The sequence below is a fragment of the Silene latifolia genome, chromosome 8 (genome assembly GCF_048544455.1).
Source record: "Silene latifolia isolate original U9 population chromosome 8, ASM4854445v1, whole genome shotgun sequence".
NCBI lineage: Eukaryota > Viridiplantae > Streptophyta > Magnoliopsida > Caryophyllales > Caryophyllaceae > Silene > Silene latifolia.
This window is the reverse complement of record NC_133533.1, coordinates 5,604,242-5,748,420: the sequence shown is the minus strand read 5'-3', so window position 1 is coordinate 5,748,420 and position 144,179 is coordinate 5,604,242. Positions and strand designations below refer to the sequence as shown.

Genomic DNA, 144,179 nt, shown 5'->3' with positions numbered 1-144,179 from the left:
CGAAAAAAGCTTCCTTTATTAATATAGATAGATAGATATTGATATTGATATTGATTCTTAATAAGATCAAATCCATGTTCTATTGGGGAAATAATTCATTTTTTCTTTGGGAAGATATCTATTAATTTTGTAATATCTATTAATTTTGGTTATTAGAGTCAGAGATCTAATAGTATTTTTTCATAGTTCTGGGTTTTTTTATAATTGTGCACATCTTTGCAAAATTTAAAAAAAAATTACAAATATATCTAAAATACCAAGGAAATAATTTCGTACTTGATGTGAATTATAATACAAAATCGCATTATTGTTGCTAATTATATAAGAAAAGTATGTTCTTGAAAGGTAATACGTAAAAATAATTCTAATTTGAATTAGAACCGAAAATTAATTGGTGAACGGTAAATTTGTAAATATAAGTGATAAGTAGAAAAGTATATTGCAAAATTTAATTGTAATTTACTAATTTACCAAATTCTTAGCATGTTATTGTCTATGTAAAACAATGTTCGGTATTATCATTCAATTTGCTTCCTTTATAAAAACCCTATTTATAATTTTTAATCTCAATTGTTTTGTAACTTGAATATATATGATATGTATTGATGTTTACATCTCGTAGAATATTTTGCGATACTCAAATTATTCGACAGTTATTGATATTTTGTTTCCGCTACCCCTTATTTTAAATTCTGACTTCGCCCCTGCATTCAAGGGAGAGTTCTTAAAACACGTAGATATCTCTTTCAATTTTATTTTATACGGAGTATTGAAATTGCCATTAGAGGTACATGGACTTGCACTACAAAATACGAACTCAGAGTGGTATGAGCTTTCTTATTGAAAAGATGGCGGCGGTGCTTTATAAGACTGACTCGTTTCTCGACAGTGTTTAGGTGCTGCAATATGATATTTTTGGGTAACAGGCGTAAATATTGAGCGGAAGCGTGGACCTATTACCCTCTTACATGAGTGTAATTATAAAATGGACAAGACGATAATAAATACGTCAACAAAATAGAGAATATGGACACCGGTTTTCTACGTGGAAAACCCCTTTGAATAAGGGTAAAAACCACGGGACCCTTAGGCCGCTTAATATCTCCACTATCAGCAAAATAATGGGAACACAATGCCTTTTCCTAATACCCCACTAGGAGATTACAAATATTATTCTGGCTACCCGGATAAACACTCGGACCCTCAGAAATAATATTCTAAATGTGTGGGACTTAGTCGGAGATTTTACACCTTTCCGACTGGATACCGTACTGACAGGATTATTTGAGCAGTACCACACTAACTCTCAAACTCTCTGTATTTTTCTCTCACACTCTCAGTAAGTAGCTCTTTGCTCTCACTTACTGGTTTTATGTGTTTGCTGGGGATGTGGATGTGGGGTGAATGAAATGCTCCCGCATGCTTGCTATTTATAGTACTCAATACCCCTGTATGTTTTGCAACTGAGCATGGCAAAGTTGAAAAACTTGGTACACTACACCGTCCTACTACTGACACCGTCCTACACATAGTAGTAAGCTAGCATGCATGCATTCTCCAGCAAACCCATTTTTTTTCTTCATGCATTAATGATGGTGGGCCCCACTTGGAGGGACCTTATTTTTCCAACAATTCTCCCCCTCCCGACTAGGTGGGACACCGCCATACCCGCTTTCTTTCGACACACATCGAGCTTCTCCATGGGTAACGTCTTCGTCATCATATCCGACCCATTATCGTCGGTATGGATTTTCTCGAGTTCTAGGAGATTGGAATCTAACACATCTCGGATCCAATGATATCTGACATCTATATGCTTGGACCTGGAATGGAAGGTGGGATTCTTTGCGAGATGAATCGCACTCTGACTATCACAATATAGTCGATACTTCTCCTGTTCTTGACCTAATTCTTGTTAGAACTTCTTCATCCATAAAAGTTCCTTACAAGCTTCAGTTACTGCAATGTACTCCGCCTCTGTAGTGGACAAAGCTACACACTTCTGTAACCTGGATTGCCATGATATCTTTCTCCCCGCATAAGTCATCGGGTATCCCGGTTGATTTTCGGGAGTCTGGATCTCCGGCTAGATCGGCATCAGTATATCCATCTAGCACGTGGTCGCCTTGACCAAAACATAAACACATCTTGGAGGTACCGCGCAAATACCTGAGGATCCATTTGACAGCTTCCCAATGCGCTTTTCCTGGATTTGAGAGGAACCGGCTAACGACACCAACTGCATAAGCAATGTCTGGTCTTGTGCACACCATCGCGTACATAAGACTTCCAACTACAGATGCATAAGGAACTTTCTGCATCTCTTGTTCATCGGCCTCACTTTCAGGACATTGTCGAGAGCTCAACTTGAAATGACCAGCTAGTGGAGAACTTACTGGCTTCGCCTTATGCATGTTGAACCTCTCTAACAGCTTCTCAATATACCTCTCCTGGGACAACCATATTTTCTTATTTTCTCTGTCACGGGAGATTTTCAATCCAAGGATTTGTTTTGCAGGACCCAAGTCTTTCATAGCAAAGTACTTGGTCATCGCCTTCTTCAAATTAGCGATCTTCATAGTATCACGACCAACGATCAGCATATCGTCAACATATAACAGGAGGATAATATTATCCCCGTTGGGAAACTTCTTCACGAATACACAGTGGTCCGCAGTCGTCTTCTGATAGCCATGATCTATCATGAAGGATTCAAATTTCTTATACCACTGTCGTGGAGCTTGTTTTAGACCGTACAAGCTCTTGTTCAACCGACACACTAAGTGTTCATTTCCCTTTTCCTCAAACCCCTCAGGCTGCTCCATGAAAATTTCTTCTTCCAAATCACCATGTAGGAAGGCTGTCTTCACGTCGAGTTGTTCGATCTCCATATCCATGCTTGCGGCCATGCCAAGCACAACTCGGATCGAAGACATTTTCACGACCGGAGAAAAAATTTCATCGAAATCTATTCCCTTCTTTTGACTGAACCCTTTCACAAATAACCTTGCCTTGTACCTTGGTTGTGAGCTATTTTCTTCAGTCTTCAACTTGAACACCCACTTATTCTTGAGTGCTTTCCTGCCCTTTGGCAACTCTACCAGATCATATGTGTGGTTCTCATGCAAGGATTTAATCTCGTCTTGCATGGCTATTTTCCACTCTTTCTGGTGAACATCTGTAATAGCCTCATTATAAGACTCTGGCTCTCCCCCATCACTAAGCAATGCCCATATATCAGGTGAAAAGAGGGAGTTTGGCTTTCGATGCCTATCAGATCTCCTCACTTCTTGAGGTTGTTGTTGAGGCTGTTGAATCACTTGATCTTGTGGTGGCTCTGGCCCATCACCGTCAAGATCATCATTGTGATCTTCTCCCCCATGATCATCATTCCCTTCAGGAGCTTTTGGGTCTACATTAGCTGGACTCATGGGGTTAGACTCTGGTTTCCTTGTCTTCTCAAAGTCTTCTATCGTCTGATCTTCAAAGAATACCACATCTCTACTTCTGAAGATCTTCTTATCTACCGGGTCCCATAGACGATAACCGAAATCTTCTTCCCCATACCCAACGAAGATGCATTGCTTCGTCTTGCTGTCAAGCTTGGCTCTTTCGTCTCTCGGGATATGAGCAAACGCTCTGCATCCGAAGACTCTCAAGTTCTTGTAGAAAACTTCTTTTCCTGTCGAGACTCTCTCCGGGATATCACCATCCAGAGGAACTGAGGGGGATCGATTAATCAGGTAGACAGCTGTCCTTAGTGCTTCTTTCCAAAACGTTTTTGGAAGCTTCGCGTGAGAGAGCATGGACCGAATCCTTTCTCCGATTGTCCTGTTCATTCTCTCTGCTACACCATTTTGTTGTGGTGTCTTGGGAACCGTTTTCTCGAGCCTAATTCCATGGCCTCGGCAATACTCTTCAAACGGACCCCGATACTCACCGTCGTTGTCTGCTCTAACGCTCTTCAACTTCATGCCAGTTTCTCTCTCAACTTTGGCATGGAACACCTTGAATGATTCTAGTACTTGGGACTTGTTCGCTAAAGCAGAAGCCCATATTTTCCTAGAATGATCATCAATGAAAGTCACGAAATACAATGCACCGTCATGTGACTTTTATGTTATGGAACAGACATCCGTATGGACTAAATCCAAAACGTGGCTACGCCTTTTCCGAGGCGTTCTTTGAAATGCCACCCTATGTTGTTTCCCAGCCAAACAATCAACACATGGTTTTAGGGGCACACCTTTTACTTCAGGGAGGATTTGCTTACGAGCGAGAATTTGTAGGCCCTTCTCGCTCATATGCCCGAGCCTTTTGTGCCAAAGCTCGGTAGAGGCATCTGGTGCAACAATGTTTGCCTCTCCGTGACTCAATTTCGCTTGAGTCATATAAAGTGTTCTCTGCTTCTTTCCTCGCGCCACGATCATAGAACCTCTAGTCAACTTCCACTTGCCATCATTTAGTTGACTGCAATAACCTTCATCATCTAACATCCCGGCAGACATTAGGTTTAACCGGATGTCAGGAACATGTCGGACATTCTTCAATGCACAACTTATGCCCAGTGTTGGTTTGCAAACACACATCTCCAATACCAATGATTTTGGAGGAACCATCATTTCCCATTCTTACACTACCGTAATTTCCGGCAGTATAAGAAGAGAAGAAGTCGACATTTGAGGTAATGTGGTATGACGCGCCAGAGTCAACAACCCACATACTATCCTCACATGCCACATTTAGGTAACCATCGTCACCTATGAAAAATACTTCAAAGATTTGGCGGCTACGGCCTTTGGTTTCACCTTGGCTTTCGTGATCATTGTTGCAATATTTTCCTTTCGCTAGATCACGTTTCCTTAACCGACATTCATTTTGCTTGTGGCCCGGCTTCTCGCAATAGTAGCAGGTAACTTCTTTTCTGGCCTTCGATCTCCCCCTGGATTGATCGCGTTTTTGCGACCCTTAGCTTTTACCTCTTCCACAAGAGGTTTCTGCAACATGGACTTCCACAGAGTTGAAAGTACCAAATTCTTTTCTTCTAGCTTCTTCATTAAGCAAGCTATCTTTCACAATTGTCATTGTGAGGTTTCCTTCTGGAACGGAGTTGCTTAAAGACACTACGAGCGTTTCCCACCGTCCGGGAGGGAGCTGAGAAGTAAGAGTGCCTGAACCTCATCTGCGAGACTTATCTTCATGCTTGTTATCTGATTTAGCAAGCCCTGGTAGTCATTGAGGTTTTCCACCATGCTACGACCGTCTTTGTACTCCTGTCTCACCAGTCGTCTAACTAGAGAGGCTTTGTTGAGAGCCGTCTTGCGTTCGTACATGGACTTCAATCTATTCCAGAGTGTATTAGCCACTGTGTCACCGGCTACATGCTTTGAAAAACACTACGATCGATAAATTGACGGATCAATCCGACAACCTTTCGATTTAATGTATTCCACGCATCTTCCGTTTTATCAACGGGTTTCGTCGAAGATGCGACGACATGGTACATGTCTTTACAATAAAGAATATCCTCCATTCTTGGCTTCCATATTGGATAATTGGTCGCCGTTAATTTTATCATGCCACTAATTGTGACGGTATCCTCCATTTTAAAAAATTACACAAAGTATACCGAGAGCTACCAGAACTCTGATACCACTCTGTTGGGTAACAGGCGTAAATATTGAGTGGAAGCGTGGACCTATTACCCTCTTACATGAGTGTAATTATAAAATGGACAAGATGATAATAAATACGTCAACAAAATAGAGAATATGGACACCGATTTTCTACGTGGAAAACCCCTTTGAATAAGGGTAAAAACCACGGGACCCTTAGGCCGCTTAATATCTCCACTATAAGCAAAATAATGGGAACACAATGCCTTTTCCTAATACCCCACTAGGAGATTACAAATATTATTCTGGCTACCCGGATAAACACTCGGACCCTCAGAAATAATATTCTAAATGTGTGGGACTTAGTCGGAGATTTTACACCTTTCCGACTGGATACCGTACGGACATGATTATTTGAGCAGTACCACACTAACTCTCAAACTCTCTGTATTTTTCTCTCACACTCTCAGTAAGTGGCTCTTTGCTCTCACTTACTGGTTTTATGTGTTTGCTGGGGATGTGGATGTGGGATGAATGAAATGCTCCCACATGCTTGCTATTTATAGTACTCAATACCCCTGTATGTTTTGCAACTGAGCATGGCAAAGTTGAAAAACTTGGTACACTACACCGTCCTACACATAGTAGTATGCTAGCATGCATGCATTCTCCAGCAAACCCATTTTTTTCCGGAAAATTCACGTGGTACCCTCAAACTTTGTCATTTTTCACGTGGTACCCAACTTTTTAAGTTTGTGCACATAATATCCTTGAAATTTGATTTTCAAGCACAACTTGCCTTTTTATCGTTTTTAAAATTTTCAATTGGTCATAAATTATAGACCAGAAATCGGAATTGATTAATTTTTTTTTTCAAATTGAATATATCTTCGAGATCTATAGATTGATAAAATGAAAATGGTCATTCGGAAATTTAAGATCGAAGATATGGTTGATTTGAGTTTTTCGTTAAAAAAAACCCTATAAAATGTCAGTCGACAATTTTTTTTTCACAAATCGTAGATTATGATGAGATAATCATTTTAGGAAAAAAAATTGGTTGATTCAGAATTCCGGTCTAGGAGTTATGCGCAATTGAGTTTTTTTACAGCGACAAAAAGGGTATGTTGTGCATAAAAATCAAACATGGAGGGTATAATGTACACAAAGTTAAAAAGTTTGGTACCATGTGCAAAATGGAAAAGTTCGAGGGTACCACGTGAATTTTCCGTTTTTTTTCTTCATGCATTAATGATGGTGGGCCCCACTTGGAGGGACCTTATTTTTCCAACAGATATTAATAGCGCGGCTGAAACCAAGACCGGCCTCTGAACCTTTTCCGACCAAAAATATCTTCGTTTACATTCTTGAAGCACCCTAACGACTTTAGCTGCTTTCTTGCAATTGTTTGAGCCATTACATTTTCTCCAACATTTCCTGGGAACAATAGTATTATTGCAATAGTAAATATCCTCATTGATATTACTAAATTATATCTGTATGTGAACAATATATTGTGTTGTTTTGTGTTGGGTTTAATGAATTATATGGGCACCCTACATACACTTATATAGACCAAGAAGGGGAAGCATGATAAATTTATTAAGTTATAATGTGATCAACTTGTGGATTATAAATTATGAAGTAATTAACATGTTGATTAAAACTAAACTAATTAAACTACCCATTAACATTAAAAATGAAATAAATATAATTAAGATAAGAAAGATTAAAACTTTAAACTATACTAAACTAAACAAATATAACAATAAACTAAACATTACTAATCTAACACAAGACACATTAAAAAACTATACTAAACATGAAATTAAACATGATAAAGCAATAAAGACTTAAACTTTAATTAATCTAATGACTAAACATGAGATAGTTAACACTAAGCATACTACCCACTACTCTAATTATAACCCAAAACCTGACAAGAGTAGTAAAGATTGAAACTTTAACAAACTAATTGCATAAATAAGTAAAAATAATAACTTGGACAAATAAAAGTGAGAAAAATTAGTTACCTAACTTATAATTAAAGAGAAATAAGATAAGAAATCTTTATACAAATGCTAATTAAGAGGATAAACTAGACTAATTTAAGAACAAGGAAGAAAAATTGGTTTTTTTGTGATTTTTGAAGAGCAAGATCTAGAATACTAAACTACTCCTACTCTATTTTTCTCCTCTCTGACTCCTTCGTGCTCTGACTCCTTCGTGCTCTTCCCAGAATATGACTCCGTTTGACAAGGTATTTCAAGTACTTGATTTGGTCAAAATAGCTTATTTGACCAAAATTTCAGGTACCTTATTTTTTTGTAAGCGTTTGACAAGTAGCTTATTTAACCAAATAAGCTACCTGAAATGAAATGCTACCTAGAGTAGCATTTGCGATTTCAGGTACCTGATTTGGTTTGATTTTCCGCTTTTACCCTTTAAATCTAAACTATTAAATAATTATCATATCCTTTTACGTCATTTTATTAAAATCAATTACCTTTTCAGTTAGTTTGCCAAACATTTTTTTATATAATCAGCTACCTTATCGGTTCCTAATTTTCAGCTACCCTATCAGTTACCTTTTCAGGTTTCAGTTAGCTTTTCAGTTTTCAGCTACCTTTTTAATTTTCAGCTACCTTTTCAGTTAGTTTTACCAAACAGAGCAAGAACCTCCCAAAAAATAATCAAGGATACCTCCACTTTTTATCTAATGCCTCTCGTGTTTCTTATTGCTGAATTCGGAGTAAGGCCAAAAAATAGTGGACCAAGTCCAACTTTTACCACCAAAATCCAAGTGCATGGCTAGATAAGGCCCATGTTTCACGTATCAACTACGTACATGGCACATATTATATCCCAATGGCAGGCCCATTTCTTTTGTGTGCATCGCCTTATTGTCCGTATTAATTCTTCTTATTCATCCGCTCTCACTTGACTCGGTACCTATAAATACAAAAAATACGAGAGTAGTACAAACATACTAACAAATAGTATGAAACTAGGTAGTATCATATTAATCAAAATAAAAGTTATTCGAATAATACAAAAATCAACAATAAGTTCTCAAATTATATCATTTCACGATATTTTATGTCTCAAATCAATTAATATTTATTCAAAATATTGTGAACATAATTTTATGTAATTTTTAATTTTTTATGTATAACATGTGACATTTATCTATCAAACATATATAGTTCAAACTCAACTTATTCAAATGTTTTGATTGTGTCTTGCATGCAATATGAGTCAACATATCTATGAGAAATTTGCACCTTTTGTTTTTTTAAACAACTATATATAATGATGTTTAAGAGTTTACCTCTAAATGTAAATATAATAGTTTGAACTTTCTCAAATAAAGTATTATTTTTTTATGTTTAACTTCAAAGTATTTAAAAAATAACATATAAAATATTTAACTAAAAGTAATACGGAGTATTTGGATAGTCATAACCAATATTTTATATTTGACTTATACATATTTAATTAAAGATATTAAATAAAAATGTAACGTGTTTTCTACTTTTTCATGTCGTTACGTTTATAGTACTATATTACTTAATAATCATTACTTTTGTTTTGATTATTCAAATGCACTCGCGATCACTATGTACATACACACTCGTACACATACTCGTTATCACACTATTGAAACCTATCAAAATCTCATATATATTCAATTTGTCCAATATAGTTTTTTTCATTCTCAGACTATAAAAACTTATCTCTTAGTAGTTTTTTTAAAGTTGTGTTTTTAATATATATACAATGACTCTTCCAAATATATTTTTCTTAATGGATTTAATAGTCTAAGTTTTATAACTTTCTCAAAATATTTTTTTTACTTCAAGGTAAAACATTGTGAGACACTCACTTTAATCATCTCTACATATCAAAATAAATATTTCAATAAATATAATGAAAATTATACTCAATTGAAAGCATTTTTCACAATAAACGTAATAATTTAAATTTTAGAATTTGTATCAAAATAACTTTTTAGTAAATTTAGAATCAAACAGCCGTAATTATTTAATATAATTTTATAATAAAATTTATTAAACTATAGTTAATATTTTGCTGAGATTTATACATCATTTATTATGTTTGTATTTAATTTCAGATGTAATTAATACGTGTATTTAAGGCTGGATTGACACGTGGCGCATCCACAGTATTTCAACCCAGTTTTATATATATATATATATATAAGATAACATTATTTTACACTAATCAACTAATGTGCTATATAAAAACTAAGCGGGTCGATAAAGCTAACTCTGGTTATTAATTAGGTCAAATAAGAGATAAAATGTAGGGTAAAAATATGTAAAATAAAGTGCTATCACACACTTGATACCATGTGGTCCCGTATCCACGGCATGCTAGAAGGTCAACACTCCAAGATTAAGAAAGAACTCAAAGATTCAATGAGTAAACCAAGGATAACATCCCGTACTTTCTCATTATTGCAAGAGAACGTATCTACTATGGTCATAGAGTTAATGGAGAAAAAACTTTGAGAGGCCTTGGTTTGGGTATTGGGGTAGAGGATCAATGTGGACACGTGCTACGAACGACTCATGGATTACCTTGTGCATGCAAGTTGGTTTCATTGAAGAAAAGAGGTAGCAGGATCCATCTTGAAGATGTTCATGTCTTTTGGATGACATTAGTGTATGATAGTCCTCAACAAATGCCGAAAAATGATGGTGATTTGTTTGAGGAATTAGTTGATGTTGTGAGAAACATTGACCCAGTTTAGTGATGGGCAGTCATAGACTTGTTGTGTGACTTCTCCCACCCAGAGGACCAAGAGATTTTGCCACCCCCTATCAATGAGCATCTGAAAGATCGTCCGAGAGGTTCTACAACTAGAAACAAGTCAGGTTTCGAGCATGTACAAAGGAAGTTCGGGATACAAAGTACTGACGGTTCAACAAATGCACCACCATCACAACAAAAACTTGGTGATTTTGAATCAGGAGCTCCCGGTGCTCCTGTGGGAAAGAACTCAATTATGTCGTCCCTTAATTTCCATTAACTATATTTTAATTAAGTTGTATTTTCAATTTATGTTTTACCTAATTAAGTTGTATTTCTGTTATGTCCTATTGTTAATTTGTATCATGTTTAAATTATGTTTTCGGCTACGTTGAATTTCTGTTAACTACGTTTAATTTTTATCGTTAACTACCGGGATTGATCAATAAAATGATTACTAAAACTAAATTAAGGAAAAAAAACATAAATATAAATATCCATACAAAGATACTAAAATTAAAATAACATAATCCGTACAAAGATACAAAACATAAAAATTAAAATAAACTAGTCGTCATACACGTCTTCATAGTAGGGACGTATGTCCGCAAACAAATCCTCTAGAGTCTCTCTCTCTCTCTCTCCATCTCCTCACTAGGTTGTTGAAAGACGTTCTTTAATTGACGACTAAGAGCTAGGGCGACCTCCGGCTCCTCATGAAACTCGACAGTACGAAAATGGAGGCGGTGTGAGGGGGGATAGAAATAGGGGTGTGAAATCTCCGCATACCAACTCATGTACCCCTCAGCATACTCGAAATGCATAACTGCTTTAGTTGACAGACGCAATAACGATCTGATTGAAGTTGCGATCCCCCATGTCTTATCAGGCTCTTCCCCGAACTCAAGCCTGTAATTCTCGTTCGCCGAGCGAGACTCAAGAGACGGAATTGGCATCGGGTACGAGATAGTCCGACGGTACCCAAACTGACGCATGCACCGATCAGGCTGGTACGACTTTACTATATCAAGATGTCTGATAAAACCCGAGTAAAGCGATACTCTGCAAGATACTTGGGGACGGTTCCCGTAAGGCAACCATCGGACATGCTCCGACCTAAGATCGTCCAAACTATGGCGATACATCTGAAAAGTCTGAGAATCACTCTTAGCCCAAGGCAAGCGGGCCCAAGCCTCGACTAGAGGTTGCTCCTAAGAATGAATCTGGCGCCGGATCGGAACTTGGGAAAGTATTCATATATCCATGCCTGGAGTAACGGTAGACACCCAATAATACCAGTACTATCCCTAACTGTCGGTACAAGTAAACCAAATAAGCGGCGCCCCAAGCATAGGAATCAACCATATCAAGACTATTAAACAAGGGCAACAACTGAGCGTTCACCCTATCACCACTCTTATCCATGAAAAGAGTATGACCCAGTAAAATCAAGAGGTAAGCCCATAACGAGTCATGCTCATTCCCTCGCTGAAAAACATTCCTCAACTCTGATGTAAGTAAACCACCATTCTTATAGCGTGGTGGTACAAACTCGGACTCAGGAACTCCATAAAACCTTGCAATCTTCCCCCTCAGACCACTATCATCAGCCTCGGCCAAACCGTCCACAAACACCTGCTCACCAGTAATAGGTATCCCAAGAATATGTTGGACATCATGAAGCGTGCATTTTATATAGACTTATTGTACCATATTTGCACTCATCTTTATGCATATTTAGTAGTGTTTAGCTACAAATGTCCCCCGAGTTGAGTCGGAACTTGGAAACTACTAATTGTGATGCGTAAAGAAGTAAGATAGCTAGGCGAGCAAGGGAAGAATTTCAAATTACTAGTGCCTACTTTGAAGAGCCATATCTTGAGTTCTACAACTTATTTTCAAGTCATTACAATTGTAGATGAAATCTTGTCCTCTTAGCTTTCCAACGCCACCGGAAGCAATCTGTTTTCCAAAGTAACGAAGAAATGACGGCTATTTGAAGTTTAGTGCGCAAAGAAGGAATCACGCGCTGTACTCGATCGATTACAATTCTCCTCGATTGGTCACCAAGCCTTTCGATCAACCAAGTACTCTACACCTTCGTCCACCAATCCTCTAGATCGAGGACTTTTGCTAAGGAAGCCACTCGATCAAGCACTATACTAACTCGATCGAATGGGTCGACTGCCGGATTAGAAGATTACGCGAGACTTTCTATTAGATATTTATTTTAGTTAATTATATTAGTTTTAATAAGAGCCTTTTATTATAAATAGGCTTATTAATAGACCTAATGGAAAAAAAACGTACGGGAGGGAGGAGAGTTTATCTCTTGACTCTTTTGCTCTTCCTTTAAACTTATAGTATACAATTTCATTTCTCTTAATTCTTCTCTTTGAATTATCCCTCTCCCTTAATTCGGTATTATTGCTCCTTCTCTATTTTAATTCTCTTATTTAGTCTAGTAGTTTATTTATGCATTAGATTAGTTTTAATTATGCGTAGCTAGTTTGCATGTTAGGATTTAGGGAATCTACGGCGTAGACGAATTAATTTAATCTAGATCTAGAACAGGTATTAATTAGAATTGCCTCATAGTTTTTTAAATTGTTTGTCTAGCGAATCGATGCGCAGCGACTAGTTAGACTCTTTGGTAATTTCTGACCTAGATTGGAAGATTGGAAGGGAATAGACCTAACTATGACCAATAGACTACCATAGTGGACCGGAAGGACCTAGAGTTGTTTAGGCATTAGATTACTCTGATGAGGGCGGAAGTTAAGTCAGCAGTAGTCTAGGGCGAATTGAGACCGGAAAGAGATATTCATGTGGGAATTATCTGTATGCTTCCCCTTAATTTTAAGGATTATAAGGAGTTTATAAAGATGAATACGAGTCATAAAATAAATTGCATAAACAAAATAGTAGATGAACAAGAAATAACCTTCGGTCCTAGCTAATATGGCCTATGAACAATATCGCAATGATATTCTCCTATCAGTTGCACCCAAGATGATATGAGATATGCCTTTGTTCTTTTGATAGAATCGATCCCCAATTTTCTGTAAAATTGTTTAGTGTTTTTCGGTTTTTTTGTGTTTTGATGAGAGGCAAGATTAGGTTAGAATTAGAGTAGAGTAAAAATAATCTCCCTTCTCTTCTTATTGAAACCGAAAAAGAGAAGTCCAAGGGGAGATTTTTTATCTCCTAATTTCGGCCCATTTTCCGAAAATAAGAGAAAGTATTTTCTCTTTATTTCGGTTTTGTCTACCTACCAAAATTAAGGAGATTAAATCTTCTTATTTTGGTAGTATACAAAATGTATAAAATGTATTATATATAAATTGTCATTTATTTAATTCCGTATTAATAAGTCTACGCACAACAGCTTGCAGTCGATTTATTAATGCCGCTCTGTGACAATATTGTATAATATATACTTTAACTATAAATATTCCATATTTATAATTTGCTAATTAAATATAACTGGTTACATTTAATTACGAATTAACATCTTAATTCGTTCAAGCTAACATTATATACATTAATTAAATATAACTTATTATATTCAATTTACGAATTGACAGTTAATTCGTCTCAGCTAATATTATTTAATCGGCATTAAATAATCGTCTCATCAACACATTGAATAACTATTTAGTCATATAAGGCATCAATGTGATTACATTTCCATAACCACATCTCTCAAACACATCCTTTAGGTGTGACATTTAGGGACCAGTTGATCACCGCCATCAGTATGATAATAACGTCAAACTTTCTAGCAAGCCAACCGTTATTAGGTAATCGTTAATAAACTGATAAAATACGAAGTATACCCTTGTGAACCTATAAGAGATTTATAAATGTTATCACACTAATTTGTGGAGGACACAAGCTCCAACAAACTCCCACTTGTCCTCACAAGTGTATGTGCGATAACCGAATCTCATATCCTAAAATTTCTCCCACTCAATGTAAAACAATTTGCAAATTCTGTATTCACAAAGGTCGTATTTTACATGTGATCAGTATCAAGAGTGGTTTCCCCGACTAGAGAGTAGCTTAACTGATAAACGAATCATCATTCGAGCATGGCCATGCATTTCAGTTACAACTCCTCCAGTGGCCCTGAGAAATAACTATGCCTGATAAAGGTTGGATATTTTCCTCAACTCGAATCCTGCAGATATAAGCACAGTATGAAATGACCCAGAAAAAATCTACTTAGCCTCCAGTTACGGCAGACCGTGAGAAAGAAACCAAAGACCCAAAAACTGCCTTAATCTCAAGAGACAGTCGATAGTCAAAAGAATCGACTCTAGGAACACAATGGATCTCCTATCCACGACCTGGCACCGAATATTTTTAAACATTTAGGACTCCATTACGTTGTCACAAAAAAATTGTCCTACAAGGTATCGTTATAATCTCGCATCTGTGATCGATCAGTCAACCGCTTGACTTATGGCTCGTTGAACCCACCATTAATCGACTGCACAATATAATAGTCAGAGTTATCAGCTCATTAAGGCGATTACGGACCAAAACAAATATAATGTAATTTGGTTCACTTTGTGGCGTTCAATGTTGTCAGTACAATCCACATGAAAAAAAAAATATTATAAAAAACGATGAAGTTATAAATAGTATATGAAAAAAATAATGTATCAAATCCATAATCAACTACTACAACTCAGGAACACGTTTAATTCCCATGGAAATAACGTGCCCTTCATGCTTATCATAATTCAACGGTTTAGTGAGAGGATCCGCGATGTTATCATCCGAAGCTATCTTGTCAATCACTATCTCTTCTTGCTCCACGTAATCACGGATCAGGTGAGCTTTCCGATGTACATGTCTAGATTTGTTGCTAGACTTAGGCTCCTTAGCATGGAAGATGACACCTCTATTGTCACAATAGATGGTGATCGGGTCATTCGAACTAGGAACTACCGAAAGTCCTTGTAAGAATTGACGCATCCATATAGCTTCCTTTGCTGCTTCCGAAGCGTCATAGTACTCGGATTCAGTGGTAGAATCTGCTACAACATCCTGTTTGGAACTCTTTCAGCTGACCGCAGCACCATTAAGAGTGAAGACGAACCCGGACTGAGATTTTGAATCATCTCGATCCGTTTGGAAGCTAGCATCTCACAGAATCGATTGCGCATAGCTTAGTATCTCCTCCATAAGTCAATACCCTATCCTTAGTCCTCCGTAGGTACTTAAGGATGTTTTTAACATCTATCCAGTGTGTTTCACCTGGATTCTTTTGGTACCGACTCGTCATACACAATGCATATGCCACGTCTGGACGTGTGCATATCATGGCATACATGATCGATCCTATTGTAGATGCATAAGGAATACGACTCATGCGCTCAATCCCTTCAGGCGTCGTGGGTGACTGAGACTTGCTCAACTGCATCCCAGACGTCATTGGAAGGTTCCCCTTCTTGGAGTTGGTCATGCTGAACCTCTCAAGAATCTTATCCAAATAAGACTCCTGACTAAGTGATAACGTCCGTCGTGATCTATCTCGGTAGATACGGATTCCCAAAATGCATTGTGCCTCGCCCAGATCTTTCATCTGGAAATGGTTCTTCAACCATCCTTTAACCGAATATAAGAGAGGAATGTCATTCCCAATCAAGAGTATGTCATCGACATACAATATCAAGAAAACAATCTTGCTCCCACTCGACTTGATATATAAGCATGGTTCCTCGACCGATCGAGTGAAACCATACTCTTTTATCACCTGGTCGAAACGATGATTCCAACTCCGAGAAGCTTGCTTAAGTCCATAAATGGAACGCTTAAGCTTGCATACTTTCTTAGGATGTTCAGGATCTATGAAACCTTCGGGTTGCACCATGTACAACTCTTCCTCCAAATAACCGTTTAAGAAGGCGGTTTTCACATCCATTTGCCAAATTTCATAATCATGAAAAGCGGCAATCGCTAAGATTATCCGAATGGAACGTAGCATAACTACTGGTGCAAAAATTTCATCATAATGCAATCCGTGCACTTGAGTGAAACCTTTTGCCACTAGTCGTGCCTTATAGGTATCTGGTTGCGCGTCTACAGAATGCTTTATTTTTTAAAGCCATTTGCACTGTAGAGGTTTTACCTTATTAGGTAAATCAACTAGATCCCATACGTCATTCTCATACATGGAGTCCATCTGGGATTGCATGGCTTCGAGCCATAGCTTTGAGTCGGAACAGGTCATTGCACCTTTATAGGTAGCGGGTTCATTACTCTCTAGGAGTAAAACGTCATTCTCCTCGACCATACCAATGTATCTGTCCGGAGGATTAGAGACTCTACCAGACCTCCTGGGTTCCTCAGGAATATTAACCGTATCATCAGTTGGAGGAACAACTTCCTCTATCTGTTCCTCGGTTGTTGGTTCTGGAATCTCCGACAGCTCGAAGGTTCTATTACTTGACTTGTTCTCGAGAAATTCTTTCTCTAAGAAACATTCCTTTTGGATAACCAATAAAGTATGTCTTGACCGATCGCGGACCGAGCTTATCCTCGTGTCTCCACTTGACATAAGCCTCGCAGCCCCAAACCCGAATAAAGGACAAGTTGGGGACCGTTCCCCTCCACATTTCATATGGAGTCTTGTCGACAGCTTTAGTCGGACTTCGGTTAAGTATAAGAGCAGCTGACAAAAGAAAAAAAACCCATAATGAATCAGGTACTACCGTGTGACTCATCATGGATCGAACCATATCAAGTAAGGTTCGATTTCTCCATTCGGACACACCATTCAATTGAGGTGTTCCAGGTGGAGTTAACTGCAAAACGATTCCACACTCTTTATGGTGTTGATCAAACTCATTTGAAAGATATTCGTCACCCCGATCTGAACGGAGTGTTGTAACCTTTCTACCCAGTTGGTTCTCAACCTTATTCTGGTATTCCTTGAATTTCTCAAAGGACTCACTTTTATGCTTCATTAAGTAGACATATCCGTATCTACTTAAATCGTCCGTGAAAGTGATAAAATATCTATAGCCATCTCTAGCGGTAATTGACATAGGTCCACATACGTCAGTATGTATGAGTCCTAATAGGTCACTAGCGCGCATTCCAACACCTTTGAAGGAAATTCGAGTCATTTTGCCAATGAGACATGATTCACACGTGCCATATATAGAAAAATCGAATGCGGGAATAGTCCCATTATCGACGAGTTTCTTTACACGTTTCTCATTTATGTGTCCCATTCGACAATGACATAGATAGGTTTGATCTTTGTCACCAACCTTTAATTTCTTATTATTCACGTGTAATACTTCCGTGGTTTGATCTAAGATGTAAATTCCATTCATGGAAACTGCTTTGCCATAAATTATTTCATTGAAAGAGAAAATACAACTATTATCCTTTATTGAAAATGCAAAACCGTCTTTAGCAAGTACGGGAACAGAAATAATGTTCTTAGACAAACTGGGTACATAGTAACAATTATACAAAAATAACTCAAAACCACTAGGGAGTTGGATTACGTATGTTCCCTTCGAGACTGCAGAAACTCGTGCTCCATTCCCGACTCGCATGTCCACATCACCTTTTTCGAGAGGTATGATGTTCTTTAGGCCCTACAAATGATTACACAGATGAGAACCACAACCAGTATCAAGTACCCAAGTTCCAAAACTTGCACGGTTAATCTCAATCATATGAATATAAGATGACATACCAACAGGAACGACGCGGCCTGCTTTTATGTCTTCAGGGTACACGGGATAGTTCCTCCTCCAATGTCTAGTCTTGTGACAATGGTTGCACTCAATGTCACTGCTCTTGCTCTTTGCCTTGCCCTGTGAGCCACTAGTCTCACCAGGCCCACTCTTACCGTTTCCTGGCTTCTTAAACTTTGGCTTACCTACAGTTAGGTCGCCTGGAGCCTTGCCCTTACCTTCTTGTTGGAAATCATGAGAACATTTTGCTTCATGCTCTCACTCAATTTCATATCCTTCTCGGTCTGCACGAGAAGTGAGTGTAGCTCATGAGGACTTTTCTTCATGTCATTCATATAGTAATTTGCCCTAAAGAGGGCAAAGCCATCATGAAGTGAATGAAGCATACGGTCAATGACTATGTTCTCACTGATTTTGCAATCAAGTGCCTCCAGCTTCTCGACATTCTCAATCATGTGAAGAATGTGTGGGCAAACCGATTGGCCCGTATGTAGTTTCGCATCAAAGAAGCGACAGGTATGCTCATAAGTAACGATTCTCGGTGCTTTTGAGAACTCGTTAGTGAGCGTGGTGAAAATCTTGTTTGCACCTTGGGCTATGAAGCGTCTCTGCAAATTGGTTTTCATTGCAAAGATGAGTACGTTCTTTATCGCACCCGCTTCCATGACGAAGTCACTATAAGCAAGTGACTCGTTAACTCCTGCATTGGGGCCTGGGTTTACCGGTATTGGCTCAGTTAAGTACCCGAGCTTACACGTCGATAATGGCAGATTCCGTAGTCTTCCTCCCGCAAAGTTGGACCCGCCGTTTTTCAGACGTGTGAACTGATTCATTTGGTCCATGAAAATTTTCAGCCAGGACTCGCGTCCAAGTGTAGCACTAGGCATTTGGATTGCGTTATTTCCAGCCATTTGTTGTAACAGTTTTATCAAAATAAACGTATTCTACACTGCAAAAAGAAGAATAAAATAATAAGCATATGCATCGTTTATGATTTAAGTCTAATGAACTAGTGTCATAACGCGAAGACTCAAGCATTTATACAATTGACCTCCCTCAAGAATTATATAAATGATCCCAAGACTCAATTATCTGTAAATTGATAAGCCAACTTTTTAGCTAATTCTACTGTTAGAATTCTTGGTCGATAAATTTACTCAAATTCTATCTTTAGTCCATCATAATCACGAGAAACTCTTCGGACTATAATGTTGAGATAAACTAAGTCAACACAAACTACTTACCCAACGTAGAAGGGGTCATATTATGCCTACCGACGAAGAAGGGATTCATAGTTGTTTGCCCTCATAAAGACTAGTCTCAATTTCCGTTTTAGAGGAAGATCCCATCAACTTTATTTTAATTCATTTTAAGTGAACTAATATCTAGCATGCGTGAATGAATAAACTAAGGCGATGGCTTAAACTGAGTGACATCTGTATGTCTATGAAAACTAACATTCAATCTATATGAGTCAATTTTCATGCATTTTAGTAGGTGGTTTGGTTTTAGGCGGAATATGATGCATTGACTATCATGTGAATGAAAAGCAATAAGAACGGTAAAACTTAAAACAAAATAAAGTCCTAGTGTGGCCTATCTATCAAAATGAACATAAATACAACTTTGGAATCCATCCTTGGACCCGAGAAGCTTGTCTTGATGTTCCATCTTGATCCATGTAGCGGGAGTGAGCTCCAATCTCCATCTTTAGTCTTCTTTGAAATTACAATAAATAAATTACAAAATAAACCTATTTACATTCTAATTTCAAAACCCAAAAACTAAAGAAAATTAAAGGAGATTCGAGATCTCAAAATTACATAAAAATTATGTTTCCTTCATTACGAAAACATAATTGACTAAGGCCACACTAGGTATTACAATTTACAACCGATTGCAAAAATACGTAAATTAAACCATTCAACGATTCATTCAACTATAAAAATGCATCAACTATATAAATTAAACATACATGACACAATTCCTTAATTATGTTGATTAATTTATCAAACCACCTATTTAAATGATCAAATTAAGTGACAATTCCTCAATTAATCACATTAATTTCAATCTTAATTCACATTAAACTTGTAATATGAATTTAATCCATCAATATTTTAAACTTCTTTAAAATAATTAGGTATCTTAAAATTGTGAACTGTTTCACAACAATTAATCATACATTGTAAATGTAATGTATAATTAATATTGGCCAAAAACTAACAAAAAAACTTCTTTTTTTTTTTTTTTTCTTTCTCGGCATTTCAGCATAACAAAAAAAACAGAAACCTTTTTTTTTCTTTATGCCCTCGGCAAACCCTAAAAAAAAAAACGTCCTCCTTTTTTTTTTCTTTTGCGGCAAAAATGCCCTAAAACCAAAAAAAAATCTCGATGAAGAAAATCGTTTATGGTTGCTATTAGAACAAAATTAGCATATTAATTAATAAAACATGATTAACCGTATATGCCAAAAAAATTATATAGCAAAAAAATGAATTTTAATATCATCAACATGACGATTTCCATTTACATTATAATTTAATCTTCAGTAAATCAAACATCTACCAATTATTCATATAATCATTTTAACTGATTAAAGCAACAATATGAAAAATCAAAATGGAAATATAACATCAAAAGCAAGAGCAAAAACCGGCTTAAAAAAAAATTCAAATCGGCAAAAAAAATTAATCGGCCGAACCAAATTTTTTTTTTTTTTTCGAAACCCTAATTTTGTTTACAACCAACTTTATGAAAATCATCAAAATAAAATCGTGGCTTGGCTCTGATACCACTTGTGGGAATTATCTGTATGCTTCCCTTTAATTTTAAGGATTATAACGAGTTTATAAAAATGAATACGAGTCATAAAATAAATTGCATAAACAAAATAGTAGATGAACAAGAAATAACCTTCGGTCCTAGCTAATATGGCCTATGAACAATATCGCAATGATATTCTCCTATCAGTTGCACCCAAGATGATATGAGATATGTCTTTGTTCTTTTGATAGAATCGATCCCCAATTTTCTGTAAAATTGTTTAGGGTTTTTCGGTTTTTTTGTGTTTTGATGAGAGGCAAGATTAGGTTAGAATTAGAGTAGAGGAAAAATGATCTCCCTTCTCTTCTTATTGAAACCAAAAAAGAGAAGTCTAAGGGGAGATTTTTTATCTCCTAATTTCGGCCCATTTTCCGAAAATAAGAGAAATGATTTTCTCTTTATTTCGGTTTTGTCTACCTACCAAAATTAAGGAGATTAAATCTTCTTATTTTGGTAGTATACAAAATGTATAAAATGTACGGAGTATTATATATAAATTGTCATTTATTTAATTCCGTATTAATAAGTCTACGCACAACAGCTTGCAGTCGATTTATTAATGCCGGTCTGTGACAATATTGTATAATATATACTTTAACTATAAATATTGCATATTTATAATTTGCTAATTAAATATAACTGGTTACATTTAACTACGAATTAACATCTTAATTCGTTCAAGCTAACATTATATACATTAATTAAATATAACTTATTATATTCAATTTACGAATGGACAGTTAATTCGTCTCAGCTAATATTATTTAATCGGCATTAAATAATCGTCTCATCAACACATTGACTAACTGTTTAGTCATATAAGGCATCAATGTGATTACATTTCCATAACCACATCTCTCAAACACATCCTTTAGGTGTGACCTTTAGGGACCAGTTGATCACCGCCATCAGTATGATAATAACGTCAAACTTTCTAGCAAGCCAACCGTTATTAGGTAATCGTTAATAAACTGATAAAATACGAAGTATACCCTTGTGAACCTATAAGAGATTTATAAATGTTATCACACTAGCGGAAACAACCTCGCTGAGATATATATCTCTAATCTCCCTCCCAGCTTTCGACCTCTCGTATAGTTTGATACACGACCTCATATTCTCCGGGTTAGGGTCCAACCAACACTTGAACGCAACATGTCCACCAAAACTCCGTAAGATGGCAATGTTAGTAGGACCACCACGAACGGGTTCTCTCAGGATCAAAGAAGTATCCCTCTTCGACCTCCTCGACCTATCTGTGCTAGATGACGTCTCTCTAACACTCGAATAGCGTCCTCTATGATCCCGGCTCAACCTCTGAGTCAACAATCTCTGAGATGACGGCTTCTCTTGGACCCGATACTCTCCAACATCCTCCTCCTCCTCCAAACCCTCATCCGACGGCTCATCCTCTCTAACATGCCAGTAACTACCGGCAACCTCCCATGACCGCGCCTCCTCCGAATCACTACGGACATGACCGAGAGTAGGCATCATAACCATGCGAGTTGGATCTCGAAGTGGCGGTGGCTCTTGGTGGGTCTGCTTAACACGCAAATGACGCTTTGACATCGTAACAATCCGGCCATCGGTACGGTCGTGTACGGGTGGCGAAGGTGGAGCTTGCATGATGACCTTTCCTCTCTCATTTCGATCTCCCATATGCATTAATAAAGTAAAAATTGTTAGAAAACACACTAATTGACTAGAAAACTTATAAAATAAAAAAATCGACAAATAATAGAAAAAAACACAGTTTAAAAAAAAACAAATTGAACGTACCATGGTCAAAAGTTGACATTCAACAATCGACCATGGCCGAAAGTTGAATCTCAACGTTTGAGCATAGATGAAAGTTGAATCTCAACGTTTGACCATGGACCAAACGAAGAGATCCAACGTTTGACCATGGTCCATGGCCCAACGTACAAACCCCACGTTCACCATGGCTCAACCGTCCTACCCCCACGTTCACCATGGACGAAACTAGGGAATCCCACGTTTCACCATGGTTGAAACGTAAATTTCCACCGTTCTCCATGGTTGAAACGTTGGGATTCCTCGTTTCACCGTGGTGTTTCCTTTCTCAATCGTTTTCGACTCAATTTCGAGACTTACAACAACAGTAATCGACATATAATTCAACATATTTTACGCAAACAGCTATACAATTACAACTAATTAGCAAGAAATTCACAAGAAAAAGAACAATACAATTACAACCTATTTAAAAACTTAATTCAATTAAGTTCAATAAAACCTTAACAAATCTAAACAAATTCAATTAACTAGCCAAATCGAAACATACAATCAATTAAAACTAACAAATAAAGTCATATAATCTACTAACAACAATAATAAACGATTTAATTTCAAGTTTAACTTCAATTACAAAGATAATTTACAAAATAAAAAAAAAAGAAATTACTAATCTTATTGACTGGCGGTGGTGGCGGTTTACGGCAGTGGTGGTGGCGGCGTGACTGTGGTGGCGTGACTCTGGTGGTGGCAGCGTGGTGGTAGCCGGATTGGCGGTGGTGATGGTGTTTGAGGTTGGGATTATTTTGGGAATTTTTGAGTTAGAGAGAAAAGAGTACAGTTAGTAAGATGTGGGGAGTAATATCGTCTTTCAGAATGAAAACGTCGTCGATGTTTACGAAACGGGATTATCAATATAATAATTCGGTGCTAGAAATATCTACCTAACCACCCTACACCCGTTAACTATGGTAACTTTTATCTAAACCAACAACAGTTAACCGTTTGAAATGAACTGAAAATTATTTTCTCCCAATAAAAATAAAAATATAAGAACCTTCTCCTCCTTACTCGTCCGCTCCCTCTGTTCTTCCACTACCTTCACAACCACGAAATTCACACAAAAATGGCGGAACGCAAGGGCGAAAATACCGTCTTGAAAGTCAATATTTTTGAATGTCTCAACAGATTTGAGGATGACCCTTGTATACATCCATGTTGTGGCAGTGATGACCGACGGCGAACTAACCGCGGAAGAGAAGAAGATGTTGACCGAAGCCTACAAAAAAGTTATCTCGCCTCAAATCATCTCATATGTTATGTTGATTGACATGACAGAGTCTACGGAGAGTCTTGATGCACTCGAATCCTACAAGCTCCGCATCATAGAGGAGATACATTCTATTCGGGAAAAGATGACGAGGAGCTTAAAGTATTTGATTCCAATGCATCATGTCACAGACGCTGCATATAGCATGGAATTGGTGGATTGTGACGTTGCTTGCCCTCAATTTGAGGTATTATCGATTTGTTTTATACTTTGAATTTTCTGCGATTAATTTGGATATTATATGGAATTTGTGTTTTATTATCAAATTTTGTATTGCGATTAGTCGTATTTGCGAAAATTGATCACGTTATTGTGTTGTAATTATTTTACTGTTCTCCAGTAGTCTACCGTAATCATCATGTTAGCTATATTAATACGAGTAGATTTATGCGATTTGACCTAATTAGCAGGCCCGTTCCTAAGCTTTTTCGGTGCCCTAGGCGAAAGTGTAAATTGAGGCCGTTTAAAAAAAATTAGCAAGCCAAATCATCATATATTTATTTTATTTTATTTTTTGAAAAAGAAGAGAGAATGTAGAAAGAATTTGTAGCATTAAACAGAATCATTAAAATTTGGCTTTTCATTCTAAAAGTAAATCCCATATTCACTAAATGAATAGGGTACCTCTACGTTTTTTTTCCCGCCTAAGATTAAAATCTCTAGAAAATAGACTCTAAAATCATTGTCATAGTTACATATATATGTTTGGACTAAATACGGTAATTTAACATATATACATATTTACGATAAACTCTAAAATCATTGCCAAAATTACATATATATGTTAGGACTAAATAATTGATATAATTAAATATTGCTTCTCTACGTTTTTTGCCTCTTAATATTCATTTTAAAAATATACTCTAAAATCATTGTCATAATTACATATATATTAGGACTAAATAATTGCTATAATTAAATATTGCTTCTTTACGATTTTTGCCTCATAAGATTATAACTTGTAAAAAATATACTCTAAAATCATTGTCATAATTACATATATATGTTACGACTAAATAACTGTTGTAATTCTCAATCAATGCCAAACTTATACATTTAATTTTAATAAAAATAATAGAGATTAAGACAAAGATAATTCAAGTATCGACTAATAGTAGTAAGCATCCTCTTTTTACCTTTTAATACTATTATTATACATTATTAAATTTAGTAAATTATAACATTGAATTAAAACCATAGATAATGTCGTGTTGTGGAACGGGTTCTAACCTAGTTAAACATCAAAACAAATACTATTAGAGATTTTATTTTTAGAATAATCTTAGGAACAAAATAAACATTAATTTTTATTTTAATATACAAATGACCGGGAGGAAAGAAGTATAATAAATAAGACGAAAAAATTCGAATACAACAACTACAATAATAACAATAGTCGTGTCAAAACACCAATAAAGTAACAATATTCATGGAAAATACAAATAATCCGTGGCAAAAATTTAGTAAAATGTAGTCATATACATAATATAATTATACTTTGACGATATATTATAGCAATATACGTACTAATTAATAGAAGGGAAAAAAATTCTTATTAATGTATGATTATTAATAAGAAATCAGCAAGTCATCCATATTGAAACCTTCTTCAAGTGTTAGTGCGACCAGGTAATTAAGCAGCTTTTACGGGTAAGAACTTTGTAGCAATTTGCAACTTGTCCTCGAAACTGCGCATCTTCCTCATTGAGCCAGCATCAGATACATCAAAACAACTTGAAACTTTCAGAACAGTACGTTGTCCAAGGTTATAACCAGACAGGTAGTTTATCATGTTCCAAACACAAACTGTCATCACATATACGGCCTTTTGGAGTCGTTCGGCTTGTATCTCGGCCCCACCCTTGTCGTTAACCACCTTTCTCTTTCTCCTACCCATCATTCCCTTTCTCCCAACCACCATTGCCTTATTCTTGAGGCGCCTCCTCCAAATTAGACTAATTTTGATATGGTTAATTCTTCCTTAAGTAATCAGCAACTTATCGTAAACACACTTAACCTTTGACACAACACCGCAGGTTAGCGATAGGCTATCCTCAAATAACTTCATGGTCTGTGACTTTACTTTAGAGTCAAAGTCTATACATGCTTCTCTCAAGAACGTCTCAAACTATTTAGTAGAACTGAGAAGCTTTGAGTAAAAAATTTGATTGATGACAGGCAAATGATGTACTTGAGTGGAGATTACCCAACCAATTAGGGGCTTCTGCAACCGAGCAGCTTATTCTTCATGGCTCCATTGGGATTATAAGCACATGCAACAACATTACTGTCAAAAATATATCTGACATACCTCTTATAGGAGCTTATAGAAAGTCAGGTCATTTCACCGGAGTGTTGAGAATCACTACAAAGTTCAAACCTGAAGTCATATATTCGATAATTGCTCAAGCGTTGGAATGCGGGTTTCCAATGGAGAAAATCAAGATTATACAGTAGATTAAAGCTGAAATACTCACTCGTTTGCCTCTTCTGCCCTGCATGCCGAAGGACATGCAACTATCATGGCTCTCAAATGGGCCTTGGACGAAGGGTACCTTCATGTTAGACTTATTACGGATTCTCTTATCTTGGTTATGCAGGTTGCTGGAGCAGAGAAGGCGATCACATATGTCAACTGCATTATCCATGATTTAAAGTCTATTGCGGTTCACTTTCATTGTTGCTCTCTTAGTTTATGTCCTAGGGGGTAAATAGTATAGCTCAAAATCTTGCTCAAGAAGCTCTTTTGTAAGCTATGTTATTTGATTTTGAGCCTGCTAGTTCGCTACCTACTACATAGTTTCTTTGATGTTTAGATCCGTTTTGTTATACAGTGCGAAATTGTTGATAATAGTCGCTTGTTAGTTAATTTGATGTTTAGATCCGTTTTGTTATACAGTGAGAAATTGTTGATAATAGTCGCTTGTTTGAAGAGTTCGATCTGTTTATAATGATCAAACTAGTTAGTTCGTTTATCAATGTAATACGAATATATCAGTATCAAACTTCTCATACTCCATTTGAAAGTTGGTTCAGTTAGTTAGGTTACTCAAGGAAATGTCTCACCCAACTCGTATATATATTTGTTCAATGCTTACATAAAAATGGACAAATTTCTGAGGCCTTTGCTTTGGTTCAATAGATGAGTAGTTCAGGGTTAAGTCTCGATAGCTATAGACATTTGGGCTGCTCTGCCTCATTCTCTCTTTTTGGCACGTGACTTTGTGTCGATGGATATATGTTGTTAATCGTGATTAATAGAGAACAATTGTGATTTTGAGTACAAGTTGAAATGATAGTGCAAATTTCTCAGTTTTGAACATGGTGTAATGATGCGAATTGTTGGAAATGTTATCAATTACTTGACCTGTTTCGATCTTTAATGTTTGACCATTGTTTTCAAGTTGTTTGATCAAGAGACTTGACTAAGTTACAATAACTAACGAATTTTTTGTGAAACAGCACCTTTAAAAAAATCTTTTTGTGAAACACTACCTTTAAAAATAACAATTGTAAAACACAACCTTTAAAAACCAACAAGTTGTGAAACACTACATTTTGGTCGGATTCCGTCAACTTTATTTATTTCCGGTGTCATAATAGCTCGCACGTGCCATGTTTATTTGACTTTTTATGTTTTTTTTTGTTTTCCCTCCAATTAATCCCCTCTTTCTTAATTCTCCCGGTAAAAGCTCTCTCCCTCTTTATCTCATTGTCATCCACTTCACCACTTCTCTGCCTCAATTTTTCTAAATAGCCCCCTCTTTTTTTTTCACAATGTTCAGTGACTGTTCAGAATCTTCGTCAACACCGCTTCTCAAATGTCGTTATGGCATCCCTGCCGCCTGAAAACTTTCATGACAGAAACAAAATCAAGGAAGAAGGTTTCTAACATGTAAAAATTTGGGATTGTTTAAGGTGATTCAGATCTAAAATTAAGTGAAATAAAATTGAAGGAAGAGTTTGGACATCACACATTCACACGTGATAGAGTAATTGATTTTTTTGGTGAACTTATAGTGTATTTAATGGCGATTTATCACCGGAGTTTTATTAATTTGGTCAAACTCCGGCCTAAAAGTAGTGTTTTGGAACTTTTTTATTTTTAAAGGTTGTGTTTTACAATATTTGGTTTAATGGTTGTGTTTCACAAAAAATCCATAACTAAATTACAAATATGAGATACAGTGGACATCCTTATGGTGGAAGCGACCAGTCTCATTCAAACTCTATAAAGCTAATTTGGTTTTGGTTTTGGTTTTGGTTTTGGTTTTGGAGTCGTTTGCTTTGATTTAACTTACTTTTGAGATATTTAATTAGGGTTGGACAGCGTCGCTCGATAACCTCACCAGTGAACAGTACTTGTGCATTGCTAAGCTGGCTAAGGAAATAAAAATTTTACAAGGACATGTTGTTCATGGAGAAATTGCTACTGAAAGCCACTGCAACTGACAGAATACTAACTGTAAAAGAGCTTAAACACCTCTCTGCCCCTTACCTGCTCAACATCCGGTCACTAAGTTTAACACGTAATGTAACACTACGGATTTTCCTTGGTGACTACTCGACCGAGTAGAACCTACTCGGCCGAGTAGTGCTGAGGTTGTGTGTTGTTTTGGTTCTGCCGAGGAACACTCGGCCGCGTAAAGTGAACACTCGACCGAGTATGGGACACTCGGCCGAGTATACACTTACTCGACCGAGTGTCCGGTTTGGCGGAGTGTTATTTCGACGGTTTGATTAGGGAGCGTTTAAGATTTATTTTATATCCGCGTCAGTTTTCAAAATATCATTTCTACTTCATCATTCTTACGTAACCCTAATCTCTCCCTAATTACTCCTTAATCACCCCTTTGCTTTGTTGATTGCGAAACCTTCGGAGTCCTTACGTACATTTCCTCATCCTACTGTTGGTAAGTGTTATTCTATGTTGTTTGTATTCGTTGGGGTTACTGTATGTTTACGGAATTTGGGAAATATGGGGATTGTGCAAAGTGTAATTGTATTATGTGATTATTGTTGTAGGTGACAATATGATATTCGTTATGCATTTGTATGGTAGATTGCAGCGTAAGCGGATTGCGAAAAGGTAGGGTTTCCCTACTCAGTTTACTGTCAATTGATTTGAGATTGTGCTTGTTGTAATTGTTGTTATCTGCTGATCATCGGAGTATGGAGATTGTTGTGGCGATGTTAGTATGAGGGGATTGAGATGGGCGTGATGTCATGTGATTGAGATTGTGGTGGAGTCACTTGCGGGAGTGGCTTCACACCCTAGTTCGCCCTCCGTGGAACCCGTCACGGGAGGGGATGTGCACATTAAGGGACGGGGATTGTTAGTCGCTCGTTGATGAGCTGGACTAGGTGGGGATGGGCTGCGGTCACCCATCGGCGGCGAGGATTACCTTGCGATGGGTAATCGGCGGGGCTACACACTTCGGTGTGTAGTCGGTTCTTGTGTGAGATCGATGATCACCGTTTGGTTGTATTGTTCTTTGTCTTATAGTGATTGAGTAGTCGACCCCGTGTTGTTGTTTTGTAAAACCTGCGGTGATCCATTCGGGGATGGTGAGCGATTGTGACAGTAATGCGCGATGTTTAACTATGGGACAGGTCATGGGAGTCATCACGTCAAGTCTAGATTCCGTTGTTATGAGTTTAGATGTCTTGGATTTCATTTGTATTGAGACCTTGTACGTTTATGTTTGAGTTGATCTGAGATAATGTAATCTTTAACTCTTATACTTTAATAAATGTTGTTTGGAATTTGTAACTTTGATATACTAACCTCGGGAAACCGAGATGGTAACAGCCTTTCATGCTAGGGTAGTCCTTGGTAAGGTACCTTGGTATGAGGGGGTGTTACAAAGTGGTATCAGAGCCGACGATTCCGGCACCTAAAACTAATGAACTCAATGAACTTAGGGAGTCTAAATAAAATGAACCCGGGGAGAGTTGTTTGGAGCTACCGCAAAGACTTGGGAGACGTCCCGGAGTCGCACTAAGGCCCTTACGATCTCAAGCCGGTCACATGGGAGGGAAACTGTTGTATGTTTGAGTTATGTGTGTTTGATATCTGTAGTTTGAATCTTGTGCATGGTTGGATTAAATGAGGAAAGAAGTGGAATATGGTAGTAGTTGAAAGATGTATCGACGATTTGTTGATGTTGAAACTTTGAGCATGGAATATGTTGGCATGTTAAGTGTTGGAACATGGTAAAAGATGAAAAGTGAATTGTGAAATTGTATCTGGTTGATATTGAGCATGAAGAATGTGATCATGTTACCTGTTTAATACAATGTTGAGCATGAAGTATGGTAGTGGTACATGTGCATATGAATATGATGATTTTAATGCTTGATTGTTGGTAGAAGCATGTGATTAGGGTCATGCGTCTGTATATGTAAATGTGGTGTTTAATTTTAATGTGAATATGATAAATGTTCAACTATGTACTGGTTTTTAGAAGCATTGGGTCGTTATTGCTTGTTTTATGCATGTTAAAGTTGTTTTGAAAAGAAATTTTGATTTGTATACAAACCGATTTTGGAAGGGTTGTCTTAAAACTGTCATAAGTCAAGTTCTAGAAAAGATATTGCTGTGATTCCAAGTTGAGGTGATAGTTTGTCCTCTTACAATTCTAACGATAGGTCACACGCCCAGATTGACCAAGTAACGAGTGAGATATGACTGTTTTACGAAAACTGGACGGTGCTGAGAACTGCGCCTATACTCGACCGAGTAGTCCCTACTCGGCCGAGTGTCTTTTATACTCGACCGAGTATTCCATATTCGGCCGAGTAATCTTTCTGTGATAATACTGTTTAGCGTCTGGAGTCGTGAACTCGGCCGAGTAGTCTTATACTCGACCGAGTAAGGTCTACTCGGCCGAGTATTCCCGATGCTCGACCGAGTAATCCTTCTCGCGGCAATTGAGTTGCTTCGAGTCGAAAACTCGACCGAGTAATATAGTTACTCGACCGAGTACCTTGTACTCGACCTAGTATGTTATGTAACCGACTGAGTACCTCATTGGGCGGTCACTTTGAGTCGGTGGCTATGTTCTTACTTTTGTTTTGAGTCGGTGGCTATGTTTTTACATTGTTTTGAGTCGTAGGTTAAATACACATGTATGTTTTGAGTCTTAACGCATCCTTTTATATGTGAGACGGTCTTGATACGTAAGTTACCGGAAGTTATGGCATTGAGAATGACGGCTTATGAGGGACATGTGTTGGGTAAGGAAGACATGTGTTAATGTGGTTGTGAAGGATAGTGGAAAAAGAAAAGGGAAGAATGATGAGCTAATCGAGGTAAAGAGCATGTTTTGTGAGATATGATGAGTGAAATAGTCGTGTATTGAGTAGTATAAAAGTAAGTGTTTATGGGCAAGGGTGATGTAAGTGTAAAGAAGCATGAGAATGAAAGATTGAGATGAGAGATACGAATAGTGACATTTCGGGATGTGTAAGGACTTATAGAGGGAGACGGTTAGCATTGTGTTGCTTAAGGATATATGTAATGAAAGGTTGCTTTAGAGGGATGGAGAAGAGGGGTATATAGTGAACTTAGATAGAGTTATGTCGCGACGTGGATTTGTAGAGGGTGACCAAGTTTGGGAATTTGGAAATTTCACGATGTGAGCCTAGTGAGTAATTTTTTTGGGCAGCTAACGTTATGAGATGAATTTTGGTTTCCTAGTGATGTAAAAAGGGAGATGCAATTGTTTGAACTTTAAACGTTGATTTTATGGATAGATTAGTGACAATTGGGAGTTATAGTATAATGAGAGAAGACCCATGGTAAGAAAGAGTGAGATGATATCGACATAAAATAATGGGAATTGAGTTTGGAGCAATGTGAAGGTAACCGGAGCACTAGAGAGTTAGATAGAAATAATGAAGAGTTGAATCATTAAGGGAGTTTGTCGAGGGTAAAGGAAAAGAATAAGGGGAGTAAAACTAGGAACATGTTCACTGAGGATATGTGATATAAAAGTAAGGAATCGTAGAGATGTATGATACTATCATGAGGATTTGAGCTACAATTATATAGAAGTTCCAGGACAACATGATAATCATGGGTTTCGAGGAATTAAAGAAAGCAAAAGTTGGGTAAAGAATTTGCAACATATAAGATTTTGGTGGTGAGTCGGGTGACGATACAATTACGGATGAAATTGGAAATAGTGTTGAGGTGATTTTTGTTGATATATTTGATGTTTGTTATTTGGGATGAGAACCAAAGGGAGGAAAAGGATTGTTATATTAAGAGGTGATAATCAGAGAGTAGTCACATGAAAAATGTTGGTGTCATAGTATTGTCACTAGTGGTTGAGGATGATGTTATTTTGGGGAAGTTAGTTGTTCTAATGAGGTTGATTCTGTGAAGGTGCTTAAGGTTTGGTTATGAGGGATTTTAAGGTATGGATATATGAGGTATTCGTTGGTAGTTGGGTACAGATGATATGGCTACGTTCGCCGGGTGGTGATAATTGTGTGTAAAAGAAGATATGTTATAAAGGGCACCTGAGTTAAGTCTGGGTAAGAGATATTCATTGTCAAGTGGTAACTTACGTGATCAGGATTGACTAGTTGGATGTGATTACGGGTCTATGATATGTGTAAATGTTTGTGTGAGGTTCTGACCTCACAAGGAGTGGTATGGTGTGATAATTATAAAGTTGTTATATGAATGTTTTGTAATTTATGTTGGGTACGGTATACTAATGGAATGAGGTTTAAAAGGTAATAATTTGATTGATCTGGCATGGATAGTTATAATTGTATGTGTATTGATGACACATGTTTATTCCGTGAGATGGTAAGGATGATGTTCATGAGATTCTTGTCAGTTTATTCCGTATAATATGTTGTGTTATAATCTAGTACAACGGTTTTGGAATGAGTTTTCTTGCTCGAAATGTCATACTGAGTCAGTGTTTATGGGAATTATATGGGATTGAGATGTTTATCGATGTGGTTGTGGTGCCTCGGGTGATGATCCGGGCACAGTACTTAGTGTTGTGATGAGGATATTTTCGCACTGCGGTACGGTTGTGGTAGCGGTTTTGCGATGCCGTCACCGGTTGTGGTGGAGTAGGTGAGATGATTATGTTACGAGTTTTCGAAAGTGCTTACCAGTTAAACATATTTTGTTGTTTGTTTGCTGCTGTTCCTGGTGAGTTTTGGTTGAACATGCAGACTGTTGTTTTGTTTGTTGATGTTTCTTACCAGTTTCAGTTTGAGAATGAGGGTAGAGTATGATATGAAAGAGAGTTGTATATGTTTTTGCTGTTGTCATGGTATAGTGATATTTTGTTGATAGGATACGATTGTGAGAAGTTGTTACTGATAATTTTGACCTTGTTTCAGGATGAGATATCGGTAGTCATAGTCATGACAAGTGATTCGTAGAACATGTGTGGTAATGATCGATATATGCGGATGGTTCATAATCCTTTGTTGAGACAGTGAGTGTAGGGTGTTGGGTATTTAGGGTCGTGTTAAGTTATGCATGAGTCTTGCGGTAATGAAAGAAAGGAACTTGAGGATCTAGTGTGAGTGTACGTAACAAGTGTGGATCGTGAATTATGCTTTTGGCGATAAGAGTTTTATATAGTTTATATAGAGAGGTATGTCGTGTTGCGGTAATGTGGAAGAGTTAGAGTGTTATTTATGATCAGGATTGTGTGGCATTGGTTAGATGGAGTGCAGAATGAGTTGAGGTATGAGAACTGTTTAAGTAAGAGAGCCTTGGATATAGTAAGTGTTAGATTATAGGTGGGTATCTTTCACATGTGGTGGTGATGAAAATAATGAGAGGTATAGCTAAAGATCTAGTATTAGTGAGTTACGAGGACGTAACATGTGTCTTAAGAGGAGTAGGATGCGGCAAAGAGCGTTTGAGGGTTGTGCATGTCGTGATATTATTGGACGTAGAGTGTTGGTGTAGCATAAGGAAGGGATGGGTACATATAGTGGTTGATAGTGTTAAAAGGCCATGGCTATGCTTGTAGTAGTTCGATGTTTAGGAGTGTGAGAATTTTGATAGTGTTGATAAAAGTGGATGATCATATTTATGAGTTCGAGAGTTTTGGCAAATGGATGATGATGTGGATGAGTGTGAGTAAACTTCGAGGACGAAGTTCCTTTTAAGAGTGGTAGAATGTAACATTCCATTTTGATGATTGATCTTCTTTTGTGGATTGAGTGCTATTGAGTGTTATGGAAGTAATACAAGGTTGGCAACATTATATTGTGGTTATTGGGTAATGTTATGGAGTCAATATTGAGAGCCTATGCTATAGTTGAGACGATATCGTGAGCCATGTTGTGGAAGGAAGAGTGGTTTGTGGAGTTGGTGTTAAGTGTCCATGTTTTATAGGTTGGGTTGGAACTTCGCGGTCGTGTTTCGTTTTGTTTGTTGTTTTGCTTTGACTCGAGATAATGATTTTTGTGGTGACTTGTATAGTTCCTTGGTGTTGTTATATGTGGTTGGTATAGTCTTGTGGCGTAGTGTTGTGCTTTGTTTTATAGTAGAGTGTGAACTTCGGGACGAAGTTCTTTTTAAGGGGGGAAGATTGTAACACTACGGATTTTCCTTGGTGACTACTCGACCGAGTAGAACCTACTCGGCCGAGTAGTGCTGAGGTTGTGTGTTGTTTTGGTTCTGCCGAGGAACACTCGGCCGCGTAAAGTGAACACTCGACCGAGTATGGGACACTCGGCCGAGTATACACTTACTCGACCGAGTGTCCGGTTTGGCGGAGTGTTATTTCGACGGTTTGATTAGGGAGCGTTTAAGATTTATTTTATATCCGCGTCAGTTTTCAAAATATCATTTCTACTTCATCATTCTTACGTAACCCTAATCTCTCCCTAATTACTCCCTAATCACCCCCTTTGCTTTGTTGATTGCGAAACCTTCGGAGTCCTTACGTACATTTCCTCATCCTACTGTTGGTAAGTGTTATTCTATGTTGTTTGTATTCGTTGGGGTTCTTTTGTATGTTTACGGAATTTGGGAAATATGGGGATTGTGCAAAGTGTAATTGTATTATGTGATTATTGTTGTAGGTGACAATATGATATTCGTTATGCATTTGTATGGTAGATTGCAGCGTAAGCGGATTGCGAAAAGGTAGGGTTTCCCTACTCAGTTTACTGTCAATTGATTTGAGATTGTGCTTGTTGTAATTGTTGTTATCTGCTGATCATCGGAGTATGGAGATTGTTGTGGCGATGTTAGTATGAGGGGATTGAGATGGCTGTGATGTCATGTGATTGAGATTGTGGTGGAGTCACTTGCGGGAGTGGCTTCACACCCTAGTTCGCCCTCCGTGGAACCCGTCACGGGAGGGGATGTGCACATTAAGGGACAGGGATTGTTAGTCGCTCGTTGATGAGCTGGACTAGGTGGGGATGGGCTGCGGTCACCCACTGGCGGCGAGGATTACCTGTTGCGATGGGTAATCTGGCAGGGCTACACACTTCGGTGTGTAGTCGGTTACTGTGTGAGATCGATGATCAGCTGGTTGTATTGTTGCTGTCTTATAGTGATTGAGTAGTACTGACCCCGTGTTGTTGTTTTGTAAAACCTGCGGTGATCCATTCGGGGATGGTGAGCAGATTGTGACAGGTAATGCAGATGTTTAACTATGGGACAGTCATGGGGAGTCATCACGTCAAGTCTAGATTCCGTTGTTATGAGTTTAGATGTCTTGGATTTCATTTGTATTGAGACCTTGTACGTTTATGTTTGAGTTGATCTGAGATAATGTAATCTTTAACTCTTATACTTTAATAAATGTTGTTTGGAATTTGTAACTTTGATATACTAACCTCGGGAAACCGAGATGGTAACAGCCTTTCATGCTAGGGTAGTCCTTGGTAAGGTACCTTGGTATGAGGGGGTGTTACACGTAACCTTTTGTCAGTAACTGAGAAGAAGAGGACAATCAATCTAGGGCCATCGTGGGCAATTACCGTGGTAAGATTGAGGCATAACTAGCTGTCATTGTGAAATTTCTTAATATGATGTGAATGTTATTCTACTTTCCTAAAACCAACGATGTACATGGTTATATATACTACTCCTACAAGATACATTACCTACTTCTCCAAGATATCATCCTACACATTAGGTAACTAATATATCTATTTTACCTAAATACAAAGACATAATATACATCATATCTTTTGATCTTATCTTCTTAATATTCTTTCACTCTCCCTCAAGATGGAGCTCGTGGCAAACCGAGACCCAGCTTGTATTGTAGATGATCAAAAGACTCCCCTCCTAGTGCCTTGGTAAACAAGTCCGCTATCTGCTCTTTACTCCGTATGTGAAAAGTTTTGATGTCATTCGAAACCAGATGTTGCCGTACGAAATGACAATCAACTCCAATGTGCTTTGTTCTATCATGAAATACCGGATTTTTTGCTATATGAATCGCGGCCTGATTATCGCAGTACAAACTCATGGGCTTCGTATGAAATATTCCTAATGATGCCAAGAAAGCTTTTATCCAAATCAACTCACTAGTCGCTGCTCCCATAGCTCGATATTCTCGGTTACTGTGGATTTTGCAACTCACAATTGCTTCTTGGCCCTCCATGACACCGGTGACTCTCCTATGGACACGAAGTAGCCACTCAACGATCTCCTGGTTAGAGGACAACTCGCATAATCGGAATCGCAATATCCTCTAACTTGTAAATCCGCTCCCTTCTTAAATAGAATTCCTTTGCTCGGGTTTCTTTTAATGTATCGAACAACTCTTAATGCGGCTTCCCAGTGCTCTTTCTTTGGTTCATTCACGAATTGCGATAATATATGAACTGCATAGACTAGGTCCGGCCTTGTAATTGTCAAATATACTAACCGACCCACCAGACGACGATACTTCATTATATCTTTCAAGACATATCCCTTAGCCATAGCCAAATTGTGTCTCTTGTATTGGTGTCGAGGCTGTCTTGGCTCCTGCCATCCCCGACTCCTCAATCACGCTCTTTGCATATTTTCGCTGGTTTAAGAATAATCCATTCGTTCCATGTGCTACTTCTATGCCTAGGAAGTATTTGAGCTTCCCCAAATCCTTTATACCAAAACTCTTATCCAAGAAGGCCTTAAAATTCACGCATGCCTTATTGTCACTACTAACTACGATCATGTCATCCACATACACAAGCACTCCAATAAAAACACCATTCCGATTATAGGTAAATAACGAGTAATCGGCCAATGATTGTACAAAACCATAATTCTTCATTGAAGCGGCCAATTTCGCAAACCAATTCCGAGATGCTTGTTTTAAACCATAAATCGATTTTAGCAGTTTACATACCTTATTTTTTGCATTCCTTTCGAAACCTTGTGGAATTTTCATATAAACTTCTTCTTCTAAATCTCCATGTAAGAAGGCGTTGTTCACATCCAGCTGCTCAATGATCCAACCCTTCATAACTGCAACGGCTAGCATACATCTCACACTAGTCATTTTTGCTACGGGCGCATAAGTTTCATGAAAGTCTATCCCTTCCACTTGCGTGAAACCTTGAGCCACAAGCCGTGCTTTGTACCGCTCCACTGTTCCGTCTGCTTTGTATTTTATCTTATACACCCATTTACATCCAATGGGTTTCTTACCTTCTGGCAATGTCACTAGTTTCCATGTCCCATTTCTTTCCAAAGCATCTATCTCCTTCCTCATGGCTTCACACCATCTCTTGTCCTTTGCCGCTTCATGGTAATAATTAGGCTCGGTATTCTCATCAATTTTAGCTAAAAAAACTTTATGAGGGTCAGAAAAACAATTAGTAACAACATAATCCGACAAAGGATAACGCGTACCTGACCTTGAGGATTTCGATTGGAGATGATGAGCATTTGGACTGTGGGTAATTACTCTCGTCGACTTGCAATAGTAGTCTTTTTTCCAACTTGGTTCGAATTTCTGTCGCGCTCCTCGACCCATATTTTCTTCATTCGAACCATCACTCGTCTGCACTCCTATCTCTATCTCGCCATTACCATTCGAATCGTTCGAATCAGTGGCATTCGGATCACCTGTAGCAGCTCCTCGTGACCCATTCTGACCTGTAACAATTTCACCACCTTCGGCCTGCACAATTTCTTCTTCCTCTGACCCAACACTCCCCCTCACGTCTTGGGGTGAGTCCTCATAATCAATGAAATGTTGAGCCTCAGCATTGACCGCAAGTTGTGTGTCTTTTCCATTTGTTGTCACAGCATATGGATATATATTTTCAAAGAAATTGACATCACGTGATACGAAAACTCGCTTTTCTTTCAAGTCGTACACTTTCCACCCCTTTTTACTATGCGGGTACCCTATAAAAATACATCGTTTCCCTCGTTCTCCAAATTTATCATGTGGCTTATCTTTGTTGTGAACATAGCATAAGCACCCGAAAACTTTAACATTATCATAATTAGGCTTCTTTTGATATAAAATTTCATAGGGGGTTTTTCCGTCCAGTAAAGGTGTGGGTGTGCGATTTATCAAGTAAGCCGCCGTAAGTATGCATTCTCCCCAAAAAAACAGAGGTAATCCTCCCTCAAAACGCAACGCCCTTGCTTTTTCTAGAATATGACGATGCTTTCTTTCTACCCTACCGTTTTGTTGGGGTGTCTCTACATTACTAGTCTGAAATAAAATGCCATTTTCTTCATAATAACGTTGCATGGGCCCAGATAACAATTCCGTACCGTTGTCACTTTGAATTATTTTGACATTTTTCTCAAATTGTGTCTTGACCATTTGGCAAAAAATTTTTAAGTATTCACCTGCCTCGCTCTTATCTTTCATTAAGTATACCCATACTCCCCGACTGTGGTCATCAACTATGGTCAAAAAATAATGAGCACGACTCAAACTTGCTATACGATACTTTCCCCATATATCACAATGAATATGGCCAAACAGGACATCACATTATTTATTATTGATCCTAAAAGGACTACGAGTTTGTTTCGCTCTACAACAAGAATCGCAAGCATTGTCTGAATTCCAACTTAAATTGCAACCAACTAAATTAGTAAAACGAGAAAAAATACTCTTTGATGGATGCCCTAGCCTTTTGTGCCATAGCCAATTCTCCTTAGACACTATCACATGATCCACTACTTCGGCCTTCTTCGACTGAAAGTAATATACCCCTTTTTTATGCTCACCTCGTCCAATCTCCGTCCTCGTAGTCAGGTCCTGCATTACACAATAATCAGGATAAAATGTTATTAAACAATTGCTTTCATGTATTAACTGTTTGACAGAAATGAGATCGCAAGTAAGGGACGGCACAAATAAAACGTCTTTCAAAATAAATTTTGCATCGAGTCGAACTTCGCCATGTATGCTTGCCTCTACCTGCCGCCCATCTGGCAAACTTACGAGTGAAGGCTTTGCCTCGGTCCAAGTATTTTGCAACAATTCTCTCCGTCCCGTCATATGGTGGGACGCCCCACTGTCTATTAGCCAATCAATATGTAAAGTTAATTTCATACCTTGTAATTTGTTATTACCATCAGGACTTGCTCTTAATAAAGTCCGAAGCTTTTCGATCTCATCATCAGTGAAGAGAATGTTCTGCCTTGTCGACTCGCCATCTTTCGCACCACTAACAGCATTGGCCTGATGGTTGTTCGAACCACGGCCTCGCCCTCGACTGCTACTCGTCATGGGTATGGTCTTTGGACCGATAATACCCTTGTTTTTGTTACTGATTTCACCGGTCATGGTGATTTTCGAAATTCTGAGAAAAAAAAAAAAAATTTAAAGGATCGCAAGGTGCTCTGATACCATGTGAAATTTCTTAATATGATGTGAATGTTATTCTACTTTCCTAAAACCAACGATGTACATGGTTATATATACTACTCCTACAAGATACATTACCTACTTCTCCAAGATATCATCCTACACATTAGGTAACTAATATATCTATTTTACCTAAATACAAAGACATAATATACATTATATCTTTTGATCTTATCTTCTTAATATTCTTTCAGTCATCAGCAACCATATCCTCAAGCTAGTCTTGAGTGTTGCGGACAATGAGGTTGGCAGATCTGCTACTGAAAAACCTAGGTTGCCACAACAGAATCAGGTAATTAATTTATTTCAGATTCTAGGAGTTAATTTCTTTTTGACCTCCCGCTCTTCTTGAAAAATATTCTTTCTTAACCAATAATCTTACCCTTAAGCGAATATAAGGGGTTAGTTTACGGATGAACGGTAATTAGATTAAAAGGGTGCATTCTACTACGCACAAAATGTGGTGCCAGACTGAGATGATATCCCTACTGATGCAGGTTATGTTATGTTTTGTGGACTTGTGTGAGACTGTGAGGTTGCAGTCTAAGGGGAGGATTTGTTGGCTGCAATCATGATGGCTTTGCAATAGAACTACCATCTTTGGTGGGCTCATAATAGTTGTAGGCTTACTTGGTCCATAATTAGCCCTAGTGTCCTTGTCCAAAGGGTTAAGATGATGTTAGGGGCCAAATGCAAGAAAGATATAGCGAGGCTAATAGAAGATTGATATTTCCTTGGTTCGATAGATGAGAGGAGGACTAGGAGGATATATATGCTCTTCTTTACTTTGTATTGTATTGAAAACGATTGATGTGTAATTTGGCTCGCGTTTGCTATTAATGAAAAACTTACATTTCTACCGAAAAAGGAAAAAAGAAACTACGGTATTTCAAGCATTTAACGTATGCATATTCTAATTGTAGATAAATTGACCTCAAACTACCACTGAATCTTATAATACGTTGGTTGCTATATGTGCAGGAAAGGAAGGACAGCGATGATGCTTCATTGCTTCCGCCCCGGTGTAGATATGCGTGTTCTTTATCGTCTTGTATCTCAGTTAGTCTTTTTAAGTTATGTAGTGTCTCAATTTACCTATTACCTATTAAGTATGTATTTTTTTTATCGGTTAGTACTTCGTATATAACATGTGATTGTTCGGAATCAGATGATTTATGGCTGTTAATTTGATGAGAAACTGATTAGTTAAGTATTGCGTTATTTAATAGATAAATCACTCAGTATTATCAATTTCGTTTCATGATATGCTTTGTATATATACTTTTTGTGAATGTTCGGAATTATGTGATTTGATAGCTGTTCATTTGATTAGCACTGACTGGCAGTGATTTAGTATTGGAAAATCGGGTGGTTAACCTTGTTTATATTATAGTAGATGTATGGTAAAATATACGGGGTTTGTGCCGATGAATATGTGTTGTTAATCGTGATTAATAGAGAACCATTGTGATATTTTTGAGTACAAGTTGAAATGATAATGCAAGTTTCTCAATTTTGAACATGTTTTAATTATTGCTGAAATGTTATCAATCATTTGACCTGTTGTTTCGATCTTTAATGAGAGACTACTAAGTTACAATAACTAGATTACAGTTATGAGATAAGATGGATATCCTTATGGAGTTATAGTGGGAGTGATCAGTCTCACTTTTGGTTTTGGGTTGTTTGCTTTGATTCATGTTAAACTCATTGTGATATTTGATTAGGGTTGGACAGTCTCGCTCGATAACATGACTACGGAATAGCTCTTGTTCCTCGCAAAGATGGGAGAATCAGCAGAACGGTATAGAGATGCTTTGCATTATATGCATTTTGTTGTTAAAAACTCCGGTGGCGATATAATTTCATAAGAAGAGAAACTACTCACGACTGCATACACCAAGAAGATTTGTTCACTCATAGCTGTTCGGAACAAACTTATTGATATGAGAAGCTAGGAAAAAACAATTGCAGTTATTCAATTAGGCGAACAAGAGAGGTTAGTTTACGGATGAACGGTAATTTGCTTAAAAGGGTAAATTCTACTATGCATAAAAGGTTTCTTTAATGTTGGAGTTGAATGTTGACCTTTAATATCCAAATTTCCGTTTATGAAATAAATTGTATTGAAAATTTTTGCATCTTTTGTCATACTGATTTGAAGGGATTTAGAAGTTCGACATATCACATTAAATTCAACACGTGGCATTAAGTGACATTTTATGTGGCATTAAACTCAAATCGTGGCAGTATGTGGCATTTTTATATTTTATGTGGCATTAAACTCAACACGTGGCATTAAGTAATCATCTTAGGTACTCTTTAAATTAAACGCAAAAACTTCAAAGAAACGGTCTCTCAATAATGTTATTGAGAGATCTCTCACATGATGGGGTGAGGGGACCCACTAAATTTTTTTTTCTCTATTTTGTCTCCCACTAAATTAGTGGGAGACGGTCTCTCATGAGACCTACTGTTAATTAAATTGTATAGATAGAATTTCATCCCATCAATTTCTTTATATAATCACATAGAAACCCGTCTCCTAACATGTTTGGGTATTCTCAAATATCGGGCCTAATACTTATGTTTATTCTATACAAACTTGTGTAGATCTCACTCAATGAATGCACGGTATTTATTAAGTTTTTATTTTTTGTTTTACTTATCCATGCTAAATTAACAACTCATAATTTTTTTTATATTTCACATCATTATATTTTGATATAAGAAAAAAAAATTAAACTGTAAACTTAATCAAGAAAATTGATTAATATCGTGAAATTTATACATTAATTATGTTTTTAATCACAAAACTAGTAAATTAATTTTATAAACTTCTCAACTTGTTTTAATGAATTCTTTTCTATCCACGAATCTAATAATCTCGGTTTATATTATTGTTTTATAGAGAGCAAGTAATATGCGTCAAATCATTCTCTAACAAAGTTTAGCAATTTTTATTTAGACTTGTATTTTATTTTAATTAAAAATTGTTTTAACTTGATGAAAAGTTATATTTTAATAAAAAATTAATAGTTTATTTGTTTTCTTATTTAATTAAATAAAGTTTGGGATGAATTTTTTTCCTTATTTAAGTAAATGAAGATTGGAGGAAATCTTTTGAGATTCCTTATATATGGTAAAGAATATGACTACAAAAGGATATAGTAGAGTGTGTCTTAGACGCAAAACTTAGGCGAATTTTTTTTAACTTAGTTAATCTTTTAGTATATAGGGGATATTGGTCTACTTATATTTTTTTTTTTTTTTGAAGAAATCCAAAGTGGGTTTATTGCATATATTCCAAATCAACCTAATAAGCAAAACAAGTAATGTCCGCCTGTCCGGGTCAATTTATAATTTTTATTTATCAATATTTGTATAGAAATATATTCTATCCAAAAATGATAAATTTTCACCTTTCTATCTCTTAATAAATAATATTACACGTTAATAATTGTAGAATTTAAAATTAAATTTGTGTAAAATTTAATTACAAGACGTTAATTTCTCTATACGTTACAATCTAGAAAACCGTGCGTGCACGAGATCTACAATAAAATAACTATTGACCGGTTATATACTTAAACAATAAATATGTCTTCTTTAAGATAGATATATCCTTCTTAACAATAAAATATGAGACATTCCACTTGTGCACATAATCCTTCTTAACAATAAAACCGTGACTTTCTTTATGTATTATGCTTTTATTTTATTCTAACTACTTAAAATGTCTTAAGCTTTAAGAATTTGTGAATACGGATAATGTCGTCTTAAATGAGAATTTGGGTTACTTAAAACCGTGCACCAAACATGCTTAACTCCCGCTGAAAAAGGAAAAATACGAAGTTTTTAGTTAAACTTTCGAACGTTTTTCAAATTTGCCTTATGAAATTACTCATTCTCCCCCGTTGAAATTCCCTCCCCTTGTACCGGGAAATCCTGGCCGTCACTGCTTAGAATCATCAGCATCCTCATCCCCATAAATTAAAAGAATAAGTCTATCTATAATTTTCCCTCCAAAATACACCCATGCTTAAATAAGGAAACAAATGTATTTATGGGTGCTACAAACTTTCCATTAATAAGGAGACATATACAATGTAAAAATTTAAAGGATAACACTGATTTTGTATTTTTTTTTTTTCAAATATTAAATAGTATTAATGGCAATGATACCTTTAATTTTTTTTTTTCGAAATTGATAAATGATACCCCATATAAATCAAGATATATACGAGTGTCAAAAATAAGTTTTGTTGATAGAAATCATACTAAATAAAGTATAAGTGTTGCAAATTTTAAAAATATAAACCATAGTTTGAAAAATAGAGAAACATTAGAAAAGCTCAAATATTTTATTTAAAATAATGTTGGGTCCCTGAACTCGAATAGTTTGATTAAAAAAATCAATCGATTATAGAAATGAAAAAGTGTGAACGTTTTAACGATGCACATAAAAATGGAATATATAGCTTCCATTTTATTTCTCATTTATATAATACTAATAACATATTTTAAGGTTAACATAAAAATGTAATATTAAGCTTTAATTTTCTTTCTCATTTATATATCTCTTTCTTTAAAGACGTGCAAAAATTGCATGAGATCTAAACTAGTTTAACAAATTAAATGGCATGAAAAGTAGAATTTTTTGGTTAATTAGCGTTATTAAGCAAATTAATTAGGTAATTAGTGTTGAGTTGAAACTATTTACGTTTATGGTGTCCACGTCATCACTATTTTTTTTTCCGCAGATTTTCAACAAAGCCGCTAATCTTCTTAGCGGCTTTCCTTCTTTTTTTTTACTACGCATCCATTTTCCACAATCCACTGTACTAGACTCAAAAATTGCAAAAATAACAGGTAAAGCCGCTAAGGATTATAGCGGCTTTGTCAACTTTAAAAAAAAAAAAATGGAACACATGAAACCGCTAAGAAGTATAGCGGCTTTGCATGTGGATTTGGAAAAAAAAAGCTTGCACAATCTAGTAGTACTGGACTCAAGAAATGCAAAAAATACAGGCAAAGCCGCTGAGGTTCTTAGCGGCTTTGTGTAATTTTCACCAAAAAAAAAGCAAACCCCATAAGCCGCTGGACTCAAGAAATGCAAAAAATACAGGCAAAGCCACTGAGGTTCTGAGCGGCTTTGTGTAATTTGCACTAAAAAAAAAAGAAACCCCCTAAGCCGCTGAGGATATTAGCGGCTTCACTTGCGGATTTGAAAAAAAAAAAAATCACCTTCACACATACATTCACCCATGCACACCTACGCCGCTGAGGTTATTAGATGCTTAATAGCATTGCTAATAAACTCCCCCCTTAAATTTGGATGATCAAGAGATGGTTTCCGAATCACACATGACGTTTCATGTGGACCTTTGTATGACACAATTGTGAAAACATCCATGGAAATGTTTTTTTTACTCGCTCTCAAATACCAACTACAAGCTAAGGGTTGTCTATTACACTTATAAGTCACGGTGTGAGGTCTTGATTCGGTAATTTTATAAACTTGGTTTCTAAGAACATTGTAGGATGTGACAACTTGTCGCAAAATCTATTTGCTTGCAAATTCTTGCCCAACAATAAATTCGTCTCCATTCTTAAATGGAGCCACACTTGACTTATACAACCTATTTTCATAATCAACATCTAAAGCATGAACCTTGATGAATTGGGTGTTAGTACATGGTTGAGAAACAAGGTCTATCATATCATCATCATCACTCAACAACAACATTGCATCCTCCTCTTCAATCACATTTTCAATTTCATCTCCAAAAATATTACCATCAATGGGCGCTTCATCAACATTAGTAGATGACAAAGACAAAAACCAATTTGGATCCTCAACTTGACTAAGCATATTTGTGAATGACAAATTAGAGGGTTGTGTAGTAGTTTGAGTTATTTCAAGAGGCATCAACTCAATAAACAAATCCATCGATGCCGCTTTCGATTGACACACACTTGCCCACATAGCTTTCAAACTACGATCATTACTCAAGGATACTACTTTATAACCTCTTACACTTGGGAATTTCATTTTGATATTAATCTCATATTTTGTTTTATCTACCTCTAAAGACTCATATATTTCACTCTTGAGCTCATTAAGACTAATAGTACTATTAACAATAACAAAGCTTTCACAAGCACCCTTATAACTAATATCTTCACCATTTACCTCTACTTCACCATTCCACCAACAAGTCAATGGATAATTATTTATCTCCATTGTAAATAATCAAACTAAATACAAACTATATCAACCAAGCTACTAATTTGAACTATCAAAGTAACAAACTAAGCTAAAAACAATTACAAAACTAATCACAAAATAATTACTAAATTGGGGGAAGAATTACTTAAGTATGCACGAAATTAGTAAATTAGGGTTGAATTATTACCTTTAGATGAATATAGGATGAATTAGGTTGATGGAGATGAATTAATTGAAAGAAATTTGGTGGATTTTGGGTGAGAAATTGGGTTTTTCGCACAACTAGGGTTCCGGGTTTGAAGAGAGCAATTGGGGATTTTTTTGTTCAATAGGATGAATGAAGATTCCCGTGTTTTTTTATATATATAACCAACAAAGCCGCTATGCTTCTTAGCGGTTTCTGGTGTTCCGTTTTTTTTTTTTTAAAGTTGACAAAGCCGCTATAAACCTTAGCTGCTTTACCTGTTATTTTTGCAATTTTTGAGTCCAGTACACTCGATTGTGGAAAATGGATGCGTAGTAAAAAAAGAAGGAAAGCCGCTAAGAAGATTAGCGGCTTTGTTGAAAATCTGCGAAAAAAAAAAATAGTGATGACGTGGACACCATAAACGTAAATAGTTTCAACTCAACACTAATTACCTAATTAATTTGCTTAATAACGCTAATTAACCAAAAAATTCTGAAAAGTACTCTGTAATTGACTGCCACCTTTTTTAATGAGACTAGAAAGAAAAATGAACAGTTCAACAATAGAAAAGAGTAAGCCTTCTTTGATGATAAGATGCAGACAAAGTCTGTGAACTAAGAAACTTCAAAATCGGATACTTCATACTTATAACCAAGTCTGAGTAACATCCTTTCGCGAAAGTTTATGTAATGTCGTGTGAATATGTATGTATGTAAACCTTCATCCATTGACGGAAACTTTTGCAACAATTTGGCAGAATAATCAGACATATTCATATCAGTTAGGCTTGGAAGCTGTTCTAGAAGCGACTGTCGAGTTTCTGATAAGCTGTTCTAGTCCTTATAGGTGGAACCAAATTCAAGGTTACCAAGGCCAACAAACATTTGTGAAGCTTACAAATGCACCCGGTTGACCAATATATAATTACACAAGTAAAACAATAAGGCATATATAAACAATTAACAAAAGAGATAAGACATAAAACTTATTATGGTCTTCATAACATTTTGCCAAAAAAAAAGTTAACAGGATTTGATAGTCAAATGCACACAGTTTGATTGGCTGAAACCGATAAAACTTTCTCAAAGGTCGCATCACGAGGACATTTAAAAAGAAGAGGCACGAGGTATTCAACTTTTTGGAAAAAGCCGCTTGATGATATTCGTACTGCTACTAGAATATCCGGTGAAGGATGGCTTTGGAGTGTCGACCTCAGCTTGACTCAAATTTGGGCACTCCACAATTTCAAAACTTGTAAGAGAGTTGCCGGTGATCTTAATATGCTTCAATTCGGGACAATGTGTAAGGGATACGGTTTCCAAGTGTGGAAATTCCGCAACATTATTAAAGAAGTCATCAGTTATGCCACAACCATCGACAAATAATTTAACCAATTTGTTACAAGAATTAGAAGCCGTCTTAACTTTGCACTTATTAAGGTTAGCAAGAGTCAACCATTGAAGAGACATTGCATTAATCTCTACTAGATGAAGGTCATATATCTCCATAACTTTGAGCTCTTTTAATTTCGAAACCCTTGGAATTCGGAGCACATTAAACCCCTCGCATAATAAAAATTTGAGCTTTTCCAAAGCTGGACATTTAGCAAGCAAGGTCTCCAGCATATTCTCGCCTACGTTGAACTCTATTAGACGTAAGTGTTTCAAATTGGGAAGATCAATTGGTATGTCGACTTTTTTTTCCATAGCCAAGTAACATCCATTTAACTTCAGCTTGGTTAAAGTTTTCGATTCTAAGATAGGAAGACAATTTTGCATAGCATAAGGCCACCGGCCATAGTTGTAGATCCAATAATCAAGCTCGGTAACATTGTTTTTGGCAAGCGAAAGACATCGTGATACAACAAGAGCAGCATAATCACGCATCTTAGAGTCGTAAATCATAGGTACATAAAGGGATATCTTTTTCAAACCCCGAAAAGATGGATTCTTTTTTATGTATACTTGCCAAAATTCATCTAGCATTTGCAAATATCCAACTTCTTGACGTGCAATATTCCAAGCATACGAATCAGGATACTTTTTGGGATGACTAATAGGAAGAGTCTTAAAATAAGAGGTAAATTGCTTATAAAAGTCATACCCAAAATCAAGAAAAGGAAGGGAGACCCAAGAGTACCTCCAAGCAGAAGACAATGTGCTAGTACAAATTGCGTCTTTCATACAAAGGGATGATACTATTTGTTCCTTTATTTCTTGAGGCATCTCTGATATTCTGTCTCTTTTTGCTTCTCCTCCTTCCATCTTGCTAGATTAGTTGGGTTGGAGTATATTGAATTGTACGTTTAGATGAATACTAAGAATAAGAATAGATGACACTCGTATCTATAGTATTGTGCAAGGTAAATTCCTAATAACCTTACCTAATTGAGGTGATATAATATTACTAAATATCTAATTTCTAATACTACTTTTATTAGGATATTAGGCCCATTAGAGCCGCCGGCTATCGTTTAGGGTTTAGCATAATAGGGTTAGGGTTTCATTAAGTTGGGAGGTATTATAAATACCTCACTATTATCAATACAATTCTCTTGTACTATTCTCCACCCTATAATCTTATCATGATATCAGAGCCTCTTCCTTGATGACTCTAAAATTGTTTCCGCCGATGGGCGAAAATTTATAACGCTCACCGGCGGGATTTCTTTTAAATAAAATACTGAAATCGTTTTTATCCAAATTTCTTTTTATTTAGTTTTAACAAAATAAAATAAACGCCTCAAATCATGAGAGTCTTTGATTAGGATTTAAGAGACATTGGTATACGTGATATCCTAGCTCTTATGTCATATGGTGCTTTGTCATATTCTTCAAGTTGTTGAAAACAGAAAATCACATTCTCTTTGAAATCCGATTTAATGTTTCATCGTTGTTCAAGGTGGTACCTAAATTGATTTATTTGGAGTTCGAAAAGCTTAATGTTCTCCAAATCTTGAAATTAACGGATAATTTTCCGTTTTATTGATATTTGTCATATTCGATTAGGGTTCCTGCAAATTAACTCATACTTCGACAAGTCCGAAAAAAATTAACGTTCTTGTTCGAAAATTTTCTAGCGAGTTTTATACTCATTTACCAACCTTCCAACCTTGCAGAGATGGAGATCTTTAATGAAGATGAAGAATAGATGACGATTTCTTTTTATATTTTTCTTTTCTTTGTATTTCTCCAATCGTAAAGTTCGTATTAGGATATTAGGCTATTGTCTAGGGTTTAGCATAATAGGGTTAGGGTTTCATTAAGTTGGGAGGTATTATAAATACTCACCATATCGATATAACACAACAACTATTATCAATACAATTCTCTTATACTATTCTCCACCCTGTAATCTTATCAACTTTCCTAATATCATACTGAGGCGTTTGGTTCACATAAAGAGCTAAAATCACATGTCTCACTTTTATGTCTCATCTTATATCACATCACCTTAAAATCTTAACACATGACACTCAGGTCATCCTTGTAATTTCAGGGGCCTTGTGGAAATTCAAAAAATGGTAAGTTAAAAGAGTATTTTTTTTCTTCTCAATACAAAATATCATACACTTTTTAAAGTAGGTTACATCTTGAAGTTCACTACTTCACGTCTTCACTTAATAACAACGGAATTAGTTTTTCACATACGAACTTTACTCACACATACATTTTTTCATTAACTTTCCATATCATACCCTTTCCTAAACAAAGACGAATTAAGTCCTTTTCTCCTAAAATTGAATCTCAGTACTTGGACAATCGATTATACTTCTCGAATTAGCAAAGTAATTTTGTTGTTTAGCAATTATTAATATGTTTGAACCAAAGTTGGCTGGTGTGAGTGGTAAGGGCTCTCATCTCTTAAACAAGTGGTCAGGGGTTCGATTCCTGACTCTTGCGAATGAAAAAGCCAAACTTGGGAGGGGTCAACCCATTAAATTGCCTTCAGTACCCCGAAGGAGATTGCCCCAGCTGTCGGTAGGGGATACTCCTGGTCAACACCAAAAAAAAAAATATGTTTTGTTGAAATTATTAGGGTTTAACCATTAGTGAAATTAATTAATATGGTCACTTATTTATCAATTATTATAAAATTTAGGGTTTATTGTTGGTGGAACTTGGAAGGCCTGGTTGTTAGTAATTAAATCATAGGCATAAGATAAGCATGAATTAACGCCGATCAATTTTCTAACTGCTTAGATTAGCATGAATTATGACATTGCATACTGCTTACTAAGTGGCATTCAGAGCCGCTGCTTGGATTCTTCCGCTTTTAAACGTGAAATTTTATGTTATGTTTGCTTAACAGAGAATGTAATTGTTTTGTTCATTAATCGTGTCTCCTGATTGGAATAGCTGTTCAGTTTGGTCTGTTCACTTCTCATGAAAAGATTGCTAATCAGTTTTCTAATGGCTATGAAAACCAACGGTCATCATCTCAGTTCTAGAGAAAAATTGGGTTGTCGGAGGTGAAAGGGAGGTGAAGGGGAGGAGATGTAAGAAAAAATCAATTGAGGGAGAAAAAAAGATGATAGGGGTAAAGTTGTAAAAGTCGTATGTGAAAGAGTAAAATTCGTATGTGAAAAAGTACGACCCAATAACAAATTACTTACGTTTTGTCTTCTGCCTTTAATAGTGGAAAAACTACACGTAAAAAATATTCCTTTGTTTTTTTTTTTTTGAAAGCGACTGCCCGAAGGCCTTACTCAATTAATAACTGATCAAAACGTACAGCAGTGTTTGCGGACAATGGTAAACCATCATCCCATACAACTCTACCCGAAACGCGAGGAATACAATGAGCTAAACAGGGGCGGACCGAGGAAAATTTCTTTGGTGTAGCAAAATTGATATACGATTAATTTACTTCTAATTCCCTCTTTCTTTTATGCATACCGACTCGTATCGTTTCCTTGCATTTTGTGCCCAATGCCCGTACTTGTTACCTTGTGTATCCTTTTGTAGGAAACGATCCAAGTATAGAGAAATTGGGGCAAGAAAGGCACCCCATTGCCTTTACATGAAGAAGAGGTGAAGAAATGGTAAACTGTGTGTTTTGCTTGGCACGTGAAGCCCGGTCTAGCCACCGCGTAACACACACACAGAGAATTACTTAAGAAGTTGAAGAAAAGTCAAGATCGTGTTTTGCTTAAAGGCGAAGCCGAACCGCCCACCGGTAGAACACAAATTAGTGGATTTAATTGAAGAATTTGGTGAAAAACAAGCTTGACCTCGCTGCCGGTAGGAGCACCGGCAGCCGGTCAACCGGTATTACGCACCCCAAAGAAGAAGAAGAAGTCCTGAAGAAGGTGTTTTGCCGGCAGGCCGGCAGCCGGCCCACCGGCAGCCGGCCCACCGGCAAAACACAAATGCCAGATATTTTAATTCCTTGCGCGGTTTTGCCGGTAGGAGCACCGGCAGCCGGTGCACCGGCAAAACGCAGCAGCAGCGAGATTTGGGCTTTTCTCTCTTTTCTTCCTCTTTTCTTCCTAATCTTGTACAAGCCTATAAATACTCCCTCTTAAAACCCTTTTGTACACAGAACCCTAGATCCAGAATATTTCCCCTTTCAAGTTTAAAACTTTGTTAATCTCTTTGTTAATCTTTCCTTAATTAGAGAAGTTCTTCAATTAAATAGTGATTGAATTTGGGTTTGTAAGAAGATTGAAGGTTCTCCTTCTTTATTATTTCTATCCAAATTCCTCTTTTGCTATTGAGTTGGTATTAATTCTCTCCTTATTTTCATTTGTTTACATTTTGTTCTTCCTTCAAGTTTGTTTGATTGTTTATGTTAAAATTGTTGTTGTTGTTTGTTTGTGGTTGTTATTTTCATCTTTGTTCTTCTTTTCATTGTTCATCTTTCCTTTGGTTCTCTTTCATTTGTTCATACTTGGATAGTTGTCCTCAAAGACTTAATCTTTGAGTTGATTTGGTTAAAGATTGTGTCTTTTAGTTTAATCAACCTTGTTATAAGATTAAATCCTCTTTCTTTACAACTATTGTTGGATTGTTGCATGTTTAGTAGTAAAATCCATCTTCCACCCATGTTTGTGTTCAAAGTTTCCATCTTTGTTGTTTATCTTGCTATTAAGAACATGATTAGTGAGTAGTCTCCTTCTAGGACTCGGTTTGACCCGATGTGGGTGATTTCACTAACTAATTATCATTAAGGGCTAATTTTGTGGGGGAAATTGGTGAGGGTAGTTTAGAGGAATTTCATGTTTAAGGTTTGGTTCTTGGGTATTGTCGACTCTTGACCCTTGACCACCAACGAGAGTTGGTTAGGTTGTTTGTTGGATATTTGGGAACCGACCCTTGTCACCGACTAAGGTTGAGACCGAAAGGGAGAACCGAGGGAGGGTGCCTCTAGATTAGTGTTTGAAATCGACCCTCGAGAGAGGGAGTGGGATGACCCGGAATACGATGAGGGCTTAATGACCTTGACCATTTACTTGACCTCCTTGGGAAAATGCATGTTCTTGGGGTTGTCGGGTTTTGAGTTGGGGATACCGGCTTTCGAACCCGAGAGGGGGGGTTAGCCGGGGTAGCTAGTGTCCTATTTCGAACCCGAGAGGGAGGTCTTAGGCGAATTAGAGCCATCTCCCCCTCACCTACTTACCCCTTTTGATTAGCCTAGACGATTAGTATGTGGAATTACTCATGTTCATGGTCGGACCGAGTTCTAGTCCTTCTCTTTATTTGATCTATCCCTTATCTTTTAGTTTGTTCTTGTCTTGCCTAGTTTATAGTCTTTTAATTGGTTAGTTTAGTGCTAGTTTGTTACCCCCACCTTTGTTATCTATCGACTTAGCTAAGGTCAAGAATATAGACAATTAGTATTCACCCCTACTCCTTGTGGATCGACCCTCTAGAGTGTACAACGATAAAATCGTGCACTTGCGAGGTTTAACTTGAGACCATCAAGTTTTTGGCGCCGTTGCCGGGGAGTACGGCTTGATATTAATCGTTTTTGTTCTAGTTTAGACTAAGTCCTTTGTTACTAATCCTTTCTTTCAAGTGCTTAGGTCTTTTGCATGAGTAGGCGGCGAAGACGAGGTCAACCAATATATCAACTTGACCGCGAAATTGAAGTCACGGCAAGAAGACTTAATTCTCTAAGAAGAAGCGGTTTACTTGATATTCCACCTATTGAAGAAGTTAATCACCAAGAAGCTACCGAAGTGTTTGAAAATCCTTTTGGGGTTTTAGAAGAAGAACCTAACACCATGGGTGATCCGGTTCCGATAAGAGACACTATGGCTCCTAAGCACATAGTCAATCCAAGCATCCAAAGGCCACGAATTCAAGCTAATAACTTTGAGATTAAAAATGCCTTGCTCAACCTTGTTCAAGACAACCAATTTGGAGGAGGTCCCTTGGAGAACCCAAATGATCATCTAAATGATTTCCTTGAAAATTGTGATATGTACAAATCAAATGGGGTTTCCGATGACGCGGTTCGCCTTAGGTTGTTCCCCCGTTCTCTTAGGGGTTCGGCCAAGGATTGGTTGAAGAATTGTGACCCGGATTCCTTCAAGACATGGGATGAGTTGGCTTCGGCATTTTTGAACAAGTATTTCCCACCCTCAAGAACGGCCAAAGTCAAGAGTGAACTACAAAGCTTTACTCAAGAAGAGGATGAGACATTATATGAGGCATGGGAATGGTATAAGAAGCTCCAACGGTTATGCCCTCACCATGGCATCTCCGAGGCCGAGCTAGTGAACAATTTTTACAAAGGGTTGACTCAAGACCTTAGGCTTTCATTGGATGCGGGATCGGGAAAAGGTGCCTTAGACATTTTGGGGCATAAAGCGGCAAAGGAATTAATTGAGGAGATGGCCTCAAGAACTATGGAATGGGGAAGTGATAGGCAAATGAGGAAGGGCAAGAGCAAAGATTCTAATTCGGTTTTGAATGTGGAGGTTAAGGGCATGCTAGATGAACTCACCCAACAAGTTGCTTTGCTAAATTCAAAACCTAAAGGCTCCGATATGAGGCAAGTCTTGTCTTGTGAGTTGTGTGGTGAACAAGGGCACACTCCCATTGGGTGTCCCTTGATTGCACCCCTCCAAGAGGAATGCTATGAGCAAGCAAATGGAGTTTGGGAATCAACTAGTGCAAGGCAAGGGTTCAACAATAATAGCAACAACCAATTTGTCAATGGAAAAAGAACTCACCCTTTCTTATCTTATGCTTCACAAAACATTCAAAATCCCACCACTTCCCAACCTCAACAACAACAAAGGTTCAATCAAAACTCTCAATTCCAAAGTCAAATTCCACCCGGTTTCCAAGGGAAACAATTTGTCACACAACAACAACCCTTTGGGGGTTTCAAGGGACAAAATTTCAATCAACAACAAAACCAAAACTTCCAAACCCCTCAAAAACCATCTTGGGAACAAGCCTTTGAACAATTGGTTATTGCAAATCAAAAATCCGACTCAAAGCTTGATAACCACATTGCCTCACAAAACCGGGTGAATGATGAAATACGGGCATCACAAAAGGCTACGGAAACTCATGTGGCCCAAATTTCTCAACAATTGAGTCAATTGGCTCAAAATCCGGGGAAGTTTCCGGGTAATACGGTTAACCCAAAGGAGATGAATGCGGTATTTTTGAGGAGTGGGAAGCAATTGGAGGAGATTGAGAAATCTCCTAAGTGGAAGAGAAAGAGGGTGACTAATGAAGTTGTGAAAGAGCACCCGGTTGAAGTTGTGAAAGAAGATGAGATTGTGGTGGAGAAGTCTGAGGAGGTGGAGATGGTTGACCCTCCAAAGCAAGATGAGCCTATTGCAACTAAGGCCAAAGAATGTACTCCACCACCTAGGGAGTATGTAGCACCGGTGCCCTTTCCACAAAGGCTTGCAAGGCCTAGAATTGAAAAGAAATATGAGAAGTTTGTTGAGATCTTGAAGGGAATGAATGTCACTATTCCTTTCCTTGATATGATTACCGAAATTCCATCTTATGGCAAGTTTCTTAAGGAACTTGTCACCTTGAAGAAGAAGAATGGAGAGGTGCAAACCATCAACCTCTCCAAGGAATGTAGTGCTATTCTTACTCACACCAACAAGCTTCCAAACAAGTTAGAAGACCCGGGTAGCTTCTCAATCCCTTGTTCTATCCAAGGGGTGGCTATTAAGAGAGCATTGTGTGATTTGGGGGCTAGTGTGAGCCTCATGCCACTCTCAATCTTCAAGAGGCTTGATTTGGGAGACTTGAAACCAACTAGAGTTTCGCTTCAACTTGCCGATCGGTCGGTCAAATTTCCCATTGGTGTGATTGAAGATGTACCCTTGGTTGTTGGGAAGCTTGTCATACCTTGTGATTTCTTTGTTATGGATATGCCCGAGGATTACAATGTGCCTATTATTTTGGGGCGACCTTGTCTTGCTACCGGTGGAGTTATGATCGATGTAAAGAGTGGCAAGTTGTCTTTACAAGTGGGTGAAGATAGAGTGGAATTTGAACTCCACAAGTCCATGGAAGCTCCATCTCTAGGTGACACTTGTTGCATTGTAGACATTCTTGAGAATCCCATGGAGGAGCATGACCCAAAAGCTTCCTCTATGGATCCTTTGGAAACTTGTCTTGTTAGTGGGTATGAGGTCGATGACAAAGATGTAGAGACTCTTGCATATGTATGGATGTTGGATTCGGCTCCTATTCATGAACAAGCTCCCAAATTTGAAGTGTTGGAAGTCGGTAAGAAGGAGGAGAGTTCCACGCCTCCTCCTACGGTTGAACTTAAACCTCTTCCCTCTTCTTTGAAGTATGAATTTCTAGGTGACAATTCCACTTTTCCCGTCATCATCAATAGTGCACTTGATGACACCCAAACCTCAAAACTCATTTCTTTGCTCAAGAGGTTCAAGGGTGTCCTTGGGTACACTATTGGTGACCTCAAGGGGATTAGTCCCTCTTTGTGTACTCATAAAATTCTTCTTGAAAATGAGGATGCGTCCTCAATTGAGCCACAAAGAAGGCTTAACCCCATCATGAAAGAGGTTGTAAGGAAAGAAGTCCTTAAGCTACTTGACGCGGGCATTATCTATCCTATTTTGGATAGTAGGTGGGTAAGCCCAGTTCATGTAGTTCCCAAAAAAGGAGGCATGACGGTAGTGCGAAATGACAAGAATGAATTGATTCCTACAAGGACGGTAACCGGGTGGAGAATGTGCGTGGACTATAGGAAGTTGAACAAATCCACCCGGAAGGATCACTTTCCCTTACCGTTCATGGATCAAATGCTAGAAAGATTAGCTCAACACAACTATTTTTGCTTCTTGGATGGCTATTCGGGATTTTTCCAAATCCCTATCCATCCAAGTGACCAAGAAAAGACCACCTTTACTTGCCCATTCGGCACCTATGCATATAGGAGGATGCCATTTGGACTATGTAATGCTCCCTCTACCTTTCAAAGAGCTATGATGTCGATTTTCTCCGATTTCATTGAACAAGAAATGGAAGTTTTCATGGATGATTTCTCGGTTGTTGGGAAAAGTTTTGAAAGTTGTTTAATGAATTTGGAGAAAGTTTTGAGCAAGTGTCAAGAGTCTAACCTTGTGCTTAATTGGGAGAAGTGTCATTTCATGGTACAAGAAGGTGTTGTGTTGGGACACATAGTGTCCAACCGTGGAATAGAAGTTGATAAGGCTAAGATAGAGGTCATTGCTAGTCTCCCACCTCCCACCAATGTTAAGGGGGTGAGAAGTTTCCTTGGACATGCGGGCTTTTACCGCCGTTTCATCAAGGACTTCTCTAAGATTGCGAGACCTTTGACAGAGTTGTTAGCCAAAGATACTCCTTTCGTGTTCTCTAACCGATGTCTTGGTGCTTTTAATAGGTTGAAGGAAGCTTTGACAAGTGCTCCAATTATACAACCTCCGGATTGGAGCTTGCCGTTTGAGTTGATGTGTGATGCGAGCGATCATGCCTTGGGCGCGGTTTTAGGCCAAAGGAAGGATGGAAAGGTGCATGCAATTCATTATGCAAGCAAAACTCTTGATGATGCTCAAACAAATTACTCAACAACGGAAAAGGAGCTCTTGGCCGTGGTCTTTGCAATGGAGAAGTTCCGGACCTATTTGGTGGGAGCTAAGGTTATAGTGTTCACCGATCATGTTGCTTTGAGACACTTGCTCATCAAGAAGGAGTCCAAGCCTCGATTGATTAGGTGGATACTTCTTCTCCAAGAGTTTGATATGGAAATTAGGGATAAGAAAGGAGTTGAAAATGTGGTGGCCGATCATTTATCTCGGCTCATCAACCTCAATGTTGACAATGGGCTTCCTATCAATGATTACTTGCCCGATGACCACTTGTTGTCCCTAAGCTTGGGTGAAGCACCGTGGTATTGTAATATCCCGAAAAAAAAATATTTATTAAATAGAATGTGATATCCCGAAACTTAAATAGCGGGAATAGTACATACAGACTTGTTACATGCATGGACGTATCATGTAGCTTAAGACATATCATACATTACTCTTATGTGAGATATTTTAATAGATGAACTTTTTGCCATATTAGATATATATTATTAACATTACTTAGTAATTAAGTTTGGTAATATGATAAGCTTGAATATATGTACTCCGTATGTGTTTATCTCCTAGTAAATAGGATAAGCTTTAATATTTAACATTTCTTAGTTGATAAGATAGTAAAAGCAAAAGTGTATTTGAACTCCTACCTACACCGACATGCATGTTACTATAAATAGACCCACCCTTCTTCATTTTGATAACACACATGCATGAGTAATGTATAACGTGAATGAGAGCAAGGCAGAGGACGCATAGTTAATACAATAATACATAGTACCTCTTTTACTCTATATATAACAATAAGGTATGATTTCGGAACCCTTTATCGATAAAAGTAATTGTTTACGTTTGAAATAAGAGATTAGAAATAATCGGTTATATTAGTTATTGTTAATTTCGTCTTATGATTGTTATACTGCCCACATGTTATATAGGTTATCGTCTTATAAGTATATTACCGTGATAAGGTTACTGTTGTCATATTGCATAATTGGCCAATTGTTGCATTCGGGATACGATTATTGGTTTGAGATGACATTACAGGGAATAAAAACTGTGTACACAGTAGGAGCGTTGGCTCCATACAAGGGAGCAACGTTGATAGACGTTGGCTCCAGGGCGTTGGCCCATAGTAAAAAGGGAGCATTAGCTCCAGGGCGTTGGCCCATAGTAAAAAGGGAGCATTAGCTCCAGGGCGTTGGCCCATGAGAAAAAGGTAATGTCTATATCTCTTAAGTAATGGTATACCGACGATAGTGTCATATATATATATATATCCGTTGGTATGATAGTCATATAATGTTTTGGGATATCGGGTTGGTCCCTGACAGATAATATTGTTTTCTGGTAAGCTTTGTTTTGGGCAATATAAAGTTGATGTTTTCCTATTGAATAAAAGATATGACATAAGGCCGGGGGAGGGAACTGGAGTCATACTCAGCCTGTGGTTGGCTGATTCCGTTACTTTCATTCTTTTTCAGGTACAAGTAAGGGGGGAGGTCAAGTGTGAGGATTTTCAGATGACCTAATAGGATTAATATGTAATCGAGTTATTAGTTTTTAACTTTAACTTTGTATTTATCTTTATTATTGTAAAAAGCCTTGTATTCTCCGAAGGGGGATACGGCGGGGACGCCCTTGTAATTCCGCTGCTGTCTGTTGTTAATAAAATGAGCTATTTTGAGCTGCCTGTCTGCTTTCCGGGGCGTTACAAAATGGTATCAGAGCAACTCTGCGACCGCGTGTTGAGCCTTCGGCCATACGTCTAGCGGGGAATAGATTCTTGGGGCTAGTATAAAACTCGAAACAAAAAGACTAACATAGAAATTGACAAATAATGAGAGTGGGTAGATATTATTGTGGGGTTGATATTATAGGTCTAGTAGAGAGCATTAGATACAATATGGTTAAGATTATCTGTTTAAGTGATTTATTTATAAGTTTACAAATACGACATTGCTTTGACTTTGTGTTGATTGTGTGTGATTTATTCTCTTTATGTGTGTTATGTGTGCTAAACGTATGAAGTGACTAATTCATATAAGTAAGATCGCATAGGCGAGAGTTTTGGGACATTTTATCTTTAAAATTTCTAATTTTACCCTTCCACTCATTCATCTCGGTGTTATTTTTTTACATTTTGAAATTTTAATATGCAAATTGTTTCACATATTAAGAAAATTTCTATTTAATTCAAGATAGTCTTTAATGTATATATTTTAAAATTTAAAAAAAAAAACCTATTATTAGTTTTACTAATAGTTTAAAAATAAGCTTTTTAAACTTTGTTTTCTTGAGTTTTTGCGGTTGGTGTGATGTTATGACTTGTTATTAGAGGCATCTAATAACCGGTTCAACGCCAATTAACGCATGAATTGAGTTTGTCTTTGAATTGGAATTACTCGAATTCTTGTTCGCGGCGGGAATTCGTGCCTTCCATTATATAAGACCTACGTTTTTACTCATTTCCTAAATGTGATTATTAAAAGATTTTTGTTCAATTAATTCTTATAACTTTCTTGATTTTTGAGAAATCGGGGTTTTAACGATTCCATTTTCTATTTTCAAGTTTCGGGACGAAACTTCTTTTAAGGAGGGTAGAATGTAATATCCCGAAAAAAAAATATTTATTAAATAGAATGTGATATCCCGAAACTTAAATAGCGGGAATAGTACATACAGACTTGTTACATGCATGGACGTATCATGTAGCTTAAGACATATCATACATTACTCTTATGTGAGATATTTTAATAGATGAACTTTTTGCCATATTAGATATATATTATTAACATTACTTAGTAATTAAGTTTGGTAATATGATAAGCTTGAATATATGTACTCCGTATGTGTTTATCTCCTAGTAAATAGGATAAGCTTTAATATTTAACATTTCTTAGTTGATAAGATAGTAAAAGCAAAAGTGTATTTGAACTCCTACCTACACCGACATGCATGTTACTATAAATAGACCCACCCTTCTTCATTTTGATAACACACATGCATGAGTAATGTATAACGTGAATGAGAGCAAGGCAGAGGACGCATAGTTAATACAATAATACATAGTACCTCTTTTACTCTATATATAACAATAAGGTATGATTTCGGAACCCTTTATCGATAAAAGTAATTGTTTACGTTTGAAATAAGAGATTAGAAATAATCGGTTATATTAGTTATTGTTAATTTCGTCTTATGATTGTTATACTGCCCACATGTTATATAGGTTATCGTCTTATAAGTATATTACCGTGATAAGGTTACTGTTGTCATATTGCATAATTGGCCAATTGTTGCATTCGGGATACGATTATTGGTTTGAGATGACATTACAGGGAATAAAAATCGTACACGAGGAGCGTTGGCTCCATACAAGGGAGCAACGTTGATAGACGTTGGCTCCGGGGCGTTGGCCCATAGTAAAAAGGAGCATTAGCTCCGGGCGTTGGCCCATAGTAAAAAGGGAGCATTAGCTCCGGGCGTTGCCCATGAGAAAAAGGTAATGTCTATATCTCTTCAGTAATGGTATACCGACGATAGTGTCATATATATATATATATCCGTTGGTATGATAGTCATATAATGTTTTGGGATATCGGGTTGGTCCCTGACAGATAATATTGTTTTCTGGTAAGCTTTGTTTTGGGCAATATAAAGTTGATGTTTTCCTATTGAATAAAAGATATGACATAAGGCCGGGGGAGGGAACTGGAGTCATACTCAGCCTGTGGTTGGCTGATTCCGTTACTTTCATTCTTTTTCAGGTACAAGTAAGGGGGGAGGTCAAGTGTGAGGATTTTCAGATGACCTAATAGGATTAATATGTAATCGAGTTATTAGTTTTTAACTTTAACTTTGTATTTATCTTTATTATTGTAAAAAGCCTTGTATTCTCCGAAGGGGGATACGGCGGGGACGCCCTTGTAATTCCGCTGCTGTCTGTTGTTAATAAAATGAGCTATTTTGAGCTGCCTGTCTGCTTTCCGGGGCGTTACAGGTATGCGGATATAGTGAATTATTTGGTCTCCGGGATAATCCCATGTGATTATGACTCACACAAGAAGAAGAAATTCTTCCATGATCTAAGGCAATATTTTTGGGAAGAGCCTTGTTTATACAAATCTTGTGCGGATGGGGTAATCCGGAGGTGTATTCCAAGTGAAGAGGTGAAGCCGATAATTTCACATTGCCATGATATGCCAAGTGGAGGGCATGGTAGTTCAAGAAAGACCGCCGCAAGAGTGCTCCAATGCGGTTTCTATTGGCCTTCCCTATTCCATGATGTGGCTACCTACGTCAAGGGGTGTGATAAGTGTCAACGAAGCGGCAATATTTCAAGGAGGCATGAGATGCCAATGAACTACATTCTAGAGGTAGAGTTGTTTGATGTATGGGGAATTGACTATCAAGGTCCTTTTCCATCATCCAACGGATATGAATACATACTTGTTGCGGTGGATTATGTGAGTAAATGGGTTGAAGCTATCCCGACAAAAACTTGTGATGCAAAGTCGGTGACCAAACTAATGGAGACGATCATATTCCCAAGGTTTGGGGTTCCACGAATTGTGATTAGTGATCGTGGAACTCATTTTCGGGAAAGGACTCTTGATGCTCTACTTAAGAAACATGGGGTGCAACATAGGCGGAGTCTTGCCTACCACCCACAAGCTAACGGCCAAGCCGAGATCTCTAACCGCGAGATCAAGATGATTCTTGAGAAGACCGTGAGCCGGTCAAGGAAAGATTGGTCAACCAAGCTCAATGATGCATTGTGGGCTTACCGGACCGCTTTCAAAACACTAATAGGAACTTCACCGTTCCGGTTGGTGTACGGGAAGCCTTGTCATTTGCCGGTTGAGTTGGAGCACAAGGCGCATTGGGCCATCCGCCTCCTTAACTTTGACTTGAAGAGCGCCGGAGAGAAGCGACTACTTGACATCAATGAGCTTGAAGAATTTAGGTTAGAGGCTTATGAGAGCTCTAGATTGTATAAGGAGAGGACCAAAAGATTCCATGACAAGGCCATCATTCGGAGAGAGTTCAAGGAGGGAGAGTTGGTTCTCCTCTTTAACTCAAGGTTCAAGTTGTTTGCGGGGAAGCTCAAGTCTAAGTGGTCGGGGCCCTTCACCGTGGTCCGAGTCTTTCCACATGGCGCCATTGAAATATCCGATGGAGATCAATCCTTCAAGGTGAACGGGCAAAGGGTCAAGCACTATGTTGCCGGAACCCCTATAATCAAGAATGTGAGCTCCATCGCCACCTATCTTCCAAATTATTGATTGTTATTCATAACTCCGTCGAGCCTACGACATAAAACAAGGGCGCTTCATGGGAGGCAACCCATGCATCTTTGTATATAGTTTGCATTCTAGACTAGTAGTGAGAGATTTGGAGTCGTATTTTGTCTATTTGGATTGGTGACGGAGGTCACTTTTGAAGAACACAAGCATTATTTTCGTTGACCCGAAATCCCGACATCATGCGTCGGAGTAGTGTGGAAAACAAGAATCCCGGGGTCAATGAAAAAGCTCGAATCCCGAGTTGAAGAAAAATTGAGCAAATTGGAAGAACATAACGAAAAATAGCTGAGTGTTGTGTTTTACCGGTGGACCGGCAGCCGGGTGGTCCACCGGTAGCGAGGCCAAACCAAATTGTTGAAAATTGAAGTAATGGTGTGTTTTGTCGGTAGGCCGGCAGCCGGCTCACCGGCATAACACACCTGGCAAGATGAAAAATGAAGAATTGATGATTGGGAGTGTGTTTTGCCGGCAGGCCGGCAGCCGGCCCACCGGCAGGACACACCTGATGACTTAGAAATATTTGAAAGTTGGTGAAGAGGAGTGTTTTGCCGGTAGGCCGGCAGCCGGCTCACCGGCAAGACACTCATGCCTTGAAACTGGGAAGTTGAAATTTGAGTAGGAGTGTGTTTTGCCGGTAGGCCGGCAGCCGGCTCACCGGTATAACACACCTGGTATTTGGGAAAATTATTTGAGAGGAGTGATTTGCCGGTGGACCGGCAGCCGGTTGGTCCACCGGCAGCGAGGTCAAAATTCTGAGAAGGAGAAATTCGAAAAATAGAAAATTGGGAAGTGCGTTTTACCGGCAGACCGGCTGCCGGTTCGCCAACCGGCAAAACACATCAACAGACGCAAATTAAACACGAGAAACCCCCCTTTTTCCCATTTCATTTCTTCTTTCTTCCTCCTTCACTCATCCATTATTTTCCCCCTTTCTAACCCTAACTCCATCAAAACTCAACCAAACTTCCTCCAACCTTCACCAATCTCCTCCAATCATCAAGATGGCCGGAGGAAGAACAAGAGCAGATATAGCAAGGGACCAAGCGGCATTGATTGCTCAAGCGGCAACCGATACATACCCCGATCCGGACTTTCCTACAGTCGAGTTTGCCACACCAACTCAGAAGGGTAAGTTTATTCTCTTCAAAAATCGTCCCCTCACCCCTACTAAGTTTCTTCATCATCCGTCTTTGTCTACCCTTGGGATTGCTAGGGAGACGGAAGCTTTATTTACGGGGTGTGGTATGAGGGGGATATTTACAATGCATGAGTATACTTACTCTCGCATTACTTGGGAATTTTTGAGTAGTCTTAAGATTACCAAACACCGGCAATCCAACATGGTGGCTACCCTTAGCTTTAGACTCATGAACCGGGAACACAACATCACTTTGGGTCGGTTGGCTCAAATTTTTGGGCTGGAAAATGCGCCGTCGCATACCCCACCCGCTGATTTTCACTATTCCCGTGTATGGAAGGCGATTTCGGGCCTTGATGATCAAGTTGGGGTGAAAAGGCCCGCGATAAGTTGACACAATCCCGTCATTCGGGTATGGCATAGATGTATGGGGTGCACCGTTCTTGCGGTGGATGAGCCATGGGTGTTTAGGACCCACGAGCTTGAAATATTGGGGTCCTACTTGTTCACGAAACCCACCCCCTTCCGAATTAATGTGGCTCACTACCTAGCCCTTAATCTATCCAAGATTGCAAGTTCTCCGGGGCACAAAGTCCCGATACATGTGGGTGGCATGATCACCCGAATTGCCCGTAACATGGACCATCCGGTTGACCTTTCTACGATGAATTGGATAACCGGGGACACTTACTTGTCAAAGCACTACTTGACTACAAAGCTTGAGTGGCTCAAAGAGAACCCCGACGACGGCCTTGAATATTGGCAAATCAATCACAAGAACTCCATCCGGCTTCCAAATGTCACCGCCGTTAAGATTGAGCAAGATAAAGATGATTACCTCCTCCCAATTCAAGCGGAGGCACCCACCGACCAACCTCCCCCTAATCCTACTCGCGTTTATTCACGAGACCGTCGAGTGAACACCCCATCCTCCCTTCAATACCAAATGCCGCAAACTCACCAACCACCACCTTGGCAATTTCAACAAGGGGAGTCCTCCTCCTCGGGCCAACCTTCTTATCCTCCCTTACCACCATCTCTCACCGAGTGGATGGAGAGGATGGACATTGCCACGGCGAAAGCCGCTAGTGAGAGGGACATTTTGGGGAGAAAGTTGGACCGGATATACTATGATCAAGCTACCGGTACTTATCCCATCTATGATGATTTTTGTCGGCGGGATTACGTGGGCTATGAGGACCCTCACCCCTCCTACTTCACTTGGCCCGATGGGAACTACCCGAGAGCGGATGGGAGTATAGTCCGCGGAGGTTTTAACCTCCAACCGGACTACTTTGCGGCCCCTGTTTTTCCCCTAGGCCCGAGCATCGCCCGGAGGGGCATGATGCCCAATGGTTAGGGGCAGTTCGGCCATATTTTGCTAGTGATGCGGGTGCGTCGGGATCCGGTGGTGGTTTCACGGGAGGAGATAGCGGCGTGATGAATATGAGTGGGGATTTCACGGGAGGTTTCCCGGGTGTCGGCGGTAGTGGAGGCAATTTCACCTTCAACCCCGAGGATTTGATTCAAAGCTCCGACTTTACTACCGGAGATAACAATGATGAAGATTATGATGATGAGATGGGGTCTTAGTCCCCGAGTTGATGGCTTATTATCCTCCCTTTTCAATCCAAAGCCTTTGGTATGCTCCTCATATTCAATCCAAATGACAAGTACGATCTCTCCCTTTTATCCAAATTCTCTCCTTCACGTTTAATTTTTCGCATGCATTTAGTTGATAATTCATTTAGTTGCATCATATAGGATTGCATTAGATTTCAATTTTGTAATATATTGTCACATTTAGTAATTGCATTCACTTAGCATAACTTGCATTGTCACTTAAATTTTGCATATAGAATAGAGCATGCATTGAATTTTCAAAATTAAAAAAAAACAACTAAAAATTGAAAAAATGATTAAAACCACTAAAAACATGTTACTTTATTTCACTAAATTGCCCTCCCATGTCTATAAATAAGTGTGGGGAGGGCCTAAAAAAAAACATGTCTTTTAATTTGAATTCCCTCCACACATTTATTTCCATTTGGAAGTAATGTAAATAAATAAGTGTGGGGAGGGAGTTCTTATATCAAAAATCACAAAAATATGTTTTTTTTTCCCTTTGAAAAATCAAAAAAATCAAAAAAATATGTTCCTTTCTTTTTCTTATTCACTCCCTATGCTTTTGTCCATTGAGGACAATGTACATCTCAAGTGTGGGGAGGGAAATATCCACTCTTGTGAATATTTGTTTATATTTGTAAATGCTTATAATTAGATAAAATGCCTAAAAATTGAAAAATTCCTGAAAATTTCAAAAAAATTTGCATTGTATATATATGTTTTGTCTAACCTTTGGCTTGGCGCATTGACCACTTGAGGCAAAAAGAAGCTAGAAGAACGCTTGGTATAATCCTTCTTATCTCTTACTCCTTTTACTATTCTTTCTTTTTGGTATCTTGGATATTTTGAAGGAGAATGGGAATTTTGTTGCCTTGGGTGTCTCCTTGGGAGACCGTTTGGATTGGGAAACCAAGTCGTTGTTACGGTGTAGACGTTACCATTTGTTGAAATAAAAGGAGTTTTATCAAATTTTTCCTACTTGAGTTGGGTTTATGCAATTTTTGCATAGTTTTTGTCATCAATGCTATGTTAGGGCATAGACGTGTCTCATGTGTTGCAATAAGAGATGGGATGTGATGTGTCGACGATTCTTGATTTGAGCCCCACATGTCCAAACGGTGCTTGCACCAATCCCGTTTCGACCTACTCCTTAGCCCCGTTGTAACCCTTGCTTCATATTTGTGTGCATTTTACCATTGTTTGCATTTCATTGGACATAGGACGGTTTTACACATTAGATTGCGGGCACGTTTTCGCTAGTTGAGTTAGTTGAGTGATTTTGGTTACTTTTTGTCACAAAAATCACCTTGTTCTTTCATTGAGTGACGAGTGAAAACCGTGAGGATGTCGTTGCCTTGGTCCCCTTAGTCATGGGTCCTTCGGTTGAATCTTGTGTCGGTTTTGTAATTCTCGGCGGACTTGCCCTTTCTTCCCTTTCCCCGCTCTTGAATTTGTTTCTTGAGCATTGGTCATACAAGGGTTGCTTTTGTCACATTTAGGGGGTTGGCACCTCAATCGGCACTTCTGAGACGGTACTCCCGACCAAGACCGTGTTTTGTTGTTTGAAAAAAAAATTCGACCACTTAGATGAGGAAAGTGGATCATTTTGTTAGATGCATTCTATTTATTGATTACGTGCTTTCATGATGAATGTGTCGAAAGTTTTGTAGCAAGACCCAACTTGCCTTGCAATAGGGCACTCTCCCCTCATCATGGGTGTCAAATTGCGAGTTGAAGGGGCGTTGAGTGCGCTAATACTCGATCGGCTTAAGTAGTAGTTTAGTTGAGTGATGCTTATATTGTGCATCCACTCTCCATATCTATCATAATAATGCTTTGTACATTTGGTTTTGGGACTTACTCGGGGACGAGTAAGGTTTAAGTGTGGGGAGGTTTGATATACGATTAATTTACTTCTAATTCCCTCTTTCTTTTATGCATACCGACTCGTATCGAGTCGGTTTCAGGTGTTTTTCCTTGCATTTTGTGCCTAATGCCCGTACTTGTTACCTTGTGTATCCTTTTGTAGGAAACGATCCAAGTATAGAGAAATTGGGGCAAGAAAGGCACCCCATTGCCTTTACATGAAGAAGAGGTGAAGAAATGGTAAACTGTGTGTTTTGCCGACAGACCGGCAGCCGGTCTAGCCACCGGCAGAACACACACCAGAGAATTACTTAAGAAGTTGAAGAAAAGTCAAGATCGTGTGTTTGCTTAGCGGGCGACAACCGCCCACCGGTAGAACACAGCTAGTGGATTTAATTGAAGAATTTGGTGAAAAACAAGCTTGACCTCGCTGCCGGTAGGAGCACCGGCAGCCGGTCAACCGGTATTACGCACCCAAAAGAAGAAGAAGAAGTCCTGAAGAAGGTGTTTTGCCGGCAGGGCAGCGGCCCCCCACCGGCAAAACACAAATGCCGATATTTTAATTCCTTGCGCGGTTTTGCGGTAGAGACACTGGTGAATGGTGCACCTAAAAACGCAAAGCAGCCGAGATTTGGGCTTTTCTCTCTTTTCTTCCTCTTTTCTTCCTAATCTTGTACAAGCCTATAAATACTCCCTCTTAAAACCCTTTTGTACACAGAACCCTAGATCCAGAATATTTCCCCTTTCAAGTTTAAAATTTTGTTAATCTCTTTGTTAATCTTTCCTTAATTAGAGAAGTTCTTCAATTAAATAGTGATTGAATTTGGGTTTGTAAGAAGATTGAAGGTTCTCCTTCTTTATTATTTCTATCCAAATTCCTCTTTTGCTATTGAGTTGGTATTAATTCTCTCCTTATTTTCATTTGTTTACATTTTGTTCTTCCTTCAAGTTTGTTTGATTGTTTATGTTAAAATTGTTGTTGTTGTTTGTTTGTGGTTGTTATTTTCATCTTTGTTCTTCTTTTCATTGTTCATCTTTCCTTTGGTTCTCTTTCATTTGTTCATACTTGGATAGTTGTCCTCAAAGACTTAATCTTTGAGTTGATTTGGTTAAAGATTGTGTCTTTTAGTTTAATCAACCTTGTTATAAGATTAAATCCTCTTTCTTTACAACTATTGTTGGATTGTTGCATGTTTAGTAGTAAAATCCATCTTCCACCCATGTTTGTGTTCAAAGTTTCCATCTTTGTTGTTTATCTTGCTATTAAGAACATGATTAGTGAGTAGTCTCCTTCTAGGACTCGGTTTGACCCGATGTGGGTGATTTCACTAACTAATTATCATTAAGGGCTAATTTTATGGGGGAAATTGGTGAGGGTAGTTTAGAGGAATTTCATGTTTAAGGTTTGGTTCTTGGGTATTGTCGACTCTTGACCCTTGACCACCAACGAGAGTTGGTTAGGTTGTTAGTTGGATATTTGGGAACCGACCCTTGTCACCGACTAAGGTTGAGACCGAAAGGGAGAACCGAGGAAGGGTGCCTCTAGATTAGTGTTTGAAATCGACCCTCGAGAGAGGGAGTGGGATGACCCGGAATACGATGAGGGCTTAATGACCTTGACCATTTACTTGACCTCCTTGGGAAAATGCATGTTCTTGGGGTTGTCGGGTTTTGAGTTGGGGATACCGGCTTTCGAACCCGAGAGGGGGGTTAGCCGGGGTAGCTAGTGTCCTATTTCGAACCCGAGAGGGAGGTCTTAGGCGAATTAGAGTCATCTCCCCCTCACCTACTTACCCCTTTTGATTAGCCTAGACGATTAGTATGTGGAATTACTCATGTTCATGGTCGGACCGAGTTCTAGTCCTTCTCTTTATTTGATCTATCCCTTATCTTTTAGTTTGTTCTTGTCTTGCCTAGTTTATAGTCTTTTAATTGGTTAGTTTAGTGCTAGTTTGTTACCCCCACCTTTGTTATCTATCGACTTAGCTAAGCTCAAGAATATAGACAATTAGTATTCACCCCTACTCCTTGTGGATCGACCCTTTAGAGTGTACAACGATAAAATCGTGCACTTGCGAGGTTTAACTTGAGACCATCAAAAATCAAGCAATAACTAAACATGCACTAATCATCCTTGCTTATACGGAATAATAACAAGTTCTCCGTATAGGGATGTCATTAATTGGGGCGGGGCAGTGGTGGATATAGGTCTCCCATGCCCGCTCCACCACCCGTGGCCGGTAGAAGTTTCCAAAACTATTCCCGTTCCAACGGGTGAAAAAACCATATCCGCCTCGCTTACCTATTAACCCGTTACACCATAATTTTATTCAATAATTTTTTCACAAAAGTTGATTTAATCACCTATTAATTTCCATTTTTTGTAATTTAACTTTACAAGGTTAGTTTTTTATCAAAGAAGTAAATAAAAAACATTACAAAATAGCTATTATTAGCGTTATATCTTAATTATAACTAAATAAGATTTAAAAAGTTGTCATAATCGTAATAATTTTTTTAATGATTGACGAGTAGGCGGGTATATGGTGGGTAAGATGCAAAATTCATCCCAGCCCCATTATCTATGGCGGATACAATTTTCGTACCCGCACCCACCCCACCACCTGTCAAAGCTCTACCCATCTCCGCTGACATTCTTAACTCCGTATAAAATAATTCATATACTTAATTTATCTTAAAAACTAATTTCTATCTCAAAATAATCTCATAGGAATATGAGTTTACACATTTTTCATGAAGTCATTTGGACTTGATTTTTGCCCATTTATACATTTTTTTTCCGTTAAAATTTTATTCTTCGATATTTATTTACAATTATTTATTTCAATGATGCTATTCAAATGTTAGAGATTATAAGCTAGGCAGTAAGAGGATTATACATCTGATGTATACATCTGATGTATTACCTCCAATTCTATAGTTTTTGAGTATTCTAATCAAGTTTTTGAGTTTTATTTTAAAGTTTTTGAGTTTTACTATAAAGTTTCTGAGTTTATTCACTTAAAAATTAAGCTCTAAAATATTACAATAAAACTCAAAAATATTACATATTAGTTTAGTGGTAACTAACTTAGTTGGTAAAGTAATGAACAGTAGTCCTTCTAAACCCCAACACCATCAAAATCGTCTTATAACTCCCTTTACACCATATTGCCTATTTGTGTGGTCAATCAAAGGTCTGGTTTATACTTCTGGATTCAAAGTAACCAGGTCTAAACCCAACGAAAACCTATTTCATCAAAACACATTTATCAAACATTCAAACCCACTCGATAACAACACATTAACACACTCGAGAAAAACTCCAAATATATATATGTGTATAAAATAATCTGTTTTCTACTCAAAAAAACTAAAAATATTTCTAATATAAAAAGATAAACAAACAACTGAGCCACCCATAAATTAAATGGAATAGTTAAACAAATGACACGGACGGGTGGAGTAATTGACGACTATCACCTTCTAATGAGACTATAAAGAAAAATGGACAGTCCAGTCCTTATAGATGGAACCAATCAGTTAGGCTAGGATGCTGCTGTAGAAGCGACTGTCGAGTTTCTGAATAAGGCTGTGTATCCAGTCCTTATAGATGGAACCAAATTAAGGGTTGCCAAGGCAAACAAGCATTTCTGACGAAACATACGAATGCACCCGGTTAACCAATAGCAGTCACGCCATCGGGTAAAGGGCCCGTCCCTGAACACCACCCAAGTAAAACAAATAAAGGCATAACAATTAACAGAAGAGATAAGACATAAAACTTATTATGGTCTTTATAACATTTAGGCAAAAAAACAGTTAACAGGATTTGATAGTCAAATGCACACAGTTTGATTGGCTGAAACCGATAGAACTTTCTCAAAGGTCGCATCACGAGGAGTCGAGGACATTTAAAAAGGAAGAGGCACGAGGTATTTAACTTTTTGGAAAAACCCGCTTGATGTTATTCGTACTGCTACTAGAATATCCGGTGAAGAACAGCTTTGGAGTGTCGACCTCAGGTTGACTCAAATTTGGGCACTCCTTAATATCCAAACTTGTAAGAGAGTTGCCGGTGATCTTAATATGCTTCAATTCGGGACAATGTTTAAGGGATACGGTTTCCAAGTGTGGAAATTCCGCGACATTATTAAAGAAGTCATCAGTTATGCCACAACCATCGACGAATAATTTAACCAAGTTGTTACAAGAATTAGAAGCCATCTTAACTTTGCTCTTTTTTGTATCAAGGTTAATAAGGGTCAAGCTTTGAAGAGACATTGCATTAATCTCTATTAGATCAAGATCAATGTGCTTAACTTCGAGTTCTCTTAATTTAGAAATCCTTGGAACTCGGAGCACCTTAAACCCTATACAGCATGAAAATTCGAGCTTTTCCAAAGCTCGACATTTAGCTAGCAGGGTCTCCAGCATATTCTCGACTACATGGAAAAATATCAGACGCAAGTGTTTCAAATTGGGAAGATCAATTGGTAGGTCGACTTTTTTCCCCCTATCCAAGTAACATCGTTTTAACTCCAGCTTGGTTAAAGCTTTCGATTCTAAGATAGGAAGACAATTTTGCAAAGCAAGATATGAATCCTTAGGGCGGTAACGCCGCCCAAAGTTGTCGGTCCAATAATGAAGCTCGGTAACATTGTGTTTGGTAAGCGAAAGACATCGGGATACAATATCAGCACCGTAATCATGCATCTTGGAGTTGGAAAGTGTAGGTACATAAAGCGACATCTTTTTCAAAACCCGTAAAGATGGATTCTTTTCAATGTATACTTGCATAAATTCATCTATCATTTGCAAATACCCAACATTAGAATCGGAATCGGAATCGAATCGAATCGGAATCAGAATCAGAATCAGAATCAGAATCAGAATCAGAATCAAAAAACCAATAATTAATATCAGAATCACCAACCGTGTCATCAACTAGCCATCCAAAATCGTCTCCTACTTCCTTCTCCTTCTCCTCGTCGTGTAAAATAGAATAAAGGTGTCGCTTTTTGGGGTGATTAGCAGGGAGAGTGCAAAAAAAAGAGGTAAATTTGCGAAAAACGTCAAACCCAAAATCAAGAAAAGGAAGGGAGACCCAAGTGTACCTCCAAACAGAAGACAAAGAGCTTGTACGAATCGTGTCTTTCATACAAAGGGATGATAATATTTGTTCCTTAATTTCATCTGGCAACTCTGATATTCTGTCTCTTTTTACTTCTTTCTTCATCTTCTTCATAATAAATTGTGGCGACGGAGAATGACGGAGGATGGTGATGGCGGGTATAGCGAGAGGTAGATTGTGACGAAGATTGGCGCGCGGGAGCAGAATACAAAGCCACAATAAATACAAGAGTAAGAGTTGTATGTGTATGTAAGAGCGGGTGTTGCTTAAAATCGTCTTCGAAGTTTTTATAATCTTTCTTTTATTTTCACCGTTGTTTTTTAGGAAAAATTGCTTATAAATTAATCCCAAATTTGATTTGATTAGTCGGCTATAATTATAAATCCCCTATTTATTTATTAAAAGAATAGGAAAAGCTTTAATTTTTTCTATCTAAAACACATTTCCTATTTTGATTAAAAAAATTAATTACTTTCTTATTTTGTTATAATCCCTTATTTAAAATTTATCTCTAAGATTTTTGTGATAAAAAATTCATTTTTTGTATACTAAATTGTAACTAAAAGATATGCTAAAAAAAATATAATAATTTCATTAATTTACATTACTTAATTTTTTTTATTAGTTTATAACTAAAAGATATGCTAAAAAATTATAAATAATTTCATTAATTTACATTACTAAATCGTAACTCCTGCAAATTTGCCTCCGCTTTCACCAGAACAGTCTTTTGTAACACAAATATCCTAGCCCAGTAGCTATGAAGTGTGCTCAGGACAGACTTAATCAAAACTAATCTCCCTGCAAACGATAATTTCCTCGGCTTTTGCCATAGCTCTAACTCTGTCCACCATCTCTCTACTGAAATAGAACAATCCAAAACACTCAATTTTTTTTTACTAAGACGCCTAAATTTACTAAAAATTACTCGTACTTAAAAGTTAAATCTACTAGGAGTATTTACCAACCATCTGAAATTCCCTTTCTATGTATTTCATTCTCATAAGTTTGATTAAAATAATTCTCACATTATTCTTTCTGGTTAGTTTAGCTTTTTGTCTAATTTCTAATACAAACCTCTGTATCTTCCCTTTTACATAAATCTGCAACTAACTTTGTGGTTAATCATAGACAAAGTAAAATAAGCGAAAACTGTAAGGTCACTATATATCTAAATGGAAGTTCAAATGATGTTGCTGAATAGTTCACTGTCACTACAGTCTTGTTCTGGATGCTCGTCTTTGACTGGTAAAACTATGTTAGGAACACGTAAGCATTGAGATCCGATCTCCATTTTCCAGCCAGTACTTTGATGAATTGATTAGGATGGATCGATTCATGAAATAATGTTAACACATTCACAAAGATGCAAGTCATCTAACTACATTACCAATTATTTGGATTATGAGGAATTCAGCTTTACCAGGCCCCACCACAACCCCGACTCCCCAACCAGCTCAAGCAGACGTGAATTCAAGCCTAATCAAACATGCAAAACTAAACAAGCTTGAGTATGTCCTTTTTCACATCTCTATTATTACATCAGCCATCTTTTCTAGTTATCAAGATTTGTTCTCAAATTTATCAAATAAATACAGTATAAATTTCCAAAATCAATAATTTCGCATACAAGGAGAGAAAAAAAAAACAGAGAAAGACACAACATTTACCTCTTTGGGTTGGATAGTTTGAAATGTCATAGAACTTTGTCAAATGTCGCATCACGAGGACAATAAAAAAGAAGAGGCACAACTTATTCCACGTTTTGGAAAAAGCCGCTTGATGAAATTCTTACTTGTGCTAGAATATCCGGTGAAGAACTGGTTCGGAGTGTCGACCTCAGCTTGACTCAAATTTGGGCACTCCTCAATTTTCAAACTTGTAAGGGGGCGTTTGTTTCGTGCACGGGTATGGGGTTGGAATCAAGAATCATACCCCGCAAAGATGGATTCTTTATAATGTATAATTGCAAAAATTCATCTATCATTTGCAAATATCCAACATTCTTAACTTGCCAAGCATACTTAGTTATCCAATCATTAAACTCATCCTCAGAATCATAATCATAATCAAAATCAGAAGCAGAATCAGAAACTGATGATTCAGAATCGTCTTCTTCCCCTTCTTCTTCCTCCTCGTCGTGAAAAACAGAATAAAGGTGTCGCTTTTTGGGGTGAGTAGCAGGAAGAGTCCCAAAAAAAGAGGTAAATTTATGAAAAAAGTCATACCCAAAATCAAGAAAAGGAAGGGAGGCCCAAGTGTACCTCCAAATAGAAGACAAAGAGCTTGTACAAACCGCGTCTTTCATACAAAGGGATGATAATATTTGTTCCTTTATTTCTTCTGGCATCTCTGATATTCTGTCTCTTCTTGCTACTTCTTCCTCCATGGTTAAGTGAGAGAGAAAGAGAGATTATGAGGGAAGATAGGCGAAAGGGAATATATAAAAGCAACAATAAAAACGAGAGAAAGTGGATACGGGGTTGGGTCGAGTTTGTCTTGTTTAAAATCGTCTTGTATTTTGTTTGATTCGGAAATAAGGAATGAAATCTTTTCTGACTATTTTATTGATTTTAGCTATTTATTTATGGAAAAGGATATATACAGTTTTAGGTAGAGGCGGATTTACGGGGGTGATGGGGTTTGAATCCCACCCCCGTTAATCTTGAAAAACAAGACATATCTATACTTGTGTGTCTTTATTACACAAAAACTCCGGAGAGACGGTCTCTCAAAAACGTTATTGAGAGACCTCTCACATCCTGGGGTGACGGCACTTTTTTTCTCTATTATGTCTCCCACTAAGGCTCTGTTTGACAAAACTACCTGAAAAGGTAGCCGAAACATGAAAAGGTAGCTGAAAACTGAAAGTAACTGAAACCTGAAAAAGTAACTGATAAGGTAACTGAAAATTAATAACTGATAAGGTAACTGATTATATCAAAATGTGTTTGGCAAACTAGCTGAAAAGGTAGCCGATTTTGGTAAAATGGCGTAAAAGAATATGAAAATTATTTAATACTATAGAATAAAGGGTAAAAAATGGAAAATAAACCATTTCGGGTACCTGAGATAACATTTCATTTCAGGTACCGTATTTGACCAAATAAGTTATTTGCCAAACACTTGCAAAAAAATCAGGTAGCTTAAATTTTGGTCAAATAAGCTATTTTGGTCAAATAAGTTACCTGAAGTGTCATGCCAAATGGAGCCTAAATTAGTGAGAGACGGTCTCTCATGAGACCTACTGATTTCATTAAACCTTAGGCCATGTTCTTTTGGACTGAAATGAATCGATCTCAATCGAATCGAATTTATAGGATCTCGAATCGAATCAATCGAACTTATAGGATCTCGAATCGATCTGAACTTATAGGATCTCGAATCGAATCAACTTATAGGATCTCGAATCGAATCAACTTATAGGATCTCGAATCGAATCAACTTATAAGATCAGAACTTTTCTGAACTGAACTTATAGGAGCCGAACTTAACTTAATTTTATTTTCTTTTATACTCCTTCCAATTCGCTATAATGTTCCCTCTTTCCCGAAACGGATTATTCAAGTAATGTTCCCCTTTCCTTTTTTGGTAACTTTTACTCTTATTTTATTTATCCCTCTCTTCTATTACCAAACCCCACACAACTCTTTTACTCTTATTTTATTACTTTCCTTAATGTTTTGGTCCCACAACTCCTTATTTAACTTCTAATAATTCATATCTCTCTCCTATCAACAAACCCCACATTTGTCCATTATTCATTTTTATTCATTTTTCTTAAGTATTGTGCGTATCTCAAAGGGGATCATTATGATGAATTGGAGGGAGTATAACTTAACTATTATTATTACTATTATTATTATTATTATTATTATTATTATTATTACTACTACTTGCCAAGAGAGAACATTGATAAAAAAAAAATTATAGTCTAAAACACAAGGTAAAATAATAACATTTTTCCGCTTTATATGCATTGGTTTGTTCATACATTATACTACGATTACATTACGATAACAAATAAATCACATATTATATCTTTTTTTTCTAACCATTTATTTCCATATTATCGATCATAATTCTCATCACTTTCATCTTCACTATCACTCTCAACAACGGATCCATTGCCTCGCCAAATGTTTTTGACTATGTTGTTTCATACCTAATACATGGCCTTATTCCGCTTTTTATCAAATATGCCCAAATCTATTGTGACGCTGAAATTATTAATGAGATGAGTGATTTTTTTTAAAATAATAATGTATGTATCGAATAATTAATGTCAAATATTTTTGTATCGGTCTTTAAAAATAATACTCCGTATATAGCTTTTCTGAACTAAATTTATAGGATCTGAATTTTTCTGAAATGAACTTATAGGATCTGAGCTGAACTGAACTTATAGGATCTCGAATCAATCAACTTATAGGATCTCGAATCAATTTATTGGATCTCAATCGAATCAACTTATAGGATCTCGAATCGAATCAACTTATTGGATCTCGAATCAACTTATAGGATCTGAACTGAACTAAACTAAACTTATAGGATCTGAAGTGCACTGAAATTAAGTGACTTTAAGTCCAAAAGAACAGGGCCTTAGTGGTTCAGTGATAAAAGCAATCACACATCTTTGAGGCAATCCAAATAAGAGCCCTTGCAAATGCATTTTTTACTTTTATTTTTAAATTTGTCTCTTAAGAAGTTCACTTTTCTTCAAATTTTTAACTAACAAAAGTCTGGCTACACATGGATTGTCGCTAGTCGCTACCATCAGCCATCATTTATTTTAAACATGGTAAACTTGAAGCTACCATGTTTAGACATTTTTTATTTTATTTCAGACTCAAGCTCACCAAAGAGTCGGTAGAATAAAGTTTCCCGAATATCATGATCCGTCGACATCTTAGTTTTTGGATGTTCAAATGTTGATACCTATGTCCATCATATTGACGGCAATGACATTTTTTAGACTTTATTCAATCACCATGACAATGACAATATAATGATACGGAGTATTTTAAAGAAGTGTAATCATATTTAAAAATAAGTATTTCGGTGAGCCTTTTGTTACCACTCAACATTATCGGATTGTTTTAGTATTTATCAAGCATTAATTAAAATTTATATATTAATATAAGTCATTGTTAAAAGTGGCCTATCTTTAAATATCGCACAAGGCCCCTGAAATGTTAGAGGTGTCCCTGATTCAAGTAATTATATTTTGGCGTTCTTTTATGCTATAAATTTTGTTAAACACCCCCATTGTATAAATCCTAGATTCGCCACTGGTCCTAAGGGTTGTATTTAAGCTCTAAAAGCGAAGAAAAAAAAACTTAAATCAAGCATTAATTACATCAATATATGTGTAAATTTATCATACATTCCTACTTTAATTCCACTTAAGGAAATTCATTAAATTGTTATTTACAACCCTAATGGTTGCATTTATCATAATCCTTTATTTATATGTATTGAGTAATAGTAATAGGGTGGAATGGACCAATACAAGGGGTTGTGATGGAGTTAGAATTCATAAGCATCTAATTAAATTCCAAAACCCTCCAACCAACTATTAGAATGGATTGGAATCTTTCCAATTCATTTCAAAAGCTCCAACCAAACCCCCCGTCTTATGTTATGTTTCATTTTTTTTTTATCTTCTTGAACTAAGCTAGTATAGTTCTCATGCTAAAGCACGACATTTTTTAGATATATGAATACGTTTAATTTAATGTTATCTCATATTTGTAATTGAGCTTTCATTATATTATATCTACAACTCGATTATACTGAACTTTTCCTTTTCCACCGATTAATGCAAAACATTAATAATAACAAATTTTACAATTAAATTTCAAGTTGAGTTAAATATCTGTTGTATAATTGTTATTTTATTTAATATTTCTATTTAAAAAACCGCGAATTCATTGAATCGCCTAAAAATGCGAAAGTATGGTGTCGCTTTGGATTTAATGAATAACTAGTTTAAATCCCGGGCAACAAATGCGCGGTAATTGTTGAGTTTTTATTTTTAGAAAAAAAATTAACTATAAAACTATTCAAAAAATTGAGTAATGTCATGAAATGGATATATTTATAAACAAAATTAATGAAATTGTTTATAATTTTTTTATTAGCATATCATTTAGTTACGATTTAGCATATAAAGAACGAATTTTTTATCACAAAAATCATAGAGACAAATTTTAAATAAGAGATTATATCAAAATATAGGAAAGTAAATAAGAGATTTTATCAAAATAGAAAATATAATTTAGGCGGGAAAACTTGAAATTTTTCCTATTATTTTAGTAAATAGGGGATATGAGCACTCTACATACATTTATATAGGCCAACAACTGTAGTTCATTCATTAACAGATGACGTCAAGAACGGAGTTTATGATTGAAGATGATCAATCATTCGCTGATGATCATAAGGATATTGATATGGCCGTTCCAGCCCAAGATGGAGCGAGGAACCTATCGTACCGAGATGCAGCGAGGTCCTTGATTTCACCCCAAATTTTGAAGAATGCGGATTTCCCGATCAACACGATGATGACTCTGATGATGATCAGGAGATGGATTGTTCCATTCCACAACTAGTCCTCACCAAAGCAGAGAAAAGCTCCTTGCGAAAGCCATGGCGCAACTCTTTAGTAATCAAATTAATGGGTAGGTCCATTCTTTTTAAATATTTAAAGGAAAAGGTAGAGAAATTATGGTGTTGTTCAGGACAACTTAAGATCACTGATCTTGGGCAAGGCTTTTATGTAGTTAAATTTTCTAATTTTGCTGACTATGATTTTGCTTTGTCGGGAGGCCCATGGATGATATTATATATGACCACTACTTAATTGTGCGTAAATGGGAACCCGAATTTCGGCCAGCCGATGCTAAGCTTTTGGATACTACTGTTTGGGTACGTTTACCAGAGCTACCGATTGAGTGAGTATTTTCGTCACCAAAATGGGGAACTTGATTGGTAAAACTGTTAAAATTGATATCTCACTACGGCATAATAAAGACGCTAGAACGCGGAACCCCCCATCCGGGAGAATCTCACCCTACAGCAGAGAAAGTGAAACCAGGAGGAGGTGATAATCACAATGGTGACAGGTCAGATGACTTAAGGTCACAAGCTGCTATGCTCTAGGCTTTACCTTCTTTTCACCTAGGTGGTCTCCTTTTTTGCTCTTTTCAGCATGTTTTTTGTTTCTTTTATTATATTGTTATATCTTATCATGAAGAGCTTACTAATGTGGAATGTGAGAGGAGCGGCAAATGATGATTGTCACCGACACCTTCGTGACATGATTATGCTTCATAAACCTCATGGCTTCCTGTATTGTGGCTTTGCTTGAACCAAAAATTAGTGGGGATAAAGCTCATCATATTATGACATCACGGGGCTTTTCGAGATCCATTAGAGTAGAAGCCGAGGGATTTTCCGGTAGGATATGGCTGTTATGGAGAGATGAAGAAGTACATTTATCTTTTTTATCCAGCGGTAAACAGGTTATTAATGTAATGGTTCACGGTGTATCAGATTGGATTTTATCTATTATTTATGCTAGCCCTCATCCTGCTACACGTGAATTGTTATGGGAAGCCTTTGCGGATATTGCGTCCACACATGATTACCCCTGGCTTGTCATGGGGGATTTTAACCAGATTGCTAATTTGGAGGATAAAATGGGAGGTAATCAAAGATTTATAAGGGATATGGAGTCTTTTGCTACATGGATGGAGTGTTGTAGTTTTTTTGATCTCGGATTTACTGGACCACGTTTCACTTGGTCAGATTCTTGGGATACAGGAAGACGACGTATGAAACGCTTGGATAGGGCCAACGCTAATACAGCTTGGAGACTTTTATTCCCTGATGCTTTAGTGAATAACTTGCCCAAGAGGTCTTCAGACCATGCTCCGCTCTTGATGACTTTTAATAACAAAACTACTTCTCTAACCAGGCATGACAAATTATTTAAGTTTGAGGCAACCTGGTTAACGCATCCAGATTTTACAAATTGTCTAGCTAATAGCTGGGACTCGGGGTCCTTAGAGTGGGATTCTAATATAATTATTTGCAAAGATAATTTATCTAAATGGGCCCATAATGTTTTTCGTAGCATTGTTGGGCGGAGGAAGCGGATTCAAATAGAGAGAAGTCCAATAACATGGAAACAAAGAAAGAATCCAAAATACCATTTTTACGTGCATGTAAACGTCCGAAAACGTGGGGCACAAAGATTACAACAACAACAACAACATCAGAGCCTTAATCCCAAAATGATTTGGGGTCGGCTGACATGAATCATCCTTTCGAACCGTCCATGGGTGAACGCACACCTCAAAATGCGAATAAAAAAAAGGGAAGATGAAAAACAAAAAGGAAGAACGAAAATGTAATGGAAAGTCAAGGTAAACTTAGGGATTTTAAAATCGAATTCCGTCTTTCTTTTATAAAAACTTAAAATTTAAATCGAGAGAAAAGATTAAAACGATTTTTTAAAAACCGAAATAGAGTTAAGGATCCGGAATGAACCAGTAAAAATCTATAAGAAAGTGGTTGGTGAAAAAGTGTAATAAAGGAGAGAAAAATAAATAATTTAATTTCTTTAAATTAAATAAAAAAACATTAAATCTGTCAAAAAACATCAAATACTAAAAATCCACATGTATCATTTCCCTCCATTGTGCCCTCTCCGTCACCATACTCTCCTCAAGCCCCAGAACTCTCATATCGTGCTCTATCACTCTCAACCATGTCTGTCTCGGTCTTCCTCTGCCTCTAGGGACCTTTTCTGTTCTCCAAGTCTCCAGCCTCCTAACTGGTGCGTCCATAGGTCTCCTTCTCACATGGCCAAACCATCTTAGTCGGTTTTCCATCATCTTGTCCTCTATTGGCGCCACTTTTACCTTTTCCCTAATCACCTCATTCCTTAACCGATCTTTCCTTGTATGTCCGCACATCCACCTCAACATGCGCATCTCCGCCACACTCATCTTTTGAATGTGACAATGCTTCACGGCCCAACACTCGGAGCCGTAAAGTAGGGCAGGCCTAATTGTCGTGCGATAAAATTTTCCCTTTAATCTTTGGGGCATATCTTTATCGCATAGGAACCCTGAAGCACTCTTCCATTTCAACCACCCCGCTTTAATTCTGTGAGCCACATCTCCGTCTAACTCCCCATCTTTCTGAATAATAGATCCTAGATATCTGAAGAAATCCGAACCCTCAACAACATTCCCATCGAAAATAATACTCCCCGCCTCTGTCGATCTTAACCCCGCCACCTTAGTGAACTGACACCTCAAATACTCAGTCTTACTCCTGCTCAGCCTGAACCCACGAGTCTCTAAAGTCTGCCTCCACAATTCCAACTTTCTCTCCACCCCCTCTTTTGTCTCATCAATCAACACAATATCATCAGCAAACATCATACACCAAGGGATGTCGTCCTGAATATCCCTTGTCAACTCATCCATAACTATAGCAAAGAGAAAAGGACTAAGTGCGGAACCTTGATGCACCCCGATGGTAATAGGAAATTCTTCCGTTCTCCCAACATTAGTGCGAACACTTGCACTAGCCCCCTCATACATGTCCTTTATGAGGTCAATATATTTTCGCGACACACCCTTTCTCGCCAAAGCCCACCAAAGTACTTCTCTAGGTACCCTATCATATGCCTTTTCCAAGTCAATAAAAACCATATGTAAGTCCTTCTTCTTGTCCCGATGGTATTCCATCAACTGTCTCATGATAAAAATCGCATCCATAGTCGATCTCCCGGGCATAAATCCAAATTGGTTTTCCGAGATGTCTACACATCTCCTAAGCCTTTGCTCGATTACCCGCTCCCATAACTTCATCGTATGACTCATAAGTTTAATTCCCCGATAATTGGAACACTCTTAGACATCACCTTTGTTCTTGTACAAAGGGACAAGAGTGCTTCTCCTCCAAGCCGATGGCATCTTGTTGCTCCTCCAAATCTTTTTGAAGAGCATGGTTACTCATTCGATCCCTTTCTCCCCGAAGCACCTCCAAACTTCTATGGGTATACCATCCGGTCCCTCTGCTTTCTTTGACCCCATCTTCCTTAACGCCTTTCTAACTTCACTCTTTTGTATTCTACGCACAAATTCCCGATTAACCATGCTTGGTGTTACCTCTACATCCCCAAAACCTTGTTCCTGATGTCCATTGAATAAATTATCAAATAAAGAACTCCATCTAGCCTTTATTTCGTTATCCTGAACCAGAACCTTGTCGTCCATATCTTTCACGCACCTAACTCTCCCAATATCTCTCGTCTTTCGGTCTCTTATGCGAGCCAGTTTATAGATATCCTTCTCTCCTTCTCTCGTGTCCAACCTGGCATACACTTCTTGGTTAACTTTTGCCCTCGCATCCCGTACGGCCTTTTTAGCGGCTCGTCTAGCCTCCTTATACTTTTCAAAATTCTCATCACTCATGCATTTCCCCAGAACCTTATAGCATTCACGTTTAGTCTTTATCGCTTGTCTCACCACATCGTTCCACCAAGATGTGTCCTTACTTGATGGTCTATTCCCTTTAGATTCCCCTAACACCTCCCTCGCCAAATCCTTTACAACATGCTCCAATTTATCCCACGTTGCATCAATATCTTTCTCCTCGCAATCCGACCAAATATCGCTACTTCCAACCTTATCCAAAAACGCTTGTTGGTTTCCCCCTTGTAGCTTCCACCACTTGATCCGTGCCTCACCGATTATCTTTCTCTTCCTCAAGTCTCTCTTACCCCGAAAATCAAGAACCACTAGTCTATGTTGTGTTGCGGCACTTTCCCCGGGTATGACCTTGCAATCGGTGTACTCTTTCCTCCACACATTCCTTACCAAAAGGAAGTCAATCTGACTAGCATTACCTCCACTTCTATAAGTCACCAAATGAGAATGTCTTTTCTCGAACCAAGTGTTCATTACACCCAAGTCATATGCCAAAGCAAAATCCAATATGTCACTTCCTGCTTCATTTCTCTCCCCGAACCCAAAACCCCCATGAATGTTCTCAAAGCCAACTCGACTAGTACCCACATGCCCATTGAGGTCACCACCAATGATCAATTTCTCTCCAATAGGGACTCGTTCTACAACCTCTTCCAAATCTTCCCAGAAGGCTCGTCGAAAAGAAGCATCCAAACCTACTTGAGGTGCGTAAGCACTTATAACCGTCACCACCTCATCCCCGACTACAAGCTTAATGCTCATAATCCTATCACTCTTTCTCGATACTTCTACCACATCATCAATGTAATCTTTATCAATGACATGTGGGGCACAAAGATTAATTGAAAATTTAATTCCAGTCTTTAGTGACGGTTACTACTGCTAGTCTGCTAGTGCTCCACAACTTTGATTTTTGCCTGTCATACGACTAATGCTTTCGTTATTGCTTAATTAATGTGGAGTACAATGTTTATGCTTTTACCTTATAAACACAGGTTTTTAAGCTATAAACATGCAACTTGATTTCATTTCTAAAATCAAAATTCTTAAAATAAAGATTTGGGTTTTCAATTTAAAATATTAAAGAGTTCTCAAGTCAAAAAATTATTTAGTTAAATCCTTGAACTTTTAACTATATGTAAGAGTTACGGAGTAATTCTTACATTCTTATACTCCAACTTACAAATTTAAAGCATAAAGTTTTCATGGTTTAAATCTCGAGTTTTCAATTTGAGCACTATTGAAATCAAAATCTTGAACTCTTGTAGTAGTATAGTACTATTAATTTTTCAAGATGTAGCCTCTCATTCTCATGTTAAAAGTTGAGGTTTTAACCATAAACAATGATGTTTTAAACACAATACTTTAAGTTGTTTAAGTTAAAAGTTACAGTACAATTTCAAGTTAAATATTGAGAGTTTTTAGCATTAAATCTGGAATTTTCAAAGTTAAACACTTAAGTATTTTAGTTAATATAGTGCTTATTTTGATTAAAAACGAGTTTCTGAATAAGGCTATTTATCCATCCAGTCCTTATAGATGTAACCAAATTCAGGATTGCCAAGGCCAAGAAACATATGCACACAGTTTGATTGGCTGAAACCGATATATAATTACACAAGTAAAACAAAGTAAGACATAAAACTTATTGTGGTCTTCATAACATTTAGCCAAGAAAAAAAAAAAAGTTAACAGGATTTGATAGTCAAATGCACACAGTTTGATTGGCTGAAAACCTGAAACCGATAAAACTTTCTCAGAGGTCGCATCACGAGGACATTTAAAAAGAAGAGGCACGAAGTATTCAACTCTTTGGAAAAAGCCGCTTGATGATATTCTTACTGCTACTAGAATATCCGGTGAAGAACGGCTTTGGAGTGACGACCTCAGCTTGACTCAAATTTGGGCACTCCTCGATATCCAAACTTGTAAGAGAGTTGCCGGTGATCTTAATATGCTTCAATTCGGGACAATGTTTAAGGGATACGGTTTCCAAGTGTGGAAATTCCGCGACATTATTAAAGAAGTCATCAGTTATGCCACAATAATCGACAAACAAATTAACCAAGTTGTTACAAGAATTAGAAGCCATCTTAAGTTTGCACTTACTTGTGTTAAAGTTAATAAGGGTCAAGCATTGAAGAGACATTGCATTAATCTCTACTAGATGAAGGTCATATATGTCCATAACTTTGACCTCTTTTAATTTCGAAAGCCTTGGAATTCGGAGCACCTTAAACCCTTTGCATAAGGAAAAGTTGAGCGTTTCCAAAGCTGGACATTTAGCAAACAGGGTCTCCAGCATATTCCCGCGTACATTGAACCTTAGTAGACGTAAGTGTTTCAAATTGGGAAGATGAATTGCTACGTCGACCGTTTTTTCCATATCCAAGTAACATCCAGATAACTCCAGCTTGGTTAAAGTTTTCGATTCTAAGATAGGAAAACAATTTTGCAAAACACGGTATGACTCCTTAGGGCGGTGAGGCCACCCATAGGTGTAGTTCTGATAATGAAGCTCGGTAACATTGTGTTTCACAAGGGAAAGACATCGAGATACAATATCAACACCGTAATCACGCATCTTGGAGTTGCAAAATTTAGGTACATAAAGCGACATCTTTTTCAAAACCCGTAAAGATTGGTTCTTTTCAATGTATACTTGCATAAATTCTTCTAGCATTTGCAAATACCCAACCTTACTAATTTCCCACTCTTTATCAGAATCAGAACCAGAACCAGAACCAGAAGACCAATAATCAATATCAAAATCATCAACCGTGTCATCGACTTCCTCCTCCTCCACCGCCGCCTTGTGAAAAATAGAACAATAAAGGTGTCGCTTTTTGGGATGACTGGTAGGAAGAGTCTTAAAATAAGAGGTAAATTGGTCATAAACGTAAAACCCAAAATCAAGAGAAGGACGGGAGACCCAAGTGTGCCTCCAAACAGAAGACAAAGAGCTTGTACAAATCGCGTCTTTCATACAAAGGGATGATAATATTTGTTCCTTAATTTCTTCGGGCAACTCGGATATTCTGTCTCTTTTTACGTGTTTCTTCATCTTCTTCATAATAAATTGTGGCGACGGAGGATGGTGATGGCGGGAGCAGAACACAAAGCCACAATAAATACAAGAGTGAGAGTTGGCAGGGTAACAGAGTTGTATGTTTGTAAGGACTGATGTTGCTTAAAATCGTCTTAACTTTGAAGTTTTTATAATCTTTTTTTATTTTCACCGTTGTTTTTTAGGAAAAATTGCTTATAAAATAATCCCAAATTTGATTTGATTAGTCGGCTATAATTATAAATTACTATAAATTAAAAGGGTTTTTCTATCCTATGCCCAAGTATTAAATGTTAGGGAAAGATTACTCTTACCCTTTTATGTGTTTTTCATGACTTGTTTTTAATGTTGATCGTTGCTTGAATTGAATCTTAACCTTATACATATTTCTGTAATAAGTGTATCTTATTTACCTTCAAGCCTCATTCAAATCTATTTTATTTCTCGTGGTACCATTTTTACTTTAAATTGTAAAACAATCGCACAATAAAGTTTTTCAAAATATTTACTCATTTGTCATAATATGATATTTCGATTCGCAAATTAGAAGCAACTTTCTTTATCTTTTAATACTCCTTGAAAAATATATATCAAACTTTGTACTTATCAATAATTTATGAATATCTTATTTAAATTTTGATTCATATATTTTTATATAATGACAAATGAATGTAAATAATATAACAATAAATTATCAATAGAAGTTGAAGTGTTTTGTGAGGGAAATAACTTTAAAATTAATAGGAGAAATACATAAGACAATTGAAAGATAAACTTCGTATTATGTATAATTAAATATGACATTAGCAATAACAACATGCACATTTGTCAGAACCCAGTTCGCCCGAGGGCCTTTTAGCCTCATAATACCTCATTTTTTTAATCCGAAGTTGTTATAAAATGGGATATTATAAATATATCAAAGGTTTTTTTCCTTCTAGTTTAATAAAAAGTGAACAAATAATAATGAATAATTTTTAAAATTAATAAATTGTAGATAATTAATTTATTTCTTTATTCTAATAATAAAATTGTAAAATAATTAATTAATTCTCATTTCTAATAGGAAAATTATATTCCTAATTATAATAGAATTTTTTTAAATAATTATTATCTCCTAATTCTAATAGTATAATTAGGTAAAAAAGCCTTAATAAATTGTTAATTTATTTTCTATTTCTAGTATAAAAATGGTAAGATAATTAATTAATTCTCATTTCTAATAGGAAAATTATATTCCTAATTATAAAAAAAAAAAATCGTAAATAATTAATTATCTCCTAATTCTAATGCTAATAGTATAATTAGAAAAAAAAGCTCCTTTAGTTATATATAATGATTGATTATACCACTTAAGCATGTTACCAAAATATAACATTTAACGTCTTTCTATATTATTATCTAAAAAGCCGCACATTTGCGCAGAAACTACACTAATTTATATAATACTAATAACACCTTTTACTGTTAACATAAAAATGTAATATTAAACTTTAATTTTCTTTCTCATTTATATATCTCTTCCTTTAAAAACCATACAATTGCATGGGATCTAAATTAATTTAACAAATTAAATGGCATAAAAAGTACTCTACTACTATGTAATTGACTGCCACCTTTTTTAATGAGACTAGAAAGAAAAATGGACAGTTCAACAATAGAAAAGAGTACAAAGCGTCTTGCCTTCGTTGATGATAAGATGCAGACAAAGTCTGTGAAGAAAGAAACTTAAAAATCGGATACTATCGGATACTTCTAATCAAGTTGAGTAACATCCTTTCGCGAAAGTGTTTATGTAATGTGAATACGTATATGTATGTAAACCTTCAACCTTTGACGGAAACTTTTGCAACAATTTCGGAGAATCAAGACATATTCATATAAAAAGAAGAGGCACGAGGTATTCAACTTTTTGGAAAAAGCCGCTTGATGATATTCTTACTGCTACTAGAATATCCGGTGAAGAACGACTTTGGAGTGTCGACCTCAGCTTGACTCAAATTTGGGCACTCCTTAATTTCCAAACTTGTAAGAGAGTTACCGGTGATCTTAATATGCTTCAATTCAGGACAATGTTTAAGGGATACGGTTTCCAAGTGTGGAAATTCCGCGACATTATTAAAGAAATCATCCGTTATGCCACAATGATGGACAAACAAATTAACCAAGTTGTTACAAGAATTAGAAGCCATCTTAACTTTGAACTTATTTGTGTTAAGGTCAGTGAGGAGCAAGTATTGAAGAGACAATGCATTAATCTCTAATAGATCAAGATCATATATCTGGATAACTTGGAGCTCTTTTAATTTCGAAAGCCTTGGAATTCGGAGCACATTAAACCCCTCGCATAAGGAAAAGTTGAGCGTTTCCAAAGCTGGACATTTAGCAAGCAGGGTCTCCAGCATATTCTCGCGTACATTGAACCTTAGTAGACGTAAGTGTTTCAAATTGGGAAGATCAATTGCTACGTCGACTTTTTTTTCCATATCCAAGTAACATCCAGATAACTCCAGCTTGGTTAAAGTTTTCGATTCTAAGATAGGAAGACAATTTTGCAAAACACGGTATGAATCCTTAGGGCGGTGAAGCCACCCATAGGTGTAGTTCTGATAATCAAGCTCGGTAACATTGTGTTTGACAAGCGAAAGACATCGAGATACAATATCAACACCGTAATCACGCATCTTGGAGTTGCAAAATTTAGGTACATAAAGCGACATCTTTTTCAAAACCCGTAAAGATTGGTTCTTTTCAATGTATACTTGCATAAATTCTTCTAGCATTTGCAAATACCCAACCTTACTAATTTCCCACTCTTTATCAGAATCAGAACCAGAAGCAGAACACCAATAATCAATATCAGAATCATCAACCGTGTCATCGACTTCCTCCTCCTCCACCGCCGCCTTGTGAAAAATAGAACAATAAAGGTGTCGCTTTTTGGGATGACTGGTAGGAAGAGTCTTAAAATAAGAGGTAAATTGGTCATAAACGTAAAACCCAAAATCAAGAGAAGGACGGGAGACCCAAGTGTGCCTCCAAACAGAAGACAAAGAGCTTGTACAAATCGCGTCTTTCATACAAAGGGATGATAATATTTGTTCCTTAATTTCTTCGGGCAACTCGGATATTCTGTCTCTTTTTACTTGTTTCTTCATCTTCTTCATAATAAATTGTGGCGACGGAGGATGGTGATGGCGGGAGCAGAATACAACAAAGCCACAATAACTACAAGAGTGAGAGTTGGCAGGGTAACAGAGTTGTATGTTTGTAAGGACTGATGTTACTTAAAATCGTCTTAACTTTGAAGTTTTTATAATCTTTTTTTATTTTCACAGTTGTTTTTTAGGAAAAATTGCTTATAAAATAATCCCAAATTTGATTTGATTAGTCGGCTATAATTATAAATTACTATAAATTAAAAATATAAATAGTCCCAAGTTGCAAGTTTCCCAAACTTCCAATTTTACATCCAGCTTTTATGAGATACATTTAATTAAAGGGTTTTTCTAACGTGTGCCCTAAGGGCACACATTAATAATCCATATATGGTAATATTTATAACATATTCAAATGAGATACTCAAGTATATTCTCATTTTTACCATATTTAATGAGAATATATTGTAAATATTTCCAAATATGGATTATTAATGTGTGCCACGTTAGAAAAACCCATTAAGTTCTAAAATTTATAAGATACATTTAATTAAATTGTAAGAGATATTTTTGGATTTTAGTATATTTGTATAATTAATAACAGCCATAGGAGATTTTTCCGAAAGGAATGCGGAGAAGCACAACAGGGAAATATGTTAATACTTAACTTAACGTGAATGTGGTAATTAAACCCTTAACTTTGTTCAGTTATGAAATTAGGCCTCATGAGTTTAATTTGGAGCAATCAAGCCCCTTAAGTTTCACCAAATGTGAAATTCAACCCAATTTTCTTAATTTTCACCAAATTCTTATATTAAAATCACTTTTAATACAATTTGTCAAATATAAAATATTTTGTTTTTAATTTTAAAACTTTTGTATTTATATTAAAAATTGAGATTTTTTTTTTTTATAGTATATAGACAATTTATTATATATGTACGAATACTATATAAATTATAAACAATTTACTAAATTTGTATGTAAAAGTGTCATTCAATGATTAAAATTATGTAGAAATTCGTAAAGTTGCAATTAGTAATTTTTAATATTTAATAAATTGTTTAATAGTAATATAAAATGTTTGCAATTAAAATTTTTATGAAAAATTTAAAAATGGGGTTGAATTTCACTATTTGTGAAACTTAAGGGACTTGATTGCTCCAATTGAAAGGCCAAATTTCACTATTGACCAAAGTTAAGGGGTTTAATTACCACTTTCGCGCTTAAAATATTTTCTTCTAAGTTTTTTTTTTTTTTATTGAATGCCAATGGAGGTACATTGTTTTGCACTACAAAGGAGGGACGGAAGGCGGTTTTTGTGGCGGTGTGAACTTTGTCTTTAATGGATAAGGTGGAGGTGGTGGTGGCGGGAGTAGGGATGGGGGTGGGGGTGGTGCCTCTGGTGGTGGTTTATAAGACTGATGCGTCGCTGGACTGTTGATTGGCAGGCCCGTCTAGCCCATAGCGCACTATGTGCACTGGCACTGGGCCTCGAAAAATTAGGGGCCCAAATCTTAGCAATCCATATAATTGCAAAAAAAAAAAAAAAAAAAAAAAAAAAAAACTAAAAGCAATTAGTCAACAGTAACCGCGTATCTTGTGACTGCTATTCCAAATTTCCAATCCTCCTTGTCCTTCTTTAATTCCTTCCCCAAATACAGAGTAATTAATTCTCTTGCCAAAAACCTTGAATTTGCCTTTTAATCTTCCCATAAACTGATAATATCATTACTTTTGTAATCTTTAAATATATTATCCCAAATCAATTGCTCACAAATCATCCAAAATTTACAATTAGAGAGATTTGAATCGAACTTTGTAATATTAGTCGAGTTCAATTGTGTATAAAAATCCGAGATTTATAATCGAAAGAGGTAATAGTTCTTCGTTCCTAGTTTTAATTAATTGTTCTGTTATGTGTGATAATGTCTTATTTTTCTTTCATATTATTAACTTATGGTTTATTTGCTTTAAGAATTTTCAACATTGTTCTAAAATGTAATGCATTTGTATTGGAGGAATGACGATGAGTGGAGATTAGGATTTTGTTTTATTAATTTTTAATTCACGGACCGTCGCGATGTCATTTCTGGAAATTGGTTATAAAAACTACCCTCAAATAATTTTAGTTTGCATTGATATTTTATGGAGAAGTTCTTTGATTTTTGATTTGGTAAATTTGCCTCATATTTGTTTTGCGCCGGGCCTCCACTTTTCTTGAGACGGCCCTGTTGATTGGTGGCAATACATAATAACAACCCGGCTGCAAGCAAGGCCGACCACCTAACCTCATCGGACCAACATAATCTTCGTGCACATACTTAGACCACCACAATGAGCTTAGATGGTTTTTCGCAATTATTTGAGCTAATATTACATTTTCTCCTATATTTCCTAGCATTCTACATACATACATTTATATAGGCTAAGAAGAGGAATACGAAATACGACATATTAGAAATTATCCCAAATACTGATTTAAAACGTGTATATCCATCTAATATGAATAAGTTATAAGACACAAGCAAAATGCATGAAAAATATCAATAATCCCCTATTTACTAAATGAATAGGTGAAACTTCTATTTTTCCCGCCTAAAAAATATTTCCTAAATTGGGCTAAGTATTTGTAGCATATATTATAGGTATGATGAGTTATAAATGGGCATAATTTTTACATGTAAATATTTACAAGATTCAATATATTACATTCCCTACAAATTTATCTCCAGTCTTTTTATGCAACGGAAATTCTTTTTTTTCTTTAAATAATTTTACGATAAAAATTTATTGACATTTTATGATAAGAAGTTCGGTTAAAAAAAAGGTTCACCGGCTCAATTTAAAATCTGTAACGGGGTCTACACAAATTACCTCATTATAATTTGGACCACATAAATACACTCGGAGATGATACGGTTACACTCAGTGTTTATAATCTTCTATACATCACTAATAAAATTTTGAAATGTGGAACAATTTGATATTATTACTAATAGAAGCGACATGTGGAAGAATCCCTCTTCTACTAAAAGAATAAGAGCTCTCTAAATTTTTCCCGCCTAAGTGAAATGTTTAATTATTAGTCCTTGCTCCTCACATTATATCATATTAATACCGCCTAAGTGAAATTCTTTATGATTGGTCACCACTCCTTACATTATATCATATTAATCTTATGACATAAATAGGAGATACTACTACTAATTTTTAATTTGTAAACACACATTAATGAAATATTTTAATTATGTTATATATGTGGTACTGCATTAATAGTACGTATGATATGAGACAAAATATTATGCACAATTTTTTTTTATAATTCTATTTTTCTGCCTTTGGTTACAAAGGTACTACAAGTTGACTATCTCCTTTTGCCAATTTTCTAATTTTATTGTATAATTAAGTCATTACTTGAGGTTATTCTTTTGGTTAATGTAATCGTATCTATATTATTATATGTAATAGTGAAGTAGTTTATATAATTAGGTACAGTTAAAACGTCAATCTTATCTGGTATGAAAACTATCAATTTTCTCTATTATATCGCTTAAGCATGTTACCAATTAGTTATAATATTTAACGCCTTTGTAAATTATTTTCTAAAATACCGCGCATTTGCGCGGGATCTACACTAATTTTTTAAATTATACTCGGTAAATTATTGGAGTAATTAATTGTCTTGGTTACGAAAATTGAGCAAAGTCAACGTATTAGTTGATTAGTTTTATTACTGTAGTAATGAAGTCAAGAAAATGTTGCTAAATGAGTAAAGTCGACGTTTCTTCGTCCTTGCTTTGCCAGGATTTTTGCTGATTTGAATACTTAACACAAAATCTCATTTGTGACGGTACATATCCGTCACTTTGGAGTGACGGATACCATTTTCTCTCACAAATGACCCAAATAGAAGAGAGAGGGAAGCACATGGGGGTGCCCCCACCTTGTCCCCCCTATCCGTTTTGTGAGGGGCATTATCCGTCACCTGCTCCGACCCGTCTTCAGCAAGACTAATTGAATACTTAATTTGAAGTTTATATTTAATTTACATTTGTACAGTCAATTCCAGCAATGTTGTTTGTCTAGTTAAGTCACGTGTTAAATATTTTATGTTCTTACAATAATACTAACAAAAATTTCACTTTCCACTTATACACTAATAAGGGGCGAGTCCAATGTTTATAATAAAGGGTAATACGGTATAGCCTAATTATCACGCATATTTACGAGGCTCATCTGGCCCGAGCCCTACCTATATAACCATTTTTTGCTTTTTATATGGGCCGGGTGGTTGGGCTGTGAAAGTTTGGCTCGGACCAGGCACTAGTAGGAGGGGGCAGGAGAGGTTGTGCTAGGCCACAGACTAGACGATTTTGGGTTCAATAGGGCCGGGCCGAGTTAGTTAGCCATGTTGGCTAGGTCTACTCTCGGAATATCGTATATCGTTCAAGATTCAAAGTGACTTGACCTTAACCGATCTTAAATCTTGAATGGTATGTTTCTACTTTTATCTTAGGAGTAAGTCTTGCTTAAAACGGGTCGGATTTTAAGACGGGTCGTTGTGTGAGAGGAAATGGGTAGAGGGGACAAAGGTGGGACCCCCCATGTGCTTCTCCACTCACCCTAAATGGGTATTTTGTGAGAGAATATGGTATCCGTCTTATTAATAAGACGGATACCTTGGTCTGAAATAAGAATTGGGGTTATCTTAGATTAGGCTATGTTCTTTTGGACTTTATTTCAGCTCAATTCAGTTCAGTTCAGCTCTATTCAGTTCACTTCAGCTTCATTCAGTTCAGTACAGTTCAACTATTCTCCTCACAAATTTTAACTCTTACTTCAGTTTAGTACAGTTCAGGTCGGCTCCATTAAGTTAAGTTTAGTTTAGTTTAGCTCAGTTCAGTTCCATTAATTTCAATAAAGTTCAGTTTAGACAGTTTCAGTCCAAAAGAACAACGACTGTAAAATGATCAAATTGTGGTCTTCATCAAAACCAGACCTAATCAACTCCCCTAGTATCAGTCCGAAAATCTCAATTTTTGAAATTTCGATCTTGAGTCCATTACAATCCAAGACCAAAAAGGGTTTAAGTAAACCTTCACCCTTTGACAGAAACTTGAGCAACAATTGGGAGCAAGAAGAAACTCTATACAACTACCAAGAATGTTGTGCAGGTTTACAAGACCAGTTGGTGGACGACTTCTAAGTTGAGAACTCGAAATGAAAACTTAAACTTTTCTACATCTTACCCAAGTCCCAATAACTTGATCAAAGATGCCGGGTTTGACATATGTACCTTTATACAAGAGATTGACAGAATAAACATGCAATGTACAGGAACAGTTAAGATATGAAAGTCTTACTCAAAACATCCTCAAAAGATTCAAAGTCGGGTGTTGGAATCGCCATGGATCTCTTTATAAATGAGAATGACAATATACCGAGAACTAATGACATGACCTTACATTATTCTTCCCATGATAGCTTAATGATTTAAGTTTGGGACCAAGTTTGCGCTTTGCTTCAGTAAGAAAACTAATTCGGAACACAAATCACTAAATCAAATTTGATATGGAGTATAAAAATACCTTCTGATTGCATCTTCTAAAGTTGGTGGAATTTCAAAAATAGCTCCCAAGGAGACAATAGTGGATCTGTAAGCATTCACCTACTCGTGTCAGACACTGGATGAGCGGTTGAGTGTATGACACTTGAATACCTCATTTTACGTTAAAACGTGGATTTTTGTAAAAAATAGCCAAGTCCGAAGCTTTGACACGTAAGACATACCCATGTCAATATTCCAAACAAGCCTGAGTAGCATAGCATGCCACCACCGCAACCACTCAGTTTGAGTCTGAATCTGAATCCTGCAATTCGATTGCAAAGTCCTCCATTTGCATGGTCTCTTTCTCTTCCAGACAGTCATCTACTCCAGTACAACTAAAGCCTATACTTTCCGGTATCACACTTTGAGTGGGCTCTTTCTTTTCCAGAGTGTCATCTATTTGAATGGCCCCTCTCTTTTTCAGAGTGTCAAATACTCGAGTCCAACTTAATTCTGTATCTTCCGATTTCACGCTTTCAGTGGGCTCTTTCTTTTCCAGAGTGTCATCTATTTGAATCGTCTCTTTCTTTTCTAGAGAGTCATCTACTCCAGTCCAACTAACACTTGTATCTTTCAATATCACGCTTTGAGTGGGCTCTTTCTTTTCCAGAGTGTCATCTATTTGAATGATCTCGTTCTTTTTCAGAGAGTCATCTACAGAAGTCAAACTAAAGCCTGTATCTTCCGATATCACGCCTTGGGTGGGCTCTTTCTTTTCCAGAGTGTCGTCTATTTGAATGGTCTCTATCCTTTCCACAGAGTCATCTCCGCAGCCTGTATCCTTCGATATCACGCTTTGAGTGGGCTCTTTTTCCAGAGTGTCATCTATTCCAATCTCTCGAAGTTCATCAACACAGTCCCCCTTCCTAGTCTCAGCCAGAGGTTTCGACAAGGCCCCCAATTTGAAAAGTTCATCAACAGCTACCCCTGCCATCTCCATGTCACCTTGCAGTCTCGCTGAACTGAGCAAAGCAGCCCAAACATCTGAATTCGGATTTTCTGGCATTCTCATTACAAACGCCCACGCTTGCTTTAGTCTCCCCGAGCGTCCTAACAGATCAACCATACAAGCATAGTGCTCCATCTGAGGCTTCAAAGAATATTTTCTCTCCATACTTTCAAATATATCCCAGCCTTTGCTTACCAACCCAGCATGCGCACAAGCAGAAAGAGCGCATAAAAAAGTGACGTAATTAGGCTTAATATGGGCCTCTTCTTGCATCTTCGTAAACATTTCCATCACTTCACTTGGTGTTCCAAGTCTCCCATACCCATCAATCATTGATGTCCAAGAATATTCATTCTTTTCAGGCATGTTATCAAATATCCGACGAGCATCACCGACATTTCCACATTTACAATACATATCTATGACAGCACTTCCAATCTCCACATCCATACAATCCAGGATCGTCATCAAATGACTATGTACTTGTCGACCAACTTTAGGCGAGGCCAACAAAGAACAAGCTCCAAGAAGGCTCGTAATGGTGGAATCAGTCGGAAGGAAACCTAATCTCAGCATGTCAAAATACATTTCAACCGCCTTCTTTGCTGTATCAGTTGATTTACTGTAACCCTCGATCATAGCATTAAAAACCCCAACATCTTTTTCATCTATACTTTTAAACACGGTCTCCGCCTCATCAAAACGACCAGCGTTCATATAGCCAGATATCAACGAAGTAGAGCACACCACATTCGGATTTATCAACACCCTATCAAACAACCGTCTAGCATAATCAATCTTTCCAGATTTAACATACGAATCAATTAACGTTTCAAAAACCCTAATATCACTATTACTATCACCACCATATATAATCTGAGCATGCACCTGTTTACCAAAATCACGCGCCAAAAACAAAGAACGAGGTAACGCAGCCCACGCTTTCAAAATTAACGAATGTAAAAAACTATCTGGCTTTAACCCTGAAGTGCAAATCTGCTTAACCAAATCAAATGCCTCGGTAATTTGTCCATGCTTTACATAAGCATTAAGCAAATAAATATACGCAGATAAAGCTGGTTGCGACATTTCATCGAACAACTGGCGGGCATAATTAACTGAACCGAATTTCAAATGGAGTATTAGGAGTTTAATATTGATATCCAAATTAGAGTGACAACCAGTTTTAACGATACGGCTGTGAATGTTTAACCCATGAAACGGAGACAGAGACGGAGACGGAGACGGAGAAGCCGAATTTAAGTACTCTTCCAGCAAGTTGGATATCGAAACAGAACTATTTTCCGATTCCGATACGGAGAATGATCCAGAATGATAAACACAAAAAGATCGAAACTTGGAGAAATTGGTATATCTCATCTTATAACATTGAATTGGCAGAATTAGACTACGGCGCGAAATCCGATACATTATAATTTATAAGCTCCGTAACAGATTGTCTGGTATTATATAGATTAAAATAAAGTAAATGAAGGAAATTAAATGTTGAGAATTAAAGAATTATATAACCTGATGAATTGATGATGATGATGATTAAAATAAAATTAATGAAGCAGCTTCCTTTGATGATGAAGAACAGAGTAAATGTTGAGAATTTGAGTGAAAGCGGCTGAAATGGATGCTACAAGGTGCAATGCTATCGAAAGAGAAAACATAGGAAAAATGGGCCTAAAGTAGACCCGACCCGCACCCGAATTGAGGACCCAAATCTGATCTGAAACCAAAATTGACCAGAAACCGATTGTTATTCCCAAATAACTCGAAAACAACCCACCCAAAAATGACTCAACCCGGTCTAAATAATCCAAACCCAAATTTACCTGACCCGTTTGTCAGGTCTTGCCTAAAGGATGAAAAATTAAACACAAATTTTTATATAAGACAGTTATATGTGTAAGACCAACCCAATAACAATCAGTCCAATTAAAATACAACAAACATGTAAAATAAATATTTATTTTAATAACTTAATATTTTGTATTGATAATTGACCGATTTAAATATGCCGGTAATTATTCTAAAATAGTAAGTACCCAAAATAAATTAAAAAGAAATAATATATAGAGATTAATTTAGGTTACTCTTTTATTGGGTCTGGTCTTATGCTATAGAAACGTCGGACCTGACAAACGGGTCAGTCTGATCATTCGTAAATATATTGTGTTACCGTCTCTTCTATTTGGGTTACTCTGAGTATTAAATTACTCATTGTCCCACTCGTTTTTGTGCAAGAGTTAGATAAACCGATTAATTAATACTCGTATTTTCACAAAGTAAGATCCATTATGCTTCCTTTTTTATTCATCTCTATTTAACTCTATTCATCTTAGCTCACTTCATTTGGTTCAGCTTATTTTAGCTCAATTCAGTTCAGTTCAACTCTATTTAACCAAGAAAAACAAGGCCTTAAATTGAGAATGTCATGTTCAGAACCCAAGTGTCACCTATATTGACGAGTAAAGTGTATACAAACATCTAATTAAGACAACACATGATATTCTCAAACACTTATACAATCTAATTTAGTACGGGTACTCCATATTATTTTTAATCCTAATTATTGCTAGTGATTCCATTAGCACAAAAACTTAGAAGAGACGGTAATCGTAGAGATTGGAAAGGACATTTAAGTATTTTACGTTTATTTTGGAAGAGATTAGCTCTTTAACACAATCTCTCATTACCGCTCTATTCATTTTACAAATAACTAGTTTTAATCCCGGTGGAAAAAGTGCACAGGTATTTTTAATAATGAGTTTTACTAAGAAACGTGAAAAGAGTAAACATCACGTTCATAAATACACTAAGCTAGATATAAAAAATACAAATATAAATTTGTAAAACTAAACGTACAAAAGAAAATGACTGAAGTTAATTAATTTGTTTTTTTCAAATGGGGCCCATCACTAACAAAATAAATGCATGTTTTCTTAAAATCTCTCGGTCAATCAGAAAGCTTAAAAAAACTCGGCTTTTATAATATGTAGATAATTCGAATTGCTCCGTATATCTTAGATAAAATATTAGTTTTGGCCAACAAATAAAAATTAATAACATTAATAACAGTAATCGGAAAGTTTTCCGAAAGGAATGCGGAGAAGCACAACTAACAAATTTGTTCACCCCTTGTCGTTGTTGTCGTCGTCTTTCTTCTTCTTCTTCGGTTAGGGTGATATATGTTGTATTTAAAATGTTTTCGTAAAAAAGAATACGCGTCTCTCTCACACCAAGTTTTTTTTTTTTTTTTTATTGAAATGGCCAATGGAGGTACATAACATTGTTTTGCACTACAAAGGAGGGACGGGAGGCGGTTTTTGTGGCGGCGTGAACTTTTTCTTTATTGGATAAGGTGGAGGTGGTGCTGGCGAGGGTAGAGATGGGAGTGATGCCTCTGGTGGTGGTGTATAAGACTGATGCGTCGCTGGACTGTGGATTGGTGACGATACATGATAACAACCCGGCCCTAAGCAAGGCCGGCCACCTAACCTCATCGGACCAACATAATCTTGGTGTACATACTTGTAGCACCACAATGTACTTAGATGGTTTTTTACGTTTGTTTGAGCTAATATTACATTTTCTCCGACATTTCTTAGGAAAAATAGTATTACAATAGTATATATCTTCATTGAATCAATTATATATGTATGCAACAATGGTGGTTTTTTTGGGTTTAATGAATAATATGAGCACATTACATACAATTATATAGGCTAAGTTATAAATTATAGGAGTAATTAACTGGCTTGGTTGCGAAAATCGAGCAAAGTCAACGCATTGCTTGACTAGTTTTACTCCTGTAATTCTTTAACAAATGAAGTCCAGAAAATGTTGATAATTGAGTAATTAGCTGGCTATGCCGGGATTGATTTGAATATTTTTAATGTCAAGTTTATATATGACTTATATTTGTACAGTCAAGTCCAGCAATTAGGGATGGCAATGGATCTCAGATCCTGGGATCCAGATCCTAAGGGTCGGATCTGGATCTCAATATTTTGGATCCAGTGGATATGGATATAGATTGGATCCATACGCATATAAACGGATCCGGATATGGATCCATATGATTGAGATTCAGATCCTACCCTGGATCCATTTGTATTCAATTTTAAAATGAAATTTAAAAAATGAGTTAAAGAAATAGTAAAATTATATATTTCTCTTAAAGTTTTTCATATAATAAGCTAAGATTTCTTTTTCATTAACATTTTTCAATTGCAAAAAGTTATTTGTTATCGCTGCTGTATTTTATATTTTATAACACTATATTTCTGTATCTTCACAACTTTAGTTTTAGCATTTGTATTCCAATATAAACAAAATAGTAAGTTGTAGTATAATCCAAAAAATATAATTTTAATATTTAAAAAAATGATTGTTTTACCATAAAATGGATACGGGTTAGATCCAAATCCAGTCCATATCCTGAGGATCTGGATATGGATCTGACAATTGCAGACCCTGTGGATATGGACCGGATCTGGATCACCATATGACATAAGGATATGGATCTGGATCTTATAGGATCCTATCCAGATCCTATCCATTGTCATCCCGACAGCAATGTTGTTTGTCGAGTTATGTCACATATTGCGGTCTCCAAAACGCTACTTTGACCGTATTTTTCAATGTATATATGTTATTTTTTTTCTTGATTTTTTTTTTCGTGAAAGATGTCTTGATATTAATTGTAGATGTTTTAGTTTTATAAATAAATAATTTTTATTCTCCAACTTATTGACGGTCAAAGTTCGAAAACTTTAACCTTCAAAAAGCAAATGGGGTGAAAATAGGAAAATGGAGCTTCCGTCTCATTCATTTGCTTATAAACAAATGCGCAAGGCTCTAGTATGTAACCAGTTTCAGTCTCACAAGAGGTGGCCAGTGGGCTGGGCAGAGCCAGTGTACGAGCTGGACTCAAGGTCAAGGGTCCGGGGACGACACTAGGAAGTAGGGAAGGGGTAGGCTGAGCTATCTAACTATCTTATGTCTGGCCCGATCCCGTCCCATATAAACGTAATTTTTGCTTTTTATATGGGCTCGGGTGGGTTGGGCTGTGAAAGTTTGCCCTGGGCCAGGCACTAGTAAAGGGCAGGAGAGGTTGTGCCAGACCACTGGCAGAGTGGCAGACGGGCTGGAAGATTCTGGGTCCAATATGGCAGGCTAGGCGGAGTTAGTTTGCCACGTTGGGCAGGTCTACTCCGACTCCCTTTTCCTAAGAGGTCGGGACTCGGGAGTATCGTATATCGTCTAGATTCGAAGTGGCTTGATCTAAACCTGCCTGAATGATATGTTCTCCACTTTTATCTTGGATTAAGAGTATCTTTGTGAACTTGTAAAATGAACCAACTCGAGTTACAGAGTTTTGCAGAAGACGGCATTTGTTGATAGGCTCACCGCTCACCTACTAGGGAGCGTCTTTGCAACAGTGTACAACGTCTAAGTTGAGAACTCGACACGTCTCACCTTGAAATCTAGTCAATAACTTGACCAAAGTCGTCAGGTTTGCCATAAGTGCCTTTATACAAGAGATTGACAGAATAAACATGCAATGGACAGGAACAACTAAAGATATCAGAGTCCTCAAAACAACCTCAAACAGTCGAACTTGGGTGTCGGCATCACCATGGATCTTTAATCTTTATCAATGAGAATGACAATATACGGAGAACTAATGACACGGACTTAATGATCAAGTTTGGGATTGGGTTCGCGTTTTGCTTCAGTAAGAAAACTAACTCAGAAATAAAATCACTATGTACACATCTTGCTATTCAAAAACTGTTTTAAGATAACGCGGAAAAAATACCTCCCGGTTGCATCTTCTAAAGTTGCTGGAATTTCCAAAATAGCTCCCAAGCACCCAAGAGTGGAATGTGGATCTGCAATCTTTTGAGAAATAGCCATTATGTTGCTTCAAGTCTTCTATTTCCTCACATACTCATGTCCGACACCGGACACACGGTTGTGTGTATGACACCTGAAAACCTCATTTCACGGTAAAACAAGTGGATTTTTCATAAAATAGCCCAAGCCCGACACTTTGACATGTATGGCATACCCATGTCAATACTTCCAAACGAGACTGAGTAACATAGCATGCCACCCCCGCCTCCACCGCAACCACTCAGTTTGGAATCTGCCGTTCGACTGTATTATCCTCCTTGTGAAATGTACAAATCCTTCATACAGTACCACTTCACATAATGCTTCGAATGGGCTCTTTCTTTTCCGAGTCATCTACTCCAGTCCAACTAAAGCCTGTATCTTTTGATATTTTCCTCAGTTTCATCATCTCTCTAACTTCATCAACACGGTCCCACTTCCCAGCCTCAGCCAGAGAATTCGACAAGGCCATGTAAGACCCCGGCCGACTATCAGCCCCCAATTTGAAAAGTTCATCAGCAGCTACCCCTGCCATTTCCATTTCCCCTTGCAGTCTCGCTGAACTGAGCAAAGCAGCCCAAACATCTGAATTAGGTATTTCGGGCATTTTCATTACAAATTCCCACGCTTGCTCTAGCCTTCCCGAGCGTCCTAATAGATCAACCATACAAGCATAGTGCTCCATCCGAGGCTTCAAAGAATATTTTCTCTCCATACTTTCAAATATTTCCCAACCTTTGTCTACCAACCCAGCATACGCGCAAGCTGAAATAGCACATAGGAAAGTAACGTAATTAGGTTTAATACGGGCCATTTCTTGCATCTTAGTAAACATTTCTATCACTTCGCTTGGTTTTCCATTTTTCCCATATCCGTCAATCATTGATGTCCAAGAAAACACATTCTTTTCAGGCATGTAATCAAATATTCGACGAGCATCGTTGACATTTCCACATTTTGAATACATATCTATGACAGCACTTCCAATCTTCACATCTATAAAATACCGGGTCTTCATCAAATGACTATGTACTTGTTGACAAATTTCAGCCGAAGCCAACAAAGAACAAGCTCCAAGAAGGCTCACAAAGGTGGAAACAGTAGGAAGGAAACTTAATCTCCGCATGCTAATATAAATTTCAACCGATTTCTTTGCTGTACCAGTTGATTTACTGTAACCCTCGATCATAGCATTAAACACCACAACATCTTTTTCAGCTATGCTCTTAAACATTGTCTCAGCTTCATCAAAACGACGAGTGCTCATGTAGCCAGATATCAATGAAGTAGAGCACATTACATTCTTTATCAACATCATATCGAACACCCGCCTAGCATAATCAATCCTTTCAGATTTCACATATGAGTCGATTAAGGTCGCAGTAAGAATAACATCACCTTTACTATCATCATGTATAATCTGAGCATGTACCTGTCGTCCAAAGTCACGTGCCAAAAAGAGAGAACGGGGTAGAGCAGCCCACGCTTTCAGAATTAACGAATGTGTAAAGCTATCTGGCCTTAACCCTGAACTACTCATCTGATGAACCAACGCAAATGCCTCGAAAATTTTTCCACGCTTTACATAAGCATTGAGCAAATAATTATATGCAGATAGAGTTGGGCTAGACATTTCCTCAAGCAACTGTCGGGCATAACTAACTGAACCGACTTTCAAGTGGAGAATGAGGAGTTTGATACTGATATTCGTATTAGACTGATAACCAGTTTTTAAGATATGGCTATGAATCTTTAAGCCATGAGATGGGGTAACCGAATTTATGTACTCTTGCAGCAAATTAGATATAGGGACAGAAGTTGTCGTTAAAAGACGACTATCTTCCGATACTGAGAACGATCTAGAATGACTTTTGTGCACACGAGATGATGAAACACATAAAGATCGAAGCTTGGACAACTTGGTATATCTCATCTTATACCATTGCATTGGCACAATCAGACCTAGGTTGCCTGATTCGCTATAAATATGGCAAATCCAATACAACTACACGCACTTAACAGACCGTCTGAAAAATAGATCTTAAAACAACAGCCACTGTAGAACATGCTCGAAACTGAGAGGTTTAGCCAATACGGTAACCCAGCTTGAGACCATATATATCAACTAATACAGCGAGAAGCATAAGCTGCAAGCTCTACTTCTAGGATAGACTGCGTTATCCTGGACCTTCTCAAACCTTTTCATAAGAGCACTAGCTGACCCAGAAAATGCTCAAAATAATTTTATTCGTGGTGTCTAGGACCTCGAGTACTTCAAGGTATATCCGTGAATGCCTAACTGTACTTTTACCGGATTGTTGCTGTTGCAATCAATTTCTTCTCCGAAACCAGATAATACAACTCACAACAAGGCGACTGGATACGAAACGAAACAAAATTAGCAGCATACACATTAGCCACCACAATCTCTCTCTCTCAAACAACATCAATATATTTACAGTGACAGCTTTATTAATGACAGTGGTGGGGCTAGCAGGGGCGAGCGCCCCGTTGATGGTCAGAAATTTGAAAGTTTTTAGTAAGAATTTTCCAACTTTTTTCGAGTCTCCCTTAAATTATTACCCATTCGCCCCCGCTGTGGTCAATTCCTGGCTCCGCCACATTTTAATGATTAAAAGTTTAAAACATCATCCAGCATGATTACAGTGTTCCAGAAATACATCTACAAACATTTACTAATTCTCATTACATTTTACCAAACACCCTTCTAAAGTTTCTTTTATTAATTACCCGCATTTTTGGGTAAAACCGTTTTACGCAAGATCAACTCAGTAAGTAAAACAATTCCAACAACAATGGGTTTTCATTCCTTTCAACAATCAACAAAGTTTCTGACAATTCATATTATGAAAAACTAATTCACTAAAATTATTAGATAACAATATTATTATCTAACAAAAGCCCAAATCTTTTACATTCCCACGTCTCTAAAACAATTGACAAGTCTTATTGAAGCCAAAATAACAGTATATAGGTAATTGCATCATTATAATTATGAACAGAATTTAAAAAAAGGAAAAAAAAAAAGTAAACCGATTAATTAATACTCGTACTTTCACAAAGCAAATGAATTTAAAAAGGTAAAGTAAAAATGTAAAATGGTAGAAAATTCACCTTGCAAATGAATTTATTGGATGTAAACTGCAGCAGCTTTCCAAAATATTGTAAGATCCCGTCAGTTGCGTCATGGAAAGGGGGAGGGACGGAAGGTAGACTGTAGACCTCGCAAATGAGTTAGTCGGGTTGGCATCGAGTCAGATCATTTGGGTCGAGTTATTTTTAGGCGAGTTCATTTCCGAATCGGGTCGTTTCAAATTAGTTCGGGTCATTATTGGGTCAGGTTAATATATGTCGAATTACCTTTGGCTGGTTCCATTTTTCCAATTAGACTAGTATTGGTGCCCGGCTTCGCCCGGGCTACCTCTACTTACCATTAATTTTGTTTTCATTAAATAAAATTACTTAAAGTTGCATAACCCTTAAATTTATCATTAATATATTTTTAAATGACATATCCTAAAATTACGATCAAATAAATTTTGAGACAAATTCACTACTCTCGCTATTAATATTTTTTTAAATGAAACAATAGTAATGACATTTTACTACTTGCCCATAATCACTGTTACTTTCACTACTCCCGCTGTAATTATTGTTACTGTCGCTACTGCCGCATTAATATTGATAATTTCACTACTCCCGCCGTAATTATTATTACGTTCACTATTGCCGCATTAATATTGATTATTTCACTACTCTCGTTGTTGTTTCTACCACTTTCAATAATCTCGCTGATAATATTGTTACTTTTACTATTCAAATGAGTGATTGCTAATTTGCTATCATAAAAATATATCTAATGTTATTACAATTCTTTTCTTTACTGACGAAACTACTTTTACTACTTAGAAATGCAATTTTAAGAATCATGCAATATTAATATATTATATGTTATGAAATCTAACTTGAATTAGTTATAACCTACTTATAATATATTTTTGTATTTGTATGTTAAATAATTACCATCTACATCTAATAAACTATAAATTTTAATAAAATTACATAAATTTTAAATTTAATATATAATTTTATAATAATAATAATAATAATTAATACCATAAGTGTGCATGTTTATACTAATTAATTATTTTATTTTAAGGAAATTGACCATCTTCTAGTCTTCTATAAATATTGAGGAAAATTGATATAATTATTTATTTTATTTTAAGAAAATTGACCATCTTAATTAATTATTTTATTTTAAGGAAATTAACCATGTTTTAGTCTACAAATGTTTAGGAAAATTATCAAGCATCTATACAATTTAATTTTACCCCAACCTATATAATATTTGCATTGAGATCCCTTAATCGGGTCCATCACACGGTGCTAGTAATTTAAAACTATATAGTATAATTAATTTGTATAACTTTCTTTAATTACATCAAAGTCCCTTGGTTTCTGGATTTAATATATAGTATAGATTTGATAAAACTATTTTTTTCTTTTAACACAAATAGTCTCAATTAGAGATGGCAACGGATCCTGGATCCTATCCAGATTCGCGGATCCGGACCCTGATGGGTAGGATATGGATCCTAATTTTTCGGACCCCGTGGATATGGGTTGGATATGGATCCACTTATTTGAAAATGGATCTGGATATGGATCTGGAAAATTTGGATCCGCCGGATATGGGTCGGATATGGATCCAGCGTTGGTGTGACGGATATGGATCTGGATCCTATTGGATCCTACCCACATCTGGTCCGTTGTCATCCCTACTAACATTACACAAACACAATAGACAATTTGTAAGTGTAGAGATGGCAACGAATCCTGGACCCTATCCAGATTCGCGGATCCGGATCCTGATGGGTAGGATATGGATCCTTATTTTTCGGACCTTATGGATATGGGTTGAATATGGATCCACTTATTTGAAAATGGATCTGGAAAATTTGGATCCACTGGATATGGGTCGGATATGGATCCAACGTTGGTGTGGCGGATATGGATCTGGATCCTATCGGACCCTATCTAGATCTGCTCCATTGCCATCCCTTCTCACTCGAAAAAATTTAAGATAAAAGACGAGATGACCTTGCCCACTATGAGTCTGGGCTGCACCCGAACGATGAAGAGGACCACTCAACAACACAAGGGAGGTTCCATCCTAAAACCAATTGACAATAAGAGGAGTAACTCACTTGATTATAAAGTGGTACAATCTCTCTTTCTCTTTCAATGTTGGATACTCACATGTGGGTTAATATGAGATTCTTCACAGTTTGGCATTTCATGTTAGACCAAAAATTGAAAACTTCTTGAAAAATAACCCTATCCAACACTCCGAGGCCATGTCGTGCACTTATAGCCAAGTGATCGAGTCAGAGTAACATAGGTTACAAATATTTACCGTAATTAAACAAGTTAAGGCTCCGTTTGGTAAGGCATTTCAGGTACCTGATTTGGTCAAAGTAGCTTATTTGACCAAAATTTCAGGTACCTTATTTTTTTGTAAGTGTTTGGCAAGTAGCTTATTTAACCAAATAAGCTACCTGAAATGAAATGCTACCTAGAGTAGCATTTGAGATTTCAGGTACCTGATTTGGTTTGATTTTCCGTTTTTACCCTTTAAATCTATACTATTAAATAATTATTATATCATTTCATCAAAATCAGTTACCTTTTCAGTTAGTTTGCCAAACATTTTTTTTATATAATCAGTTACCTTATTAGTTCCTAATTTTCAGCTACCTTATCAGTTACCTTTTCAGCAGTTAGTTTTTCAGTTTTCAGCTACCTTTTCAGTTAGTTTTACCAAACAGAGCCTAAACATAAAAGTAAAATGACATCCTGAATTGTAATTGTGGATACTCCGACAAAACTTCGAAACAAACTGTCCAAATTCTGTGATGTATATTCTCAGGCTCAGCTGCAATGACATGATTCTGCTTTCAGAATAAAGTGAAGTTCATGAATATAACAAAAACATGATTCTGCTTTCAGAATAAAGTGAAGTTCATGAATATAACAAAAACCGGACCTCACATAACTGTCGAAATAACCACCGAATAAAAAGAGTTTACTCAAACAAGAAGTTATTTACATGAAAATCAAAACATTATTTTTCATATCTAGTACTACAGTGTCATCATACATGATACACTATAGTCTGATAGTGATACTCAGTTAATCCCATTATCCCGGTACTCGGTCTGAAATAAATCCTACTGGGGGTTTGGTGGTCGGCTGTTGGCAGCGGAAACACGAGAGCCCCACTCTAACAGTTCTTTACTGGTATCATCTTTGTGCAGAATTACTTCTATGAAACATAACGAGTCCTTGTATTCATCATTTGTAGCATTGGCTATGGCATCTACTAATTCTTCTTCTGTTCGAACCTGCACATGATGATGAGAGTTTTAGTCTTATGATCAGACAGAACGTCAATTAAGCAGCTTAGAATTTGCCAATTCGGTGGGTGTTTGATGCAATCTGGAGAAATAAAAGTTACATGGAAAAGAGCCCAACCCGAATGGCCCTTTTGACAGGTCTAGTTATAGTTGTTGCATTTAGACGAGGTTAACTACTCAACTTCAGGGCTCTTGTAGCAAAAACGGCGTACAACTTCACTTTTTGATTCACATGTGAGAGACATCACATATGGTAAAACTTCCCGAATTCGTGTGTTTATTCAAAGTGGATTTCCAACAAGACTATCCTATATGTATTACAGTACCACGCCTGAATATTCGGAAAGTTTAATGATATGTAGCAGAGAAAAGCCATGTCTTTAGATATGTGCCACCTAGGTCAATAGTACTTATTAAGAAGCACTTCAGACATGATTAAGTGAACAAATTGAGTGGTAAGCAAATTTACCTTTGCAGTCCAACAATTTCCTTGATTGTTATGGATAGCCTTGACAAGTCCCGTATAGTCCCAGTTTTTAATCACGTTATAAGGGCCATCGTGAATCTCAACTTCAATAGTATATCCACCATTGTTAATGAGGAATATTATGTTCTTCTGCCCACATCGGATCATTGTTGAAACATCCTGAGCAGTGACCTGAGAGACCATCAGAAAATTTCAGCCATATTCTATCTACAGTCAACTCAACGAGCATCATAGAGCTATGCTACTTTGACGCTTCACTTTGGGTGTGTGTTAATTACTAACAACTTCGGTACCAAATATCTACACAACATTCCTTCCTATATGACACGAAACTCAAATACTTCACCAATTTTTTTAACAACTAACCTGGAAACTCCCATCACCGATGAAAGCAACAACTCGCTTGTCCTTTGCAGCTTGAGCATATCCTAGTGTTGCACCTACGGACCATCCAATTGACCCATATTGCATCTGAAATTCATACCTACATATTCCACAATAATTCTTAAAGCCAGTGTTGGGAACCAATTATGCTCACGACTTCTCAAGCACTTATTATTGGGAGGGAAGAACCGATTATTAAGTCATACATTGGAAAATCTCTGCCTATAGCAAGCGGCGGATCTACTAAGGCCATTCCGGGGTGCGCGGACACCGGAAACAGAATTTTTTTTTGCGTATTTTGTCTAATTTTCAGGCTTAAAAAATAAATTTAGAACTTTTTTATGTGTATAGATTTTAAATATTAATCCGGACCTCGGAAAGAAATTTGTCTGTATTCGCTATTGCCTATAGCAGGAAAAGAAGATGCAAAAGATAGAAACATGTACCAATCAAGCAAACCAGGAAAAAAAAAATCACGTGGATGAAAAACCATTCAAAATTTTCAGGGAACGGCAGTAAAAGACGGAACAGAAAATTAGAATCTAAGGATTTTTCCAAAAGAAAGGAATAGCATTTGTTGAACAAGGGTGATTTTTTTACTTACCCACAGCCTTCTGGAAGACGAAGCTTTTGACAATTGAACCATGAATCTCCAGTTTCAGCAATTACTGCAGTATTTCCATCAATCATATCCTGTTGCACGACTTATTTCGTCAGATGACAATTTAGAAAAGTATTAACTGTATAATTTTCAGCTCAAGCAAGATCATAAAAAGCCATACAGGCACACTACATCACATCTCATTCAATCTACATCAAGTAGTTGTTTTGTCTTTGCGATATAATGGATTAACTAAAAGATTTCAAATGGCTCTCAAAACCGTCACTGTTTTTCTTTTCATTAAATACCGCATGGTTTATATCAACGTATAAAATCATTGGCTTGGACTCGACCATCAGTTTACACTAAAACTGAAACTTTTGCCACATAGTAAGAACATGGCTTATGCTTCAAGCTCAAATGGCTTTCGCCTGAGGCATGAGGGGTCTTAAGGTATGAACGGAGTGACCTAATCTCAACCACCAACTTAGACTTTACGTTGAAATGATTATTTCAATTAAAGGGTGAATTTGACATATCCTCGAACATGATTCCATGTTTAAATCATTGGTAAAAGACATTACAGTTATATTCACATGAGCAACAAGGTATACGATAGATTGCTCATGCAAAATTCACAATGTAAAGTATGTGAAAGTACTAAGAAGATATAAACAAGAGTCTATTACTTACCTGAACATGCTTGAAGAGAACATTGACTTTAAGAGGTGCACCATCCCCACACTTCAAAGGCATCCCAGGAGGAACATATATCCGACGGTAATTCTCCATGGCTGTCGTGTTTTTCTTCAACTTCTTTGCCAAAGCAGATAAGAAGTCTGTCATGAAAACCCAGCCATAAGATGGACCATTAGCAATAATCACACGATTAGGCTCCACTATGACGGTCTTCTCTTTCTTGATCAGTAAGGAGTATCCCACAGAACTATAATCATTGAAAATAGGACCCACAAAAACGTAAGCATCAGCTGACTCTACCACCTCTCCGACAAAGGTGGTGCTGACAGCACCCCAGTATGTGCCAATGAAGTGTGGGTGGTGTTCCGGGACCAGCCCTTTACCCGCTGGCGTGACTGCTATTGGGTAACCGCATGCATCTGCAAGCTTCACGAATGCTTCTTGGGACTTGCAAACCCTGAGTTTAGGTCCACCGATAAGGACTGGTTTCACAGCCTTGTTCAGAAACTCCGCAGCCGCTTCTACAGCAGCTTCCAGGCCTAACTGATTGCTCACCCTATATGGTTAAATTAAAGTCATATACATTTAATTAGAGTGCTTGGTATATTGATTGTGAGCAAACACCGTGATATGAATATGTGTGATTTTCAGAACTGATGAACGATTCACTGGAGCGGAGGCTGTGTGGCCCCGCTAATCCAGAATGAGAAATTGACCGTTAAAAGTCAAATGGGGACAATATAATTAGAATGAAGGTCGTATAACAATACTACATAGCAAACAGAGAGACTACGGCTGGATTCAGAAAAATGCATACTTTGGAGAAAGGAAGTAAGGAACTGGCTCCCTGGCGAAAGTCGGATGAGGAATTGCAGGGAGATTACAGCTGATGCTAATGTAAACTGGTTTGCTTTCCTTTAAAGCAGTTGAAATTGCAGTGTCTATCTGCTCATGTGCATCCTCCAAGTTGTTCACCACTGCCTGTTACATCAACATGTTATTATTTGACAAATTCAGTTAATTATTTTTCAACATAATCAAAGCTCAGCAAATACTAAAAACCTCCCACATTTAACTAGGGTGTTTTTTTCGGACGCTCGTGTACTGAAAACTTGACAGTTACGTATATAAGCGCGATTGATGATCAATGATTTTAAATTGAGTGACTTCTTAAAATGTTAGTTTGTGAGATCAGTACACCCTATATTATGAACGACTGAGTCATAACACATTAACACCCAAGAAAATATTCAATTAAGCACCACATCGTACTGGTTGAATCACATTATAAGTAGCCAATGTCACATAATCGAATCCATATAACACCATTGTCCACTTCAACCCCAAAACAGTACGTCACAGTATTAGCAAAATGAGTTAGTGTCACCGAATAATATACCAACCAACGTGCAATATTACCAATGTCACACAAAAGACAAATGTTTAAACTCACAAATCCAAACTTGACAATTGTGCAAATATCAGCTAGTTTAACTGCTCAAATTCAGTTACATCAATATAGTCTTTATAAAAACTACAAGAAATAAAAAGCGCCACAAGTCCGTCAATTCAAGGGACCCTGGTCCCTAGGGAGGGTTTCATGCTATTTCAGTGTGACACATCTACCCATTTATCAGCATAAAATCGCTGAATTTTAAGGAATATAATACAAAAATTGTAAAAAAATAAATAAATAGGTGAAAAAAAGGTGTGTCACTAGAGTAGTTGTCAGGACATTTTTACATAATCTTAGGTAAGATGGATTAATTAAGTAGAAAAATGAAGTAAATTGATGACTCTTTGCTGACGTAAAAGCACTAATTCCCATTTCAGACAAACTATGACCATTTTTATGGTAAAATGTGACCGACGACAAAATGTTATAATTAGTGTTTGTTATTCAGCTAACTTTTTGTAGAAAAGTGGACATATTTAAATGTAAATAAGTCACCAAAACTTTTAGATAAAAATGAGCGTCTTAACGAAGACCTCCTGACATAAAAAAAAAATGTGAACTTTTGACGTGGAAGGAAGGGAGTACCATTATATGGGACGTCATCTTATGCCGTCTCATAAGAGAATTTGTATACTTTTGACGTACTTATATGATTGTAAGACATAAGACCATAATAACAAAAAATAAAGTGTACAAGCATTATAAGGTAGTTTTGGAAAATTTGGTATTTTCTCTGTTCCATATGATAGTTTACGTTTGCTTTATGCATGTATGTCAATACTTGTTTTATTTTGTTCATATCTTTAGTTACATATCATTAAAAATTATAAAAATTTGATTTTCATAATGCACTCGGTAAGACGATTTAAACAAGATCTCACATGACTATCTTTTATGTTATACATTAGCAGTTATATTGAAGATTCTTCTCACTTATGAATAATGCCCAAAAAGCAAATGTAAACAATTCAATGGAACGGAGAAAGTACCTGGTAACAGGTGACAGTCTGAAAACAACGCAACTCCTGACTAAAATCAGGAACCCCAATAGTATGATGCAATATCCGACTAGTACCAAAATCATTGGAGTTGGGCCCACCAACTATACAAATAACAGGCAAATTCTCACTGTAGGCCCCAGCAATGGCGTTGATCACACTTAATCCACCTACAGTGAACGTCACCACACACGCTCCCACGCCCTTCGCGCGCGCGTACCCGTCAGCTGCGTACCCAGCATTCAACTCATTACAGCAACCCACTAGGTTCAGCTCCGGTTCAGATACTAAGTGGTCTAGTAGGGTTAAGTTGAAGTCACCCGGGACCGAGAACACGTCTCGGACTCCTATTTGGGCTAGTCTTCGGCCTAAATGGCAGCCTAGTGTTCCGAAACCGGGGTGTGAACCGGGTAGGGTTGGTATTGTTGGTGTCGTTTTTGTTTCCATAAGACGGTTTTATTTTTTATTTTTTTTGGTTGGTCGGTTTTGAGTTTGATATTTTGTAATAGTAGAAGAGTGATATTAAGTGAGGATTTTAGTAGTTGTGGGGTGAGGTTATATATATAGAAAGTATTGAAGTATTGGGGTTGGATAAGAGGGAATAAATGGAAAGAGTGATTAATAAACTGTGGGTGAAGAAGAAAAATAGCGGGTTTGATTGTTTGGGTAGAAAGAAACAAAATAAAACCAGACATTGTTTCTTGGAGGAAAAGAATAGTTATAATAGTCTCATCTCATGGTTTCTTTTGATGACTTGCCCCATGATGTATGAAGAAGTATAATTTTAGGCAAACTATTTTCGTCGGTTAGAACTTTACGATAACACAAATTTTCATTTGTGACGGATGATCACAATATCCTTCACAAGCTTATAACGGGTCAAATAAAACCAATATGGTAGATAAAAACAAGCCATTGGCGACTTCCTAGTCACTCTGATTTTTGTCTTATCTACCCACCTGGGTAATACTTGACACGTCACAACTCACAAGAGAGATTTACTGAGTTGCTATTAAGATAGAATATAAATATATTTCCTAAGAAAATATTACCATCAATTTTTTTGGTTAAAAATGACAAATCAGTTATAATATTTTATCATTAAATGGTTATTTTTTATTCAAAAAATTTAACATTTTCTGGTTTTAAGATAACAGTTAAGAGATCCTACAACCAGTTATACCCAGTTATATGGTCTAAAACCCGAGCTATATAATAAAGTTTTCGAGTTTTGTTTTAAAGAAGTCGAGCTATACCATAAAATTTCTGAATTCACTCACTTAAACATAAAAGAAAAAAATTAACTTTAAAAAAACTCAATAAAATTACACATAAGCTCGATAAGATATAACTTGTTTGTATAATGCTATTGTACCACTGTATGTATAATGTTATTTGTGTTAAGATAAGACCCTCGGGAGAGAAGTACTCAATTTCAAAGTAATGTCAATGTAGGCATTTTTCTATTGGAAAATTCATGTGGTGCTCTGATATTTTAACTTGTTATTTTGGATGGAGTAATAGGTGGTATAATAACTTAGTGTTAAAAGTAGGACTAGTGGAACAAGTTAAACTAGCGCAGATATTATTAATTCATCAAAGTAGAGTTCTTTAATACTGGCGTCGGCGAGGCATTAAAAACATTCTAAATTCTTGTTAAAGACGGATCCGTCTTAAACAATAAAACGAGTCAAATAGACATAATGTTCACGGAATGACGGACTCTTGTTTTGTCCACTTAAATGGGGTAGTATTTGACTCGTTTTACACTTTAAGACGGATATGGCCGATTTACAAGAGACAAACTGTAAAAACATACCGGTTGCTCTCCTAAAAGTAAGCGACAGGCCAAGAAATTTGCCCAGCTTGCAGCTTCATTCGCATTGGAGGGATCAACCCTCTGAGGACTCGGAAGTCGGACCTATGGTTAAGGGATGAAATGAGCAGTCACACCAAATCTACTTGGTTAAAGCATGTTACTATTAATCTACATAATATTATGCATCTAAGTGTTGCCTAATTACACTGATCCAATGTCCGATCCTACGTTAAAGATATACGGCTATGAATTTCTCAATGTTATCATCCAACATCGATCAACGCCAGAATTGAATATCGGATTGCCCATCATGTCCAACCTGATTCCGGAAAAACACAGTATATTGTATCTCTTAGCTCTGGGATTTAGCCTGCAGTAGACCCGAAACATGACAGCTTACATTAGCTCATGCAACCACATGTACGGTAACCGGGCCTTGAATTCAAGTACATAAGGTCATTTTTAAATTTAAAATAATTTCATGACGAACTTTTTCAGCAACAGCAATAACAAAACCCTCTGTTCAAAACTTGTGGGGGTCCAGATTGGTTACATGTGGATCCAACTGTGGACGTATATATCCATTTGACGTATATATCCATATCATATGGATGTACACGTCCATAGATGGATCTACATCTCATTTATATCACTTTATATTGTCCTCGTTTGACTTTGATAGACAACTTTCTCCGTTATTTTTTAACAATACACAACAGATAAAACCTTTTTTAAAAGGATTATATGAAAGTTAATTTGATCTATCAAATGTGACGAATTTGACATTTTACCTTCACATATTTCTAGAAATGTTGGTAGTCAGATGGGAATCAAAGCTAAAAAGAAAAGTATGTATGGAATAGAGTATAAGTAATCACATAGATAGACACCTTACAGTGAGATCACCATCACTCAAATCTTTTACACTCCAGCCTCCTGCGCTCTGAACATCAGTCTCGAAGCAAATCTCTGAATCTTGTGGATGTGGTGATAGTAAAGGGCTACAAATCTACAATCGTACCTCCCGCAAGAGCCGATAACAGTCATAATACTCAGTTACTCACAGAATATGGAATAAAAAGACGATAAGCAAAGTGGAACTGCAAATTATAAAAGGATATCTTCTCTTCACAGATAGGGTGGTTCAACATGAGAAGATTGTTGTTGTTGACAAGTGCTCTAACCAACAACTCCTTGGCTTCGTCATGCTTCTTTTTCAACATGGTACATATCTGTAGAACATGAAAAGGAAGACGTATTTTCATCTTACTAAGGATTTGGTAATTACCGTAAAAGGAAATATTAAGACGAAGGGCAATCATCAAAATTTAGATGATTTACGCAACCAATGTTTTCTGAAAATAGCGTTTTAGCGTTGAACACAGAAGCAAAGTTGCGTCACCAAGTAATTGAGAAACACAAACCTCGTCAAGCTCTTTGGCACATGCCTCCGCCTTTTCAACATTGACATCACTCTCCATCAATGTGAAACCTAGGTTCTCCATGTTTGTCTCTAGGCTAAAATCAAACTCTTGTCCCAAATTCTCAGCTGTTGCGTTCTTTTGGCTTTCTTCAAGCATAGTACCTTGTGGTGGAACCTAGGTTTTTCATGCATGGTCATGTAAAAATAAGAACAGAAACTCATCCTATTGAAGGAATTCAACTAAATGATGGCCATGTCAATGGTCAATAAACTAATTACAAGAACCAGAAGGATAATAAAATGCACTCTGTACAGCATATAGCATGATACCTCTGAGCATGTAGAACTTGTTACGTTGTTTACAGCTTCTCTGGCTGATACTTCTGACTTCCTGCACATTCGTTGAACATAAATAATTAGTACATCCATCACAGATTTATTGTCCCAATTTCATTTACTTATCGACACCTTCATCCTGTTTATATTGTCCACTTTTGATATTGATATAACTTTGACCATCAATCGACCCAAATATATGTAAAGGTGAAATGTCTAATTTGTTACGTTTTAATATATATAAACACTTGTTTTCATACTAGGGTTTTTAACAAAAAGTTGTAACTATTGTACTTTGTGAAAAATTTAGCGGTAGTCAAACCAAGGCCAAAGGGTGATTACAAATGAAATGAAGGGAGTATCAGTTCAAAAAAGGTTATGCTATTCCTATTGCATCTTGTAGGAAACTATCGGTCAAAGTCGACATACCATCAAAGTCACACGTGTATAACAAAAATAGGATGGAGGGAATACAAGACAGCAGTGTGATATAATATAAGCTAACACCAACAGTGTATGCATGCCTATACCTGCTTTCACTGGATGAGAGTCGTTTTGACGGGTGTAAATCAGCAGCCTGCCAATTACTCGTATGAGTCATAGCTCATAAATACTTAGCATGAACTTGAACAGGATACATTTACGAAAAACACCTCAGATGGTTTTCGCTTCAAAGAGGGAATTGAAGGTGTTTGTTTCGGAACATTCACAGGAGAAACCATCTTGCTCTTCACTTGTAGCCTTTCATTTTTCTCAAGATTTCCTATGGCATTGGGTTCTTTCAAAGTAAATGAAGATGACTTCTTGTTTGGGATCGTATTCCTACAACACTTTTCTTGATTAAATACTGAACTCAGCAGTGTCAGGGTGTCAAGAAATGACACTGTGACTGTAAAAATCATTTAAAAGAGAACATACCTTTTAATTTTCAAGCTAGGAAGAGTAGGCATTCTCAAGCTAGGAAGACTAGGCACTATCTTAGCAAACGGAAGTCTATTCTCTTGGCAAAGACTTGAATTCTGAACTGTTGACGTGCTTGAAATCGTCTCTTTGAGTTCCTCATACCCCTGATTGCTAGATTTAGATATCCCTTTAGACGGAACTAATGAAGGAAGTCGAATGCTGCAACAAAGGTAAAAACTTAAGCAAGATACAAAGGCACTGCAAGTCAATTACAACGGTATCCAACATGTATGGATCACCGCTACTTACAAAACAGGTCCAATCAATTGGTAAAAATTATAACTTCTTCCGGATACAAAAAATTCTCTGGGATACATCCTATGACCTATAATACCTGTGTGAAATCTCATTTTACGTATCAGCAGTTCAGCACTTGGTTATAAAATTTTAACCTAATACAGTAAATTTCAATGACACTGATGAATAGAACCAAGAACGTTTTCCACAGAAGAAACAAAATAAAAATAAAGGTATAACAAAAAATGGTAATCCCATCTCCCTGTCCAGCGGTATCGGGTTAAACAAATGCCTGATGTGGTTAAAAGTTTGAGAGAACTATGTAAGAGTTATGGTCAAAAAATGACAGTGGCCAGGATGACAAAATTTTTCCCTTACCCAGAACAATTGTCATTAGTACTCATTTTCTTGTTATTGAGCAAATGAAGTCCAACCTTCTCTGCTTCTCCATGTGGCACAAGTTGAACAGCCATATTAATCCTGATTTCTTCATTTGCATTATTATCGACATCACTGCAAAACGTAGGAAACTAGGAATCTGGATGACTTAAAGCCAATAGTATCTTGAGATAATAGATTGTATATCTGAGAACATCTGTTGTATGATACCTGGAAATATCAGCATTTTTTCCCCTTTCCTCAACAGCTGAGTCTTGTTTCAATATTTCTTTGGCACATGAACTAGGACTGTCATCAGATTCTTCCACGTCTCGTTCATGACTGGGATCATCACTGTCAATAGCACATGTGGCCTCAAATTATTTCCAAGAAGTACCTTCAGGACTTATAAAATGTGAATGAGCTGGCTATACCCCGAGTCTGAAGCTCCCACAGGCGTTGACCCTGTTATCTTGCTCTCTGCAATAGTAAGTTTCATCCCAGCACCATCATTTGTATCTCGTACCATGGAAAAGTTGTTTGCTCCAGACACTTGGTTTTGCATTGATATAGGATTTGCCTGAGTTGGTTTACTGCACAAAGTAAATTTTTCACCTTAAGAGTTGATACTATAACAAGATATGCTTTGCACATGCGAAAACCGATTTAGAATGAAAAGAAAGCAACCATAACATCACATTAAGCTAAAACAGAACTTTTGTAATGTTTAACTCAATTACTCATTCTCACTGCTTTATAGAGTATTTTCATTTGTCCAAGGCTCGTCAAGTTTGCAATGAACCTACGCAGTCAGCTAAGAATTGGAACAAACTATAGGAAGAAGGGCAGGGAGGCACTCAGTTTTGATGCCTATCACAGAATATCTATGTAATTAGCAAAGACTATGTGCAGCAGCAAGGCAGCAATACAACATAGAAGTGGTAAATAGATCAACCTAATTACCTAAATGAAGATTGTTCATGAATCTAGGAACCAAAGGCAACAGCAGAACACAAGATGGCAATATTCTCATATTGCAGGAAACGTAAAGCAGAACAAGAAAAGCATGTAACCTGTCAGCTGGTGCTGGAGAATCTTCGAAGCCTGATCTTTGTATTTCAGTATTAGATGCGACCTCGGAGTTCATTGATTTAAATATATTAGCCGCAGAAGAGGCTGCAATATCGAAAGTGAAATTATCTTCCCCCAGAGTCTCAACTACTCCAACGACTTTATCTTCTTCACTAATAGGAGCAGCATCTAATTTCACTGTCAAGCGCGGAGGTGATGATAATTTGTCGATCTTCTCTTGACAATTTCCCTTATCAGATCTTTCTTCTGCTAGTTTTTTGTTGAATTTTGAAGGTTTCTTTGAAGGAACACAACGATCACTATTTGGTTTATCTAATTTGAGTGATGGTATCTTTCCAAACACTTCAATAAAAGCTATTTCCTTACTCCTGAAAAGACATACCCGTGAGCAGAGCATGAAAATTGATCCGAAAATTTTAGCATACAGTGAGTTAGAATAGTATTAACATGGACTTTAGCTGCCAAGCTGAATAGTGAAGTTGTTACAGAAGAAAGGAAATAAGAGGCCTTAAATAGCTCCAAGATCCAACCTTGCTAAATTAAGTGGCTAAACAAGACAGTAAATAGCTGTTGGAGCATCACTGACAATACGACATGTAAAAGTACCTATAAAAAGGGGCCTCGGAACTTGCAAATTTTGAAGGAGTTTTTTATATTACGAGAACTTTTAGAATTTGTGGCAAAAATTAAGGGATGAGTAGAGATATATCTATACTGGTTAAGGTGAAATGATTGTTTGCTTTACCGTGAAGGTTTGATATCAACACTCATTTTCCTGTTTTCAAGCAAATGGGGTTCATCCTTCTCCTTTTGTCCATCACTTGGCAAAGAACCAACAACCATAGTCCCGGTTTCTCCATTTTTATTACTATCACCATCCCTGCAAAAGGCAGAAATTTCTATGACTTCTAACCAACTAAACCATGAGACAGTAGCTTGTAAATCAGAGTACTTTTGTACTTTTTTCGCACAATAGCCTTACCTTGAAACATCAACATTCTTTTCCTTGTCTTCCAGAGCTGAGTCGTGTTTCATCAATTCTTTGCCATGTGAACTAGGGTTGTCGTGCAGTTTTTGTCCATTTCCTTCACTGTGAATAACAAATGTAGAGGTTTGCCCAAAGCCGTGAGGACTATGATAAAGTTACGTGCAAAAACACCAAAGTGAGGGGCGTAAAGCACAGAACCAGTTACTTTATCTGTATATATCAAAGTCTAATGTGTTCATTCTGGTTTGAACACATTACATTTTGCCTTACCCAGAAGACTTGGTATCAAGACTTGCTTTCTCCTTATCAAAAAAATGGAGTCCATCCTTTTTTTGTCCAGCATGTGGCACAGCATTAGCAATTATTGTAGTCCTACTTTTGCCTTTTTCATTATTATCACCTTGCCTAAAAAGTAAAGAGTTTTTTTTTACTTCAAGCTAATAAATCATTATGTGATGTACTTTTGTCGTATGTTTAAAACACTCATTTTCATTAGTCGAACAATGACAAAAAGAAAGGTCAGTAAAAGCATAATTATTTGATTGCTAGGTTAAATTTTAAAAGCACAAATAGCGAACACTTCAGTAATTAGCAAAATGAAGAATATACAATGGAAGCATACCCGTTAAAGTCAAAAGAAAAGTCGAATTTGCTGGCATTCTTCTCTTGGCGACTTCCCTCAGTAGATTCCCCTTCTGAATTCTTTTCCTTTAACTTTGGTGATTTCTTTGGTGAAATAGAAAAATCAATATCTGGCATATCCAATTTAAAAGACGTCTTTCCGAATGCATCATCAAGAGAGAAATCCATATCCCTGTAAAGACATACTCATCAGAACAGTGTAGAAGTGAGATACTAGAGGTAGGTAGAGTGAACCAGAAACCGTAGTTTTAATATGGACCAAGTAGCCAGACTAGAACAAGACACATAGAGAGTAAATAACCGCCATGTGGTGTTGCGACCTACATGTGATATCATTCAGTCACTTTCCCCTTCTCTCCAAAAAAGGAGATTAGAAATTGGTTTGTCAAAGATCAACAACACTACCATAGTCAAGTTCTAAAAATGATACTAACAAGTACATTTGACCGTTTGACAAAACTTGCAAATTATTTAGTTACTATCTTCGTACAATGTTGGGATGAAAGCAGGAGAGAAGACTGAAAGCAGCATGTGACTAGCATGACTGCATGAGTGCAACACTGTAACATCTTTCAAAGAATCAAGCCTAGGATAGAAAGCACACAACAGAAAAAGAACACACAAAGTGCAACACTGTAACAATTCTAACATAACACCATTATACATATGATACATGAAAGAGAGAATCTTCATGGAACTTACATGCCAAAGTCAAATGCCTTGTTCTTGCCTTTTGCGACAGGTTCAAAGTTGAAGTCCATGTCATCACCACCTGTGACAGTGGACTTCCAGGAGCTAAGGAAGTCATTCGATAGGTCCTCGTCTGTTTCAAGCATATTTTCAGAGTTAACAGAAAGCAGAACAGTTATACTAGTTCTTTGTATGTTCCCAAACCCAATTTAAGTCCATCATTTCGATGAAGTTACAGTTGCAACGATTTTAAGAGGACTGAACAAGTGAAGTACATAAGAGTATATTTCGTGTGGCACTGCCCCTTTTCTGACAAACAGTTATACTCTAGACTGCAATGAAAGGTCATCCCAATACCCTTCTCACAAATGAAATAATGAGATGTGATAAGGCATCCCTTGCACTACTAATAGATGCTAATAAGGTAATGTCAATTAGAGTACCTAGAAATGATGATTTTGATTTGGCTTTGATATTTGAAGAGTCCGGCTTATCTGATTCAGCCATTTAGACTATATACAGAATTGATCAATTCTTCACTCTGCATACAACAGGAGAGACATAAATACTCCGTATATAAGAATAGATAAAAGAAACGTTACGATTAAGGAGTGGCTTTTGAGAAACAACATCATAGATAGTGGTTAACATCACCCACGAATATTATGTTTCGTTGCAATGGAAAGCACGTTCTATTTGAGTATTTGACTGTGTGACTGTGTAAGAAAGATCAAGCCTAATTTTCCAGATTCTTCATCCCAAACAAGCTACCTAGTCCAACACAAACATATAAATAGAGCTTTACAAGTTCACCAAAAGCACATAAAAACATCAAGAAAGGCCACATATAATCCTAATTCTCAACACGCTACGTCCACTAGGCATTCAATGAGTAATCTCAAGAGGTTCACGAAGAAGCATACTCCTATAACATTCCGAAAATAACACTCATTTCAAATCATATATAAACAGTAACATCCTTATCATTTAGATCATGCTACCTCAATGACTCCTAATGGCATTCCATCCTTGTTTAAGTCTTACACCACGAACAAATGACTTGTAAGAATGATCAACCCTATTTTTTCCAGAATCTTCACGCCAGACAAGCTACCGTAGTCTGACATCAAACACATAAATAGAGCCTTACAAGTTCACCAAAAGCACATAAAAGGTCAAGAAAGGCCACACGAAATCCTAAATTCCTCAACACCGCCACATTCACTAGGCATTCAATGAGTAATCTTAAGAGGCTCCGAAAAAAGATACTAGAACATTTTGAACTTTAGGCTAATCCAAACCATGCAGGCATAAAAGCATTCTGGCATATAGATCATGCTTCATCAACGACTCCTAAGACAGTCCATCCTATTTCAAGTCTTACGCCTCAGACGAATGTCATCTGCCTATAACACCAGTAACATAGAACCAGTCCTAAGAAAGGATCCTGATGTTGAAATCGACACATGAAAACAAAATCTTCCACAAATCGTCTCCCTACAAGAGAAACACAATAGGAACGTAAACTTAACGACTCCCTACAAATTCAAATTATTGAATCGCATAACTAACAACAGGAACATGAACTCTCCATAACTTGTAATCTAGATCAACCTAAGGAATAGGAACGCGCAAATTCAAAGCAAAGAAGAAAATTACAGAAACATCACACCGATAGCAACAACATATTCATACAAATATATACTCAGCAACACGAATTTCACTTAATTTGTTCCTCAAGATAGCTACAATTGTATCAATCAAGTTATCAAAGCATTTAATCAGATTGAATTCCGATAACTACGAAACGCATTGAATAACAACTTGATCAATCAAAATAGAACAAAACTAAACATCTGAAAAACCTAAATTAAGCTGATAATATCAAAATCACAACTAATCACCTCAGTTACTGATCAATCATCTTAATTATCATACGATACAACAAATAATCAATCAAATCTTCAACAAAAAACTTGTACGATAATGTAAATTCCAGAAACACATAATTTTTCGTTAATTTGTTAAAATCTATCTCAATGTAGGAAAATAGAAATCACCTGATTCGAAATTATTTGTTTTCGTGTGGAATTGAAGTGATTAACATGCGAATTGCGATCGATAGGTTTGATTCTTCGATAATTCTGATGAACTAGGGTTTTGGGGGTGTGTGTTGCGATTTTTGAAAGAAGCCGGTGGGATATGTAACGGTCTGGTCGATAGTTTCCCGCTTATTGGTAATGTACTTTCCCGGTCTTCCTCTTGTCCCGATCATTTCCTTACGTTTTATATTTTTTATTTTAACGATTTTATTCCCTAGTCTTCAAAATTTTGAAAATTGTAAATGTAAAAAGAAGATGAAATAAATAATTTATAAAAAATGATCTTATGCAAATTCATGCTAATTAATTTTTCTTTAAAAGTGAAGTTTGGTGGATTAATTTGGTTGAAATTTTCAAATATCTCGAGCTTAAATATCTTGCAAAAGCAACTTTGAGTGGTTGAAGTAGATCTGATAAACCGGTCAATTAAGGCAGGTCAAATTCAGGTTCGGTTGTTCGGGATTGCAAGAAGTCAGACAGGGTCAGGTTATTTCGGGTGGCTTGTCATCAAGTTATTTCGGATGTCTTCAAAACGGGATGATAAACACTCGAGTCGGTTGAATAGGATCAGGTCAATTCAAGAGTTGGTATAAAGGGCCGCGGGCTGGTGGGCGGCACGACCCACGGCACGGCCGACCCGATGAGAAAATCGAGGAAGCACGGGCACGGCACGACTGGGCTTGAGACGGGCTCCGACGCGATATTCTTCAGAAATCTGCTCAGGCACGGCGCGGTGGATCCCGGCACGAACCAGGCACGGCTCGGCCCGAAGAATGGCCCGTTGATCATCATTTATTAAACAAAAAGTACATTAATATTTAATAAAATATATATTTAAACCATTAATCATCATTTATTAAACAAAAAGTACTAAAAATATAACAATTATATAACAATTTTTTTTTAAATAAAAAAATATTAAAGCACATGGGTCGGCCCACGAACAAGGCACGAAAAGCCCATGGGACAGGCACGGCCCGAGCACGAAAATGGTCATGCCTTGAGCGGGCCGCGGCGTGCGTTTGGATTAGTGGGCCTGACACGACACGGCCCGAGAAGCCAAATATCCGTGCCTGAGCTGGGCCAATTTTGGGGGAAGGCACGACGGGCCGGCCTAGCACGGCCCATTGCCTGCTCTAGTTTCAGGTAGATTCATGTCATCAATTATTCAATTCTAGTGCAGCTCGGGTTATTTAGAACGGGTCATTCAAGTTGGGTCGATTTTGTCAGGTCTAATTTGCGAGCCGCAATGGAATCTTCTAGATTTCATGTCTAGTCATACATAAGTTAATACTTCTAGATTGCGGCTATTACGAATACTCGGAGATTGCGGCTATGAATTCACTCGTCACTAGTGAAAAATAAGCTTATTTTTTACCATTTCTTTATTTAAACCTTATTTTTTAAATAAAAAAATTCCAATTATATGATCTTCTCCTATCTTCTTATCCTCACTACCTCAACTAAGCCTAGCCAATGGAAGTGCAGTGTAGAAGTTAGAACCCTCCATTTTCTCACTCACTCACTCACTCCAACACCACTAAACTCTCTACTCTTACTTCATTCAACCATTTTATCTCTTCAACAATGGCTTCCACTTTACTCAGTTCATCTTCTTCACTTCTATTCTCTTCATCTTCCTCAAAGATTTCATCTTTAGCCATTTCTAACAATTCTGGTGATTTTCTTTCTTTCTTTTGTTATTGTTTTTGTTTTTTATTTGAAATTTATGATTACTATGAACTGGGTATTGTTTTAATTGTGTTTTTATAAATTGAATTTGATTGATTTTAGTGTAATTTTTGTTTCAGGGCAATTTAATTGGAGAAAGTATTATGGTGGAATTGGGATTCCTGTGAAGAAGAATAGATGTCAGTTGAAGTTTTCTGTTTCTAATGTTGCTACTCAAATTAATTCCACTGAACAGGTATCTATCAACTATCAAATTAAAGTCGTTTTACCGAAGATGTTTTAGTCTAGTGGTTAGGACGGAAATTAAACTAACTACCCTTATGAACTGATGGAGCTAGTGGGGGCTAGCAGGGACCGTCGCCCCCTTGAACAATGAAAAAAATCGGTTTTTAGAAGTCGTTTTACCGAAGAGGTTTTAATCTAGTGGCTAAGGCGGAGATTAAACTACCCTCATGAACTGATGGAGTTAGTGGGGACTAGCAAGGGCGGCCGTCCCTTGAACAATGGAGAAAAAAGTTCGTTTTTTAGTTTATTTGTAATTTGCTCTCCTAAAAAATTCTGCACCCTAACGACAAATTCTAGCTCTGCCACTAGTTTGATTGATTAATTACTTATTATTAAGTGGAGACACCAAAGATTTAAACTTTATGTGCAAGCAGTGTGAAAAATCTTTCCAGATTTTATGAATGAATTATGGTATTGATGCATATTAAATTATTGAGGTAATAAAAATGTTTTAAGGATGGTGGCAATATGGATATTGGTTTCAATGTGGTCAAGGATTTAGTGATTTTATCATCTAAAATGACAATTGCCGGATTATGTATACGCCCCAAACCCCAAAGCTCAAATGATGATATGTTTTAATCGCGATTATGTGGAGTTATTCTTTAGGCTTATAGCTGTTTTTGTGTTGCATCTTTCTTGCCCAACCACCGCTAAGTGGTCGTATGAATTTCAGTAAAAGTAAACAATATATCGTGACAGGTTTATTTGCTGATGAACATCAGTTGATTAAATGGTTAGATTTTACGATATGGGAGTTAGATATATCATATTTCTATTCAAGAACTAGTTATAATTTGGAAAGTCGGACAATAATGTGGCTATTGTTTGTAATGTGAAGTTAAACAAACAATCACTGAATGATGTTTATGTATTAGGCTCCAAGGGCTGCAACTGAAAGCCAAAGGCCGGTCTACCCATTTACGGCTATAGTTGGGCAAGAAGAGATGAAACTATGTCTTTTATTGAATGTTATTGACCCTAAGATTGGTGGGGTCATGATCATGGGTGATAGGGGTACAGGGAAATCCACCACCGTGAGGTCGTTGGTCGATTTGCTCCCTGAAATTAAAGTTGTTGCCGGGGACCCATTTAACTCCGACCCTGAGGATCCTGAGTTAATGGGCATAGAAGTGAGAGAGAAGGCTATCAAAGGAGAGGAACTTTCCATTTCCGTGACTAAGATCAATATGGTTGATTTGCCATTGGGTGCTACTGAGGATAGAGTTTGCGGGACTATTGACATTGAGAAGGCTTTGACTGAGGGTGTGAAAGCTTTTGAGCCCGGGCTTCTTGCTAAGGCTAACAGAGGCATTTTGTATGTCGATGAGGTCAATCTCTTGGATGACCATTTGGTTGATGTTCTTTTGGATTCCGCTGCTTCTGGATGGAATACTGTTGAGAGAGAAGGTATATCCATCTCTCACCCTGCTCGCTTTATTTTGATCGGCTCTGGAAACCCCGAGGAAGGAGAACTTCGACCTCAGTTGCTTGATCGTTTTGGGATGCATGCTCAGGTTGGAAACCCTTTTAAAATGTTTTCACGCCATTTATTTTTACTGTTTAATTTAGTTTTCTTGCTTCGGTTTTTTACGTGACCTTTTTTATCTTCTAAAGAATGGTTTACCTTTTGATTTGACGAAAATGCAGAAAGAGTCTGTTTGATAAATTGCTGCCTTTGTTACTCAGGTCGGAACTGTGAGGGATGCTGAGCTTAGGGTGAAGATTGTAGAAGAACGATCCCGTTTCGATAAGAACCCTAAGGACTTTCGGGAAACTTACAAGATTGAGCAAGATAAACTACAGGAACAAATCACATCAGCTAGGAGCAACCTTTCTAAGGTTCACCTCGATCACGAACTTCGTGTTAAAATCTCTAGGGTATGTTCTGAGCTCAATGTTGACGGGTTGAGAGGTGATATAGTGACGAATAGGGCAGCAAAGGCTTTGGCTTCGTTGAAGGGTAGAGATCAGGTGACGGTTGAGGACATTGCTACCGTCATTCCTAACTGCTTAAGACATCGGCTAAGGAAAGATCCTTTGGAATCCATTGATTCGGGTTTACTTGTTACTGAGAAGTTCTATGAAGTATTTACTTGAAGTAAGCACGCCTTTTCCTGCACAGTACTTCTACACTTTTAATATTCTCGAGTTTTGTCTCCTTGGCTCCTGATCTCTGACTTGAGTGAGATATTTATACCATGCTGTAATGCTATAACGAAACATGGTTGGAAATTGGAACCCTAGACTTTGATTCGTGAATTTGTATGATTTTTGGAAGGGTTTTTTTGTCAAAAACTACCTTATATTTAGGGGTATTTGTAAAAAAACTACCTTATATTATTTTTCTTGTTTTAGACTACCTTTGTTTTCTAATTTTTTGGTCAAAAACTACCTACGCTGAAAATATGGCGAGGTTTGGTCGATTTAGTGACATTAACCTATCTCACATGACTTTCTTAACATCAAACAACAATGATCAACTGCGTCCAAACCAAAATTTAACTTCAGATAAGCAAAATTAATGAATTTCACATTTCAATAATAACAACAAACATGTACTAAAGTTTAGCGTAAGTACTTTATGACTTTCCAAAATCGGGCCTTACTAAGATTAAAACATAAAAGAATCATGTGAGATATGTTAAAGCCGGAAAATAGACCAAATATGTCTAGATTCTTAGCGTAGGTAGTTATTGACCAAAAATAAAGAAAATAAAGGTAGTTGAATACAAAAAAAATAATATAAGGTAGTATTTTTACAAATACACCTAAATATAAGGTAGTTTTTGACAAAAAACCCTTTTTGGAAGGATGAATCTAGTTTATTAGTGGTATCGGAAACTATGTCAGCTATGTTTTTCATGTTGCTTGCAGATTGTGTCTTGCAAACCTGATCAGATACTATGTCAGCTATGCTTCCGGCTCATTTTGCTTGCAGTTTGTGTCTATTACTGTACCGGAGGTCTAGACCTTCCAAACTTGATTGACCTAAACATTACTCGAGAAGTTTAGTGGTATCGGATACTATGTCAGCTATGCTTCTGGCATGCTCCATGTTACTTGCAGTTTGAGTTTGTGTCCATTACTGTACCGGAAGTCTAGACACATTACTTGATGTAACACCCCATACTCCAAGTGCCTTACCAGGACCACTCAGGTATGAAGACATTACCATCTCGGTTACCCGAGGCAATGATAATCAAATAAACAATGAAGAAACAACGTTTAAATATAAATACTTAGTGAAGAGTTACAATTCTCAAAACCAAACCAAAAGTGTAATACATGTTCTCAAACCGATGTTCTAATCGAAATGTAAATAAACTAATAAGCTACAAATGGAAGACTCCTATCATCATGTCGTGGCAATCCCAAATATCCCAAAGACTCATCTCATACCCGCTCAATATCATTCACCATCCCCGAATGGATCACCGCAGTTTACAAAACAACAACCGGTCAAGATTAATCACACAACTCAATATATATATATATATATATATACAATGAGATAAACAGACAAAGATAACTAAGCCACACACACACACAACCAACCAATTCCAATCATCTCAATCATCGACGTCCACTGGACCCGACCACCGCCAGGGGGGGACCGCAGGCCGTACCCACCAAATCCCCTCTCCACTTAGTGAGCGATAACCCCGTCCATTAATGTGCACATCCCTTCGTGGCGGGTTCCACGAAAGCGAAACTAAGGCGTGAATCCACTCCCGCAAGTGACCCCACTCGGTAGAGGACACGCCTCGAGAACCACAGATGAAGAATCACAATCACAACCGTCACAATACAATTACTATATCAAACAATCAATCTCAACACATCAACAATCATCCCATTATGGGACTAATACTTTTGAGTAGAAATCCTACCCGGAAAGCACACCGTCGACGGTCTCTACTGTTGTATCAAAAAGCTTCCTCTATGAACCCTCCTCCTATCATACAACATATAAATGCTACCAAATCACATACTACTCAAAAACCCCCAAATCCCTATATTAGGGTTTAACCAAATTAAAGGAAAGACAATAAAAAGGGTACATAGATCTTACCCTCGACGCAAGGAACTCAACGGTATAACCAACGATGAGAACCGACCTCCCAAACTCCAGGAATTGCTAACAATGCGATTAGGATTAAGAACGTTCTTGCTTTCTCTCTTTAACAGTAGATTAGGTTTTGCAAAAGTATTTAGAATAATGACGACGAAGGTTATATATCTTAATCGCATAATTAACAAAACCCGAGAAAAACTCCCCGTAAACCGGCTACTCGATCGAGTACCCAAGGCTACTCGATCGAGTACCCCCTTACTCGATCGAGTATCCTAGTTACTCGATCGAGTACCTAACAGGTCAGAAACTTTTCTAAAACGCAACTTACCCTTACTCGACAGAGTAAGGCCTACTCGATAGAGTACCCAAAGACTCATAAATACGGAGTATTACAGTCTTCCCTCCTTAAAAAGAACTTCGTCCCCGAAGTTCAAACCACTACTAAACAAAGGTGCTCCCATAACACTCCCGACTCAACAACCAAAACAAAATTCAACATAAAACATGTTACTAGCCCAACTCATCCCGACAAACATACCGACGCAACATACAAAAAGGGGTATAAAAACTCTTAAAAACTGCTCGCGATCATCTCCTACCCCCCTAAAAGAAACAAGGTTACGTCCCCATAACCATACATACCTGATCAAAAAGGAAAGGGTAACGCTCTTTCATAGCTTCCTCTGGCTCCCATGTAGCTTCCTCGGTCTCGTGGTTAGACCAAAGGATCTTAAGCAAAACTGTCTCACCACTCCTAGTCTTTCTAACCTTTCGGTCAAGAATCTGCTTAGGCACCTCAAGATATGATAAGGACTCATCTAGCTCTAAGTTCTCTGCCTCTAACACATGTGACGGGTCACTCACATACTTCCGCAGCTGCGATACATGAAACACATTATGCACTCTCTCTAATGCAGCTGGTAAAGCCAGACGATATGCAACTTCCCCAACTCGCTCTAAGATCTCATAAGGCCCTATAAACTTCTGACTTAACTTGCCTTTCTTCCCAAATCTCATGACCCCACGCATAGGAGATACTTTCAAAAGAACCTTGTCCCCAACCCGAAACTCTATATCCCGGCGATGTAGATCTGCATAACTCTTTTGCCTATCCTGAGCTGCTCTCATCCGTTCCCTGATCATCTTAATCTGATCCACCATCTCATGCACCATCTCTGGTCCTAAAACCACTGCCTCAGCACTATCGTCCCAACATATTGGACTCCTACATCTCCTCCCATACAAAGCCTCAAACGGTGCCATACCAATACTAGTGTGATAGCTGTTATTGTAAGAAAATTCTATCAAGTCTAACCTCTGTTCCCAGCTACCACCAAAATTCATCACACAAGCTCGCAACATATCCTCAAGAGTCTTGATTGTTCTCTCAGTCTGCCCGTCTGTCGCAGGATGAAATGCTGTACTCATCTTCAAAGTTGTTCCCAACGATTCCTGCAACTCTTTCCAAAACCTCGATATAAATCTCGCATCTCTGTCAGACACTATGTCCTTAGGGACTCCATGTAACTTAAGCACGTTCTTTCGATAGGCCATAGCCAATTGTGCTTTAGTCCATGTATCTTTCATTGGAACAAAGTGAGCTGACTTGGTCAGTCGATCCACTATTACCCAAATCATGTTGTTACCCTGTGGACTCTTTGGCAAACCCACAATAAAATCCATGGAAATGGATTCCCACTTCCACTCAGGTACCTCTAAAGACTGAATCTTACCTTGTGGTCGTCGCTGTTCCCCTTTAACTCTCTGGCATGTCAAACAACGGGACACAAACTCAGCTGTCTCTTTCTTCATCCCAGGCCACTAAAACGTTTTCTTCAAATCCTTGTATAGCTTGTCACCACCCGGATGTACTGAGTATGGTGTACAATGCGCCTCTGTCATGATTGTCTTTTTCAACTCCTCATCATTAGGAACACACCACCTACCATCAAACCTCAAACTACCATCTGTATTAATAGAAAATCGGGACACTGTCCCTTTTCTCTACTCCAGCTCTCCACTCCACTATCTTAGGATCCAACGCCTGCTTACCTCGAATGTCATCATAAAACTCAAGCTGTACTGTCATATCACCCATGGCTGTGGGTAAATATCCGTATAATACCCTTTAAATTTAGGACTATAACGTAAATTTAACATGCGAATATCGTCATAAAACATAAATACAATAGAGAAACGATAAGGAATGAGAATCAACCTCGGGTCCTTTGATGCACGGCGTAAAGAACAGAAATCAACAGAGATTTCCTCCTAATTGTTGCACCCAAGACCGTCTGAGAAATGCCCTTGTGCTAGAAGGTGTTCTCTGATTGCCTTGCAATATTGAGAGAACTTGTTGTGAGGTTTTCGAGATGTGAGATCTAGGTTTCAGAGAGAAAATGTCTCCAAAAACCTAATTATTTTTCACTAATGATGATTAGGTCAGAAGGGAGGAGAAGCTCTCCCTTTTGTTCTCCTAATCTCGACCTAACCGAGTCCATGGGGAGGAAATGGGCTTTTCCATTTCCTCTTCATTTTAACTCGTAGTCCGTACCCAAATGACTAAATGTATATGACGCGGTTTTTATAAATCGTCATCGGTTATTGGCTATTAAAACATCAACTAATAACACGGGTTAGTTGAAGTATTAATACATGTCCGACAAAGACGATATTGTATAATTATATTCAATATACATTAATCAAATATAAATCGCTTATATTTAATTTTACGAATTAACTGGTTAATTCGCCTTAGCCCATATAATTTAATCCGTATTAAATATAATATCTCAACATCACATTTTGACTAATTAATAGTCAAAAACTCGGACTAACTGGTTAGTCATATTTGGCATCTACATGACTGTATTTTCATACCGTCACATCTCTCAAACGTATCCTATAGGTGTGACTTTTAGGGACCAGTTGATCACCGCCATCTGTATGACAATAACGTCAAACTTATCTAGCAAGCCAACCGTTACTGATAAACGTGGATCAACTGATAATAATACCAAAAGTATGCCCTTTGATCCTTTTAGAGATTTATAAGTCCTTGCACTAACTGTTAAGGACACCAACCCCAACAAGCTCCCACTTGTCCGTACAAGTGTATGTGCAATGACGTTATCCGCACTAACTGGAGGACACAAGCTCCAACAAACTCCCACTTGTCCGTACAAGTGTATGTGCGATAACCGATTCTCATATTCATTTAAAATTTCTCCCACTCAATGTAAAACAATTTGCAGATCCGGATCCGCAAAGGTCGTATTTTACAATCGATCTGTATCAAGAGTGGTATCCCCGACTAGAGAGTAACTTAACTGATAAAACGAATCCGTATCCGAGCATGGCCATGCATTTCAGTTACAACTCCTCGAGTGGCCCTGAGAAATATCGAGTACCTGATAAAGGCTGAATATTTCCTACAACTCGACTCCTTCCGATCTAAGCACAGCATGAAATGACCCAGAAAAAATCTACTTGGCCCCCTGTTACGGATGACCGTGAGAAAGAAACCAAAGTCACCCAAAATCTGTCGTAGTCTCAAGAGACAGTCGATAGTCAAAAGATTCGACTCTTAGGATCACCATGGAGGTCCTATCCACGACCGGGCACGGAATGTTATAAAACATTTAGGACTCCACGTCGATATCACAATGGTGTCCTACGAGATATCCGTATAACTCGCCTCTGTGATTGGTCAGTCAACTGGTTGACTTATGGCTCGTTGAACCCACCATCAACCAACGTCACAAAATAATTGCCAGAGTTATCAGCTCATGTGGGCAATTAAGGACTATAAAAATATTATGTTCTTTCAGTTCACTTTGTGGTGTTCAAAATTGTCGTACAATTCCACATGAAAAACAAAATATATAAATATCAAAACGATGATGTCGTATAGAGTACAAACGAGAATGAATCTAATCCATAAAAAGTACTACAACTCAGGAACACGTTTGATTCCCATGGAATTTACGTGCCCTTCATGCTTATCTTGTCGTAATGCTTTAGTGAGAGGATCTGCTATGTTATCATCTGTAGCAATCTTTTCTATCACTACTTCCTTTTGCTCCACGTAATCTCGGATTAGATGAGCTTTCCGTTGTACATGTCTAGACTTGTTGCTAGACTTTGGCTCCTTAGCTTGGAAGATGGCACCACTATTGTCGCAATAGATGGTGATCGGGTCATTCGAACTAGGCACTACAGATAGTCCATGTAAGAATTGACGCATCCATATCGCTTCCTTTGTAGCTTCAGACGCGGCATAGTACTCGGACTCGGTCGTAGAATCTGCAGATGTGATTTGTTTCGAACTCTTCCACTGATCGGCGCCATTTAGAGTAAAAACGAATCCAGACTGAGATTTCGAGTCATCTCGATCCGTTTGGAAGCTAGCATCTGCGTAACCGGTTGCGCATAGCTTTTGAGGGCCTCCATAAGTCAATGCCCAATCTTTAGTTTTCCGTAGGTACTTAAGAATGTTCTTGACAGCCAGCCAATGTGAATCACCTGGGTGCTGTTGGAATCGACTTGTCATACTCAATGCATATGCCACGTCCGGACGTGTGCATATCATGGCATACATGATTGATCCTATAGCCGAGGCATAAGGAATCCGTGTCATGCGCTCTTTCTCTTCCGGTGTCTCTGGTGCCTGAGACTTGCTCAAATGCACCCCTGGAGCCATAGGAAGAAACCCCTTCTTGGAGTTAGTCATCTTTGAATCTCTCTAGGACTTTGTCTATGTAAGACTCTGACGAGAGATAACATCCGTCGTGATCTATCTCGATAGATACGGATACCTAGAATTCTTTGTGCCTCTCCCAGATCTTTCATCTGGAAATGGTTTTTCAACCATACTTTCACCGAAGTTAAGAGAGGTATGTCATTCCCAATCAGGAGTATGTCGTCAACATACAATATTAGGAAGACAATCTTGCTCCCACTCGACTTGATATATAAACATGGTTCCTCGACAGATCGAGTAAATCCATTTTCTTTAATCACTTGGTCGAAGCGATGATTCCAACTCCGAGATGCTTGCTTAAGTCCATAAATGGAACGCTTAAGTTTGCATACTTTCTTAGGATGTACTGGATCGATGAAACCTTCGGGTTGTACCATGTACAACTCTTCCTCCAAAAAGCCGTTTAAGAAGGCGGTTTTCACGTCCATTTGCCAAATTTCATAGTCATGAAAAGCGGCAATCGCTAAGATAATCCGAATGGAACGCAGCATGACTACGGGTGCAAAAATCTCATCGTAGTGCAAACCTGGCACTTGGGTGAAACCTTTAGCAACTAGTCGTGCTTTGTAGATATCTTGTTGACCTTCCACAGAATGCTTTATCTTGTAAAGTCATTTGCATTGAAGGGGACGAACCTTAGCAGGTAAGTCAACAAAATCCCACACGTTGTTCTCATACATGGAGTCCATCTCGGATTGCATGGCCTCAAGCCATAGCTTTGAGTCAGAACTAGTCATGACACCTTTATAGGTTGCGGGTTCACTACTCGTTAAGAGTAGAATGTCATCTATGTCATGTTCCTCGACCATACCAATGTATCTGTCCGGAGGAATAGAGACTCTTCCCGACCTCCTAGGTTCCTCAGGAATGTATACCGCAGCCGGGATTGAAGGAATAGATTCTTCCAATGATTGCTCGGTACTTGGTTCTGGAATCTCCGACAGTTCGAAGGTTCTATCACTCTTTGCATTCTCGAGAAATTCCTTCTCTAAGAATGTCGCACTAGCCGCAACAAAAACACGTTGTTCGGTTGGCGAATAAAAGTAATGACCAAGCGTTCCTTTAGGATAACCTATAAAGTATGTCTTGACCGATCGCGGGCCGAGCTTATCCTCGTGTCTCCACTTGACATAAGCCTCGCAGCCCCAAACCCGTATAAAGGACAAGTTAGGGACCGTTCCCTTCCATAGTTCATATGGATTCTTGTCAACAGCTTTAGACGGACTTCGGTTAAGTATTAGAGCGGCTGACAAAAGAGCATAACTCCATAATGAGTCAGGTAAAACCGTGTGACTCATCATGGATCGAACCATATCAAGTAGTGTTCGATTTCTCCGTTCGGACACACCATTCAATTGAGGTGTTCCAGGTGGAGTTAATTGTAAGGCAATCCCACAGTCCTTTAGGTGTTGATCAAACTCGTGAGAAAGATACTCGCCACCACGATCTGAACGTAGTGTTTTAATCTTTCTACCCAATAGGTTCTGCACCCTATTCTGGTATTCTTTGAATTTCTCAAAGGATTCACTTTTGTGCTTCATTAAGTAGACATAGCCATATCTACTTAAATCGTCCGTGAAAGTGATGAAATACCTATAGCCTTCTCGTGCGGTGATTGACATAGGACCACATACATCCGTGTGTATGAGTCCTAATAGGTCGCAGCGTAGCGCATTCCAACACCTTTGAAGGAAATCCGAGTCATCTTACCGATGAGACATGATTCACACGTGCCAAATGATTGAAAATCAAAGGCCGAGATAGCTCCATTTTTGATGAGCTGTTTTTTACGCGTTTCTCATTAATGTGTCACATACGGCGATTGCCATAGATACGTTTGATCTTTGTCACCAACCTTTAACTTTTTATTCATTACGTGTAATATTTCGGTGGTCCGATCTAAAACATAAATTCCGTTCATGGAGACTCGCCTTGTAAATCATATCGTGTAATGAGAAAATGCAAGTATTATTTTCTATTACAAATGAAAAACCAAGTTTATCAAGTGCAGAAACTGAAATAATGTTTTTCGAAAGACAAGGTACATAATAGCAGTCATATAATGACAACTCAAATCCGCTGGGAAGCTGGATCACATATGTCCCCTTTGAGATTGCAGCCACTCTTGCTCCATCCCCAACACGCAGGTCCATCTCACCCTTTACGAGGGGTTCGATGTTTCGGAGCCCCTGCACATGATTACACAGATGAGAACCACAACCAGTATCAAGTACCCAAGTTCCGTAACTTGCGTGGTTAATCTCAATCATATGAATAAAAGTAGAAGAAGAAGAAGAAGACATACCAACAGGTTTAACACGACCTGTTTTTAAGTCTTCATGATAAACAGGACATGTACGCCTCCAATGCCCAGTCTTGTGGCAATGATGGCACTCCATGTTATCATTCTTGCTCTTTGTCGCGCCTGATGAGGTGCTCGACTCACCAGGCCCACTCTTACCTGAACCTGACTTCTTGAACTTCGGTTTACCTCTTTAGGTTTGCACGAGCTTTGCCCTTACCTTTCCCTTTGTTTGACACAACGAGAACATCCTGTTTCAAACTCCCACTGAACTTCATGTCCTTCTCGGTCTGTACGAAAAGGGAGTGCAGTTCATGTGGGGTTTTCTTCAAATCATTCATATAGTAATTCGCTCTAAATTGCGAAAAACCATCGTGGAGTGAATGAAGCATTCGGTCGATAACAATGTTCTCGCTGATGTTACAATTAAAGGTCTCCAGCTTCTCGACATTCTCAATCATGCTGAGAATGTGTGGGCTAACTGGTTGGCCCTTCTGGAGTCTCGCATCAAAGAAGCGAGTGGTATGCTCATAGGTCACGATTCTCGGTGCTTTCGAGAATTCCTTGGTGAGCGTGGTGAAAATCTTGTTTGCACCATGGGCTATGAAGCGTTTCTGCAAATTGGATTCCATTGCAAAAATGAGTACGTTTTTAATCGCACCCACTTCCATACAGAAATCATTAAACTTGGTGATTTCAGCAGCTCTAGCCGTGGGACCTGGGTTTGCCGGGATGGGCTCTAATAGATATTTGAGCTTCCGTCGCGAGCAGATTCCGTAATGCCGCCTCCCGGTCCGCGAAGTTTGATCCATCATTCTTGATCGAGTAGACGATTCATCCGATTCATGAAGATCCGAAGCCAGGACTCACGGTCCAATGTGGCACTTGGCATTGGGTTATCAGTAGAACCAGCCATTTGTTATTTAGCAGTTTAAAAGTCGTGATCTACACTGAAAAAGAAAGAAAAACAAAACGAAATAAGCAACTCATCGAGGTGATTTAAGTCTATTTAAAAAGTATTTTTAACATGTAGACTCTCGCACTTGCATAATTGATCTCCCTCAAGAATGATACAAGTGATCCCAAGACTCAATTTCCGTAAATTGATAAGCTAACTGTTTAGCTAATTCTTCCGTAAGAACTCTTGGTCGATAGATTTCCGTAAATCCTATCTATAGTCCACCATAATCACAGGATCGTACGAGTGACCATAGTGTTGAGATAAAATAGGTCAATCGGTTCCAACTTGCCCGACGTAGAAGGGGTCATATTATGCCTACCGACGAAGAAGGGACTCATTGGAGTTTGACCTATAAAGACCGTTCTCAATTTTGGTTTATACGAGGAAGATCCCATCAACTAAGTTTTAATTCATTTTAAGTGAACGAATAACTAGCGTCTGCGTGAATGAATCAATTTAGGTGATGGCTTAGCATGATCGTGTGACATGAGAATGTCAAAAGAAAATTAACTCGTGACCTCTATATGTGTCAGTTTTCATGCAATAATTAGGTGGTTTGGTTTTTAGGCGGAATAGGATGCATATTATCGTTACGAAAAATAAATAAATGAATGCAATACGTAAATAAAAATTCCTAGTGTGGCCTATCCTAGTAAAATAAAACATAAAACAACTTTGGAATCCACCGTTGGACCCGAGAAGCTTGTCTTGATGTTCCATCTTGATCCATGTAGCGGGAGTGAGCATCCGGTCTCCATCTTTGGTCTTCTCAAAATTACAATTGAAATTACAAAATATAAACCTATTTACATTCTAATTAAAACTGTAATTACAAGTGAAAAATCCAAAACGGAGATACGAGATCTCAAAATACAACCAAGACCGTGTTCCATCATTACGGTAACACGTTCTACTAAGGCCACACTAAGTTACAACTGTTTGTAAAAATGAATAAATACGTAATAAAAGTCATTCACGGCATTCAAAATAAACGATAAATAAAATGCATCATCTAAAAACAAATTCATTCGTGACATAATTCCGTAATTATGTTAAATTTATCCAAACCACCTTTTAATGATTAAAATTCATGTGATAAAACCGCTTCTATCAATTTAATTTTAATCCATTACAATCCGTTACTTTAAATACGCTTTAAAATAACTTAATGGTACGTGTGTGAACCGTTTCACAATCATAGCGAGTGTACAATATCCGTATAATGTACATTTTGTAGCCAAAAGAAAATTTAAAGCAAAAGGAATAAATTTTCAAAGTCATCAAAAGCAAATCCCTCGATCCAGGGACACAGTGCTCGATCGAGGAACGAAAGGGCTCGATCGATCGAATCGCTAGTCGATCGAGAGGTGTGCTAATCGGGAAGTACTCGATCGACAAAACTGGTGGTCGATCGAGACTTATATCCACAATTATGCTCGATCGAGTACGAGGACTTCTCGATCGAGCAGTGGGGTTTTAAAAGTGGTCGATCGAGTACAGCAAGGACTCGATCGAGTAAAATCATGTCAGAAAAACCATTCGATCGACAAAAAACATGCTCGATCGAGGGAAAAAGTTTCTGGAAAACATAAAACCCTCGTGAAAACAGTTTGACAAAACAAAACCTACTGCAATTTTGATCAAAACCGCATCAAAACAAATTTACAATTTGACAAAACATGACATATTGTTATAATTTCCGTATAAAACAACAATATGCACAAAAACAAAACGTAAAAAGTGAATCAACCGTGTAAAACATGTCACGGTTTCAACAAAAACGCAACATCCGTGTATACAAGGCACGGATTTCGAGACAAACACAACCGTTTCAAAATCGTTTTATGAAAAACACATAGAAAAAATTACGTGGCCTCGCTCTGATACCACTTGTGGGTAAATATCCGTATAATACCCTTTAAATTTAGGACTATAACGTAAATTTAACATGCGAATATCGTCATAAAACATAAATACAATAGAGAAACGATAAGGAATGAGAATCAACCTCGGGTCCTTTGATGCACGGCGTAAAGAACAGAAATCAACAGAGATTTCCTCCTAATTGTTGCACCCAAGACCGTCTGAGAAATGCCCTTGTGCTAGAAGGTGTTCTCTGATTGCCTTGCAATATTGAGAGAACTTGTTGTGAGGTTTTCGAGATGTGAGATCTAGGTTTCAGAGAGAAAATGTCTCCAAAAACCTAATTATTTTTCACTAATGATGATTAGGTCAGAAGGGAGGAGAAGCTCTCCCTTTTGTTCTCCTAATCTCGGCCTAACCGAGTCCATGGGGAGGAAATGGGCTTTTCCATTTCCTCTTCATTTTAACTCGTAGTCCGTACCCAAATGACTAAATGTATATGACGCGGTTTTTATAAATCGTCATCGGTTATCGGCTATTAAAACATCAACTAATAACACGGGTTAGTTGAAGTATTAATACATGTCCGACAAAGACGATATTGTATAATTATATTCAATATACATTAATCAAATATAAATCGCTTATATTTAATTTTACGAATTAACTGGTTAATTCGCCTTAGCCCATATAATTTAATCCGTATTAAATATAATATCTCAACATCACATTTTGACTAATTAATAGTCAAAAACTCGGACTAACTGGTTAGTCATATTTGGCATCTACATGACTGTATTTTCATACCGTCACATCTCTCAAACGTATCCTATAGGTGTGACTTTTAGGGACCAGTTGATCACCGCCATCTGTATGACAATAACGTCAAACTTATCTAGCAAGCCAACCGTTACTGATAAACGTGGATCAACTGATAATAATACCAAAAGTATGCCATTTGATCCTTTTAGAGATTTATAAGTCCTTGCACTAACTGTTAAGGACACCAACCCCAACAATGGCATCTCCTTTCTGCATCATATGTATCCCAAACCTCGCTACCTCATCTCTCAGCCTCATCAAAGATAGAGCTGTACACAGAGAATGTACACTCTTCCTACTCAAAGCATCAACAACAACATTGGCCTTCCCTTCATGGTAGATTTCCATGTCATAATCGCCAATCAGCTCCATCCACCTCCTCTGTCTCATGTTCAACTCCTTTTGAGTGAAAATGTACTTGAGACTCTTGTGATCAGAAAATAGCTTAAAGATTGCTCCATAAAGGTAATGTCTCCAAATCTTGAGAGCAAACACTACTGCACCCAACTCCAGATCATGAGTAGGGTAATTCTCCTCATAAGGCTTCAATTGCCTAGAAGCATAGGCAATCACTTTACCATTCTGCATCAACACACATCCCAGCCCATTCTTCGAGGCATCTGTATAAACCTCAAAGTTCTCACTCCCTTCAGGCAATGCTAAGACAGGAGCTGTGGTCAAACGCTCCTTTAATGTTTGGAACGCCGTCTCACAACTCTCATCCCAACCGAACCTGTTCTCTTTCCTCATCAACGCTGTCATAGGTTTAGCTATCTTGGAGAAATCTTTCACGAACCGTCTGTAGTATCCAGCTAAACCCAAGAAACTCCGAACCTCAGCAACATTCTTTGGTGCTTCCCACTTTGTCACTGCCTCTATCTTCGTCGGATCCACAGCCACTCCTTCCTTAGAGATCACATGCCCCAGAAAAGCAACTTTCTCTAACCAGAACTCACACTTGGACAGCTTAGCATACAACTCATGCTCCCTCAACGTTTGCAACACGATCCTCAGATGCTCCTCATGATCCTCTTTAGTCTTAGAATAGACTAAGATATCATCGATAAATACCACTACAAACTGGTCCAAGAACTGTCTGAAAATTCTATTCATCAAATCCATAAACACTGCCGGTGCATTAGACAACCCAAACGGCATCACCACATACTCATAATGGCCATACCTCGACGTGAAAGCTGTCTTTGGTATGTCCACCTCTCTAATATTCACCTGATGGTACCCCGACCTCAAATCAATCTTAGAAAAGACTGATGCACCACTCAACTGATCAAACAGGTCATCTATCTTTGGCAAAGGGTACTTGTTCTTCACCGTCACTCGGTTCAACTCCCTGTAATCTATGCACAACCTCAAACTCCCATCTTTCTTCTTCACGAAAAGAACTGGTGCTCCCCACGACGATACACTTGGTCTAATGTATCCCTTCTCTATCAAATCATCCAACTGCTTCCTGAGCTCCTCCATCTCTTTAGGACCCATACGGTACGGTGCTTTAGAGATTGGCCCCGTCCCTGGTTTCAACTCTACTGTGAAATCTATCTCTCTTCTCGGTGGCAACCCCGTAATCTCCTCTGGAAACACATCCTCAAACTCTCCCACCACTGGTATCTGATCAACTGTCGGACCCTCGATCCGGTCACCTCTCACATGGCACAATATCAAAGGACATCCCTTCCTCAGATATGACTTCAAAGTAACAGCTGCAATCAACTTAACTCTGGGTTTGACTAGAAACCCACGATAAGACACACTAACACCCTTAGGGCCTCTTAAAGACACTTTCTTTTGATGACAGTCTATCTTAGCTTTATACTTTCCTAACCAATCCATCCCGACTATCAGCTCAAAACCGTCAAAAGGAAACTCTAGCAAGTCTACAGGTAGATCAACTTGCCCAACTATCATAGATACATCTCTAAACAACCTCCCACATGATACAGACTCACCCGAAGGTAAAAAAACTTGCTCACTAACAGACTCATATACCCTCAAACCCAACCGTTTAACATGACTTGAAGACACAAACGACTGAGAAGCCCCCGAATCAAACAAAACAAAGGTAGGAATACCATTAACAAGGAAAGTACCGATAACATGTGCATCCTCCTCACCGCTTTCTTCTCCATCATGAACAACTTTCCACTTGGTCTTCCGTCCACCTCCCTGACAAGATCTTGGGAAGTGGTCGGCTTAGCACCCGACCCTTGATTGTTGTTGTTGTTCGTTGGTGGTTTCTGATAAGAATTACCACCGTTGCGGTTGCCTCCACTCTCGTAGCTCGACTTCCCGGTTTGGCCATGACCCGGCCCGGTCATTTGCTCGCATAGCTCTGCGCGAGCCTCGGAAAGTTCCTGCACTCGTGCACTCATGTCTCTTGTGGCCTACACCACCACAACTATAGCAGGTCACTCCCCAACTACCACTAATACTTCCACGGCCACGCCCAAAGGAAGCCCCAAAGATCAACCCGACCCGAAAAAACCCTTTAGACCGATTGTGGTTGCCTTTCTTGTGATTAGATTGGCCACCACCCTCGCTCTCGGACTTCCTCTTCTCACCACCCGACCTCTCCCGAGCCATCTCCACCAACCTCTCGGCTCTCCCACTTCCTCTCATAAACTTCCTTAACATCAGTAAGGATTCCCACGGGTAACTTATCCATAATCTTAGGGGTCAACCCCTCTCAAACCTCAACGCCGCATTCTCCTCACTCAAACCCATATCCTCAGCATACCTAGACTTCTCATTGAACTGCCTGTAGTACTCGGCCACAGACATCTCAGCGGTCATCTTAAAACTGTCAAACTCTTCCCTCAACTTACTCCTCACATGCTCCGGTACGAACTCCTTTCTCACAGCCCTACGAAACTCCTCCCAAGGTATAGCAGGTAAACCTTGGTTTGTATATATCTCCTTAGCACTCACTTTCACTGTATCCCACCACTTGCCAGCTGCCTCCCTCGGATAGAACGCAGCTTGTTCCACTCTCATCTCATCAGGACAGTGAACCAAATCTAATATGTTCTTCATCTCTCTAAGCCAACTATCAAGAAGGTTAGGCTCCCCAACTCCCTTGTACTCTTTCGGGTTAAACCTCGCTATATAGAGGCTGATTTTAGAATGATCAACCTCCTTCTCCTTCTCCTTATCCTTATCCTTATCTTTCCCCCACAGTCTTTAAAGCCTCAGTAAGAGCATCCTGATGCTCCAACATCTTAACGATGTCATCCATGGTCATAAGCTCAGCTCTCGCATACAAAGCATTCTTTTTGGGCGGCATCTTGAAACTATATATAAGAAAGGGTAGGCATAAACACACGTACTAAACCTCAAACATGAAAACACGCTGCCCAGAACCTACTCGATCGAGTGCCCAAACATACTCGATCGAGTAACGGGCTACTCGATCGAGTGCCCTCCATACTCGATCGAGTGCCCCAACATCAGATCCCAAACAGACCTTCTGATCTCTAACATACTCGATCGAGTAGCTAGGCTACTCGATCGAGTGACCCCCTACTCAACCGAGTGCCACAGGTACTCGATCGAGTGCCCAAAAACACGATTCTGGACTCGAAATCATCAAAAACCCACCCGATCAAGTCAGTCCCACTCGATCGAGTCATGCTAACTCAGAAACGCTACCCGCATGCTATATCATATACTAACATGCTAAAAAAAACTTCATAAAACCACATATTATATCATAACTAAACGTATAATGCTACGCATCTTTTCATACGATCTACGAGATCATTATATCATGTTATTAAACGCCACCTTGTAAACATCCAACATGTTATCATTCCAACAACAAGTTTCCATATATCATCAACCTTTCTTTCACATTCCCAAATTTCTACTTCAAACATCCAACAATTACACACACTTCATCACATTCACACACAAGTTTACCAAACAACACATACGACTTGACAAACACTCCCCCATGTGACCGGTTCAAAACTGTAGGTCAAGTTCGCGACTTTAGGACGTCTCCCAAGCCTTTGCATTAGCTCCTACA

At 37.6% G+C, this 144,179-nt stretch overlaps 9 protein-coding genes and 1 non-coding gene across 16 annotated transcripts; 2 read left to right on the top strand and 8 right to left on the bottom strand.

Moving 5' to 3' along the window:
• Positions 1-47,426: 47,426 nt before the first annotated feature.
• LOC141594482 (F-box/FBD/LRR-repeat protein At5g44980-like) lies at positions 47,427-48,560 on the bottom strand. Its single transcript, XM_074414499.1, has one exon. The coding sequence runs from the start codon at positions 48,558-48,560 to the stop codon at positions 47,427-47,429; it is 1,134 nt and encodes a 377-aa protein (XP_074270600.1).
• A 5,336-nt stretch (positions 48,561-53,896) lies between these two features.
• LOC141597893 (small nucleolar RNA R71) lies at positions 53,897-54,003 on the bottom strand. The gene has a single exon (XR_012523104.1). It is a non-coding gene; the product is annotated as a small nucleolar RNA R71 (small nucleolar RNA).
• A 25,768-nt stretch (positions 54,004-79,771) lies between these two features.
• LOC141594481 (uncharacterized) lies at positions 79,772-84,531 on the top strand. Its single transcript, XM_074414497.1, has 2 exons — positions 79,772-80,442; positions 84,495-84,531. Exons 1-2 carry the CDS (start codon positions 79,772-79,774, stop codon positions 84,529-84,531), a joined length of 708 nt encoding a protein of 235 aa, XP_074270598.1.
• A 212-nt stretch (positions 84,532-84,743) lies between these two features.
• LOC141594480 (uncharacterized) lies at positions 84,744-86,003 on the bottom strand. Its single transcript, XM_074414496.1, has one exon. The coding sequence runs from the start codon at positions 86,001-86,003 to the stop codon at positions 84,744-84,746; it is 1,260 nt and encodes a 419-aa protein (XP_074270597.1).
• Positions 86,004-87,910: 1,907 nt separating this feature from the next.
• On the bottom strand, positions 87,911-89,164 carry LOC141594479 (putative FBD-associated F-box protein At5g22720). Its single transcript, XM_074414495.1, has one exon. It carries the CDS (start codon positions 89,162-89,164, stop codon positions 87,911-87,913), a length of 1,254 nt encoding a protein of 417 aa, XP_074270596.1.
• Positions 89,165-94,499: 5,335 nt separating this feature from the next.
• On the bottom strand, positions 94,500-97,356 carry LOC141596151 (pentatricopeptide repeat-containing protein At1g28690, mitochondrial-like). Its single transcript, XM_074416236.1, has 2 exons — positions 94,958-97,356; positions 94,500-94,821 (listed from the first exon to the last, which is right to left on the bottom strand). Exon 1 carries the CDS (start codon positions 97,153-97,155, stop codon positions 95,014-95,016), a length of 2,142 nt encoding a protein of 713 aa, XP_074272337.1. The 5' UTR covers positions 97,156-97,356; the 3' UTR covers positions 94,500-94,821; positions 94,958-95,013.
• A 3,980-nt stretch (positions 97,357-101,336) lies between these two features.
• LOC141596150 (pentatricopeptide repeat-containing protein At1g28690, mitochondrial-like) lies at positions 101,337-104,921 on the bottom strand. Its single transcript, XM_074416235.1, has 2 exons — positions 104,770-104,921; positions 101,337-104,010 (listed from the first exon to the last, which is right to left on the bottom strand). The coding sequence occupies exon 2, from the start codon at positions 103,580-103,582 to the stop codon at positions 101,948-101,950; it is 1,635 nt and encodes a 544-aa protein (XP_074272336.1). The 5' UTR covers positions 103,583-104,010; positions 104,770-104,921; the 3' UTR covers positions 101,337-101,947.
• A 2,768-nt stretch (positions 104,922-107,689) lies between these two features.
• Positions 107,690-113,423, bottom strand: LOC141596148 (pyruvate decarboxylase 1-like). The gene is made up of 7 exons (XM_074416234.1): positions 112,691-113,423; positions 111,063-111,226; positions 110,240-110,801; positions 109,550-109,638; positions 108,928-109,045; positions 108,544-108,732; positions 107,690-108,062 (listed from the first exon to the last, which is right to left on the bottom strand). The coding sequence occupies exons 1-7, from the start codon at positions 113,144-113,146 to the stop codon at positions 107,889-107,891; spliced, it is 1,752 nt and encodes a 583-aa protein (XP_074272335.1). The 5' UTR covers positions 113,147-113,423; the 3' UTR covers positions 107,690-107,888.
• A 1,107-nt stretch (positions 113,424-114,530) lies between these two features.
• Positions 114,531-123,554, bottom strand: LOC141596147 (uncharacterized protein At4g18490). Of its 7 annotated transcripts, none has more exons than XM_074416230.1 (20): positions 123,328-123,553; positions 121,898-122,038; positions 121,711-121,808; positions 121,280-121,400; positions 120,558-120,749; positions 120,206-120,340; positions 119,930-120,037; positions 119,693-119,827; positions 118,929-119,315; positions 118,290-118,448; positions 118,087-118,209; positions 117,856-117,990; positions 117,196-117,399; positions 116,931-117,099; positions 116,808-116,854; positions 116,272-116,332; positions 115,943-116,116; positions 115,640-115,750; positions 115,409-115,502; positions 114,531-114,888 (listed from the first exon to the last, which is right to left on the bottom strand). In XM_074416230.1, the coding sequence occupies exons 3-19, from the start codon at positions 121,772-121,774 to the stop codon at positions 115,440-115,442; spliced, it is 2,388 nt and encodes a 795-aa protein (XP_074272331.1). In that variant the 5' UTR covers positions 121,775-121,808; positions 121,898-122,038; positions 123,328-123,553; the 3' UTR covers positions 114,531-114,888; positions 115,409-115,439. The 7 variants fall into 7 exon arrangements, with proteins under 7 accessions (XP_074272331.1, XP_074272330.1, XP_074272332.1 ...); XM_074416229.1 differs by having other exon boundaries at positions 121,926-122,038; XM_074416231.1 differs by lacking the exon at positions 121,898-122,038 and having other exon boundaries at positions 117,912-118,007; positions 123,328-123,554.
• Positions 123,555-124,789: 1,235 nt separating this feature from the next.
• Positions 124,790-127,602, top strand: LOC141596146 (magnesium-chelatase subunit ChlI, chloroplastic). Its single transcript, XM_074416226.1, has 4 exons — positions 124,790-125,047; positions 125,181-125,296; positions 126,225-126,863; positions 127,036-127,602. Exons 1-4 carry the CDS (start codon positions 124,957-124,959, stop codon positions 127,444-127,446), a joined length of 1,257 nt encoding a protein of 418 aa, XP_074272327.1. The 5' UTR covers positions 124,790-124,956; the 3' UTR covers positions 127,447-127,602.
• Positions 127,603-144,179: the final 16,577 nt, after the last annotated feature.

Bases quoted from the DNA above. Each gene is read 5' to 3' on its own strand.
- LOC141594481 (XM_074414497.1), top strand. From the start codon at position 79,772: ATGGCTTCCTGTATTGTGGCTTTGCTTGAACCAAAAATTAGTGGGGAT. The intron at 80,443-84,494 runs GTTAACGCATCC...AACCAAATTCAG, and splicing joins TTTAAGTTTGAGGCAACCTG to GATTGCCAAGGCCAAGAAAC.
- LOC141596147 (XM_074416230.1), bottom strand. From the start codon at position 121,774: ATGGCTGAATCAGATAAGCCGGACTCTTCAAATATCAAAGCCAAATCA. The intron at 120,341-120,557 runs GTATGCTTCCAT...TTTACTTTTTAG, and splicing joins TTTTCTTTTGACTTTAACGG to GCAAGGTGATAATAATGAAA. The intron at 118,210-118,289 runs GTATAGCCAGCT...TGCTATTGACAG, and splicing joins GTGGGAGCTTCAGACTCGGG to TGATGATCCCAGTCATGAAC.
- LOC141596150 (XM_074416235.1), bottom strand. From the start codon at position 103,582: ATGCAATGGTATAAGATGAGATATACCAAGTTGTCCAAGCTTCGATCT.
- LOC141594480 (XM_074414496.1), bottom strand. From the start codon at position 86,003: ATGAAGAAACACGTAAAAAGAGACAGAATATCCGAGTTGCCCGAAGAA.
- LOC141594482 (XM_074414499.1), bottom strand. From the start codon at position 48,560: ATGGAAGGAGGAGAAGCAAAAAGAGACAGAATATCAGAGATGCCTCAA.
- LOC141596151 (XM_074416236.1), bottom strand. From the start codon at position 97,155: ATGTATCGGATTTCGCGCCGTAGTCTAATTCTGCCAATTCAATGTTAT.
- LOC141596148 (XM_074416234.1), bottom strand. From the start codon at position 113,146: ATGGAAACAAAAACGACACCAACAATACCAACCCTACCCGGTTCACAC. The intron at 111,227-112,690 runs GTACTTTCTCCG...TTGATGTAACAG, and splicing joins AGACTGTCACCTGTTACCAG to GCAGTGGTGAACAACTTGGA. The intron at 108,733-108,927 runs GTTAGTTGTTAA...ATGGTCTCTCAG, and splicing joins TCGGTGATGGGAGTTTCCAG to GTCACTGCTCAGGATGTTTC.
- LOC141596146 (XM_074416226.1), top strand. From the start codon at position 124,957: ATGGCTTCCACTTTACTCAGTTCATCTTCTTCACTTCTATTCTCTTCA. The intron at 125,048-125,180 runs GTGATTTTCTTT...TTTTTGTTTCAG, and splicing joins AGCCATTTCTAACAATTCTG to GGCAATTTAATTGGAGAAAG. The intron at 126,864-127,035 runs GTTGGAAACCCT...TTTGTTACTCAG, and splicing joins GTTTTGGGATGCATGCTCAG to GTCGGAACTGTGAGGGATGC.
- LOC141594479 (XM_074414495.1), bottom strand. From the start codon at position 89,164: ATGAAGAAACAAGTAAAAAGAGACAGAATATCCGAGTTGCCCGAAGAA.